Source organism: Cynocephalus volans, chromosome 15 (assembly GCF_027409185.1).
Source record: "Cynocephalus volans isolate mCynVol1 chromosome 15, mCynVol1.pri, whole genome shotgun sequence".
NCBI lineage: Eukaryota > Metazoa > Chordata > Mammalia > Dermoptera > Cynocephalidae > Cynocephalus > Cynocephalus volans.
In genome coordinates, this window is record NC_084474.1 from 14,172,135 (window position 1) to 14,316,313 (window position 144,179).

Genomic DNA, 144,179 nt, shown 5'->3' on the forward strand with positions numbered 1-144,179 from the left:
ATATAGGTTAAAAGCTTCATGATATTGGATTTGGCAATAATTTCTCGGATATGACACCAAAAGCACAGGCAAGAAAAAGAAAAAATAAATTGAACTTTATCGAAACAAAAGCTTTTGTGCATCCAAGGACACTAATAATAGAGTAAAAAGGCAACCCAACAAAGGGAGACAATATTTGCAAATCATATACTTTACAAGGGATTAACATCCAGAGTATGTAAAGAACTCCTAAAACTCAACACAATAACAAAAACAACCCAATTATAAAATGTGTGACGGACTTAGATATTTCTCCAAAGAAGATATAAAAATGGCTAACAAGCACATAAAAAGATGTTCAACATCACTAGTCATTAGGGGAATGCAAATCACAACCACAATGAGACATCACCTCACACGCATTAGCAGGGCTATTATCCAAAAAGAGAAGACAGCAAGTGTTGCAGAGAATGCGGACAAATCGATATCCTTGTTTATTACTGGTGAGGAGGTCAAACAACGTGGGCACTGTGGAAGACAGCTTGGTGGTTCCTCAAAAAAATTAAACATAGAATTATTATATGATCCAGCAATTCCACTTTTAGGTATATTATTGAAATCAGGGATTCAAACACATATTTGCAAATCCATGTTCATAGCAACATCATCAACAGTAGCCAAAAGGTGAAAACAACCTTAGTGTCCACCAACAAATAAATGGACAAATAAAATGTGGTGTCCACATATAATGGAATGTTACTAAGCCTTGAAAAGCCGTGAAATTCTGATACAAGCTACAATATGGATAAACCTTAAAAAACGTTATGCTAAGTGAAATAAATTAGACACAAAAGGACAGATCTTGCATGATTCCATTTACATGACGTACCTAGAGTAGTCAAATTCATAGAGGCAGAAAGTAGAATAATGGTTACCAGGGAGGAATGTAGAGTTATTGCTTAATGGGTACAGCATTTATTTCATTGTGGGATGACGGAAATGTTCAGGAGATGAATGGCTGCACAGCAGTGTGAATGCACTTAATGACACTTTTTGTACATTTAATGAGTTAAAATAGTAAATTTTATGTTATGTATATTTTATCATAATAAAAAAAACCCTTTTTAAAAAAATCGTAGAATACACCATTTGGCAACCACGATAATTGTTGATTCAGGCAAGAATCATCAATGGATGCCAATATTAGCGGGTAAAAGTTTGATGAAGAATGGAAAACTTACAGTATCAAAGTACTTCTCTGCAAGATGTTGAGTAAAAGGAAAAATAGTGACTTCAGAGTGGAGAAACCAAGCAGACACCCCCTTAACCAAGTGACCAGTGATGGGAGAGGTGGGCCCTCTGCTCCTCCCGGTGCACTGCGCTGAGAAGAACACAGCTGCGCTTCACTTCAGTGGCGCTCCTGCCAAAAAGACACAGCTGGAGTCTCACGATGATGAAATATCAAAATCTTTAAAATCACTATCATAAAAACCCTTATTCAACTGGCTTATAACAACGAGGAAAATTTCTTCTTTTACCATGAGGTAGGAAGGCTCCAGGCTTAGCTAGCTTAGCATTTCATTATTTGCTTTTGTTTCTGTGCATTTTTCACTCTGCCATTCTTACCCTGTCAGTTTAGCTCCTCTGTGGTTACAAGATGGTGGCTGTGGTTCATGTGTTATGACCAGACCTAACAATGGGCAGGAAAGATGAGGAGCTATTTTAACCATTTGCCACTGTTAGTCAGTGATGAAAACTTCTGCTAGAAGGCCCCAACAGTTACCCTATTGAGTCTTTGGCAAAAACCAGTCACATGGTTTTTAGTCACAACCCTAATCAAATAACTAACAAAGAGACCAGCCCTAGATACTCAACAGCTCCCTGGGGGCCGTGTGGGGAAGGGTAGACACCCAAACTAACATGTTGCTCCTCAGCAAAGAAGAAAGCTCATGGACAGGAGACCTCCATTGTCAAGGCCAGCTGAAATGCAGAGTGAGACGATTTGTTCATGTGGACTTTGTAGGGGACTGCTGTGGCTTAAATGTGTCCTCCAAAGTTCAGGTGCTGGGAAGTTAATCCTCAGTGCAACAGTGTTGAGAGGTGGGAGTTTGAAGAGGTGATTAAGTCATGAGGTCTCTGCCCTATAAGTGTAGTAATGCCATTATCACAGGAGTGGGTTAGTTATTGTCGGAGCAGGTTCATGCCTTTCTGCCTTCTGCCATGGGGTGGCACAGCATGAAGGCCCCCACCAGATGCCAGCACATCATGCTCTCAGACTTTCCAGCCTCCAGAACCATGATCTGAATAAACTTTTGATGTTTATAAATCACCCAGTCTGTGATAGTCTGTTATAGCAGCAGAAAACAGACTAAGACAGGGACCCAGGGTCACAGCTGGGTGGAGGCTGGGGGGAAGCTTGTACATTACATCTTGAGGTCTGGAGGTAGCAGCGACAAAGACACACGAAGGATGCTGTCAGCAGAGGGGTGACCTGAGAAGGTGGTTTGGTTTGGGTTTTGCTTTTTGTTTGAATGATGATAATGGCCTCAAAGTGGCAATGAGCGTGGCAATAGGAAGTACATGCAGAATCTCATCGCCCACCTTTTTCATAAAAACTAACTACACTTCAACGTTAGTGAGTAGGAAACGGAGATGAGAGAATGAATGTTCAAAAATGCTACTCGGGTGGGTGAGGGAAAATAAAGATTTTCCAGGAAAAAATGCCTTTTTATATCGTTTTTTAAACACTTCCTTGGATTCACAACCTCCCTGTCTAGGCGATCACTTTATCACCTTGAGTGTCGAGAAACTAAATCAATACCATGGTTGCCTCAATTTAAGGCCATTTATTCTTTTTCAGTCTTGAACACACATGAAATACAACTATTTAGCATCTTGTTCATTTCCAGGAGTTCACAAAATCTACTTAATTGTATCCTGCAGCATTTAAAGGATACCTCTTTTTAGCATTTCATGGTGACAGTAACAATCAATGATAATGAATAATTCCTAGATTTTCAAAAAACTCAATACATTTTACAGAGAGGGCCTCTTTGTTATATCTACATAGACCTTATCACAAATGGACACACTCTGCTTTACAAAGCACACTTGACACCTGGTCAGCGGGTAGGGGACCAGCTTCTGGTAGTGACACCTGGACCAACAGTGTGTCCACCTTTGCATCTCAGAGCTTGCATTTCCACTTTCAAGAGGCAGCTCTTTGAAGGCCCTAGCTTCTAATAGTGACCTATTGTATCAAAATTAAAAATATAACACAGACTCAGGAGCAAACTTTTGTATCAATAAAAAAAAAACACTTTAATTATTAGTATGGTGGGGGGAAATCATGTAGGAACCATGACACCTTTGATGCTGTATCAACCCTGTTTCTCTATTTGCCACTTGCATGTGAGCTTGTACACACTGAGGAAACACATGTGCTGGCAGAGCAGGCTGTGCTAATTGAAAACATATGCAGTGAATAAACAAGAGAGCAATCATTCTACAGAATTTGAAACCTCAATGTATGAATTAGGACTAGTTTGTCTCTTTGTGAAGGATGACCCCAAATAACAGGCTTAAAAAACACTAGAAGTTTCTCTTTCTTTCTCTTCAAAGAAGGCCACGTCCTGAACCCTTCAATCACAACGCCCTACTGCCCCCTGATATAAGGAGCCCGATAGCACCAAGGTCCAGCCCCATTTTGTGGTTCTGGATCCAGGAAGGAGGATGGGCAAAAGAAGGCCGTGCCCCTTCTGTAGAAGACTTTCTGGAATTTTCCACATGGTGCTTTAGCTTATGTCTCCACAGCCAACACTGACTCCCATAGCCACATCTGACTGCAAGAGAGGCTGGTGGCAATGGGCCCAACTGAAAATTGAGTTCTTATTAACTGAGAAAGAAGAACTGGAATGCAAAAACACCCCTTGCCACGGCCACCCTGACAAAGTTACAAGGTGAGCAAGCTTAGCTAGGGACTGTGGACTTGCAGCCTGAGTCTAGTTCTCACTGCAAATACTCACACTAAAGGAGGAGGGGCACAACACTCAAAAACTTTGAGGGAGAGAACCCCTAGAAATGAGAGTTTACTTGCTCCAAAGAGTGACAAACTAAGGCACATGACCTGCTGCAACGCTAACCTGAGTTAAACTAAACAAGGGGAACTCAGGTCCAGGTCTTCATTCAGGGCCCAGGGATTCATCGAGTCAAAGTCAGTTACCAAGAAGCCATTGAGAGATTTGGAGTGAATGAGGGAAATGCTATCAACAGAGCCACAGGAAGTAGAAAAAGGCAGGGGGGAACCAGGGCCTGGAACCATAGTCCTGGGAGTTGGGAAACACACAGCAGCACCTCAGGCCAAAGTGCACCATGTTCAAGAATCAAGATGTACACACACAGCACTGGGTGGTTTAGATCCCTCCCATCCCCCCCATCCCCCACTACCACACACACATGTTCTTTACTTTTATAATGGAGGTGAAAAGAAAAACAGAAGTCTCTTGGGCAAGGTTTTTTATTTGGGGTTAGAACAATTTTTCCATTTCAATCTTATTTAATAGATTTCCAAAACACAAAAGAAAAGCATGCTGTTTGTAACGAATTAGCCCAAGGATGTACAGACAGAAAAATGTGATTATTCCCCTGAGCCTGCCTTCCACAGGCCACCGAGGTGTGCACTGTCATCTGCCCAGAGTGCACCCAACACCTTCCCATCCCTCTCCTTACTCTGCACAAACACATTCAAATGTGTATACGCATAGATGGAACTGTTGTCTTCTGGTGTTTTGGGGGTATGTTTTGTTTTGCAAAAATAAGATCCCATTATAAATATTGTCTTGAAACCTGCTTTCAAAAGTGTATCTACTCTCTGACAGATATGTACAATCATCTATGTTTCAATTTAAAAAGCATATACCTTGAGCACTCTTCCATATGAATAGATACAGATCTGACACATCCTTTCTGTTTTTTTTTAAGCCCAAGTGTTTTTTTTTTTTTTTTTTATTGAAACATAGTTAATAGTACATATCTGTGGGGTAGAGCATTGAATATCAATCCCTGTGTGTAATATGTGATGCTCAAATCAGGGTAATTAGTATAGTAAACATTATACAATGTAATCAATTTCGCGGCTCTTTAACAATTCCTCCCTTACCTCTTTCCACCTCCCCCTTGGTTCTGTTCTCTCCTTTTGAAATTTCAACATATTATTGTGATTGTTGTACCTTTCTTTCTTTTTTATTTATTTGTTTATTTTTTTAGCTCCCACTTATGAGTAAGGACATGCAGTATTTCTCTTTCTGTGCCTGGCTTATTCTACTCAACATAATTTTCTCTAAGTTCATCTATGTTGATTCAAATGACAGAATTTCATTCCCTTTTATGGCAGAGTAGTATTCCATTGTGTATATATCCACATTTTCGCTATCCAATCATCCATTGATGGACATTTAAGATGGTTCCAACTCTTGGCAATTCTAAATAGAGCTGCGATGAACATGGGAGTGCAGGTGTCCCTTCGACATGGTGATTTCCATTCCTTTGGGTAGATACCCAGCAGTGGCATTGCTGGATCGTATGGCAGTTCTATCTGTAGTTGTCTGAGGAAGCTCCATACCATTTATCATAATGACTGTGCTAATTCACAGTCCCATCAACAGTATAGGACGCTTCCCCTTTCTCTGCATCCTCGCCAGCATTTGTTATTCTCTGTCTTTTTAATAATAATGAGTATAACTGGGATAAAATGATATTTTAATGTGGTTCCTGATGCTGAGTGATGTTGAGCATTTTTTCATGTGTCTATTGGCCATTTGTATATCCTCCTTTGAGAAATGCCTACTCAGTTCTTTTGCCCATTTTTTAATTGGGTTACTTGTCATTTTACTGTTAAGTTGTTTAAGTTCCTTATATATTCTGGTTGTTAATCCTTTGTCAGATGTATAGTTTGCAAATATTTTCTCTCACTCTGTTAGTTATCTTTTCACTATGTTAATTGCTTCTTTTGCTGTGTAGAAGCTTTTTAGTTTGATATAATCCCATTTGTTTATTTTTCCTTTTGTTGCTTATGCTTTTGGGGTAATATTCATAAACTCTAAGCCCAATCTTACCTCCTGAAGTGTTTCTGCTTTGTTTTCTTGTACGAGTTTTATAGTTTCAGGTCTTACATTCAAGTCTTTAATCCATCTTGAGTTGATTTTGGTATATGGCAAAAAGCACGGGTCTAGTATCCTTCTTCTACATATGGATGTCCAGTTTTCCCAGCACCATTTACTTAAGAGGCAGTCTTTTCTCTGATGTATGTTCTTTATTGACGATCAGTTGACTCTAAGTATGTGGGCTGATTTCTGGGTTCTTTACTGTGTTCCATTGGTCTGAATGTCTGTTTTTATGCCAAAACCATGCTATTTTGGTTATTATAGCTTTGTACTATAATTTGAAGTCAGGTAGTGCAATGCCTCAGCTTCATTATTTATTTATTTATTTATTTATTTATTTATTTATTTATTTATTTATTATTTATATTTTGTTCAGGATTGCTTTGGGTCTTCAGAGTCTTTTGTTGTTCCATATGAATGTTAGGATTGTTTTTCTAATTCTGTGAAGAACGTCATTGGAATTTTGATGGAGATTGCATTGAATCTGTAGATTGCTTTGGGTAGTGTGGACATTTTCACAATGTTAATTCTTCCGATCTAAGAGCATGGAATGTCTTTCCATATTTTTGTGTCCTCTTTAATTTCTGTCAACAGTGATTTGTAGTTCTCATCGTCTAGATCTTTTACCTCTTGGTTATCTTTACTCCTAGGTATTTTATTTTTTGGTGACTATTGTAAATGAGCCGGCTCTCTTGATTTCTTTTTCTGCTAGTTTGGTGTTGGAATGTAAAAACGCTACTGACCTTCGTGTGTTGATTTTGTATCTGCAACTTTACTGAAATCATTCATCAACTCTAAGAGTTTATTTGTAGTCTTTAGGCTTTTGTATATATAGGATCATGTCATCTACAAACAGGGACAATTTGACTTTCTTATCTGGCTGTCCTTTATTTATTCCTTTTGCCTGATTGCTCTGCCTAGTATTTCCAATACTATGTTAAATAGGAGTGGTGAGAGTGGGCATCTTGGTCCTGTTCCCATTCTTTTCACTATTAAAAATGATATGGGTAGTGGGTTTCTCATATATGTCTTTTATTGTGTTAGATACTTTCCTTCTATACCTAATTTTCTGAAAGTCATTATCATGAAGAGACATTGAATTTTCTGAAATGCTTTTTCTGCATCTACTGAGATAATTGTGTGGTTTTTGTCTTTGATTTTGTTTATGTGATGTATCACATTTATTGACTTGTATATGTTGAACTATCCTTGCTTCCCTAGTATGAACCCCACATGGTCATGGTGTATAATTTTTTTGATGTCTTGCTGTATTCTGATTGCTAATATTTTGTTGAGGATTTTTGCATCTATGTTCATCAGAGATATTGGCCTGTAGTTTTCTTTTTCTGTATCTCTGGTTTTGGTATGAAGGTGATGCTGGCCTCATGGAGTAAGTTGGGGAGAATGGCCTCTGTTTTAATTTTTTGGAATAATTTTAAAAGAATTGGTATTGATTCCTCTTTTAGGGTTTGGTAGAATTCAGCAGTAAAGCCATTTGCTCCTGGGCTTTTCTTTATTGGGAGACTGGTGATTGCTGTTTCAATCTCGTTGCTTTTTATTGGTCTGTTCAGGTTTTCTGTCTCCTTGGTTCAGTCTTGGTAGTTTGTATGTGTCCAGAAATTTATCCATTTCCTCCAGTTTTTCAAATTTGTTGGTGTATAGTTGTTTATAATGGTCTCTAATGATTCTTTGTGTTTCTGTGGTATCAGTTGTAATGTCTCCTTTTTATTCTAATTTTTGTTATTTGAGCCTTCTCTCTTTTTTTAGTTTGCCTATCTAATGGTTTGTCTATTTTGTTTATTTTCTAAAATAACAACTTTTTGTTTCATTGATCTTTTGTATTATTTTGGAGGTATCTGTTTCACTAAATTCTGTTCTGATCTTAATTATTTCTTTCTGTCTACTAATTTGGGGTTGGATTGTCTAGTTCTTTGGATTTTTCTAGTTCTTTGAGGGGTAGTTCTTCTTTGGATTTTTCTAGTTCTTTGAGGGGTAGCATTAGTTTGATTATTTGAAATCTTTCTATTCCTTTGATGTAAGCATTTATTGCAATTAACTTCCCTCTTGGTACTGTTTTTGCAGTATCTCACAGGTTTTGTATGGTGTATCTTTATTTTCATTAGTTCAAGAAATTTTTTGATTTCCTGTTTAATTTCTTCTTGGACCCAAAGGTCATTCAGGAGCATGTTATTTAATTTTCATGTATTTGTATAGTTTCCAGAGTTTTGTTTGTTACTGATTTCTAGTTTTAATCCATTATGGTCTGAAAACTTTTTTGAAATGATTTCAATTTTTTTTTAATTTGCTGAGACTTGATTTGTGACCTAACATGTGGTCTAACTTGGAGAATGTTCTGTGTGCTGATGAGAATAACGTATATTCTTCAGTTGTTGGAAGAAATGTTCTGTAGATATCTGCCAGGTCTTGTTTATCTAAAGCGTAGTTTAAATCCTGTGTTTCTCTGTTGATTTGTCATCTAGATGATCTGTCCAATGCTGAGAGGGGTGTTCAGGTCCCCCACTATTGTCATATTGGGCTCTATCTCTTTCTTTAGTTCTAATAGTGTTTGCTTTATGTATCTGGGTGTTCCAGTGTTGGATGCATATATATTTATGATTGTTATGTCTTCTTGCTTTATCATTACATACTGGCCTTCTTGGTCTCTTTTTATGGTTCTTGGCTCAAAGTCTATTTTATCCAATAGAAGAATAGCTACTTCTGCTGGTCTTTGGTTTCCATTATGTGATATATCTCTTTCCATCCCTTTGCTAGTAGTCAGTATGTCTGTACAGGTGAGGTGAGTCTCTTGAGGACAGCATATAGTTGGATCTAGCTTTTTAATCCAATCAGTCAGTCTGTGTCTTTTGAGTGGGGAATTTATTCCATTTAAATATAGGGTTGTTATTAAAAGGTATTGACTTACTCCTGACATTTTATAAATTTTCATTTGGATGTTTTAAGTATCTTTTGCTCCTTTCTTCCCCTTTTATTGTTAGTCTTCCATATTTGTTGGTTTTTTGAGATGGTTAGATAAGTTTCTTTCTCTTTCTCATTTGCATTTTTGTTCTACTAGTGGGTTTTGTTCTATCTTGTGTATTCATGGTAGTGATTATTGTTTTTCAGATTCCAAATGCAGTACTCCCTTGAGGATTTGTTGTAGGCCTGGTTGTGTGGTGGTGAAATTCCACAGTTTTGCTTGTCTGGGAAATAGACTATCCCTCATTTCTGAAAGATAGCCTTGCTGGGTATAATATTCTTGGCTGGCAATTTTTTTCTTTTCAGAAGGATTGGTGACACTATGTTGGTTCATCCAGGATATGGGCAAGCTCTCGAGCTCTTGGGAGAAGCACCTGGAAGCCCTTTCACTCTTTGGCTGTGGTGGTTGACATTGGGTTGGTGTGTTGGTACCCCAGCTAGCTTCCCATGACCCTTTGGGGTACACTGGTGTATACTGGTGCTTCTCAATTTGAATAGGTGACCCTGGTATGGTTTTCTCTTTCCTCTTTACTACAGGCAGAAGCTCTTCCTGGGACCTTGCTTCCCCCAGTTGGGAGGTGGGTTGGTGGTGATTGGGAATTTTCTCCCTTACTCTATTTGTGTATCCTGGGTTTCTGTACTGCCAGGGGGTTCCACATGTGTCTCTCCCTTGATCAAGGCAGTACTGTGGGCTACATACGTGCCTCCCACCCCCACACGTGCTACCACATATGGCAGTGTAATTTCCATTATGGTTTAGGCCACTGGGATCAGAGGTCTGCACATGCTCACCTCTTTCCCCAGGCTCCACTGGTGACTCTCCTTCTGTCTATGCCAACAAGTGGTCAGCAGACCACCTATAAGATGGTGGTGGCTACTGGTGTGGCAGCAAGCTGCCCTTGTGGTGGCAATTGCTGTGGTGGTGGCTGTCGTGGACCACTCACACAGCACTGGTGTCTGCAGCAGTGGTGGCAACCATTGCTGCTGGTGAGGTTCCTGGGCTCACTGGTGCCATCAGGCAGGTGGGCAGGCAGGCAGATAGAGCCACTGCCCGGGGACTGGTGAGGTCGCCACACATCTTGGTGCCATCAGTTGGATAGGCAGATCTATCCTTTCTAATAATGCCTAATAGTCCTTAACATATTACCCTTTAATTTATTAAATCAACTTTTTTCCTGGTGGACATTCAGAAACTCTTTCAACACTCACCTATTTAGAATATCTCTTTTCTACAAAGAGACTTGCAGATAAACTCCAAGTATTGAGTTAGTATGCCAAACCTGAGAAACATCAAGATTCTTTGCTTCCCTTAGTTGGGAGTCATAACAGAATCTGGTATTCCATTGAGAGTCTGAGAAGAGAAAAATAACATCAAGACATCAAAGAATGTGAAAGAACTAATTATATGACAGTGTAGAACTATTTTAAACTTTTGAACTGTGAGAACTTCACCAAAATGCTAAAGAGGACAAAACTTTGCTGAAGTCAACATCAATTTTCCTGTAGAACTGGGCATTTAGTTAATTTAAATGATGTTTCTTTGTTTTTAGTCAGCCTGGAAATCTTTGTGTTTTCAGTCAAGAAGAGAAAAATCACCTAAAAGCAATACCTCCAGGACAGAGATGAAACAGGTACATTTGACAATTACTAGTCACATAATCTATAAATAACTAACAAGCAGCTCCTCACCACTAGTGGCTCACAGCTGTGCCATGCCACAGGGGTGTCAGGTCTCCCAGTGACACTCATTCATAACTGTCTCCCTTCAGTTCAGTGAGTGCCACTTTAACCAGCAGCTAGACCTTCCTTTGCAGTGCCAGGCCCCTTTCCAGGACTTGGGGAATCTTGTCTAGCAACCTGACAGTGCTTGTAAGACTAATTTTAAACATTATGAATAAGTGAAGATCCCAATATAATAACAAGGGCCAACGCCTATCAAGCACTCATCAAAGCCTGGTGCTGTTTCAAAGCGCTTTACCTGTCTTCCCTTTTGAAATCCTCACAACAACCCTATGAAGTAGCTGTTACAACTCTATTATGTGCCCAAGAGTTGCTATATGCTCTGGAGGACACAGAGGAAACACAAAGATAGTCAAGGCCCTGAAGTTTACATTCTACTTAGGAAGCTAAGATGAAGACAAGGAAACAGAGAGCAGGACAAGCTGGCACAATATTTAATTAAATTACATGGCAGTGACTAAAAGTGCAAGAGGAGTTTAGAGAAATGGAAGCTTCAAAGGGACTCAAGTTGTCTTCGTTTTGTAAAAATAGATGAATTTTCAATGTGAAATGCCTGCAAATTCTGTTATTGTGAACAGTTAAATAATTTCTCTAAAGATCCATTTTATTCCTCAGTTAACACTTCAGGTAAGACTTTTAAAATAAAGCAAGAAATGCTAGAGTGACAAAATTATTGAGAATGCAGAAGTATTTTATAGATGCCTCTTAAGGCAACTTTTGGTCAGCCCATGTGAATCTGCGAAACTGCTCTGGTTGCCCAGTAAGAATGTGGCGAGGACTGGAAAAGCACAAGTCTCCTGGAGCTGCCTAGTGCTGGTACCCACATTGGACTGCACGTCCCTGTTCCAGACATTTAACTGTCATCTGCATTATTCTTGAACCATTTAATAGAAGTAAAATCCCAACTCTCTCCCTGACTCTGAATTTTATAACAGAAGCATAGCTTTATAAATCCTTGCTGTCCAGACTCTTCAATTTATAGCATCAAAACCATATGTTGTGAAAGACTGGATTTTTTGGAATCTCTGCTAGGAGAGACAGCTCTATTCCTCCTTTTTGGATTTCCAGAACATGTTGAAAGTGAAAGTGAACCTCACACCAGCCCATTCAGAACTTGTGAACCAGAGTAAATTCACTGTGAGTCATTGGCTTAAAATCCATCTCTTGCTTTTGGCTCATCTGTGCACTGAGTTATTTATACAAACAGATGCCAACAATGATTACATGAGTTCATTATAAAGTTATTTTCTTTATAACTTTAAAATTGGATTGTAGTCTCTTTTAACAAGGAAAGATGTCCAAAATTCTGAGATACTTGAGACAATGCATTGAGAAAATTGATGAGCATGTATTTGCCTGTTTCTCATAAAATCCACTCTACCTAAACCAATGCAGTGGAGTTTGTCTTCACCCAGATCCTCTAGAAAGCAGAGCCTGTGGCAAGGATTCAGCTGCTCATACTTTATTTGGGAAATGCAAGCCCAGGGCAGTGAGGGTGAAGTAAAAAGAGAAGTAAGGCAGGTGGAGATGAGATGCATTAGCATTACTGCTTTTCATTCAGTGACAAACAAAACCAGCAGGTTGCTCAGCAGCATGTTTGCTCATCACACATGATTTTCCAGAAGAGTTGCAAAGAAGAAGTGCATCTCAGAGTAGCCCGTGTCACAGGGAAAGGAGGGAAATGTATGTGCCTGGCTTCCCTCATCTCTCTTTTCACCGTTGCCAACATTCACGTCAAGGGGAGTTAACTCCCTCACACACCCATGAAGTGTCCTCTGGTCCAGTGGTGGCCACTCAGAAAGGCAAATACCTCATCCTTACATGGAGTTTTAACAAAGTCCAAAAGTCGTGGTGCAAAAGGGTGTGAACCAAAGAAGTGAGAAAGAGAAGCAGTTAAGGGAGTCGGAGGAGGAGCTCAAGGTTTACATCCTCTTACACAGTTACGAGCCAACTGGGAATGGTTAAAAATATCTTTACCATTGGTCTGGCTTTATTTTACATTTACTTTTTATAAAGTAGTTTTTTTTTTTTTTTTCTGGCAAGATGGCTGACTAGAGGAGGTCAGGCCTTACCTGTAATGCAAAAGAAGTCAAAAGCAGCAAACAGATAGTCACCTGAAGAGTAGAGTGTCTAGGAGAAAAGAACGGACTCCAGCTAAACAGTGACGAAACTCTGCAAGACCTGCAAACTTGAGGAAGAAACATAGAAAGACAGGAAAAACTCTCTCTGGTGTGGAGACTCAAGAAACCTTGCACTGCTGGGACACGGTAGGTAGGAAAGGGCTGAAAGCTGGCACCTGCACCTTAGATGTCTGCAAACCAGGCTGCACTGTAACTGCACAGTCCTTGCATACAGTGAGCCCAGCATGTAGAGGGACTAGGAGCCTACATGGCTGTATTTTCCCAGAGGGGAACTACACACAGAGTCACACCCCTTCCTTAGTCCCAGGCTGCTACTGGACATCACCATTTGGGGACAGGAGCCAGGGAAGCTCAGAGTCCCACTGAGACAGCAGCCCCTCACACCACAGCAGACAGCACGAGGGGTGTTGGGGGGGGACACTCCAGTTGCCTAGATAAACACTCTCCATTTTCCTAGGAGTGCAAAACCCTACTCAACATAGGGGAACTGCCCGTGCCAGTGGAGAGTGCAGGGAGCACACTCGTCAGCTGGATCTGTGCCATCCTTCCCCTGAGAGCTCAGAGACACATCCTACTCAACATCCTGCACCTGCTCCAGTGGACAGAGATGGGGCCTATTCCAGTCCCTTGTACCGGTTGCCTGGATCCATGTCCTCTTACTCCTGGAGTCCAAAGGTCCTCCTGATATAAGGAGCCTGACAGCACCAATGGAGAGTATGCCAGGGGTGTACAAGCCACCTAGATCCATACTGTCTTCCCCAGGAGCCCAGTGTCCTATCTAACACAGCAGCAGAGAAGGATGGGGAGTGAAATGGCATTTACTACCATGCCCATCCAGAAACAAATCTACATAGCCCAATTCAACTAGCAATATAGAACACATCTACAGGTACGAGTCTCTTGACTCAAAAACCACTGCAAAATTTTTAAAAAGTGACTATAACACCACATGGTGCCCAGACATCCACGCAGAGATGAAAAAACAGAGAAACATGACACCACCAAAAGAAGACTACAATTCTCCAATACCAGACTCCAAACAACAGGAAACCAGTGAGTCACTTGAATAGATATCTCAAATGTAAATATTGAAGAAACTCAACATGATGGATGAAAAAACAGAAATCACAATGAAGAAAAAAAGATCCAGGACATGTATGAGAAATTCAACAAAGAGATTAAAGAGATAGAAATGGTAAAAAAAAAAAAAAAAAAGAACCAAGCAGAAATCCTGGAACTGAAGAATTCATTCAATGAAATAAAAAAAAAAAAAAATACAACCAAGATCATAAGTAGCGGACTAGAACAAGAAGAAAAAAGAATTTCTAAATTAGAAAACAGCCTATATGAATTAACACAGTTTGGACCAAAGAAAGGAAAAAAGGAATTTTTAAAAACTAAGAAAGCCTACAAGATCTTTCTGATAATCTTAAGCATATACACATTTGTATTATAAGTGTACCACAAGGGGAAGAGGAAGGAAAAGGCATTGAAAGCCTATTTAATAAAATAATAGCTGAAAACTTTACAAGTATTGGGAGAGATATGGTGCCACAGATCCAAGAAGAGCAAAGATCCCCGAACAGATGCAACCCGAAAATCACCTCCCTGAGATACATTGTAGTCAAATTGTCAAAAGTCAAAGACAAAGAAAGAATTCTAAAAACATTAAAAGAAAAGCATCAAATCACCTATAAGGAGATTCTTATCAAGTTAACAGCAGACTTCTCAACAGAAACTCTACAGGACAGGAGATAGTGGGATGACACATTCAAATTGCTAAAAGAAAAGAACTGCCAGCCAAGAATATTATATCCAGCAAAGCTTTCCATCAGAAATGAAGGAAAAATAGTGCCTTTCCCAGACAAACAAAAGCCGTGGGAATTCATGACCACAAGACTGGCCCTTCAACAAATCCTCAGGAAAGACCTACATCAGAAATCAAAAGAGTGGTATATATCACCATAAATACATGAGAAAGAATAAAAACCACTAGTAGAGAATATATATATACAAAAGAGAGAGAGAAAGGAAATGTATCTTATCACTACAAAAAACACCAAACAGCAAAGACAAACAATAAAAAGGAAAGGCACGAAATAAATATTTTTTAAAAAACATAAAAATTAATAAAATGGCTGGAACAGGCAAAAACTTTCAGTAACAACCCTGAATGCAAATGAATTAAATTCGCCACTTAAAAGATATAGACTGGATGAATGGGTTTTAAAAACTAGATCCAACTATATGCTGCCTGCAAAAAAATTCATATTCCCAGTAAAGACACACATAGACTAAAGGGATGGAAAAAGATATTCCACGCAAGTGGAACCAAAAACTAGCAGTAGTCACCATAGAACAGGAACAAGACAAGGATGCCACTGTCACCACTCCTATCCAACATAGTATTAGAAGCACTAGCCAGACCAATTAGACAAGAGAAAGAAATAAAGGGAATCCAAATTGGAAAAGACAAAGTCAAATTGTCCCTATTCGTGGATGACATGATCCTATATAGAGAAAAACCTAAAAACTCTACCAAAAAACTCCTAGAGCTGACAAACAAATTCAGCAAAGTTGCAGATACAAAATCAATATACAAAAATCAGTGGCTTTTTTATACAACCCCAATGAACTAACAGGAAAAAAAATCAAAAAAGCAATCCCATTCACAATAGCTACCAAAAAATTAAATACTTAGGAATAAATTTAACCAAGAAGGTGAAAGATCTCTACAATGAGAACTACAAAACACTATGGAAGGAAATTAAAGAGGACACCAAAAAATGTAAATACATTCCATGTTAATGGATCGGAAGAATTAGCATGGTGAAAATGTCCATACTACCCAAAGCGATCTACAGATTCAATGCAATCCTCATCAAAATACCAATGTCATTCTTCACAGAAACAGAAAAAACAATCCTAACATTTGTATGGAACAACAAAAGATCCCAAAGAGCCACAGCAATGCTGAGCAAAAAAATAAAATAAATTAAAAAAAGGAGGCACAGCACTACCTGACTTCAAAATATATTACAAAGCTACAGTAACCAAAAACAGTATGGTACTGACATAAAAACAGACACTTAAACCAATGGAACAGAAAAGAAAACCCAGAAATCAATCCACATACTTACAGCCAATTGATCTTTCACAAAAGCAACAAGAACATACACTGAAAAAAGGACATCCTTCAGCAAATGGTGCTGGGAAAACTGGACATCCATATGTAGAAGAATGAAAGACCTGCACCTCTCACCTATATGAAAATCAACCCAAAATGGAATAAAGACTTAAATGTAAGACCTGAAACTATAAAACTCCTAGAAGAAAACACAGGGAAAACACTTCAGGATGTAAGACTGGGAAAAGACTTTATGAATAAGACCTCAAAATCACAAGCAACAAAAGGAAAAATAAGCAAATGGGATTATATCAAACTAAAAGCCTTCTGCACAGCAAAGGAAATGATCAATAGAGTGAAAAGACAACCTACAGAAGGGGTGAAAATATTTGCAAACTATACATTTGACAAGGGATTAATATCCAGAATATATAAGAAACTCAAACAACAGTGAAAAGACAAATTACCTAAATTAAAAATGGGCAAAGGAGCTGAATAGGCATTTCTCAAAGGAAGACATACAAATGGCCAACAGACAGGTGAAAAAATGCTCAGCATCACCAAGTATCAGGGAAATGCTAATTAAAACCATACTGAGATATCATCTCATCCCTGTTATACTTATTATCATCAAAAAGACAGAGACTAACACATGCTGGAAAGGGTGGGGAGAAACGGGAACCCTCCTACACTGCTGGTGGGAAGGTAAATTACTACAGCCTTCATGGACAATAGCATAGAGGTTTATCAAACAGCAACAAATAGAACTACCATATGATCCATCAATCCCACTACTGGGTATATAACCAAAGAAATGGGAATCAACATGTTGAAGGGATCCCTGTACCCTCATGTTTATCGCAGCTCTATTTACAATAGCCAAGAATTGGAACCAACCTAAATGTCCATTGACAGAGAACTGGATAAGGAAAATGTGGTATATATACACAATGGAATACTATGCCATATAAAGAATGAATTTGTGCCATTTGCAGCAGCATGGCTGAGGTTGGAAAAATTATGTTAAGTGAAACAAGCCAGACATAGACAGAGAAATACCATATGCCCTCACTCATAAATAGGAGCTAAAAGATAAACAAGTAAATAAAAAGAGAAAGAAAGGAAGAAAGAGAGAAACAAATGAACAAACAAGAAAACAATCACAATAATACACTGAAATTTCAGAAAAAGAGAACAGAACTGTGGTTACTAGAGGTGGGAAAGGAAGGGGGAATTAGAGAGAAATTGGTTAATGGACACAAGGAATGATTATGTTTTATAATGATGAACATGCTAATGATCCTGATTTCATTATCACACATTGTACACAGTTATTGATATTCAACTCTGTACCCCACAAATATGTATAACCAATTATGCTTTTTTTAAAAAAGGAAGAAATTATAAAGTAATTGGTTATGACATTTTGATATAGCAAACAAAGGCTCTCCAAATAATAGGCATTAGCTAGCAAATCTGGGCAGTGTGAAAAGTTCTGGTCAAAATAATGCTGTGAGCCATAAAAAAGAATGAAATTCTGCCATTTGCAGCAACATGGATAAGCTTGGTGAAAATGATGTTAAATGAATTAAGCTAGGCATAGAAGGAGAAATACCACATGACCTCTCTTATAAGTGGGAGCTAAAAATCAAACAAATAAATAAGACATAAAGAAACAACAATCACAGTAATACCTTGAACTTTCAGAAGTAGAAAACAGAACTGTCGTTCCTAGAGGTGGGAAAGGGGGGATGGGTGCTAGTGAGAAACTGGAAAAGGGTCACAAAGAATAATTACATTTTGTAATGATGAATATACTAATTATCCTGATATTTTGGTCACATATTGTACATAGGTATTGATATTCAACTCTGTACCCCATAAATATGTATAATCAACTGCTTCAATTAGAAAAAAAAGATAATGCTGTTAGTTCAGGCTTTATTTTTTCTTACCTCAGTTCCAAAGCATTGTAGTAACAGAGCTTAAAAATATTAAGACGGATTGGTTCTCTATGGAACTAGAAGTAGAAGAGTATCACTCAGTCGTCCCTACTGAAAAAAAATTACTAAAGGAAGTATATAGAATATGTAGAGAACACATGCTATTTTTGTTAAGTTTTGTTTTGGCTACACAGATGTTAAACACAATTCCTATTTTGCAGAAAGCCAAACCTGTGGCAGTAAAATGCTCCCAGCACAACAGCCGATATGGAGGGACAGTTAAAATTTTTTCCCAACTCCCTTGCAGCTAAGGCATGGCCACATGACCTGACTTGGCCAATTCACTACTCCCCATTGTATTAGTACATTTTTGTTGATTATAACAGAATACCTGAAATACAGTAATTTATGAAGAAATAAAATTTGTTTCCTAAGTTTGGAGGCTGTTAAGTCCGAGATCTAGGGGGCACATCTGGTGAGGGCCTTCATCTTGGTGGGGACTTGCTACAAAGTTCTGAGGAGATGCAGGCAATCACATGGCAAGAATGGCAAGAGATCTTATTAACAGGCTCACTTGCTTTCCTGATAAGGCCACCAGTCCACACTCGTGACAACCATTAAACCATTACCCCATTACCCAATGAATGGGTTAATCCATTCAGGAGAGCATAGTCACACTCCTCACAATTCAGTCACTTCCTAGAGGCCTCATCTTCCAGCACTGTAACATTGGGGATCAATCTTTCTCATGAGCTTTGAAGGGGACAAACATTCAAACCATAGCACTCACCTAGGACTTTGAATCTTAAAAGATAATGTAAGGGTCTGGCCCCATGGCTCACTCGGGGGAGTGCGGCGCTGGTAGCAACAAGGCCGCGTGTTCAGATCCTATATAGGGATGGTCCATGTGCTCACTGGCTGAGCGTGGTGCAGACAACACTGTGCCAAGGGTTGCAATCCCCTTACCAGTCAGAAAAAAAAAAAGATAATGTAAGGATGATGAGGCAGAGATTATACCTGACACCGGTGGTGGAGCCAAGAATCCTGGGGCACAGAGCAGGTGCCCAGGGGCCACAGTGTCATAGCAGATTGCCTGGCCTCCCATGTTCCTTTGGTTACTGCACATTTTCTAAATCCAGAAATCTAGGCTTTCCATGGACTGTGCAAACTACCCAAAATCCTTACAAAAGGTCTTCTTCTGCTTACATTAACCAGAATTGGTTGCTATTGTTTGTAACCAAGAACCCAGACAGGTTTAGTGCACCTGAACAACAAAAATGGTAATCCCAGATGGAAGTAACAGGATTCAAGAAAGAGTAGTAAGGAAAATAATATGTTACCTGCAGTAACATCTGGCTTTCCTACACATCCCCAACTGCATCAATAAGCATCAGAGAGGAGCTGTGTGCACTCAGAGTAAATGTGCTTTTTTGTCACCTGGAGTCAAAAGTGGAGCCTGTACACTGGAATATGATTATGCAGAGAAGACAGACACAGAGCAGAAGGTGACATGAAGATGGAGGCAGAGATTGGAGTGATGTGGCCACAAACCAACCACCAGAAGCTAGAAAAGTCAAAGAATGGATTCCTCCCTAGTGTGGCCTTGCATACACCTTGATTTTGGTTTTCTATTTTTTTTTTTTTTTTCCTGACCAGTAAGGGGATCGCAACCCTCGGCACAGTGTGGTCTGCACCACGCTCAGCCAGTGAGTGCACTGGCCATCCCTATATAGGATCTGAATCCATGGCCTCGGCGCTCCCAACACTGCACTCTCCAGAGTGAGCCATGGGGCCAGCCCTTGATTTTGGTTTTCTAACCCCAGTACTGTGAGAGAATAAATTACTTTTGTTTTAAGCCAAACAGTTTGTGGTGACTTGTTATGGCAGCCCTAGAAACTAACACACCCAGCAATTCCACTCCTAGGTCTTTACCCAAGTGAAATGGAAGCTTGTGTTTACCTAAATCTTGTACCCAAATATTTTTATCAGTTTTGTTCATAATAACACCCCAAATGGAAAACCTCCAAATGTTCCTCCACTGGGGAATAGTTAAACACTGTTGTACCACCATGCAGTGAAATACTGCTCAGCGAGAGAAAGGAGCAACCTATTGATACTTACAGCATGGATCAATCTCAGATGTATTACGGTGAGTGGAAGAAGGCAGACCCAAATACTACATATTTTGTGATTCCATTGATATGACATTCTGGAAAAGGCAAATCTTTAGAAATGGAAAACAGAATAGTAGTTACTAAGGGATGGAGTTGGAGAAGGGGCAACTACAAAAGGGCCACATGGAGGAAACATGGGGGTGGATGATGAAACAGCTCCGAGTCTTGATTGTGGCAGTGGGTACATGGTGATGTGCTCAGAACCCATAGACCTGTACATCAAAAAGAATCAATTGTATTGTATGTCAATTAAAAGGACAGTTTAAAATTAAAAACAAAGAATACTTTGATAAATCATCCTCCAGAAGCTAGGCACCAGGTAGTCAGAAATGTCACTCAAATGCTCACTCTGCAGGTCAGGTGGACTTTGTTTTGCCTCAGGAAGATCACTGAGGATGAGGATACATTATTTTTGTTGCTATTTATATGCCGTTCACCAAAAATATTTATTGATGGTAAAGTTTCTATGAGATATTCTAATATGGATAAAAGTTTCTCAAAATAAATAGCTATTGCTCTGAAGTTACTAAAGACCTAAACAAAACTAATATGAAGGAGAATACAAACAAACACTTTTGGAACTTCCAGTCAAGATGGTGGAATAGACAGTCCCCAGCGTCACTCTCTCCCACAAATCAACCAATTTACAACTCTAAAAAAGCAACAACAGCCAAGCTGGGACTGCTAGAGCTCAGGGGAAGAGGAGAGACTGATGGAATTTATGAAGGTGGGGAAGCCACAAGAGAGAAAGAAAAACTGCTGTGACCATTTCGTGCTGCGGCCGCTTTAAGGCTGGAAGTACTGAGCACATGGAGCAGGAGCTGGCAAAAGCTGCAGCTGTGCCCTTCAGATGGAGTTGCTTGGAGGTGGCAGGGGAAAAGAGGGCTTTGGTGGCCCCCAGGACAGCAAGACCACTGATAGGGTTCCCGTGGACCCACATAGGAGCGAGGAGCCACAACAACTGAAAAAAAGAAGCCGCTCAGAGGCTGGTGAGTTATCACAAGGGACGAGCACACTGCCCACCCCATGGGAAGTGTTTGGAGCACGGGTGGTTGGGGAGACAGGCCTACCAGGGGAACACTGGGGCACAGCCAGGACAGCTGATCTGCACCCTAATCAGCACAGGACCACTCAGAGGAGACTAGTAAGGAATACAGAACTGCAGGGAGTGCAGATTGATGAAAAGACTCAGACCCAGACTGGAGTTTCTACACAACCCAGGTGCACCAGATTTCTCTAGACCTGGAAGTATCTATAAAGTCAACCATTAAAACCTGAGCTGCACAAAAAGCCTTCTCCAGGGAATCAGCAGTAAAGCAGCAATTTAGCTCAACCATACAGCTCAAGTACTGGTCCCCACAGGAAGTTCTTCCATTTTAGAATTAAGCAAAGGACAACAAATTAGTCCCAGCGCAGAGTTTAAGTTGTGGGAACAGCAAATAATCCAACACAGAATTGAAAGAAAAAGCAAAGTACCCACAACCAGAGACAAAGTTTGATATTAACTAGTAAAGATCTCATTTCACCAAAGAACACCTATAACACCTAGAAGGACCGAAAGTCCCAAGGGCTACCAAGCCAGAAATGGGGGAGGGCCGGGGCCTCAGCCATCTACCCCAAAACCTGCAACCGGTCCAGGGCAGGCGATGAGGGTCTCAGGCATGCCCCTGACTTGTGCAACCAGCCTAGCAACAAACACCAAGCCACTTCAGGAAGCACCCCAGGCTCTCCTGAGCCAGGGCAGTGGGGGACCACGGGCCTCAGCCATGAGCCCCCAACACTCACAGCCAGCCCATCACAGCTGATGACCACCGAGCCACAACAAGAAGGGCCGTGGGTTCCCGAGTTGGGGTGGTGGTAGGCAAGGGCTTTTGCCACACACCCCTGACATCTGCACCCAGCCCAGCAATGATCAAACCACTGGAAGCCCCCGGGTCTGCCCTGTGGGAACGAGAGGGCTGCCACAGGCCTCAATCCTGCCCCTCCTCCTTCCTCCTTCTTCCATCCCGTTTTCTTCCCCTTTCCCCCCTCACCCCCATCCACTGCTCAACAACATCATAGAATGTAAAACAATATTAATAAAATTTACGAAGAAAAAGAGTCATGACACAAACCATTGCTGACCTTACCTTTAAGTTGAGAATTCATTGACAACAAACTAAGTTCTTTTTCTCTGTCACCACTTTAAGCTTAATGATTTTTTCAACATGACTATTTATTTTACTTGGGGACAGAAGAATAGAGAAGCAGTGGTAATTTTAGTTTATCTACTATCAAGATAAATGATAGCATGATAGGTGTAATTTCAAAGCTGGATTCCAGATTTTCACTTCAGTGCAACTTACTTTCTGGAAGTGCTAAACATTGTTTTAAAACCCTCTATTCTTTGGTAGAACAAAATCATATATTCCAAAGTAGTGAGCCATTCTGTATTAACACTTAATACACTTTATGCATTAATGTTCACTTGGTCTAACTTAGATACTCTAGAAGGAAGAAGATTAGATCTACCAACTCTGGGTTCAACATCCTAAAAAGATTTGGGAGCCACAATATAAAAACAAAAAAAATTGGAGAAAATGTTTCTATTCTAATTGAAGACAGCTATTTATAGAAGCTTGAATAAGGGCTTTGTGGGGGGTCTATATGTGTTAAAGGCAGTATTATATGTTACATTACATTTATATATTTATTTTATTAGGAACATTGTTTTTATGATAACTGATCACTAGCCATTTTGCTGTCTTGATACTGTTGGATCCTAATTCAGCAAATAGTTTAGAAACCCAGAAAAGAGTTCGTTATATCACTTCTGTTTATAAAAGAGGAAGGGGGGATATATTCATCTCTTCAATAGCAAAAAGACAACACCCTAAAATATCATTTGTATCTAGTACTAAGGACTGCATTTCAAGCTTTAAAAAAAAAAACACAGTGCAAGTGTATTTAAAATCAAAACTATATAGCTACACTAAAAAACAAAAACAAACAAACAAAAAAAACAGTCACTTTGACAAGCTAAAGTAAAGGTGATATCAAAAATTTGCTCCTGATTTATTTTTTACTTCTCCTTGGTATTTTATAACTATTCTTTCTTTCCCATTCTTTCTTTCTTTTTCTTTTTATCTCTTTCTTTTAAGAAAAAGGTACATTTCACAGTATCTTTTAAAAAAAAAAAAGAGCTTAGAAGTAACAGAAGAGAGAGTAAAAGAGAGGAGATTTTATAAAGCCAGATGATTCAAGTAAAGGAGAAGAAAGAAAAAATAAATGGATAGACATCAGTGATACATAAAAACTTCTTCTGAAGATCTTATTTGACCAAAAGGAAACAAACAAAATACAGCATTTATAAATCTAGACATTCCTTGAAGTCAATTATATCCTTCTGTCAATAGAGAGAGGAATAAAAGTAATTATAATTCTAACTCAATTGTGAACAAGAACTGGTCACAAAGGTGAAAAGGGATGAGATCTTAAATAGAAAGCCAAGCAAGGGAATCATGAGCATAGACACTCTTGACTTTAGATAAAAATAGACACTGTTCTATATCTGGAATTCTAAAAAGGAAGATGGTTTAAAATGAAGGAGAGACTCAAAATGTAAGTCCTTACAATATCAGCACAAAGTTGGAGAAATGGAAGGGCATATGTCAAAACCTACCTAGTTACACAAACTTCCTCTGGTGATCTCAAAGTTTAATAGAAAATTTACGAATGATGGAAGAAAATGGAAACATCCAAGAACAAGTTCCAAAATTGCATGACATGGAACTCTAGACCAGCATTCTGGGCTGAAGTGCCAACAAGGTGACAGTGCCAATGACAATGTGTCAGTCAGGCTTCTCCAGAGAAACAGAACCAACAGAAGATATTGTGTGTGTGTGTGTGTGTGTGTGTGTGTGTGTGTGTGTGTGTGTGTGTGTGTGTGTGTGTGTAGATAGAGATTTATTGTGAGGAATTGGCTCACATTATTATGGAGGCTAAGGAGACCCACAATCTGCCATCTGTAAGCTGGAGGACTGGGGTAACCGGTGGTGTAGTTCCATTCCAAGCCTGAAGGCCTGAGAACCAGAAGAACTAATGGTGAAAATTGTGGTCCAAGTGCAGGAGAAGACTGATGTCCCAGCTTGAAAGTGACCAGGCAGAGAAAGCAAATTCTCCCTTACCCCATCTTTTGTTCTATTGAGGCCCCCAGTAGATTACATGAGGCTCACCCACACAAGGGCAGGCCATCTGCTTTACTTAGTCCACTGATTCCAATGTTAATCTTGTCCAGAAAGTCCCTCACAGATATTCCCAGAATGATGTTTGACCAAATATCTGGGCACCCCATGGCCCAGTCAAGTTAACACATAAAATTAACCATCACAGACAATGGCAAGAAGAGGAGAGGAACAGACCTATGCTTGAGCTGGTGGCACAGTGAAGAGCAGAGTGTGGCAGCAAAGAGGCAGCAACCTCCAGGCACACAGAGAGAGCTGGGGTTGGACCTGCCCCTCTGTTCCTGACTGATGACATGACCATGAGTAAGTTCCTTAACCTCTGGGAACCTAAATTTCTGTTTCTTTATACAAATATGATTATTTTATATTTTTTGTAATTAAAATAATAATTTCAATCTCATAGGATATTAGAATTAAATCATATCTGTAAAGAACTTAGTACATGATGGGTACCCATGAGGTAAGTGGATACTAAACATTTAATGAGTATTAAATAACAAATTAAAACATTTAATAACAAAGCTAAACATTTAGTAAGAGAGCAAAACCACTCACTTTTAATTAAGATTTTATTTTCTTCATTAGAAAATGTCTTAATACTAGCTGGCCAGTTAGCTCACTTTGGAGAGCATGATGCTGATAACACCAAGGTCAAGTCTTTGGATCCCCATACTGGCCAGCTGTCAAAATATAAAATAAAATAAATAGAAAAAAAGAGAATGTCTTAATACTAAAAAAGTGTAAATCAATCTTCTTCAAAGGAATTAATGCTTAAGATAGTGCTATGGTTTGAATGTTTGTCCTCTCGAAAATACATGTTGAAACTTAATCCACAATGTGGCAGTATTGAGAGGTGGGGCCTTTAAGAGGTGACGGGGTCATGAGGACTCTGCTGTCATGAATGGATTAATCTATTTATGGATTAATAGATTAATGGGTTAATGGATTAATGGGTTATCATGGGAGTGGAACTGGTGGCTTTATAGGAGAGGAAAAGAGACCTGAGCTGTAATGCTCAACTCTCCTACCATGTGATGTCCTGTGCCACTGTGGAACTCTACAGAGTCCCCACCAGCAAGAAGGCCCTCACCAGATGTGCCTCCTTGACCCTGGAATTCTCAGCCTTCAGAACTATAAGAAATAAATTTTTTTTCTTCATAAATTACTGAGTTTCCAGTATTCTAAGTAACAGAAAACAAACTAAGATATGTTTGTCAAAACATGGTAATGTATGATTGGTTTTGATGTTTTCAAATCTCTAGGTTCAGATGAATTAGAATTTATAATTACTAATACCAAAGAAATTTTGGACAGCAGTCTAGGAACCAAATTTCCAAGATGAACTTGAATAAATGTCTTAATTTTCAAAAAGGGGCAGAGGTAGATTCTGAGAACATCAGATCAACAAAGAAAAACGCAGATATTGAGTGCTAAGTGAAGCAATTTAACATGTGAACCCTGCTTAGAATAACTCTATCCATGTTGGCCAAAGTTTATGATCATGTACAAAAGGAAAAGGTGATCAGCTGAAACCAGCATCAATGTGCTAAGAATGAGTCATACCACACTAGTCTTGGTTCTTTCTTGGAGAATGTTAATTTAATGAGGGATCTAGGATAACCGTATACCAAATCAGGGAGCCTAGGAGCAGGAAATATGCATGGCTCCCACAGGTGGGAGGGCAGCCAATCCACAGGGACCTGGGGTTGAAGATGGGGGATGATGAAGGGACTCAAGGTAGAGGGCTCCATGATCAGAATGGAGATACGAGGAGCCTGGGTCAGAGCGGGAAATGAGGTACATTCACAGAGCTAAACACGCAGTGTGGTTGGTTTCTGAGATGGATCTGTGAGTGTAACAAACTATCATTTCAATTGCAATCATCTACCTATCTGTTGGCCTCACCTGAATAATAATAAAGCTACATTTAAGACACCTCCATCAGTCCTATAATGCCTTTTTCCACAAATGGCAGTCATACAAGCCATCTAGATTCATCCTTTGTCACTCATTTTGTAATTTCTGTTATTTCTACCTCTTCAGTCTCCCCTCATCCTTTCTGTACTTACTGCAACTGTCTAAATTCAGGTTCTTAGTATCTCTCACCTGGATTGTCAAAAACCAAAAAAAATTAAAGAGAAATTAAGTTATAGTCTACTCCACGTGACTCAACACTACTATGATCTTAGTTAAGATTTCATAATTTAATGTTGAAAAATTAGAAAATACTTTGGGGAATCCTATATTCTGAAAAGCACAGGTTGAAAATGTTCTTCAAAAGGAAGAGTTTCTAGCCTCCATTGCACTTAAACCTAACAGATTAATTCATAATCCCTGCTCCCTCCTAAAACTCCAGGAAAATGACAGTAACAAAATGTTGTCGAAAGTATAGAAAGGAAGGCAAAGAGAATGGAGATATCAGTGGAAGGGCTATGTCCACAAATCTGATGGAAAGAGGATGATAGTGGCAGGGAAAATTGAGCCTTAAATATCCTAGAGAATAATGCCAACAAAAAGCAAGCTACATCTTGACCTTGGAATTCCCAGCCTCCAGAACGGTGGGGCTCCAAGTGAAGAAAACAGGGTTGAAAAGTGTGGCCAGAAGAGAGATTCATCAAAGTTCTGGGAAAGAAAAATGAGGTTCATATCCTGGGAAAATTGAATTGGGGAGGCTCTTGATTTTGTTCTCAACACAGCAGAAGGGGAGGGAGAGACATCATTCTGAAAATTGGGATTAATTGCAAATTTGCATTCCAAACAGTGAGAGTACTCCCCAGCCCCCAGTCCTCACTTGTCATAAACAACCAATCATTCCAATGTGTTCAATGTGCATCCTTTTATTTTGTATATTTTTTGCAAAATATGTACTATTTTGTAAAGTATATATTGCATAACCCATTATGTTCCTATTTTTAGCTCAGCATAATGTTTTAAGGTCCATTTATGTAGCTGTTTACATCTAGTCAATTTCCTCTTCTATAAGTTGCCTTTTCTCTTGGTATTTTCTACTGGTATTCCTGTATTTTTCTTCCTTGTTGATTTGTAGATGGTCCTTTGTCAATATCAGACATTGCAAACAACTTCTTCTAATCTGTTAACTAGATCCTTAATTTTGATGTAAACAAATCCATCCTTTTTTATTTTCTTATGGTTATACTTTGAGGTCTTGTTTAAGAAGTCTTTTTTCACCTCTAGGTCATAAAATGCTCCTACATTTTTTTTTAACTTTATAATTTTACCATTTACATTTAGCTCTTTAATCCACGTAGAGTTCACCTTTGTAAGTGGTGTGAGGTAGGGATCAGTTTTATTTTTCTTCATATTTCTACCAGTTTCACCAACATCATTTACCAAATAATGTATCTTTCCCCATCGATTCATGGTTTCTTTTATTTTACCTTGAGTAGGAACCCACACATTCTTTCTCTGATCTTCCCATTCTTTCCCATGGCTTTACCTGTTTTTATGCCAATATCTTAGCATTTGGCCAAAATCCAACATATGATTTCACCTTGAACATCGGCTTTAGAGGAGTGAAGAGCTGAACACCTATCTGGCATCTCTTGAATTTGTGTGTGATATATCAAGTGTGATACTTCAGATTGAAACCTAATCAGCAAACTAACATTACTAATAAAAATGACATTCAGATTTTTAAAAACTTTCTTTAGTTTACATACAGTAAAATACGTACATCTTAATTATACTGACTGATAATTTTTTAGACATGCATAGATCCTTTTAACCAATACCTACCTAAGTCAATATAGAAAATATTTTTAACATCCCAGAAGGCTATATCCAATCTCCTTTCTCTCAATAAACCTCAAAGATAACCCTTATTCTGATGTCTGTCACTGTAGGTTGATTTCGTCTGTTCTTTAGTTTCACGTGAATGGCTTATACAATTTTTAGTCTCTCACATCTGACTTCTACTCACCAATAAGTCTGTGATATTTGTCTATGTTGGGGCATATAGCATTAGTTCATTGTTTTCTACTGCTCTGTTGTATACTATAATTTATTTATACATTCCACTGTTGATACACAATTGTTGACAGTATGGGAATTTTATGACTACAACTGCTATGAAAACACCTTTTGGAGGACATAAACACTGCTTTAGGCAGTGTGTGAATATTTAGCTTTAGTAGATGCTACCAATGGGTTTTTGATCCAGATATTGTTATTATCCAATTACTTTCAAATGTAAGTATTTCAGATGTAAGCAGGATTGAAATTTTTAAGTGCACTATAGGTAGAAATATAAGTGGTTTTTTTCTAAGAGTAATAGCATTTGATTTTTGAATAAAAACTATTATAAAGAACATTAAAACAGTTAAATAAGGAATCTATTGACAGCAAATGAGAGCATTGAGAGCACACTCACCAAATAATTTCTGAAAACTTTATATAAATCAAAAATGTTTATGAATATGTAAAATAAAGATTAAATTACATCAAGAGTCTAATCATTGTAGATTATTTAGTGTACTAGTATAAGTAAGATGTATGGGAGTGGAGGGAAAGGCAGAAATTGGAAAGTTCTTGCTTATAGAATGCCAACTAATAAATGTAGAATAAGAATTAGGAAATCACACTCTTGTGATTCCTCAGTGTAATAATTTATTTGGGCAAGAATTAATTCAAAAGATCCTAAAACTAGTGAGTGAAAGTTTGATGAGGAACAGATACATAAATAGTCTCAAAGTATCTGCCCATAAACTTCCCTTGTTACAAAGGGAAACATAATAACTTTACAGGGAAGAAACCTGGTAGATGCTTTCTTCACCATGTGATCAAATTTACCCCCACTACTGACACAAAAAAAGTTATGTGCCTCCTGATGTGATGTGCTGCAGAGCCACAGCATCATTCATGCTGTATTTCTGAAACAATGCATAACCTGAATCAAGTCACGATGAAATACGAGGCAAACAAATTGAGAGCAAATCTGCAAAATAAATGGTCTGCTCTCTCCAAAAATGTCAGTATCATTAAAAACCAAGGCTGAGGAATCATTGAAGATTAAACAAAGAAAAAAAAAACCTAAATGCAATGTGTGATCCTGCTATGAATGACGGATCAAGAAGAAAAATTGATATAAATGATATTATTGAGACAACTGGTAAAATTTAAATATGATCTATAAATTAGATAATAGTATTATATCAATGATAAATTTCCTGAGTTTGATCATTGTTCTGTGGTTTTGCAAATGGGTGACCTCATAGTTCAGGTAATGATAAGGAGCATTGTATTTGCAACTTACTATCAGATGATTCAGGAGGAAAATATTTTATACATATATATGCAGAGAGAGAGAATAAAATGAATGAGACAACATGTTACATTGGTGAATATGGGTGAAGAGTATGTGGGGGTAACTCTTGCACAAAGTTACTAGAGGAACTTTACACTATTATTGCAAATTTTCTGTAAGTTTGAAATTGTTTCAAAGTGGAGGTTTTTTAAAAAAGAATATGAAACATTTCCCATAAAAGTGTGCCATTTGTATGCTTCTGGAAAGCCCCTTTATACTTGTATCCATCAGGTTCTGACTGTGAACACTCCCCCAAAAGGGTCAAGACCTAATACAACCCCTTTCCATTATTACTTATATTTCTATACTTATTCACATTCTCTGACTCTTATAAATGGAATTTAAACTCAAATAGCAAAGATAAAGATCTTATCAAACAAGATAAAAAGCCTTCCTGTGAGTCCATCAGGGAACAAAAAAAGGATTTAAGTAAAGCAGTAAAACTTAAATAGTGTAAAAAATAGTTTTTGTACATTAGCAATAAATGCTGTGCTTTCTTCAGTTTTAAAAAACCCAATAGTTGCCCCAAACAATTTTCTCACTCATTTTATGATCATTTACTTATTCACTTTGGAAATATTTAGCAATTTTGAACCAGACACTGTTCACTGCTGGAGGGGGAAAAACTGCAAATAATCATTAATTGACTCTTTTCATTGAAATTGAAATTAAAATGTATTTATTACGTTAAATTTATTCACTGTGGCTGAAATAAAAGAATACATGTAAGAGATGTGTAAAAAGTAAAACAAAAAAAATCAGTTGGAAATGGTAAGAAAATGTCACATGTGCTATTTCACAAGACAATACATTGCAATTCAGCTTTATTTTTACGTTGCTTAATTTTTATATACATTACACGTATCATAAATACACACTTGTAATACAAAAATCTATACAAAAAACAAAGTAATTTAACATCTAAAAAAGGGGAGGGAGATACTGCACTTGATTTCTAATACTTTTCTGTTTAAATACTTCTTAAATTCAGTTTTCAATGAGACAACAAATCAAAAGCCATTAATTTTTTAGAGAACTTTGTTTTCACATAAATTCATCATTCAAGTATATTTTTATTGAAACCATAAACCATTTCACTGGTTGCGAAGACAAGCTGAATAAGCCATGATCTTGAGCAAAAGTGGGAAGCTCTGCTTTCCTCTGCCTAGAATCAGCTTCTCACACACAAAGTGCAGAGCACAACAGTGATTTTTAGCCTTGCACTATTAAAAGCCATGGCATAAGGCTGGCAACGCACAGTACAGCCTATATTGTGTTTACAGGTTCTTGATAAAAATATAATAAATACTAAAAATAATAATTAGAAATTTTACTTTTCCTAATTTCTTTTTTATTCAATTTGAAAAACAATACATCTTTGTCACTGGGCTTGGCAACTGGACATCATATCTGAAAGAAAAATTTATACATCCAATGACAAAATATATACATAACTCCTAAAGGATTCTGTTATTGTTTAATTAATTCAGTTATAATTTCAATTCAACAGTTATCAATCACAGCAAATATAAAGAACTTAAAATAATATTCCTCACCATAGTATTATCGTCTTTTTAAAAAGTGAATTGTTGAGGCACAAAAACATTACGTGACTTGCCCAAGGTCATGAAGGGAATGAGGGGCAGATAAAAGCATTCTTTTTCTAACATAAGTGACTGTACTAAACCCTAGCTTATGCCATCTCTTGAAATGAGCTCAGTGCAATAGATAGAGAAATTAGATGCACTAAACAGGAATGTTTGTTTAACCTAAACAGCTGTGCTTAATAAACTCAACTTTAAGAATCTATATGTTTATCATACATTATTAGGAATTTACAAATGAAAAAATGATCATTTTTCTGAATTATTAGGCGTATAATGAGTTACTGTGTAAATGTGAAACAATTGTAAAAACAAAATTGACAATACAATTTTAAACAGACAAGTTCTGGGAAAGATGCTTATTAACATGATTATTTATAAATACTAATTACATGATCTACAAAATTTAGAAGACAGTACCATAAACAAAAACACATTAATATAAATATATTAAATCATCTTCTAGTCAAACTTCTGTTTTTTATGAAAACGTTCTAACAAAGCACTCATAATGTTTCCTGGTATTCTCTGGTGCTTATCAATCAAAGCTTGAACAGCATTCTTCGTCTATTAAGAAAACAAAAAAGCTATTATTCCTCTAGTTCTCAATACAGATAATTTATTTTGCAAAAATTTTTATTAAGCAGTCCTCCCTAATTTAGCCCCCCTCTCCCCTCAGAATAATGATTTTCTTCTCAGTACAGCCATAGCATATTTCTTATATTTATTTTATTAAGCTTTGAATTACAGTTGTTGTCCACTTGGCTCTTTTCTACACCAGACTATAGCCTTAAGATACATCTTAGAATTTCCCAGCACTGAGCACAGCAGTGCCTTGCACATGATAAGCACTCAAATGAGCTGAAGAAAAAAGAAATCAGAAGAAAAAGCCTGGTAGGAAATTTTCGAGTAGGCAAATAGAAGATTCAGTTCTTTCCAGCCATTAGTAAACTCTAGTGCATCTTTCTTTCATCACCATATATACCAAACAATTACATCAAGCAATACAATAGGAAAACATGAGAAAAATGAAGAACGAACTGATATACTTCAGTTCATTACCTCAATTTCTACACAGTTTCACAGGAATTTTAATTGAGTATAGCATGGATCAGTCAATTAGACTATACCAAGAAATCTTCTAAAGCTATTTGTTTCCCATTACATTTATGGCAAATTTCAACAGTTTTTACTTTTAAATCAGTTTATGGCTATTTAAAACTTTATTTACGCATGTACACACTGCATGCATGTACACACATACACGCTTTCTGTTTAGATTCTAACCTTTAAATAAAATTAATAAACCCTAATGCAAAGCTGTATTTTTAAAATATGCCTCTTTAAACATAGTTTTTCACATCTGTAAAATAAGAACTACTTCATAGAGTATTATAAGGAATAAATGAAACAAATGACATCTTCAAGTAGTTAGCACAGTGACTGACAGGTTGTATTCTGTGAAGTGTATTTCTAAAATTTTATTCATTCATTAAGAAAATATTAAATGCTTTGGAAACTATAATGTTAGTGAAAATAAGTCTCTAATCTCAAGGAACTCGTAACTTTAATCAGAAGAATCAATTACGAAGTAATTAAAATGTGAAATCATTTGAGACACGTATGTATGATCTGAAATGTGAAAAGAAAGTATTCAGAAATTCAGACTTGAGAACCCATTGGGTGGGCAGTGACCAGGAGAGGACTCATGACTGGGGTAGTGTTTGGTGTGGGTCTCCAATGACCCATCAGTTTTCAGGGACAGTGAAGGAAGGAGCACTTGAAAACAAGACCACTGTTTAAGGAATGAGGAGGAGTTAGCCAGTTGTGCTGGAGTTTCAGATACATATTCAAAAGTTGGGTGGTATAAGGTTTTAAAATTAGTTTTCAATTAAATCATGAAGGGAGTTAAACATCAAGTGTAAAATTATCTTTGCTTGGTATGAACTGAGGTGTCAAGGAAGGACTTTGGGGTTCAATAATGTCAACTTACAGAAGAACATACCATTTCTTCAAAGTGACACTACTGCCTGGTGGCAGAGCAAGGATTAGAACCCAGATATCCAGACCAGATCTTTTCCCCCTCTTCATTACCTTCTATTTTGACCATTTAAAAAAAAAGTGTTCCTAACTAGATCTGACCCACTTACCTTCTAATAGATAGGCAGGAAAAGTTTTTAAAAGGATAAAATAGAATTCAATGATTTCCTAAAGGAGAATGCATTTGTTAGGGAGCAGCAAAGAGATATATTAAACAACAAAGCATGTATGGGCAGAAGCCACATCTAAGGATGAGGTCTCAGCACTAGTGCAGGACTCCTGGAGCTCCTGAGAAGGTATCGTTTCAGGATGAGAGAAGAGTCATGCTGTGTGAAGAACACATCTTGGCCCTAAAGTCAGTGTCACAGGATTTTACTTTCTGAACATAGGCTACAACTAAATGGTGAGTATACTTACTGAACCAGTAGAATAACTGGAGGACAAGAAGGCACATTATATATTGTACTTGCTACCTTTCTGAAACTTCCTGTGTATCAGCTGCTCAATGTGAACAGTCTCACCTATGTAATGTTATAGCTGCTTCAGCTGTACAACCTTCTATCAGTGACTGACTTGTAAGCCCCAGGATGGCACAGTGTATTATAGTCATTCATTCCTTCTCCCTACTAGGTCCTCTCTCTTCTGGGCCATCCCTATGGGAAAATTTCAGGTCCAGCTTTATAGAAGTTCAGTGTGGCCATGCAATTGCTCTGGCCAATAAAATGTCAGTGGGAGTGACTGAGTCCCTTCCAAATAGAAGCCTTAAGGGCCATTTCATGGTTCTACTCTTGACCTTTTCCTTCTACCATGCAAATGACAATGTCCCACATGGGGTTCTCCTTTCAGCCTGAATCCCAAAATAAAGAAGACATAGACAAAACTGCAGTTGAGCCTCAGGGAAAGCATAACATGAATAAGTAGTAAATTGTACCGTCAAGCCTCTAAGATTCTGTGCTTGGTTGTTACACTAATGTAACCTGTAAAGCTGACTGAGAATCACCCAGTTTTCTCATGTGTAAAACAGTGATAATAAGGTCTATACTGTTGAGTTGATGTGAGGATTAAATCAGACTAGAAAGGAAGAAGTAAAATTATTTCTGTTTGCAGATGACATAATCTTATAAGTAGAAAACCCTAAAAATTCCACAAAAAACTGAACTAATAAATTCAACAAATTTGCAGGATACAAAATCAACATATGAAAATCAGTTGTGTTTTTATATACTAGCAACAAGCTATAGAACAATAGGAATGGAAAATAAGAAAACAATCCCAATGACCAACAGGAACAAAATGTAAGAAAACAATAGCATAAAAAAGAATAAAATACTTAGGAATAAACTTAACCAAGGAGGAGAAAGACTTGTACACTGAAAACTACAAAACTCACCAAAAGAAATTAAAGAAAACACAAATAAATGGAGAGACAGCCTGCGTTTATGAACTGGAAAAATTATTATTGTTAAAATGCCCATACTACCCAAAGCAATCTAGATGCAATGTCATCCCTATCAAAATCTCAAGGGCATTTTTTTGCAGAAATAGAAAAAAACACCCTAAAATTCATATGGAACCTCAAGAGACCCTGACTAGCCAAAACAATCTTGAAAAAGAAGAACAAAGCTAGAGGACTCATAATTTCTGATTTCAAAGGATATTGTAAAGCTGTAGTAATCAAAATAGTGTGGTACTAGCATAAAGACACCCAAGGGAACAGAATAAACAGCCCAGAAATAAACCCTTGTATATGGTCAAATGATCTTCAACAAGAGTGCCAAGACCACACAATGGGAAAAGGACAGTCTCTTCAATAATGCTGTTGAGAAAACTGGATATCCGCATGCAAAAGAATGTGTAAGATAAGTTGAACTCTTATCTTACATAATATACAACTAACTCAAAATTGATCAAAGACCTAAACATAAGATCTAAAACTATAAAACTAGAAGAAAACATAGGAGAAAAGCTTCATGGCATTGGATTTGGTAATAATTTCTTAAATAACACACCAAAAGCACAAGCAACAAAAGTAAAAATAGACAAATACAACTATATCAAACTCAAAAACTTCAGTGCAAAGGAAACAATCAACAAAGTAAAAAGGAATATACAGAATGGGAGAAAATATTTGCAAATTATATATCTGACACAAGATTAACATTCAGAATAAAGAAGTTCTGCAACTAAAAAAAAGGAAAATTACTAAGAATTGGGCAAATAATTTGAATAGACATTTATCCAAAGAAGATATATAAACAGCCAACAAGCACATAAAGATGCTCAACCTCACTAATCATTACAGAATGCAAATCAAAACCACAATGAGATATAACCCCATAACATTAGGATGACCACTATCAAAAAAATTAAAAAACAGAAAATAACAAGTGTTGGAGAAGATGTGGAGAAATCAGAACTCTTGTGGCACTGTGGATGGGAATGTAAAATGGTACAGCTGATATGGAAAACAGTTGCTAAAAAAAATTTAAAATAAAATTACCATACGATCTGGCAATCTCACTTCTGAGTATATACCAAAAAGAACTGAAAGCAGAATTTCAAGGAGATATTTGCACATCCGTTGTTCACTGTACCATTATTCACAATAGCTAAGAGGTAGAAACAGTCTGTCTACTGACAAATGAACAAAGAAAATGTGTTAAATATATACAATGTAGTATTACTCAGCCTTAGATAAGAAGGGTGAGTGATATTCTATCACATGATACAACATGGAAAATCCTTGAGGACATTATGCTAAGAAAAATAAGCCAATTGCAAAAGGACAAATACTTTATGATTTCACTCATATGAGATATCTAAAGTAGTCAAACTTTTAAGAGACAGAAAGTAGAACGGTGGTTGCCAGGAGCTGGAAGGGAAGGGGAAATGGGAAGCTGGTGTTTGGTCAATGGTGTTCAGTCAGTATTGCAAGATGAAAAAATTCTAGAGATCTACTGCTCAACAATGTCAATGTACTTAATAGTATGGACCATATGCTTAAAAAGCATTAACATGGTAAACTTATATGGTTTTTTACCACAACTTAAATACTTTTTAATAAATCAAACTATATGAGACTTCAAAAAGTTCATGGAAAACCTGAATTAAAAGATAATACAAATCTTTCCACTAACTTTTGAAGATTCCTCGTATATACCAAAGGCTGATGTAAAAGTCACAATCAAAATACATTCATCTCATTTGCTAAGTGATTTGATAACATGATATTTATTGCTTTTTTTGTAATTTTATACTCTCGCAAAGTATAACTGCAAACTGAGCAGTCTTCCTCATCCTCATCTTCCCTGATCTTTCTGCAAGATCTAATATTACTGATCATTCCCCTGACTTCTATCACATAAATTTACCTGTTCGCCCTCTTTGCTGGTTCCCTTTCAGTAAGCTTTGGCTGTTCTCCTTTCTTGGCCTACTCCTTAAATATTACATCTTCAGTCTATCCACGGTCCTCTTTTCTCTCTCCAACCTTCCTTGTAAATCTCATGGCTTCACTAACTGTTTCAGTGAAAATCACTTCAAAACCTTCATCACCAAATCTGACTTCCCTCCCAAACTCCAGTCCAGCATTCCCAAAAACCTACATAAAGAAATATATTTCTAGATATCCTGCAGGTAACTATAAATTTTATCCCTGGCCTCTACCCACTAAATGTCTGTGGTACCACCTTGCCTCCCCCAACTCCTGCCAATTGTAAAACTAAAAAATGTCTCCAGACATTGCCAAATATGACCTGGGGGGCAAAATCACCACTGGTTGAGAATCACTGATCTAGAACATGATTGTAGAATACATCACTAAAGAAATAATGACTTTTTAAATATAATAATTGAAAATAAAATCTATCCTAATACCAAAAAAAAAGAATAATTTACCTTTTCAGCTAATTCTTCTGCTGTTATCTCTGGATCATACGGAATAGGATCACCTAAATAGGTCCGTAACTTCACTGGAAAACCTCCATACATCGGAGCAAATGGATAGCGAAATTTTTCATAAAGCCACCTAAATAATCCTGTTTTAAAGTAAAGAAAATCATTTTAATTGTTTAAATATTCTGAGCATGTAACTGCAAATCTTCTAATTAATTATATAAGACTTAAAAGAAGGTGGCAAAAAGTATCACCTCCTGGCAATTAATACAATATTTTTTTTAAAAGATGAGCTTTTCGTTGGTTATAACAATATACCACACTAATGCAAGATGTTACTAATAGGGGAAACTGGGGGGTGGTAAGGAGATATATAAGAACTCCCTGTACTTTATGCTCAGTTTTTCTTTAAACCTAAAATGCCAAAAAAATTAAGTCTATGAGTTTAAAAAAAGATGAGTTTTTAAAAATATGAGCATATAAAAAGGCAAACTAATTACTATTATTGAAAACAAAGGTAAGACTGCAACCAAAAGCTAGAAGCTAATGGGCTAGACAGTTAGCTCAACTGGTTAGAGCATGGGATTTGGTTCCCCATACCGCCGGCTGCCAAAAAAAAAAAGCTAGAAGCTAAAGTCTACAGACTCACAAATAAGTGACTTACATAAATAAAAATGGAATGTTAATGAAATAGCAACATTATACATAAAAAGAAACAATGGCAGTTTAAAGGTCTTTAGAAGGGAACTTGTATGTGGTTAGGAATACTAACAATAGTGCTAGGGATATAAAATATAATCAATCAAATATAATGTACAAACCATAGGGTACAAAAGCAAACTTTGAAAATTTCAAATAAAAAACATATTGCAAATAAAATGCACATCTAATTGTTATCATTCCTATAACTGGATTAAAAGCTTTTTTTTTTTTACTGGTTACAAATATTCATGAGATACACAGCTGATTGTCACCCCTCGTGCCCAAGATGTGAAGGTCAGATTCATACTGGCAGCATGCCTATTACCACAAATTTCGTTTCTACCCTGTGTCCCCCTCCCAATTATCCCCAATAATCAATAAATTAAAAGTAGGTAAAAAGAACTTTTCAATGTAAATGTATTATGGTTCAAAATATTATTTAAAAAAAACAAGTAACAAAAATAAACCAAAGCAAATGATATCTCCTTAGGTTGTTAATCTTAGCTCAATATTGTATTGTCATCCATTGTTAAAGCTGTAATTTCTTCAAGGTTGAGCTAAAAAGATGGTATGGGTAGTATGTAAATTTGTTCTAAACCTCATCAACATGGTTTAACACAATAAAGAAATCAGCTAAGTCAATCTGAAATTTTTAAAAGTCCATTACAAATAAGCTTCAGTATGTATATAACACTTTTAACAAAAACATAACATCTAAGAACTGCCATTACTTGGAACCAGGTATCATTCAGACTTTAAACAGAAAAAACATCTAAATAGTAAACTCATTTTCTAAAGTTAATAATTCAAAAGGATTCCATCTAGGGCTCAAAAGCCCAAATATTTTAAATATTACACTGTATTTAAAAACTGTATAAATCAGAACTTACTTGTTCCTCCAAGTGATCTAAATCCTTCTCGAATATTTTGTGTAAACATAGGAATAATGGGCTAAGGAAAATGAGAATTTGAATTAAAAAGTAAATAAATTAATCCATTCAATGTCTCCATTGAGTCACTAACTTAAAATGTCAATTTTGAGGGCATAAGATTATGAAAATAAAATATTTTAAAAATAAAGGCATGCTTGACTAGTGCACTTTATCAGACTAAATTCAACTTGATCTGCTCCATAGCTCAGGGGTTAGAGCACTGGTCTTGTAAATTCAACTCGTTCATTTGTAAAAATATAAATTGGAAACACTACCCTCCAGTGGTAATACATAATATTTCATTTACCAATTTTCCTAACATTCAGTATAAACCCTTGAAACTCAAAATAGAAATTACAATAATCATTCATTTTATTAAATAAAATGAATTTTGGTAAATTAAATTGGTTTTGGTGGGTTATTGAATATTCACTGAAGAAAAGTTACAAGACAGAGATTCTCTCTATGGAGAATTTATATAAATTTAAATGACAAGTTTTGGCAAGATGTTGTCACAGAATTAGTGAAACACCATTTCTTGTGAGGCTACTAAATCTAAAATGCTCAACATCAATAAAAAGTAAGTATAAGACTCACCATAAAAAAAAAAAAGGAATGATACAAAGAATTCTTTATATCATTAATTTTAAAGGATTTCTGCTCACAAGTTCAAGATTTTAATTTTTCTATGAATATCAACGATTAAAGATAATTTTTAATTATGGAAACCTTAATTAAATTTCATAAAATAATGAAGTGTCATGTAAGGAGCTTCTGCCACCGTGAATACTGCAGTAGAGCTGTAAAACTGAATGAAACACTTTAAAATATACACAAAATATACTGAATTAAATGATGTTTTAGTATACGTAAAATTCTGCGTGTGTATGGCCAGTATCAAGTTCCTTACAGTTCAGTATCAGTCTATGCCTAATAGAGAATTACCTGCCTTAATGAGCTAGGTTTGAGAAATTTAAATAAGCTGATATTTTAAAAGTCATTCCTAATCAGCTTTGGAAAACAATACAATATGATAGGCTGAAGAAAAGAGACTACGGGTTTAGCTTTCTTTATATAAGCTACTGTCTCACATATAACTACTGATCATTTATTGTATCTCTGCTCTTACTGGAAGAAAGATGCCTAATATGTTTCAGGGACGTTGTTTTGTTCACTACTGTATCTCTAGCATCTAGAAAAGTGCCTGAGATAAACTAGGTGCCAAAAGAAAGTGTGATTAACGAAAGAAAGGAGGAATGAATAAACACAGCAGAGAGAGAATGGTTCTAATGAATTAATTTGTATTCTCTGCATACAAAGGTCAGAAAGTGGCAGCAGCAATCTCAAAACCAATCAGGAAAAGGAGAGAAGCCAGGTAAAGGGGAGAAGTCAGGTAAAGAAAAGCAGTCAGATGAAGAATTCAAAATCTGATGGAGAAAATTTACAAAGCTAACACATAAGAAGATAAACTATACTGATTTCTCTCACAAAAAATATACTTCTCATGTTATTATCTAGGAAGTCACCAGTAGTTTTAAAAAATAAAATAACAGCTGAAATCCTAATGTTTTAAACAGTTTTAAAATGTCTTTAAACTTGAGAACTTAGAATACCCAAGAACCCCTTCAGCTCATTATATACACCACTTTGCCTCCTCTAACCAGTACTGCTGGACTTATGTCTACCGACTGGCGTGATCCCAAAAGTCTCTATTGAAATACTCACTTTATAAAGACTACTCAAGTTAAACATCATTCCTTATATAGTTAACTGTCTGAACGCTGGTCATTTGTAGAACTTACTAAATAGGAGAATGCATACCCTATCAGGTTCAGTACTCCAGGCTATAGTCTGGGCATACGGTTTCTAAATTTGCATTCAAGCTTGCATCCTGATAGCCACAAGCATTATTATCTCATTACAACTTGATCTTGAAGCACATTTATTCATTCCTTTCCTTGTGCACACTTTGTACACAAGATAGTTTAATTCTGTTTAGATATACACATGTGTCAATGTACATATAAAGGTACTCCAAAAAGTTCATAGAAAGATTCATACTAACTTTTAATTCCATTTTTCCATGAACTTTTTGAAGCACCTTCATATGTGTGTGCACACATGTGTGCAAGACAGAGAGAAAGAGAAAATATATATTTCTTAAAACTATCCTTGGGGAATCACTTCAGCATAGTCTTAGAATCTTTACCACTAAAAATGTGGGAAACATTGAACAAGTTACCACATCTAATTCGCACTTTCTTAGAATCTTTACCACTAAAAATGTGGGAAACATTGAACAAGTTACCACATCTAATTCGCACTTTCTTCATGTATAAAATGGGGATAAATAATCCTTATCTTAAAGGTTTTATTATGGCTTAAGTGAGATAATATATATAAACATTTTTATTGAAACAAAATGTTCTTTTACAGGTTATTTATTTTTCAATTAGAGTAAATAAGCTAATTTTTTACCAACTTATTTAGCTATGAGGTTACCTAAAAATTCTTATCAAAGCCATAATTCTCAGGAACTCACAAAATAAGAGTGATTTATATTATATCAAAAAGTCTTTCACCTTCAAATGAACCTTAAATATTTTCTACCAATATTTTGTAAACTTGCATTGACAATCTGGGTTTTTCTCCCTTAATTTCTGTTGCTATGTCACAATTTAAATGTAGTTAATCATGCAACAATAGCCTTAACTTTTTTGCTCATAGTTTATGATAATTTTATCAGGCCTATTAAGGGATTTTCCAGAAGGGATACTTGTGCCCTTTACAACTATGTATATATACATATTACTGAAAGCTTTCCCTCACATATCGGGAAGGCCCCTTCGATCTGGGATGTCAGCAGACTCACTGCGGCATGTAGTCAGGGACGGCAACAGCACCAGTTGCCTCGAGTCCTGAACTGTGTGCTCTGCTCTGCTGCTGCCTTGCTGTGTGACCAGAGCCCTTCCATCCCTCCATCTCTCTGTGCCTGAGTCTCCTCATCTGTAATATTGGAATAATTACATACGTCACCTCCTTACTGTACAGGAGTACCAAGACAAAGTCTTTAAAAATGCTACAAAACGTTGGGGTGGCGCAATATTTATCAAACTTATAATGCTATTTTGTAAATCCACAGCATTAAAGATTTTTGTTTGTTTTTTTAGTTTATAAAAGGCAATTTCTTAAATTTTCTGAAGTTTTATACAAAAACCTTAATTAAATTATCTAGATTATCTTCATTAATTATCTAGAAACTCATTCAAGGATTAGAAAAAGAGTTCTTTTCTCGCTACCATTTCTTACTTTCAGGCCTTCTTCCAAGCAATATGTTGCTTAAAACTGTAAACTTAAGGATAAGAAATTAGAATCCCATGGTAAATTTATGTGATTTCAAATCTCTTTTTTGGTATCTTTATCTTAAATTTTTGAAGAAATAATTCTTTCAAAATATAAACCTGAAAAGTGAACCACCTTTGATTAGGTTTTTAGTTTTTATCACTGCTTTAATGTACAATACATTGGTTATCTTTAACTTCTGTACAACTGCATATATCCTTTTGTAGTCTATATTATTCATATACTCTGTTTTTGTTTTCTACATCAGTGCTTAAGAATTTGGGGAAAATACATAAAATGTGTTATATATTAATTTTCTATATCATTAACACAATTAATATAAAGTTAAATGCAAAAGGCTCCTTTCAACTAGTGTTTTTTAAAAAAAAGTAAATTCAACTTAAAAAATACTTGAAGTCTCCTCAATGCTAGTCATTGTACCAGAGATATAGAATATTAAAAAATAGCCTTTGGCCACACCCCCCTGACATCTGCAAACAGCCCAGGGACCATCACTGAGCTGCTGCAGGAAGTGCCCCCGGATCCCTTGCAGGAATGAGGGGTGTGCCATGGACCTTGACTATGAGCCCCTCCTTCCTCCTTCTCCTGCCCTATTTCCTTCCCCCTTCCCTCCTTCTCCCCCCTCCAACTGGTTCACAACAAAATCTTAGAATGTAAAACAAATAAATAAATAAACTTAAAAAAAAAAAGATAGCCTTGTCCTCAGCGAGCTTATAATCTACTGTAGGACAGTATTATTTAAATTTTTATGTTATTATTATTAAACAGTTAGGCAAGTACATTAATTTGTACCAGGATCACATTATTACAGCACTAGAGCAATAACTTCTAGGAGTCACATGTACATATGTACAGGAGAGAATAGATCCCAATGCATTTTATTTTATTGTAAGCTTTGCAATTAGAAAATAAGGACAAAATATCTAGTCTTCTTCAAATACTGCTCTTGGGTTAGAATGAGTCACCCATAATCTTTCCTTTTTAATCAATAGTCTGTATTTGCAAGATGGGCAGTCAAACTATCGCTGCAGATTGGTCTGTTTATGGGGCAGCAACAGGTACACAAAAAACCAGAAATGTGAAAGTTGCTGGCAGCAGTCTGTAACTAATTGGCCTGGAAAAAGATTAACAACCTATCAAAGGTAATTAGATTTCTTTTTCTGACAATCTAAAATGAAAATAAACAGAAAAAAAGGAGAAACATTCCATAATTAATAGATAAGTGATTCACAGGATAAAATACAATGTGGAGAACAAAAAGCTGAGAAATACTTTCCAAAAGCAAAAGAATAGAACAAAATGGCATTCGCGTATTCCAGTCTCTAAGCAGAATAATTACTGTGAATCCCACTGGAACACTTAATTTTGTTGACAAATTAATTTGTAAAGTCTTTCAAAAATATCTAAGTTACAACAATGTCTATTTCCTATCTTTATTCATAATATTAAATAACTGATCACATTTGCTAATGAAAAATGATAGGAGTCATATATTACGTGAGTCCTACACTGTTACAAATATTGGTCATAAATAAAAGATCTATATGCAGTATAATGAAACCAACAATCATTACTGACATGCCAACTCAATCATACCAAAAGGTTAAAATATATGGAATTGAACTAACTATACTTATTTTAAAAAGTATTACCAAAGGAACACAAAGTTATTTGTACAGTATTACAAATCTGATGAAAAGAAGCCGGTGTTTGAAATGCAAAATAAAACTTTGCTGGATATTTGCCAAATTTCCATATTGACTTTTTATAAGAAGGCTTCCCATGCGCAAGAAACATTTCTCTATTTGTACCTTATAAATATATATATATACTACTAATTTTTAAAGTATTGCAATGAGAATATCTAAGTTCTTATATTCTTTGGCTCACTATTTAAGCATTTATTTTAAATTTAACTAAGCTTTACTTTAATAATTAATTTTATACAACTCACCACTTTTGCATCAATTGCGACCTGAGCAAAACCTTTGCGATTACCCCATACGATGGTGTAGGTTTCATCACTAATTAGGGCTTCCCGAACTCCACCTGGTGAAATAGCTAACAAGTGACCACTCCTCAGAATTTCAACACATTTTTCTCTTGGTCCATGTAGAGCACAAAACACATCAAGTAATAAACTAAACCCTGTAAGAAACATGAGCACGAAGATATATCAAGTACTTCTTGGTCAGTTCTTCAAAAGCAAAACTCTTCACAATCTACATACTTTTCTATCTATATTTAAATCAGTAAACTCTTTTTTATTTTTTAAAATCAACAAAGAACTGGCCGCTTAGCTCAGTTGGTTAGGGTACGGTGCTGATAACACCAAGGTCCAGGGTTCAATCCCTGCACTGCCCAGCTGCAAAAAAAAAAAAGAAAAGAAAAGAAAAAAAAAAAAAGCAATAAAAACTCTTAAGATTAACACTGCTGGTGAAGTAATAGCTACATCTTACTGATCACCTACTATCCTGGCCCTTACATATTCAAACTGTCAATAATCTTGCAAAACAGAGATTCTTCTCCCCATTTTACAGATTTTGAGGAAAGTTGGGCTTGGAGAATAAGTAGCTTGCTCAAAGTCACACACCTAGGAAGTGGCAGGGCAGAGATTCCAGTCTGGGTGTGTCTAGTCCAAAGCTCCTTCCCCTGCATCTCATAGCCAAACACTGTCTAAAGTATTTATTAGAGTAATCAGAAATAATATTCCACCAGCAATCACAAATCTAATCTTTCTTTAACCCTATAAGAGAATCACTCAAGAGAATGTGAATATGACTGTGCTTAGCCCTACCAAAATTGGCAAGACCATAATCAAATCTATTGAAATTAAAAGTTAGATGATGCTAATTCTACAATTAAAGTTTTGAAAATTAATAATAATACCAAACATCATTAAGAGTTTTTAATAAAGTGAGGGTGTTTGACTGAGGAACAGCTAATTCTAAGTCTTAATATTATACAGCTTTTCAAATTACAACTATTTATGGATGAAAGAAATAATCCTGTCAGTAATGAAATATTTTAATCAAATCCTACACTGAAACTTCATAAGACACATTATTCCTTGAGACTGGAAAATATAGGGATGGGTGCTAAAAACTGTGCAGACTAACCAAAACTTCTCATTGATTTAAAGATATGAAGTAAGATTAAAAATATCATTAAGAGTGAAATAATTTTCACCCTACATTATATTAAAAGCTCACTGATTTAACTTGATGTATTCTCATAATAAATGAATGAAAAGGGGAGGTTGCATAAATTACAAGATAAATTATAAAATCTTTTCTCTTGCACTAAGAATTATAATGATTTTACACTTTCAGAGAGCAACAACAGGCTTAAGGTAAATAAATGTCAAAATATTAAAAGGAAAAAATACTAAAAAGGCTCATAAAAGGGGAAATTTTTTTGAAAAAGCTACATGCTAAAAATATTCACATTTTATTATTTATGAAAAGGGGGGAGTGGAGAGAAAGCAATCTAATGTTCCATAGAGAAAATTAGTTAAGTAAATATTTTAGTCATACATTAAAACTGTTCCTCATAAAACATAGTAAAGTGTTAATGCTAACATTAAATCTTAAAAAAAACCACAAAACTGTTTGCATAATATTTGAAAATATGCAAATTAAAAATGAAGTAAAATAAATCAAAATGATAACTGGTTATGTTAACATAGTAAGATCATAATAATGTTCTTCTGTTTTCTAATTTCCAAATCTATTACAAAGTGATCATGTTACTTTTTAGAGGAAAATCGTATAGCCAACTTAGTTTATACACAAAGTACAAAAAGCTGTTTAGTGACAGAGGGATACCCAAAGAATTAACCATGTTTATGAAAGTCACTGAAGTAGATCATTACTTAATTCACTGCCTGGTTTGTTTGTCTGGTTGATGGGTTGACTTTGCATTTATTATCCTAGAGAACATACAATCAACTTTCTTGGCTTGTTTCTAGCGATTTAGCGACAGAAGAAATTACAAGATTATTCAAGAATGATTTAAAAAAAAACTCTATCATGTTTGAAACCACTTGGTTAATTAGTCTTTTTAAAAAGGTAAAAAGCCTTTACAAACATGAAAAAGAATATAGTCCTCAGTCACAGAGTCTACCAGGCAAGTTGTGTATGATAAGAGACATAATGTATATTCTTTAGGGTAATATAATGTTATTATATGAAGACAAAATATATCCTGGCTAACCTTTCTTTTTTCTTTTTTTTTTCTTTTTTTTACTAATTTTGTTTTGCTATCAAACTGACAGTTACCAAACTCTAATTACAGCAAAATTAAACTCTCAAAAGTCAGTATCTCCTGGAAAACTTTATCACATGAAATATCAACTACCTTCTACATCAAAATATAAACTAATAGTTTGGCAAAAATTAAATTTATTTTTAAAAAGTTAAAATTCAGGATTTAACTTAGAAAAATAATGACTAAATACCTATTAATAAAAAAAGAAACTAGATAACATTTTTAGCCATGTTTTATTTTTAGATATACCACCTAAACAGGATAATTAGATGTTCCCAAATTAGACTTCCAAGTGTTACCTTAAAAGAGCCAAAATCTTTTCCAAATGATACTAGAGAGCTCAAAGGTAGAGACTACCACGTAATTTGATCATGTTAATTAAATACTTTCATACTACTATCTACAGTTAAAGTTTACCTGGAATTTTAAAGACAAAGTGATCAGCTACTACTCGACAAGTTCTGCCTTTGTGGATAAAAATTTTAGCCATGAAGTAGTAAAAATCTATGGGAATAGCTCCATGATAAAAAATTATAAGTGCTGGTCCTTCTGGTATTTTTTCCATCCCATGAACTTCATAACCTGTTCAAGAGACAAAATACAGAGACTTAAAATGTTTATTAATTTATTTGTACTAAAGGACAGTCAGTAACTCAGAAGCTCAGTCTTTTCCTATAAGAGTGCATGAGGCCTCCTCATTCCCTTACCCTTTCCCTTCTTCTTCCCTTTCTCTTTCTTTCCCTGCCTTTCTGGAACAAATTAGCCCTCAGCCACCAGGTGGGCCAGGGTGAAGTAGGCACCTATGTGGAGGTGGCCGGGAGTGAGTGTTGGGGCCCAGGAGGGTGAGGAGGATAGTCGCACAGGGTGGCCTGGAGTGGGGAGTCAAAGCCGGAGAAGAGTCATGAGCATACCCATGCAGGCAAGAGCCTGGTACAGGGTGGCGATGCAAGACTGGGAGTACTGTAAGATAGATGCTGGACATAGTCCTCTTCCCTCCTCCCTTGTATACCAAAGTTCCCCCTCCCCCACTCCTTGGGAGGCTGCCCCTGGCCAAGGCAGTTACCCAAGGAAACGCACATCCCTTTTAGACAACTAGAATGCTGGAAGAAGCAGAACACTAAGGAAGGGAGCAAACACTCTGATGGCAGGAGATTAGCTGGTAAATTATCTACCTGGCCTTAAGTTGGGTGCTCCCTGACTTATGTGAGCTGAGTGAGGGTCTGTATGTAAGCCTGAAAATGATTTACATCCCTCCTTTGATCTGTTAACTACATAACTGCTGTATATACTCCAGGGCAGTGCGGACTTCTTACCAACTGGACACCATCGGTGCCTCTCGTAAGTCTAATAAACCAATGTCTTTACCTGCTGAACCTCCAGGTGATTTCTTTGGAGTGGGTAAACATTATGTAAGTGCCCTCTCAGATTTGCGGCTCCTGCATTACAACTGGAGTAACTGGCAAGATATTTCAGAGAAATCCCCCACTGAAGTGGCTGCAAGAGAGAGGAAGGGGACAAGAGAAATGTCCCGGGGGAAATACCTGGGTGGGTCACTGGTTCAATGTGGTTCAATGCTGCCAGCTTGGTAAATAGCAGGGGACCACCACATGGGTATGGGGATACCCCCAAAATGCCAGCAGGACAGATGGAGGTGTTGAAGGCAGTTGAAGAAAAAGGAGGTATTCAGAAGAAAAAGGAATACAAGGCCGTCGCTGCCCTGGTGGCATGGCCACTCCTCTGGGGGCTCAAGTTAGCAACCAAGAAGGAAATTGAGTCAGGGAGCCAATGTCAAAGGTTGAAGGAAAAGTTAAGGCTAGAAAGAGGCTCATTTAACTCAGGCTGACAGCAAGGATATTACAGCACATCAGTTGTACCAAGCCACTGACCATCTACACATTTTGGCATGATGTTTTGTGAAAATGAAAGGAAAGCAGCTCTTGTGGGCTAAGATCCGCACAGTAGTGACAAATCCAGAGTGGAATCCTAGAAAATGGGAGCCCATTTCTGAGACTGATACCTCAGATGAGGAAGATGAGAATGTCCAAGTGGAGGTGATAGAGGATGAAGCAGAAAATCCTCAGGCTAGGCCAGTAATCATGCAAAAGCTTAAGACTAGCTTAAGAATGAGTACAGGGCAAAATGCCCAAGATTTGCTTCCTCCTCTAAAATATATGCATACAAGCACCCACTCTCACGCCTCGGCAGAGCTAGGAAAACTGGCTATCAAGTTTTGTCAGAAAGAGAGAGCATTCCTAGGTGGCTGTTCCGTTTGTGGGATACAGAGGTCCAAGGCATAGTGTTGTCAGGGGATGAACTGGTGAAAATGATATCAGTCACCAATCATCCCTCACTCCAGCAGTGCATTTACAGAGGAGGGCAACATGATGAAAATGCCTCCCAGTTGACTTGGATCATGGCAGGCTGCCAAGCCGCCCAGCCCGATGAAGGGAGCATTCTAGGAATGCCTCCTTGGTGGTCTATCATGGAGGATTTGCAAGAATTCCTTAGGGAACTGGGAATGAGACACGCTATTTACTGAGACCCCTTCTGTGGTCCGAACTTGGTACAGTTTACTGGAGGAATGAAAGACAGGGTTATACAGTCAGCTCCCAGTAGCTGCTATGAAACACTGGTATCAATTCTGTCACCTCTAGTAGGACAATACATTCAAAGGGTGGCACAGGCCATAGCTGACCCAGGGAAAACTAAAATCATACGACAAAAGAAATAAAGCTGCAAAGTGAAAGCAGCAGCACCAAAAGGGAAAAGAGGGGAAAAGGAAAGTCAGAAGGAGCCAGTAAAGGTTACTAGAACGCAGCTGTGGGTAGACCTAACTAAAGCAGGGGTCAATCCAAAAATTAAATAAGTAGCCAAATGTCACACTGTTTAAATTGTGGCAATAGTTGCCCAAAGAGAAATGGTTCCAGACCCTGCCAGAAAAATGGCCAGAGACTTGGCTGATAAGGGAGCAGACTCCTTCCGGGGAGGGTAGGCAGAGACACAGCTGAAGGACTTGATGAAGTTGCCCTCTATAGTTCACAAGTGGAACCAAGTGCTCCGCCAGAGGAAGAGAAGACAAATTTCATGTTCCCTTGGTCCCAAGCCTAGGGGTGGGGCCAAGGGACAGAGGAAATGCAGGAGGCCCCATGAGGAGCTTGCTATATAGTGGTCTCTGCCGAATATACAGAGAGATTGCCTTGGTAGATACAGGAACCAAATATACATATATGGGAATCCATCAAAATTCGAGGGGTCAATTACTGCTATAGATGGGTATGGTGGGCAATCCATTAAAGTAAGAAAGGTGAAGCTGATATTAAGATTGGTCAGCTCCCTCCACCCCAACCCCTCAAGGAACATACTGTATATATCTTCCTGATCAGGGAACACATACTGGGGATTGATATACTGCAAGGTTTGTGTTTGCATACTAGTGTGGAGGAGTTTCACCTACAAAGAAGGGTTGTGAAAGATACAGAGAGGTAAAGCACAGCAATCCCTGGTGCAACTGCTGCCACCCCTGCAAATAGTGGCAACTAAGCAATATCAGTTGCCAAGGGATCACAAGAAAATTAGGGAAACTATAATGGAATGGCCAAGGTGAAAATAAAACGCCCAACCCATAGTCCATATAACTCCCAGATGTGGCCCATCTATAAACCAGATGGAACCTGGAGAATGACTGTGGACTATAGAGAACTAAATAAGGTAATTCCTCTTTTACATGTGGCTGTACCTAATATTACTGATATTATGGATAAATTAGGGACTCCTTTGGGGGCATATCATGCTGTGTTAGACTTGGCTAATGCTTTCTTTAGTATTGATGACCATCCAGATAGTCAAGACCAATTCGCCTTTACTTGGGAAGGATGTCAATGGACATTCACAGTTTTGCTGATGGGCTATCTACATAGTCCTACCATCTGCCATGAAATGGTCGCTGAAGATTTGGAGAAATGGACGGCACCTCCATCAGTGAGACTATTCTATTATACTGATGACATTATGATAACTTCCAATTCTCTTACAGATTTGGAGGAGGCTACTCCATCCCTTATCACTCACCTATAGAGAAGAGGATGGGCTATAAACCAAAGCAAGGTCCAGGGACCTGGATTATCTGTCAAATTCTTTGGTGTTATCTGGTTGAGTAAGACAAAAGTAATGCCCTCTGCAGTAACAGACAAGATTTAGGCATACCCTAAGCTGACTAGTGTTAAACAATTCCAGGAATTTCTGGGATTGTTAGGATACTGGGGATGTTCATTCCCCATTTAGCTCATATGGTGAGGCCTCTATACAAGCTAGTAAAAAAGGAAGCAAAATGGGATTGGACATCTGAGTGTCAAGCTGCTTTCAGTTCTTCAAAAGCAACAGAATGGGGCATGCAAGCACTGGGAGTTCTAAATCCAGCACAACCCTGTGAATTAGACATAAATATTCCCAGGAGGGTTATGCGTGGAGGTTATAGCAATGAGAGGGGAAAGCTTGCCTCTATGGTCTTCTGGTCCCAGACACAGAAAGGAGCGGAGGCCTGATATAGCCCTATATAAAAACAAGTCAACACTGCCTATCAAGCATTGCTAGCCACAGAACTGGGCACCAGACAGGCAGCTGTGACAGTGAGGACTGCATTGCCAATTGCTGGACCGATTCATGACATCACCATGCACCCCATACTTCCAGTGCTCAGACAACCACGGTGACCAAGTAGCACACCTACTTGCAACAACACATTAAATTATCCACAAGTCCCCTAAGCCACGAACTATAAGTTATTGGGACCTGTCACGTTTATGGAGCCAGACAATGTGCCCACCAAACCCATGGTAATTCCTCACTCATTAAGGGGTGCCACCAGTGCCAGAAGAGGCTTGGTACACCAACAGCTCCCCTCGAGGGCACCCCCCCTGATGGAAAGTCATTACATATCAACCATCAACAAATACCACCTGGATGGATGATGGCACCAGGCAAAGCAGCCAGTGGGCTGAACTGCAAACAGTATGGATGGTGATAGCCAAAGAGAAAAGCCCAGTAACCATCTATACCAACAGCTGGGCAGTTTTTAAGGGTCTCATGTTGTGGCTGCCTCAGTGGAAAAAACAGGAATGGTTAATTATGAATAAGCTCCTGTGGGGTCAGGACATGGGGCAAGATATATATGCTATCAGCCAACATAAATCAGTGAATGTGTACCATGTATGTGGGCAATGACGAGGCCAATGCCCTGGCCTATGTGTGATGGCTGGAAGAAGCCCCCACTTCTTAATATACCAACAGCTCCTATTGAGGGCACCCCCTCGATAGAAAGCCATCACATTCCAACCATCAACAGATACCATCTGGATGGATGATGGCACTGGGGAAAGCAGCCAATAAGCTGAATTGCAAGCAGTATAGATGGTGATAGCTAAAGAAAAAAGCCGGTAACTATCTGTAGTTTTTAAGTGTCTCACATAATAGCTGCCCCATCAAAAAAACAGGACTAGTTAATCATGAATAAGCCCCTGTGGGGTCAGGACATGTGGCAAGATATATTTGCAGTGCAAATTCAATTCAAGGCACCAGCCACATTCTGTATAGAAAGGCTGAATGGCACAGGTAATGAGACCATGCAAGAAGTGGGATGGACCCCCAAAGAGTTATGTGTGAGTACTACCACTCTTACAGATGCTGAGCAAAGGGGATGGCAAAATTCTCCTTATAAGCAGGAGCACATGCCATGCCTTGGGGTACCCACTGGGCTTGCAGAAAGTACAGATGGCCATACCTCCTATACAACTGGACAGGAAGGTGTACATGGGGCTGGCCCTATATTCCCGGGAGAGTGCTCACGACCCTTCCCCTTCTGCCTAGCAATTGGAAGCCTTTTCTGCAAGACATCGAATTAGATGCACTCCCTGGTGGTTTTATCCCCTTGCAACTTTTTCTCCACCAATAGGTAATATTATGACTGAAAAGGCAGTGGAAGCCCTAGCCAACCACACCACCAATGTCCTGAATGCTAGTTCTCATGATATCCATTTGTTGAATAAAGAAGTCTTCCAAATTAGAAAGGTAGTCTGCAAAACAGGATGGCTCTAGACATGCTTAGCACTGTCCAAGGAGGCACCTGTGCCACTATTAAGGCAGAATGTATATGTCTCCCTGTTCCAAAAACTGTACATACTGAAATCAAGGCTATGGATGCCATTGCCCGTGACCTTTCCTCAGATTAGTTTTCATCACTCAATTCATTTTGGAAAAGGATCATAATAGGAATGGTGGTAGTGGTAGGAGTGCAGTTGTTTGGTGCTTGTGGGTTATACTACATTTATGGTATCTGGATGCAATGTGTGACTCGTTGCTCCACCCTAGGGGACACGCAGAAGATTAATATGATGCAAACACTGTGAGGGTGGAATAGTCATACATAAGAGTGGAATGTAGGGGAGATGCTGGACACAGCCCTATTACCCCCTCCCTTGCATACCAGAGTTCCCCTTCCCTCTCCTCTCTGGGAGGCTGCCCCTGGCCAAGGCAGTTACCCAAGGAAACACATATCCCCTTTAGACAAACAGAATGCTGGAAGAAGCAGGACACTCAGTAAGGGAGCAAACACTCTGTCAGCAGATTAGCCAGTAGATTAACTTCTCTGCCCTGCCATATCTCAGGTGCTCCCTGACTTACATGAGCTGGGTGAGGGTCTGCATGTAAGCCTGAAAATGATTTACATCCCTACTTTGATCTGTTACCTATAAAACTGCTGTATGTACTCCGTGGTGGGCTTCTTACTGATCGGCCACTATCGGTGCCTCTTATAAATCTAATAAGCCAGTGTCTCTATCGCTGGACCTCCAGGTGATTTCTTCAGAATAGGTAAACACTATGCGAGAACACTCTCAGATTTGGGGTTCCCGTGTTACAAGTACAAATGCAGAAAAGGAGAGAACTAGAATAAACTCTGTCACTGCAAGAGAAGGTCGCTCCCACCATAACAATGAAAAAAAGCAAACAGTTTACAAAACCCTAACTTTTCCTAAGCATGTCAGAGAGCTGAGGTCACAAGGCAACCAGGTGAAATGAGCTCCAAAGGGAGACAAGCCCCTCCAAGGAAAGACAAAAACTGAGTGTGGGAGAAAGCAGCAGATGCTATAAATGTGGGTAAGAAGAAAAGAATGAATAAATACTTAACAGCCGAGTATGGGCTAGCTTGAGTGTAGAATCCCTGGGAGCCGCAGACACACACCAACACGTCCACACTCACTCTGTAGCTCTTCTCCACAGACCTCAGTGAGTACTCACTAGAAAAATTAGGGGTGAGGCAGGAGACCAAAGAGAGCCCCACTAGTGATACAGAGAGTAAAACCCTATTCACATCCTGGAAGTTTCTCTTGTAAAAACAAAACCAGTCAGACACTAGAAGAGGTGCAGGAAACTCTCCCACCCCCTCTGAGAAAAGGGTAAAGGCAAAAGTCATCTGATGCTAGGAGGGACAGAACTCCACCACCCCCAACCTACACCCCCTGCCCCACCGCTCCAGTGTCAGGCAAAAATCCACTATTTCTAGGGAAAGGCTAGAAGCAGAAGTATCTGCTACTGGGAGGTAGGAGTGGGCAGCAGGAAACGTGCTTAGGCCCAGGGTCCTGAAATGATATAAAGCAAAGATCTACCACTAGGGAGAGGGCCAGAAACGCTCCCATCACAAGACCCCCACTCACAAAAGGCAAAGTTTGCCTGCCACAGAGAAGGAAAGGAACGCGGTATAAAGCCTCATCCCTGAAAAAAGGGCCTGATAAGATTTTAGCTAAACCAGAAAAACAAAGGAGTGCCCCCCCCACCACCACCACACTGCATCCTCGCTTGGAATAATAAGCAAAGGCAACTGGGGTCAGGGCAGGAGCATGAAGAGGGACGCCTTCTGTGGCACAGGCAATATAGGACTGAGGGAGGAGCAGGAATACTAAGAAAAACCCCCTGGTACTCCAGGCTTTATATTACGTGCAAGGCAGCAGTAGGTGTTTGAAGTCTGTGCTGAACTGAAAGTAACTATAGCAACAACAAAACCCAAACCCAGTTCAACTATTCAGTGGACTGAATCAATCCCCAACCAATCACTAATGGCCTGACAGGAGTGCCAATTTTCAGTCATAAATACTATTTATCTCAGTCTCCACTGTTCTTTTATACACAATGCCCAGAATTCAACTAAAAAAATTATGAGGCACACAAAACAGTAAGGAAAAAAATCCATTGTCAAGAGATAAAACCATCAACACAACCAGACCCAAAAGTTGAAACTATCAGACAGTAACTATAAAATAACTATGATTAATAAATTAAAGGATGTAGAGGAAGAGGCAGAAACACATGTAATCAGATTAGGAACTTCAGCAAAAAGATAGAAACTATTAAAAAAGAGTCAAACAAAGCTTATAAACTTGAATGAGATCTAAAGATTAGATATTAGTATCTATTAATGTTAACTTCCTGATTTTAATGGATTTTTTAAGATTAAGTATGAGAACATCCTTGTTTGCAGAAAACACACAAAGTGTTAATGACAGGGTAATATAGGCACTTACAACCAAATGATTTAGGAAAATAAGTTCTTTGTGCAATATTTGGAAAATTATTTAAAAGTGTACTAATAAAAGTAGTAATCATACTGCCTTCTATTGAAAAATTATGTAAGATCAAAGAATAATAGAATCTACAAGATAAAAAAATAAAAGTTTCAAACTAGCAGACAATATTAGAACTTAAGACTATTTTCAGTTGCTAAACAAAGTTATCAACACAACTCTGAACCATCAAACACACTTTCATTTCTCCACTAACTTCTTAGAAACGATCTGGACCCTTCTGTGTAAGCTAGATATAAGGTAGTTCCATGGGAGTACTAGATTCTATTGGTTACAAGCAGGTTGTGAAAGGGGTAAGGAAATGAACAAAGGGGAGTGGGTGAAAAGGGCCAGGGTATGAGCATAAATTAAGTTAAAACTTTCCTAGGAGATAGACAACACAACCTAGGGTAAAATTTAACAGAGACATAAAATATTTCACTGGTAAAAACAGGAAAAATCACTCCGGGCTTGTTGGTAAGAAAAAAGAAAAGAAAAATTCTTAGCTAGTGACCCAATGCAAAGTAACACACCATTTAAATTGTTATATACAAATGCATAACGTAAAAATGCGGCAAAATTTTATTTCATTCACAAACATAAGACTTCATTTTTACATATTTAAGTTATTCTTTAAAAATTCCCTCATTCTGTTCACTGAAAATGAACAATTACTGAGGTTGTCTGACATTACCAAAAGGATCAACTGTCCCATAAAATAAATTTTCTGAGAAATAAAGAATACTCCTTTGAGGAATTCTACAAAGAATATTCCTAAGGTTCTTTCTGGCTTTATGGAATATTAAAATTAAGAAGCAATTGCACTATTTACATAACACCAAATCACCTGCTTAAAAGAAGAAAAACTCAATTAATCAATTATTGGCAAAAATGATAATTTTTTTAGGCCCTATTGCCTTTATGTCCCAACTGCCTATCAAGTGACATTAGATTATTTTACGTATCATATAAATTGTGGCTCCCTGAGTATACTTTCTCAGCTTTGTGCTTCTGCTCATGCAGTTGCCTTTAGTTGGAGCACTTCCTGACCCATGTTTCCTGTCTAGTAGTAGAAATTTTACTGTACTTTGACTCCTCCTCTCTCGGACTCTACACTCAGTGGTCACAAAGTTTTGTGCATTTTACCACCAAAAACTCTCTCAAGTCTATCACCTCCTTCCCTTTCCTAACTTCAGTGTCCAGCTGCAGCTCCATCAACTCCTGTCTATGGCACACCAATGCCAAGGGGATCTGATGAGAAATGGAAGCTTGGAGAAAGCAGTCACAACAGCAACTACTGTCACTGTCCACCCAACCACTGTCCAGGGAGGGGGAGCCTCAATCTGCAGATTTTGAGTCGTCCAGGCCCCATTAATAAGGACAGCCTTAATCTGTGATGAATATGGCTCTCTTATTTGATGCCATTACATATGTAATTTATTTACTTCCCCTGCTATGATCCTACACTCATGAGATATCCTCCTGACCTTCTGGCTTCTCATATAGCTTCCTACAGGAAGAGGATTTGAAGGTCACATGGAGCTCAGTTAATTCTTCTCATGGCAATGATTTATTATGTTATATAAATGAGTTAACTGCCTTCTGGCTTTAGACATCTGTATCATGAATTCAGATAATGATAATCTCCTAAGAGAAGTTGATGAATTTTCCATCAAAAATCCATTCTTGAGCCTATATACCTACACATTATGGGTAAATAAACAATGCCACCCTTTTGGATCTTCCTCAGGAAAGCAAACAGAACTAAACTACCTACAAAATAAAATCCAAACTTCTGAGCATAGCATTTAAGATCCTTTGAACCCGGCTTCAGTCTATCCTTCCATGTTCATCACTTAACATACTTCCTGGCCATGAATGATTGATCTTCTAGTCCTAAATATATCATGCACTTGCTGCTGTGTTTACCATAAATGGTATCCTATGAGTATAGTTAGTTATGAATCTTTTTCTGTTCAATAACGTATCTTTGAGATCTACCCAGGAAAGACACATAAGTAATCTTATTTTTTTTAATAGTTATAAACTATTCCATAATAAATTCATGTCACTGTTCATTTAGCCATTTCCCTATACAGGAACAATTGGATTGTTTCCCATTTTTCACAAATATCACTGCATATGCATCCTTGTACACTAAACATGTGAGTTTATCACGTTTGTGATAAACTTGAACACCCCTTTATATGCATCCTTGTACACTAAACCTGTGAGTTTATCACTAGAATAGACACTAAGAAGGGCAACGGCTGGTCATATGATATGCCCATCTTAAATTATAGTAGTTATTACTAAATTGTCTTCCCAACTGGCTCTACATTACTTTTCCCACATGCATCCAACAGGAGTTCCCATTTCTCCACATTCTCATCCTTTAATGTTATCACATTTAATTTTTATCAGTCTTTTGGGTAAAAATGATATCTCAATGCCATTTTAATTTGCATTTTCATAATTACCAAAGGGGCCTGTGCATCTGTAATGATTACTGGCCATGTATGTTTCTTGATCACACCCTTAGGACATTTTTAAGTTGGATTTTTTTTCTCATTATTATTTGCTAAGACAGGTTGTAAATAAGTTGCATTGATCTGCCCCTGTCATTTAACATGTCTTTTAGCTATGTCTTTTTTCGTTTTTTTTTTTAAACAACCGATACCCAATTTATTAAAATAGTTGACTTAAGCATCGATAATGGTAACTTCAACTTTGATTCCTGGCTCAATGGAAGTAATCTGTTTAACAATCTCAGAAGGGCTGTGCAAGTCAACAAGACACTTGTGGAAGCTCATCTGAAAACGATCCCATGTCTTAGTACCTTCACCACAAGGCATTTTTCTTGTACTGATTCTCAAAGAACTGGCCCTTTCACTTTAAGATTCTTTTCCTTCGTATCTCTTATCAAGTCAGCACACACCTGCACCAGGGATTTTGCATTGCAGCTGATTAGGGTAATTCTAATTTGGTGAGTTGCCACCTCTGGTTACACATGTGTCTTTCCAGTATCTTAAAATACAGGGTTGTAGTGCAGCATCCTGACTGAGTAAAAACTGGTGAGTCAGGAGCAAGAGTGGGCAGACCTGATCTCCACAGCACCTGCCACTGCAAAGAGCTAGATATGACTTTTTAAAATAGCTTTCACTTTTCTGTCTTCTTGAAGACCTTCCCTACTTCCCTACTATCAGATATTTTCCTATATCTTTTCCTGCTGATTTAAAATACCACCTTTATCATTTATAAATTCACATGTTTCTGAGCCCTACACTGTTTGATTTGTGGCAATCCTTTCCCTGTAACAATACTACAATTTTAATCACTATATATAATGTTAATAAAATGTTTTTGATGTAAGGTGAAAACACTCATTTTTTCAAATTGGCCTTGGTTAGTCTTGTTTATTTATTCTTCCATACAAATCTTAGAAGCTGCATGAAAAAGCAGTTGGAACTGCATTGAATTAATAGATGAATTGGGAGTGTGGGCGGCAGAGTGACATCTTTACCATACTGAGACCTCCCATCCATTCATCTCTTTTAAAACTCCACCTGTATGTATAGTTTCTCCATAAAGCTCTTACATGCTCTTACACATTTTTTGTTAGTCCTAAAAGAATTTTTCCTTTCCATCTTAAAAATGATTATGGTTAGTATATGGGCAGTTAAATAATTTTATGTTGATCTCATATATCCATTTCTCTTGCTTAACCACTCTTCTTAGTACTGATAAATTTGTTGAGTCATTTGGTTCTTTCAGGTATCTCATTTTCTAATCGTTTTACTTCCTATTTCTAGGACCTCCAGGGCAATGTTTAGTAGTAGTGGTAACTGCACCCTTGTCCTTTTCCCTACTGATGAGAATTGCTTTCATACTTCTCTACTTCTCCATTATGTATGTTTGTTGAAGATTTCTGATACATTACCTTTATTAGTTAAAGCAGTACTTTCTAGTCCTCATTTGCCAAGACTTTTCATCATAGATATTGAATTTTATAAAATTATTTTCTACCAGACTGACATACAAATCTTTTTCTGTGTATTTGCCTTAGTTTTTATAGCAAAGTGATGCCAGTCTAGCAAAATAAACTGCATTGCCCCACATTTTTCTATATTCTGAATCAGTTTATGATGGACATTATTTGTTCCTCAAAAGTCTGGCAGAACTCATGGGCTCTGGGACATTGGTGGAGGGAGGAGGAGATAAACTTTGGACACTACTCCAATTTGTTTGATTATTGGTATATTCTACTTCTCTCTTTGTGAACCAATTTTAATCATGTCTATTCTCCTGTAGCACTAGCCATTTCACTTAGTCTTTAAATACAATGGTGCAAAATAGTTACTTAAAATTTGTTTCTACTCATTCTTCAAAGCCTTATTCAAAAGCTACCTCCTCTGAGTAGTGCTTTTATTTTTGTCCTATAAGAAAAGGAATTAACATTTATCGAGCATTTACATGCCAGGAACTGTGTTAAACCCTTAATAATCATCACAAAAACCCTCCACAGATGAGGAAAAAGTATAAAAAGCCCATGTAACTTACCCAAAGTCACACAGTGGGGCCAGGATGCAGACTGCATCTGCCTAACTCCAAGGTCTGTGCTCTTACTCCATACCACACTTCCTGCTACAAGAATGCACATGCTAACCTACAGTATTTTCAAATGCTGGATGTAACCTATTAGGGAGCTGCAAAATCAATTTAATCAATTGAAAAATCCCTTCAGTGAGTTATGACCAGCATTCTTCTTTTTAAATAAAAGAGAGTAGAAAGCGGAATAGATCACATGCAGAAAGTATATACACTTTTCATGAAACAGTATATAGATGTGTATGTATACTGGATGGCAAAATGCATTTTTTACTAGTAATACCAGTCAAAAATTTGATAGCCTAAAATTGTACTTTGAATATACTAGGTACCTTGAACATAGTGTGTTAAGATGAACTTGCTAATGATCAAGAGGCAAAAGACGTATCTTAGTGCCTTACAAATTATCGGAGAAAGATGCTCTATAATTATGATAGCTAACATTCACTGAAACTTAATATGTAATAGAAATTAAGCTAAACACTTCACATAAAATTTCATTGAATCCTTACAACAACTTATTTTACAGAAGAATATGATGTTCAGAAAAGTACCTTGTTTGAGAAGAAGGTTTTGATATAGTTTTAAAGTAGCTTCTTCCCCCAGATATTTATCAATTACAGAGTACAAATAATAGTAATTTTACAGTGGAGAAGCTGGCAGACACCTCCTTAACCAAGTGATCTAAGTTAATACCGTCAGGAATATGGCAGAGCAATATCACGAACTCTCTGATATAATGCACTGAGGACACATCATTGTTTTTGTGTTATTCCTGTCAAAAATTCATAACCTCAATCCAATTATTGAAAATACCAAATCTAAATTGAGAGACCATCAACAAAATCTCTACAAGTGCCAAGGTCATGAAAGACTGAAAAAAAAAAAACCACTAAGGAACTGTCATAAGCTGAAGGAGACATGACAACTAAATGCAATAGGGGATCCTGGAAAAAGGACACTGGTGGAAAAATTGTAAAATTTGAGCCGTGGTTTAATTAACAGTATTGTACATTGTTAGTTATATAACTGGACAATGATTATAAAGATGTTATCATTAGGGGAAGCTGGGTGAAGCATATACGAGAACTCTTAGTACTGTTTTTGCAACTTTTCTGTAATTCTAGATTTTTTTCAAAATGAAGTTTTAAAAAAAATCATAATTATTGCACAAAGGGAGGGAAGGGGAGAAGAGAGGAAGAAGAAAGAAAAGTTAGATAACTTGAGCAAGATCACCCAGCCACTTAGGAGAGCCATTTTGGCCTCAGGCAGTCTGACTACACACCTCCACTGCCTGAAGGACAGAAGAGGTGAGAGAAAACTCTTATTCAACTGAAGTAGAGAAATGTTTTGACATCCCAATTTAATTTTTTCATAAAAAACTTTGCTACATATGGTTTAATCTATAGAGCCCTTTCAGTGAATAAAACGTGTCGATTTCTTTAGAAAAATAATAAAATATGAAGCTAAAGAAAGTTTAGAGTTCATGCTATTGTGGTCTATTTTCTTTTTAAATTGGTACTCATATAATATAAATAATAAACTATATGATCAGACTACCTAATTAATCAAATCATTGCATTTTCTCAAAATTTTGTATTGCCAATGAACTGAACAAGCTATGTTGGTGTTAATAAGCATTAATATTATTTTCAAACAATGAAGTAAATTCTGTGTAAGACAAAAACAAAACTACAATAATATAAACACACAAAATAAAACGAGATAAAACAAGTAAAAGACACCAAGATAAAATATTCCTTATTTCCCTGAAGTGAAAGTTATGGTCCTCATTACCTATACCCTTATGCTAAAATGCATAATTTTTAATTTTCTCAAGAACATCTAGATACCTTACTGAGGACTCTTCCTCATCATATTAATTTTTAGGGGAAATCATTAAATATTAAGAGTCCAGCTTCTAAAAATGTCATTCACATTTCCTACGAATTTTTTTTGAAAAATGAATCAAAATTTTCATAGTTTAAAGTCTATAAGCAACCTGAATGTAGAGACTTCATTGATCCATCACTGGGCAAACTACCTAGAAATATAAGTACTTAAGAAACATCAAACTAATGTTTCTCAGTGTCATACAGGCAATATGTTACACAGCACATAAGAAATCAAAGAATTTTTTGAAAAATCATAGAACATTTGCATTCTACACAGTATGAAGGTAAAACAATTTCAAAATAGAAAACACTGGACAGATTCTTATACAGAGATACTTATTGAAAATAGTAAACAAATTATAAACAAACCCCTGTTCAATAACAGGTAACTAATTAAATTACTTTTGGATTTACAGAATTACAAGTAGTCATTAAAAGTCATATTTACGAAGGCAGCTTAGTGACATGAAAAATAGCAGTGTGCCACACATATAAAAAATGACAAACACACTAAAATTTTTAACAGAATTCATCTGCATAGTAAATTTTAGGTAACTTTTATTTTCTTCTTTATATTTTTCTGTATTTGCTACATTTTTACAATGATCATTTTTATTATTAAAAAAATTCCTCTGAAGATTCTTCAAAAAGCATACATTAAAACTGATTTGAAACCAATACAAAATTTAAATATGCACAAATGTCTTTTATTTATGTCAGTAAAGAATAAAAAAATTATTTGTAAAAAAAAAATCACTTATCCTAATAAAATATATTAAGTTATATAACAGAACATTAAAACAAACTAAGAACTATATATTTTACTTCCTCTGAGCCAAAAGGGCATATTTAAAAATACATCAAAATTATATATTCTGCTATAAGTTTAGCACTCAAATTTATCTAAGTTAAATCATGTCTCCTGAAATATAAATAAATTCAAATTCCTTACAATATATATTATCTTGAAATATAGAGTTTAAATATGGGAGGGGTATATACAAGGATACTTCAAAAAGTTCATAATGAAAAGATTCATATTATCTTTCAATTCTATTTTTTCATGAACTGTGAGAAGTACCCTCACATATTCCCAATGAGTATTGTAAATGACACCACTAAACTTTTGTATCACTGTTTTAAAGACAATAAACAACAGCCTACAAGATGCAGCCTCTGCAGATGTGCACATGTGGAATGCTGAAATATCATCTTGCCTCATATAAAACAATAAGAGGGTGTGAGAGTTGTACTGACTGGCAGGAATAGTAATGAGTAAATATTAAGAATTTAACACTTCATAGGCATATGGTTCCTGTTTGCAAGTCTGCTGAATACTACTTTTGGCCCCAAATCCCCCCAACCTGGGACAGACTTACTGCACAGCACAGAGCACAGGCTTTAGGGCCAGATGTCTGAGGTTGTATACTGGCTCTGCTTCCTACTGTGTCTTGGGCAAATAACAACTTCTCTGTGCCTCAGTTTCCTCATGGGTAAAATGGGGATAATACACAGAATGTATATATTATGTTACAAGGTTCAAAGGTGTTAATGTATGTTAAGCATTTGACAGTGTCTAACACAGTAAGAACTCAAAAAATATTTGTAGGTATGTAAGTATGTATGCAGCATTAAAATGATAACACATTAGCCTAATAAGCATGTCACTGGTGTTCTCTGCTAACAGCCTTATAATTTCAGAAATGTATATTTCAAAGTCTGTGCTTTCTTCCATGTCCTTCTGTGAAACCACTTTGATGTTCAACAGCATGATACAAAAAGCTACATCTTTGTCACATGCCTACTGAATCCTCAGTATTTATACAGACCAAAAACAAGAGAGACCAACAAATAAGGTATTGGTGGAATAATATAGCAAAAATTGGTAGAGAAAAACACCAAATCCTTGAAAATAGGCTACTAGAAGGCAATTATTGTGCTGGCCAAAGGAAGAACCACCAATCATTAACAACATCACAATCTCTAAAATAATAAAGAAAAAAATGAATATCCTGGAGAGAAATTTATTGCATCTCATTTATTCAGAAAGACACACTGACCTCTAGGATGAATCAAAAAGAAATGGGTAAATTGTGGGATACAGATTATATTTAATGTAATATTATTTTTAATATTTCACTAAAAAAATCTCTACACTGGTAAAGTCAAACTTATTTTGAACAGAATGGAAGTAAATGCTAAATAATTCAAGCATTTTTAAAACACTTTCTATATAGTTTTAATTAATTAGTCTCTCATTCTATTAGATGTTTTAAATATAAATTTTCACATTTTAGCTTATAGTAATAGTCTATAGTGTTGTGTGGTTCTTTGTTTAATAGAAAGTAATATGTTTGGGGAAAAACACCTTAAGAAAGACACATACATATGAATGACGCGTGCAAACAGATAATAACAGGGAACAGCAAACATCACTTCCATTATATTTTCAGAATCTTCTCAATAAATAAAATAGAATGACTTTAGTTTCAGTGCCACACACGTGGACAGCCACACATAGAGAATAAAGTATTCTTGCTTACCGTGCCATACCGCTGCGTGTCCATCCCACAGAGTTGCCACCGTTTTCCTTGCACCATCCCATAAATTATGAGAGTAGGCTTCTTTTAATACATTCTTCCTCTTATAAATGTGTAAGAAAATAATAGTAAGGTAGAGAAGAAAGATAGTAAAGTAAGGAAGTATTAAAAGTATTAGTGGCGTAAAAACCCACAAAAGATAGTTTGCAAAATTCAGATAGTCCTCCAGTTGCTCCACACCAAACCATTCTTCAAGTATGTGAACCAGGCAAGTCATATAGGGCATAGAGTCCTGTCCTACACCACAGGTTTGATTTTTGTCTATCATTTTTCCTTAGGAGAAAATGATAAATTCAGTTTCTTTCTTCATTGTCACCTGCTTCCTAGCAGGTCTTTAATTTTGCCACTAGAAGGGAAAAATAACCCAGTGTTATTCTCTTTACAGCTATAAAGTTAAATGTTTTAGTCTACATAACTACTATATCGAGTCATTTAATACCAAAATTGAGTAGATTGTTAATGGTTAACTTTGTTGCGATTTAAATGTGAAAATTATAAGGTTTCATCTATTTGCTCATGAAGCATATTGGGTTTAGCTTTTGAAATAAATCACAGGCTATAAATGACAGAGGAAAATAAAGCAGATGAGGAATGAATTTTCAGACTGATCTTAATAATTTTACTCATATCTTATGTAGATCATGTTGAACATTTGGATCTTAAACTAGGTCATATTGAGATAACTCTGTTCTTTGCAAAAGAAAATATCTTACTCAATAAAAGTAACCCAATTCTTCAGGATGACATATATTTTTAGATATTATCTTTCATAGAGAAATAGACTAACAGAAAAGCTGACCTTTTGACATTATGTAAATGTAAAAATTTATCAGTACTGTTTCTATGTTACAATCACTAAAATTTCTCTCAAATCTTAAATGACTAAAAGTCTAGCTATACAATTATTTTATAAACTCTCTCTAAAATAGTCACTTTACTTACCAGAAATTAGATAAATATCTTGTCCCAAGCTTTGATGTATGTATTCTGGAAAACATAGTAAACAAATGGGAAAAATATATGATTAAAGAAAAAATATAATCATTAACACCTAGAGTCAAAATTTCCATAAAATAAACAGCAAGAGACATTCACAAATGTTTGACAAATGTGATTACAGCCCACATTAGTGCATTACAATTAAAAATTATACTCATGCTGCCAGTGCTTTAGTGAGGACAACTGTATACACACTGTTTAGTGCCATTATATAAAACCCCACCTAAGAACTTTTTTCCAACAGAGGCATGAAAAGCTTTGCTTCTTTGGAGGAGAAAGTATGATGTTATTAAGCTGTGTAACTGACTATGTCTCTCTGCCACATTAGCTGATGGTCAAACACAATATTCCATGACTTGATTATATTAGCCCTATGATCATATTTTCCTACATAAGATTTCCTTGGTTTCCTTCTTCTATTCATATTTCCTCTGGTTCTGATTCTATTCTTAGAGATACCTTATCATTATCCCATAATACGCAAATTTTAGTGAAAATCATCTCAATTCCTTTGGAGCTGAGGTAGGGAATTGAGGAAATGAGAGAGAAATGGTGGGAGAGGCAGAGACACACAGGCAAGAGCAAGTACATGCTGCTTTTACGTCAAGACTATCTTGGTAACTGGCTTACTAGCAGGGCGTGCCCTCTGACTTGTTCTTCAAGGAATGGAGGATTTAGCCTAATTTCCTTGTAACCATTAGAATTTACTTGTGAGAAACCTGGGCCTGTTATGGTAACAGAAGGCAAGCACAGCACACAACAAGCCCTCAACTTGGGCTTTATTTATATGATATTCTAATCAATCCATCTAAACAGATGAATCACTATAATTATAATTTATCAGTGTTTGATCATTTAGAGTGCAACATAGCAAAATTTAATACCTTGAAAGATGACAGCTTTTCCCACTAGGATGATTATAATCCAAAAAAACGAAAAATAACAAGGGTCGATGGTGTGGAGAGATTAGAATCTTCAGATATTGCTGGTTGGAATGTAAAATGGTATGGCTGCTGTGGAAATCAGTTTAGTGGTTCCTCAAAAAGCTAAACATAGAGTTACCATATGATCCGGCAATTCTACTCCTAGGTATATACCAATAAGGACTGAAAACACACATTCACACAAAAATTTGTACACAAATGTTCACAGATGCATTATTCATAATAGTCAAAAAGTAAAAACAATGCAAATGTCCATCAACTGATTAATGGATAAACAAAATGTGGTACAGTCGGTCCTCACTATCTGCAGGGGTTCATGCCCCATGGATTCATCCAGCCACAGATCAAAAATATTCAAAAAAACAAAAATAAAAAATAAAAATACAACGATAAAAAATAATACAAATATTAAAATACAGTATAACAATCATTTACATTTTACCACGTATTATAGGTAATGCAGAGATGATTTAAAGTGTACAGGAGGATGTGCATAAGTTATACTACGCCATGTCACATAAGGGACTTGAGCATCTAAGTATGCAGGTAGGGGTGGGGAGGAGGATAGTCCTCGAACCTACTGCCTGCAGATACCTAGGGATGACTGTATATCCATATAATCTGGATCTGTATATGCCGTAAAAAGGAACGAAGTACTGGTTCATGTTATAATATGGATGAACTTTGAAAACATGCTAAGTGAAAAAAGCCAGACACAAAAGATCACATATTGTATGATTCCATTAATATGAAATACCCAGAACAGGCTAATCCACAGAGTCAGAAAGATTAGTGTTTGCCAGAGGTTAGAGGAGAATGAGGAGTGACTGCTAATGGAAACAGAGTTGTCTCTGAGATAATGAAAATGTTCTGGAATTAGATAGTAGTGATAGTTGTACAACCTTGTAAATATACTAAAAACCACTGAGCTATACACTTCAAAATGGTGAATGTCATGATAAATTATATCTCAATTAAAAAAAGAGCTTTTAAACATTTTTAATTAAAAAAATTTATTATAACCTCTAATATAGGTTAAAAGTAGCTTTTCAGAGGCCCAATCAACATTTTGGTGATCTGATCCTTACTGCTTAATACAATTGCCCACAATAATCTACTCTCATTTTTGATTTTTAATAGAATTATAAAATCTTGTAATTTTAAAACTTTCTTTAGTACCTCCCCAAACTGGAAATAGAATTACACATCTTATCCTCTTAATCACATTCTGATTTATTATATATACTTGATAAACACAGTAAAGGGAAGGGGACTAATATAGGTTGGATATCTCTGTCCCCCCAAAGCTCATGTTGAAACCTGATCCCCAATGTTGGGAGGTGTTTGGGTCATGGGGGCAGATCCCTCATGAATAGAGTAATGTCCTCCCTTGGGGGTGGAGAAGCAACAGGAGTCTCCCTCTCTCCCTCTCTCTCTCTCTCTCCCTCTTTCTTCCTCTCCTTACACTCTCCAGTTGCCTGCCAGTTATTAGAAGAAACAGCCTTAGGCTCACAACAGATGTAGTTGTCCCAGAATCATGAGCCAAATAAACCTCTTTTCTTATTAATTACCCAGTCTAGGTATCCTGTTATTGCAACACAAAAACAGACTTATATAGGGAGACAGCATAGGCAGAGCTCCAGTGAGAAAGGTTACATGAACAACTTCAGAGATCTAGTAGCCTCTTAACAGTGCTGTGTGCAATGACTCCCTCCACAAACGGTCATCCAGCCTTGATTTTGATTTAAACCTTTCCAGAACACTCAAAAGCTTCCCATTCCATCTTCAAAACCATCCATTGAACTACTAAAAAGGTCTTCCTATGTTCACTAACTTCTACTTACTGAACCTAGTTCTATACCACAGAACCTCTCTCATTGGACAACTTCTTAAGTTTCAGAACAGCTATCATGAGCTGAAAAATCCCCCTTTCTAATAAGAGTCCTTAATTCTTTCAACCACTCCTCAGAATTTGGTTTCTCAACCTTTCACCACTCTGCACTCCCTGTGACTGACTCGTTATTTGATATTAAGAGGACCATGTCAGCACCTTCTGGGCCTCAGTTCACTAAAATCTGCAAAAGTAGAATAACAATAATATCTACCCCATAGGATTACTCTGATTAAATGGGCTAATCTGTGTAAAGAGCCTAGAACAATGCCTGACACGTTTGCTATCACTATCATTCCTGGAATCTAAAATGACAATAACTTTTTAAGTAGCTTTATCATTCCGCTAACTCATATTCAGCTAAAAAATGTGGTACTACTTTCCACATCTCTGCAAACTGTACTTGAAAAGAAACATTTTGTACCCAGCAAAGATTATACATCTTATTAACTTTCATATTCTAAGACACAGCCCATCCTTTCAGCCTGTTCCAGCACAGTGGATGATGATATGATGACCTTTCTGTGTCTCAGTTTTGTCTTCTGAAAACAGAGAGAAAAACTCATTCAATAAAGACCTATTTAACCCTTATGTACCTAGCAGTTTCACAGCAGTAAATAAACCAAAGACCACAACCTCAAGTGACTTACATTCTAGAGAAGACAGGGAAGATAGACAATAAATAACTAGTAAGATGCTGGTTCTTTACACCAGGTCAGATGACAACAGGTGCTATGGAGAAATATTAAAAAATAAAAGATAAACATAGATATAGAATTCTATGACAGACAAGGGCACAGGTGAGGGGAGGGCACTGCTATGCTATATATGGTGGTCTGGGAAGGCCTCTCTAAAAGGCATATTTAAGCAGAGAACTGAGGAAATAAAGAAGCAAACTGTATGGACATTTGATGGAAGAGACAGCCTGGGAAGTGAACAGCAATGCAAAAGACAGGCACTTGGTGTGGTCTGAAGAACAGCAAGGAAGCCAGGCTGAGGAATAGTGACCGATAGGGAGGGCTGTTGGAAATGGGCACAGAGAGGCAGCACTGTAGAGCTTTGTAGGCCAGCTTTTATCTGAGATGAAGAGGGCATCCGAGGACTTCAAACAGAACGGTGAGACTGCATGATTTGGGTTTTAAATGACTGCTGTGTTGAGAATATATTGTCCAGGGCGCAAATAGGAAGTCAGTGCAAGAATTCCAACGAGTGATGAAAGTGGCTAAGGCAAGTGTGGTAGAGTGAAGGGGATAGGAGATGGTCAGTTTCTGGATACATTACGAAGATGAAGCCAACAGTATCTGCTGATGAATGGGTGTAAAACATGAGTGAGAGAGAGAAAAGTGTGTAATGACTACATAGTTCTTTGGCAACCTGGGTTTGTATCCTAGGAGGTTCTGCCACTTACTGTGTGAACTAAACAAGTTACTCAGTATTTCTCTGCCTCATTTTCTCCCTCTGTAAAATGGGGATCATGATAGCATCTATCTAATAAGACTGTTGTAAAGATTGTATATTTAAAAAAAAAAATCTTGGAAGAGTGCCTTCCACTATGTAAGCACTGACCAAGTACTGCTATCACCACCACCATCGTTAGCCTGCTTGTGAAAAAAATGGAGCTATAGAAAGAACAGGCTTGAGGGTGGGATGGAAATCAGGAATTCAGTTTTGAACACATTAAGTTTAAGATGTTCTTTGGACATCCAAGTGAAGATGTTAAACAGGAACTGGACATAAGCAAAGTTGAACAGGAAGGTCAGGGCTAGAGAAATAAATCTGGTAATTGGTAGCATATAGACAGTATTTAAAGCCATGAAGCTAAAGAAGATCCCACCAGGGAGTGAATATAGAGTAAAAAAGAGTTCCTAGGACTGAGACTTGCAGAACCCAACATTTTAGAAGTTGGAGAGTCAGTGAAGAGCCAGCATCTTCCTGCCAGGAGTGTCATTCCAGAAGTCAAAGTGAGAAAGTATTTCAAGAAGTTCAGCTGTTTTAAAATCTGCTAGGAGGTCTAATAAGATAAAAAATAATAATCATTGGATTTACAGCACGCAGGTCATTGGCAAGCCCTGATAAAAGCTGTTTTGGTACAGTGGGGATGAAAGAGCAATAAGTTCAAGAAAGAACAGGAGGAAATGAATTAGAAACAGCAAATGTAGACTTTTCAGAGGAACACTGCTGCACAAAGAAGCAGAGAAACAAACAGGTGGGTACCTAGAGAGAAACATAAATCAGTTCATTGCTGCAGCTGTTTTAAAATGGGAGAAAAAACAGCAGTTTTTAATGCCAGTGATAATACACCAATGTGAAACTGAGTAATGGGTGATGCAGGAGAGGATATAATTGTTGAAGTCGTGTCCTTGACTAGGCCAAAGGGGATAAGATACAGTGTACAACAAAGCAAATGGCCCTAAAAAGACTAACATCATTGGGTTATTCATTTGTTTATTCAACAGGTATTTACTGAGCAAGTAGTATGTCCAAGACACTATTCTAGACACTGTACTGAGAATAGATATATCTGTTCTAGATATATCAGTAAACAAAATAGATGGTTTCCGAGGAAACATATGTAAAGCATTTAGAATAATGCCTGGCACATAGTAGCCACATAACAAATGCTGGCTAAATATAGATCTGAACTGTGCTCATCCAAATCTTTAACAAAAATGTGAATCAAGACAGTATCCTAAAACCCGCCAGTAGAGCACTATCGCAGGCGTTTCAATGACTTGTTTTTGAGCTATAAAATGCTTTTGATAATATGAGAAAGTATCTTTAGAACTGTACTTGACAAGTGCAGATAGGTGGCTGGCTGGCCAGTTAGCTCAGTTGGTTAGAGTGCAGTCCTGTAACATCAAGGTCAAGGGTTCAGTTCCCCCTACCGGTCAGCCACCAAAAAATAAGTAAATAAAACACAGGAGGGAGAAAATTTGAAGAAGAAAAAAAAAATGCAGATAAAAATTAAACACAGAAAGTCAAGTTTACTTGCCCAAAGTTACTAAATTAATTCAGTGAAAAGCCAACAGTCTAAATTAAAATCCAGTTCTCCTACTTTCTAGTCTGATTTCCACCACACTTTCTTTAATATCTCTCTTTCAGTACAATTGTGGTTACTAGAGGCTGGGAAGGGGAGGGGGTAGGAGGGAGAGGTGGGTTCATAGACACAAAATTACAGCTAGATAGAAAAAATAAATTCTAGTGTACAGTAGTCCTAGGCATCTATAATTAATAATTATTTATTGTATATTCTCAGATGGCTAGAAGAGAGGTGCTCAAATGTACTCATCACAAAGAAATGATAAAGTTTTACGGTGATGAATATGCTAATTACTCTGACTTGATCATCACAATTGTGTACATGTATAGGAATTTAACTCTGTATCCCATAAATATGTACAATCAATACATGTCAATTAAAAAATTTAAAAATTCCTTTTAAAAAAAATCTCTATTTCTCTCTCTCCTTTGACCAAAAGGCTGAAAATATGAAGACTACAATTTCTGTCCTCCCTCTGCTTCTGCCTGGCCCTCACCCACCACCACCTCCAATTTATCATAGGATGTACTTGATTCCTTATCATTATATTTTAATGCAACAAAAACTATATGTGTTAAAAGATGTTTTGGGGGAGACATAATATTTCAATTACCAAAATTCCAGGTTATTTCCTACACAAAAAAGAAAAATCTACAATTAAACACAGTCCTACGCATCACATATAAAATATCTTAATCTTCCCATCTGGAATCCAACTTTTGTAACAAAAACTTGGCAACCTGAAATATCACCACACTGATACTGACAGTGAGGAAGGTTTACTATAATTGACCTTACAGGTGTTTAAAATAAGAGTATTTCAAAAATTAATGAATCAAAACAAGGATTTTTTTGTTTTCTGACGAGATCGGGCACGTTCAGGGTGGTATGGCCGTAGACAGGATTTTTTTGTTTTCTATAAAAACCTCAAGGAAATACATCTATTTTTAAACTCCCATTACCAGTCTTTTCCATGTGTTACTTTTAACGTATAAGCCACACTGAGAACAATCTGAAAATGCCAATTAAAAGAAATACTGAAATACAAACTCATTTTCCCTTTTCTATTTTGCATATTTAATAATAATTTAACAGGGCTTAATACTCAGTTTTAATGGGTAAGCATTCTACTTCAAACCATGAATAAAGTTGCAGTTTAATATTTCAGTCGAGATATCTGGCAAATCCAATCCTTTTATCTTAAAAATGCCTTTTAGATTTCAAGCCTCACATGAAGTTTCCGATATAAATTACCTTTAAAGTGTTTTTCTTAATCCTGAAATGCCCTTCAACTTCTAGCTAAAATCTTCCACTCTATTTGATAATTACTGTTCTACCCTTATTTTCTTAACCTAGCCACTCATCCCAATAATGTTGCACATCTATACTAGCATATCTGTAACTCCACAGCAGTCTCACCTTCTTGAATCACTAACATCAGCACACCTCTGACCTCAAAGTAGAACAGCAGTTAGGATGTGAAAATAAACATTCCATTTGAAAATTAATCTTCTATTTCCACCCACTAGTAAATGCGGCCAAAATATTAGTGACTGTTCTAAAAGTCTGGATTTTAACTCAGTTTTACTTGCTGTAATACCAATGCCATTTCAGCATTAATAGCACAAACCAAGTTCTACGGGCTCCAACTTTTCAAGTCTGAACCTGCTTCTTTGAGGAAGCTGCCAGGGCAGTCTCAACGACTACCACACACCCATACCGACTGCTTTTCTCAAATCCATCAGTGCCTTGTTCCAGTTTTCTCCATCCTATTTATGTGCATATGTATTTTCCTTATCAGATAATTAGCACCTTGAAGGCATGGACCTGTTTCACAGACTGCAAACTCCAGGGACCGAGGCAGTACCTGGCGCCTACAAGAATAGCACAAATGAAAGGTCTGATATACACTGTTTCATTTGGTCCTTTCAGCAGCCCCATGAAGTAGTTACTATTAATCACCCCCATTTTACAGATGATCGAAATGAGGCTCAGAAAGGTTGAGTCGCTTGCTCACGTCACATATAGGTAGTAAAGGGGAACAATCCAGGATTCCAAGCCTGATTTGTCTGGATGCGAACACTCTGAACCACTACCCACGCGGCCTTCTCACTACACTCTCGTATTCACCACATGCTTTCCTTTCGCGTGTGGACACAGGAGGCTCTTACAAGGTCGCAGAATGGGGAAAGCCACCGGCCAAGCGCCGAGGCCTCTAGTGAGGCTGGAGACGCCTGAACCACCAGCTGTGGTTAGATGAAACGCGCGGAATGAACGCGAGAGAGATGTGGGGCAAGGAGAATGGGCTCGTTGTGACCCAGGCAGGACCTCGCCTCCCGGACACCGAGTCCGGCGGGAAGCCGAGCCAGCCCGCCCGGGGACTCCGGGGCGGCCCCCGGGGTCTCGACGCGCGGCCTTCGCCGCTCCTAGCCCCGCGAGACGGACGCGCCGCCGGGTGCCGGGCTGGAGGAGCGCGCGGAGGCTCAGACGAAGACGGACGCACCTCGGACGGGATGGGGCAAGGGCGGTTCGTCTTCAACCGCGGCGGCAGCGAGAGCTCTCCGGCGGCTCAGCAGCCGAGTGAGGCGCGGGGACTTGCGCGGCGTTGTTTCCCCCAAGCAACGAGGAAGGAAGAAGCTAATCGGCGGCTGCAGCCCGGGCCACGTTGGGTGTAACACCGATCGTCGCCACGCCCCTTCCCGTGGCCGCCCGGAGCTACTTCCGGTGGCGGCGCCCCTACTCGCTCCCGGCTGGAGCGGCCTGCGGCCGGTTCCTAACCTCTCACCTCCCGGCCCGTCAGCGAGGGCTTCTTTCGGTCTCCAGTAACGGAGCAGTGCCTGGGACGCCCGGCTCGGTCAGTGTAGGGTAGGGCCGCCTCCGAGGTGGGAAAATGTGCTGCGAGAAGTGGAGCCGCGTGGCCGAACTGATTCTCTTCGTTGAAGACCGGGAGGAGGAGAAGATCCTCTGCCTCTGCTCCAGGGCGTTTGTGGAGTAAGTAGAAACGGGTTTCCCTTCAGTTCTAGCGCGGTGATCGCCCAGAAATGTAGGCGTTGCAAGCGTGGTTGCAACTGATCACTGAGATCAGCAGGAGTCTCTGACCTTTGGGCAAGGTGATTAAGAAAAACAAAAACCCTCAGACATTACGGAGTGGTCGCCCACTGCCATTAAGTGAAGGACTAAATCTACTTTGTAGGCTGTTATGAAAAAAATGTGGTAGCTGATATATGTTTATTTCGTGTTTGTAAATTGAGGGGTCGCTTAGAAATTGGGGGAAGGTAAAAACGTAAAATGGAATCTCTAGTAGATGTGACATCGTAAGGTGAAGGTTTAGAGTTCAGTAATTTAGTTAAGATCTTCTTTAAAACCTTAAAATCTATTCAAGCTCAAACGCACATAATTAGAACTTCTAACTATTTGAGACAAAATGCTTAACTGCATTTACATTAGTTTTAAGGTCTTTATTTGGTGGAAATTCGGGTACAAATTGCCCTGCATGGAGGTAGCTAGTGTGTAGGAAAAAAATTAACTAGAGAATTGGATTCTAGGTATTGTTTTCTTTATATTAAATGTGTTAGTTAAGCCACTTAAATCTTTTTTTTTCAATCTCTAGAAGAGGTACATTTACCCTAATCTCACATGCTTATTGTTAGTTCTAATCTTTGTGAAAGTGAATTTTATGTGACAGACTTTTAACGTAGTGTAGTAGAATTTAAGCTTGAGGAAATTTTTTTTCTTCATGCGTTTTTATGGTGCAGTCTGAAAATTAACCCCAAAAGAAATTAAACACCATGTTAAATTTAATGTAAAAAGTATTGTTGCTTTTGTAGTCTGGCACACATGTAACCATGCATTCATTCAGTGAATACTTTTCGTGCTTCTGTGTATCTAGTATGCTGCTAGGCACTGGGGTACAAGACAGAGCCTGTCTCTACATGCGTTGAGTTTACTTTCTAGCAAAGGAGAGCAATATTAAATTAAGACAGCTGGTTACACAATTACTTGGTTTATTATAGTTGTAAGTGCTATGAGAGAAGTACAGAATGCTGTGATAATAAATAATCTAACCTTTCTCCAGAGGTTTCTTTGAGGAAGTAGCATTTAGAAAGAGGTCTAAAGGAAATAAACGGATAAGTTTCAGTGGGAGGAAGCATTCCTCAGCAGACAACTCAGTGCAAAGGCCTTTAGCGAGCAAAAGAAAGGTGATGAAACCGAAGAAATGAGTGAGAAAGAAAGATAGGAGATAGGGTCAGTGAGACAGGCAGAGCCAAAACATGCAGGACTTTGTGGAAGGATTACTTCTAGGAAAACCTTAAGCTGGGGAATGACATGATCAGGTTTGCATTTTTAAAAGATTACTCTGGCAGTGATTTGGAGAAGAACCACCACTTATGACCATTGTCCAGGCAAGAGATTATGGTGGGTAGAGGGCAGTAGAAATGGAGAAAGAGGGAAAAAGATAGGAGAGAGATTGTTGGGTTTGGAGATTGGATGTGGGAGAATGAAGGAAAGTTAAGGGATGAGAAGGAGGAGACAAGGTCAAGGTTTCTGGCTTTCACTGAGATATGAATTAGTAGAGAATCATGGGTTTTATTTGGGGACGGCAGTTAGGATCAATCTTGCACATTTTGATTTTGGGGTACTGTATTAGTCTGTTTCTGTTGCTTATGACAAAATACCTGGAACAGGGTGATTTATAAAAAAACATAATTTATTGCTTACAGTTTCAGAGGCTGGAAGTCCTAAGTCCAGGGAACACATCTGGTGAAGGCTTTTGGTGGTGACTTCAGTGACAGCAGGGTATCACTTTGCTAAATGGCAGAGCAGAGAAAGACTAACCTCTCACGTGCTCTTCTTTTAAAGATCTCAGGACCACACCACCATTTTTAATCCATTCACTACAACATGGTCCTACAATCTAATCACCTCTTCAAGGCCTCAACTTTCAATTACCATGAGAGGATTTCCCACCCTCAGTGGGAATTAAGTTTCTAATATTTGAACTTCAGGGAGACAAAGTTAATTAATCCACAGCAGGTACCTATAAGATATCAAAGAACAGAAGATGTAACTAGTCAGATATATTGGTTTGGAGCTCTGGAGAAATATGGGATACTGTTGAAGACTTGAGCCATTCACCTTTACATAGTATATACCTTTAGATAGTCGTGTGCTGCATACGGACGTTTCAGTCAATGACGGACCGACCATGCAGCGGTGATCCCATATGACTATAATGGCTGTACTGTGTGTACTATGTAGCCTAGGTGTGTAGGCTATATCATCTAGGTTTGTGTAATTACACCCTGTGATTGCCCAAAGATGAAATTGCCTAATGACACATTTCTCAGAATGTATCCCTGATGTTAAGCGAGGCACGACTGGAATTGAAGCTATTACAGTAGACCCCCCCCCCCATCTGTAGTTTCGCTTTCTGCAGTTTCAGTTACCCATTGTCAACCACCAGGGTCTGAAAATATTAAATGGAAAATTTCAGAAGTAAACAACTCATAAGGTTTAAATTGCATGCTGTTCTGAGTAGCGTGATGAAATCTGCACCATCGTGCTTTGTCCCTCACCAGCTGTGAATCATCACTTTGTCCATTGGTTCTGCACTGTGTATGCTTCAGCCCCTTAGACATTTAGTAGCTGTCTTAGTTATCAGATCAACTGTCACTGTATGGTAAGGCTTGTGTTCAACTCTTACTCTACTTAATAATGGCCCCAAGGCACAAAGTACTGATGGTGGTGATTTGGCTATGCCAAAGAGAAGCTGTAAAGTGCTTTCTTTAAGTGAAAGGTGAAAGTTCTTAAGAAAAAAATCGTATGCTGAGGTTGCTAAGGTCTATGGTAAGAACTAACCTTCCATCTGTGAAATTGTGAAGAAAGAAAAAGAAATTCATGCTAGTTTTGCTGTCACACCTCAAACTGCAAAAATTATGTCCACAGCATGTAATAGGTGCTTGGTTAAACTTTATCATAGCTATGTGTGTATAGGAAAAAAACATAGTATAGGGTTTGGTACTGTCCTCGGTTTCAGGCATCCACTGGCAGTCTTGGAATGTACCCCACTCAGACAAGGGGGGAACTACTGTGATTTGGAGGGCGCGGGGGAGAATGGGATCCATCCTTGAGGAATTCCTACATTTTTTAAAGATGAGAAGAGGTAGATTAACTGGGAAACAGGTAGAAGGCAAGAGCAAGTATACGGTCTCCAACTGTTTCAATGAAGGAGTAATCAACATTGGAAAGCTGCTAGAATATCAAGCAAAATGAGGACTAAAAAGTATCTGTTTTAGAATTGGCAAAATCCACTGGATTGATTGATGATTTAAGTGCTGCCACTATTTTTTTTACATTTCATACTGACAGTGACTCTGTCCTTGACCAAACTTTATGCAGGCTCCTTTGAGCTCTCTTTTTGATTAGGCCTTATCCTTTGGGCCTTGTCTTCAGCCTGCCTAGTCCAGTTTGAGCAAGAATCTCAGTTTAGTGAGAATCCCACCCGCACCCCCACCCCCGCCCTCACCATGGTTATCTGATCACCCTAAACTGCCTTCGATAAGAAACTTAAGTCAGTTTAGCAAGATTCCCCTTAGCCTTGTTGTCTCCTTTTATTAATTTTCCATCCACTGACAGCCCCCCCAGCCCCATTCTGCTCATTGGCTATATAGCCCCAGCTGTCTAATGTTCAGGAGTTCAGCCAGATCTCTCTCCCCTATTGCCGTTGTCTGGATGCCTATCACAGTAGTCCTGAATAAAGCCTTCCTTAGTTTTAACAAGTGTCAGAATAATCTTTTCTCTAAAAAAATTTTTTTCGTTTAAACCTTCCAGCAGCTCCTGAGGTATGTTCTATTATCCTTACTTCATTCAAATAAAAAATTCAGTCTCACTAATGACGTAAAGAAAAAAAAAATCACACAGCCAGTAAATGGCACCCCTGGAATTCCACCCCACATATGTGTGACTTCAGAGTCTTTCTGCTATTCCACCAGTTGGTTTAGAACATGATTCCATTGACTCTTCCTAATTAAGGTGTTTAAAATTATTACAACACCTTGCCTTAAAGGCAGGAAAAAGGACATAATATTGTAACTAATTTTTATTTTCTAAGGATTTTATATTAACATACTATCTTATGAATGCTATAATAATAGTTCTATTCTGTTACATCTACACTTTCAGGTTTCTGTACCTTGTACAGAGAAGATGTAATTGAAAATGCTAAAGAGCTCTTAAAAATAATCATTACAGTAGCTCTGTAATATGAAAAAATACTTTGTGTTAAATTAACATCAGAATACAAAATATCTACACTGTGATTACAATTATATAAAAATTTTGTGTGCTAGAATAGAACATAGGAAAATGCTGAAACAGTGGGGCTGTTGGTTTTTGTTATAATGTTATTTATGCTATGAAAAATGCCTTATTTATTTTTTAGATAATTCATTTTGAAATAATTTCAAACTTACAAGAATAGTTCAAAGAACTCCCTTATTCTCCTAGCCCAGATTCACCAATTGTTAACAGTTAACTGCATTTACTCCATTTCTCCCTCTCTGTAGATATATACAAACATATAAATACACACCCCTTCACACACACAGAAGCATTTGAGAGTAAGCTGCAGATATGATTCTAAATACGTCATTGTGTATTTCCCCAGCTTTTCCAACAGTATGTCTCTTTCCTTTCTAATCCAAGATTCTACATAGGAACCTGCTGTATTTATTTACCATGTCTTGTCAGTCTCCTCCAATCTGGAAAAATCTCTCACTCTTTTAGAAGCTACATTCTAAATTTCATGTCCTCCCTTTCATGACCGCAACAGTTATAAAAAGTGGTGACCTTACATTCTGTAGGATGACTTTACTTAATCTGGGTCTGTCTGATGTTTCATCAGGAACACAGTTGGGGCGTGCTTTAGCAGGTATGCCACAGAAATAATGCTGTGCTTAGCTCTGTATGGTTTCAAGAGGCACTTTATGGAGACCCATACCACCAAGGAAGATGTTACTGACTGCCACGTTTCTACACTGCAAAGTCACAGTGCTTCCCTTTGTATTAATCGGTGTTTTGTGGGAGCATATTACACTGTTACATCAGTATCCCTGTATCCTCAACAAACCCACAAGCTTTAACCTTCATTGACAACTTCCACCTGAACCAGCTGCCTCTGTGAAGGTTGCCAAAGAGTGATTCTTGTGTCCTTCATTCCTTCTGCATTTATTAGTTGTCATTCTGTAAGGAGCACTTTCCCTTCTCTACCCATGCATTTGTTTATTCATTTGTTTGTGTTAACATGCACTCTGGATTTTCAGTTTACTAATGGGTTATATTCCATTACTATCATCATTTATTTTGGTGCTCATGTTGTCTCTGATTTGGCCCTTTGAGGTGGCTCCTTTGTCCTTCCGATGTGTCTCCATCATTCTTTGAGTGCTCCCTAAACTTCTGGCACAAGATGACCCAGGCTTGTCTTTTACAGCTTATGCTCCAACCTGAAATTGCCATTTCTCCAAAGCACCTTTGTTCCTTTAATGGAGAATAGTATTTAGAAATCAAAAGCTGGGTGCTCGTTGTGCTTAGTGTTCCTATGCCCTCTCAGTAAACAGAGTTAGGCAGTGTATACAGTAGTCCCTCCTTACTGGCAGGGGATACTTTCCAAGAACCCCAGTGAATGCCTGAAACCAAGGATGGTACTGAACCCTATATGTAAAATAGAACAGTTATAACAATATATTGTAATAAAAGTTATGTGATTTGGGATAACTTGTTTGGCCAAAAAAAAAAAAAGCTATGTGAATATGGGGTGTGTGTGTCACCCCACCCCACATCTCTCTCCCAGAGTATCTTATTGTGCCTTACCACAGATAACTAAAACCATGGAATATTTTTAACCTTCTTCAGCAAGGGGAATCTTGGCTGTCATTATCCTCATTACATTTGCTTATTTGCTCATTGTCACCAATCTTGCAACCATACTGGCCCTCTCCTCCACCTGACACCTCAGTGCCCCATCGCCTTAGGTGTTGGCGGTCACGACACCACTGATACCATCTGTGTAGCTCCCACTCCCCACTTCACCCCCAGTGCCCCTGTTCTTGGAGGCCGGTAGGTGTGCTGCCAATGCACACTTGCACTTCACACTACCCCACCCCCACCATTCACTCTCGTACTGTGAGTCACTGCCCACTTCACATTTTATGAAGTATCCAAAAAAAAAAGGAACAGGTGGATGTGAAATAGATCAGGTCCAAGAATTTTATTTGTTGAGTTTATTGTAGATCCATTAGAAAACCAGCATTAGCTATGACTTGCAATTGGCCTTACTGTAGCAATAACAGTGGAGTTTATTACAACTGAATTTACAGGTAGAAAAATACAAATAGCACAATCTTCCACTTTTTTTTCAGTGTTCTATTAGATTTATTTTGGTAATGTAATTCCCAATCATAGTAGATAAAGAAAATTTTTAGAAGTAGGCATGTAAAAAAAAAGTTTAACTGTTTACTGTTTTAAGAATCAGTGAGACTGAATTGTTTTCCCTCAAATTGTTTTCCAGGATAATAAAATATTTAAGAACTTCATTGTCAGTCCCCTTTATTTAGACCATGAATATTTTGTCCACTAAAGAATGGATATTTTGACCTATTTGCAAATGGACTAGGGTCTGCATATGGATTTATATGTGTATAAGGCTAAATCTTTTGACTTATTTTATACTAACTTCTTACAGCAAAATTTAGAGAATACCTCATTGTTTATGTATCATAAGAAGGATCAGATTCCTCCTCTAGTATCCAGGAGACATGCTATTTAATTTTAATATTTAGTAGTTATAATTATAAATGCTACCATGTGTCAGGACCTGTGCTGTTTTACATATACTGCCAACCCTTACAACAACTCCATGAGAAATGTATTATTACATCAATATCATAGGTAAGGAAAATGTATTTGCAGATTGCTTCTCTGTTCCTTACTTTTTATTAATTAATCTATGCTGCCTTGAGCTTTTTTTCCTCAAGTTTATGGTTGAATTTATTTCAGTATGGACTGCTTAATTTGCTTCACAGGGATCGAAAATTGTGCAACTTGGGATTAAAAGGCTACTATGTCAAAGGCAATGGCAACAGTGCAGGTAATATCGTGTAAAACTATATAGCCCCTTTTTTGCTAAAATTAACCATAATGCTATGTTTTTATGTATAATTTGTTATAATATTGTACCAATGTTATAATAATATAATTTACCAATGTTATAATAATATAATTTGTTAGCATAAAATATGGTGAATGACAAATAATCCTGTAATTATAGATAGTCCTCTTTTATACGTAATATGGTTCTAGAATCTCTATCAAAGCAGATCTTTTATTTTCCTGTAGCTCCTGTATGGACTTAATGTGGCCTTGTAGCTTTCCTTCCTGTGTTATTGCCATTAGATAAGAACAACTTGGAATCTGAAGGCTTGAGAATTAGAGAACATATAGTTTCTTCATGAAAATTTTATTCTATAGGTAAATGATGCAGGATCAATTCCAAGTGAACATTCAAAATTTTTTGCCTGAAGTAATGAAGCTACCACCTGGGTTAACTTTCCCAAATAACAAATAAAATTTGTCTATACGTTGACCCTCACTTTGGTCTTTCTCAGGCTTTCCTACCCCATTTGTCCTTCCACATAGACCTTTTATATTTCTAACCACAGAGAAAACTGCAGCATGGAGTTAGAAGCCGACATTGGGCCAAGTACAGTGTGTCATAGTTACCTTTGAAAATCCTTTAACTCTCACAATGATGGAACAAATCACTGTTTCTTCAGTCAAGCACTGGATGAAATGATTTGTGTTTCAGTGCTGTTGTACAAATAGAGTTTCTGTAAGCACTAGGATCCCACTGAACATAACATGCATAATATATGCATAAGCCACCATGAGAGGAACATAAAATTTAGCTGATTCATTTTCCCCATTTTGCTCTCTCCCGAACTTTCATAAGTTCATTGAATGGAATGGTGAGTAGAATCTTATTATTTATATTGGTATCTTTTTCCCTCATTTAGGAGCCTGTTTAGCAGGATTTGCACGTGAGGTTTCTCTTTCGTTAGTCTCAATTTTGCTATGTGAGATTCACTGTTCTGTTATCTGAGATCATCCAACTGGATTGCAGCTCAACACTAATTGAGTATGTTAATATGTAAAATGATTTTTGCTATCTAACATTTTAAACAGTTAATAAGCACTTGACGGCATTTTCCCAGTTAGTAGCATAATCTATTAGATAACCATATTAGGGTAAAGTAAAACTTCTTTTTATTATAATAAACAGTTTTTCTATAAGAGCTAGAATCAGGGAGCTTGAAAGAATCTTCCAGTTTGGTGGGTTTCAAACTTTTAATAGCAGAGCCCTTTCATTAAATCAGCTCTTCCCCAGAATCCCAGGACCTAAATCCCACTAATATTTAAGTGTCTATGAGGGGCCCAGAGATGTACCTCTCACCCCTCTTGTTTACAGCTCTTGAAATAACTCCACAAATCATAGTTTTAAATCTATTGATCTTGTACAGTAATTTTGCAGATACGGAATGTGAACATGTATTTTCCCCACGGTTACACTGCCCTATCCTCTCTCACTTCTGTCCTCAGTACTTTGCATGCCGCCAGGCACAGAGCAGATGCTCAATGAGTGTAAGTTGAATGTGCAGCTGGATGGATAGTGACAGGCAGAGCCAGACAAGAAGTTGTCTCCTGATACTTCGTTGGCTGTTTTTGTTACTAGCCTGTATTACCATCAATTCCTTTTTTTTCTTCTTTTTTCCTTAAAAATTGTAACATTTGCATACCATTCCACTGGGCAAGTCATGTAATCATTCTGGATCTCAGGTTCTTCTTTAAAATGGGGACAAGAAGACCTGGCTCTAAATCTTCTCTAAAACCAAGCTAACAAATGCTGTTCATAGGAGACCAAGCTATAGAAGAGGAGGAAGTTGGTCATTCCCAGGGTACTGCAGAATCACGTGACAGCAAAGGCATGGGCCTAGATGAAAGTGAACTTGATTCCGAGGCTGAACTCATGAGAAGTATGGGATTGCCACTTCAGTTTGGTGGGATATCTGCACATAAGAATTTTGAGGTAAGTATCAATTTACTTTTATTATTTTTATTAATTTTCTTCATAAAATATCATGAGGAATTATTTTTTTTATCCCAAATCAAATACATTCATGATTAGAGCACTCTACCTCTTTTTAAATGTACATATTTATAAATTAACCAAAACCGCAAGTTGTGGCATGTCCCATGTGTGACCTTTTTTCCTCTTGGGAACTTAGTGTTTGTATACCTTGTTTGTATACCTAAAAATCCAGGGTGGGGGTTTAAGAAAAATTTATTTAATGTCAAGATAGACTTGGATTTGACTTTCTTTTATGGCTTATAAAGTGCATTTTTACATTCAAGTTATTTATCTGATGTAGGTGTCTATGAATACCAGAAATACAGTTAAAATGAAAAAGAAAAAGAAAAAACATCAAAAGAAGTACTTAGATGAAATTATGCGAGAATCTTGGAGAAATGAATATGAAGAAGATGACATTTTAGCTTCAGATGATCCATCTTCACTTGAACAGTATGAGAACACCAGAGCATGTAAACTTCAAGGCAAAAAAGACATTGAAACAGAAGATCTTCCTGTTGAAAATACATTATCTCCAAAGCTAGAAATTACAGAAAAATGGGAGAAGTATTGGAATGAATATGGAGGAGGTCTGTTATGGCAAAGCTGGCAAGAAAAACATCCAGATGAAACACTGCCTTATGAGCCTTGGAACTTTCCTGATACAAAAGAAGAATGGGAAGAACATTATAGTCAGCTTTATTGGTATTATTTGGAACAGTTTCAGTATTGGGAAGCTCAGGGTTGGACTTTCGATGCCTCACAAAGCTGTGATACAGATACCTATGCATCTAAAACAGAAGTTGACAAGGAAGATGAAATTTGTATCAAAGTCAGCTTAGTGTCTTTTCCATCTTCACCTATTAGAGTTGATAACAAAAATTCTGGTTCAAGTGATAAGGATCTTAATGAAATACTTGATGGAATTAGTAATATAACTTTGAATTCAGAGGAAGTAGAACAGAGCCAGGTAGATTCCTCTGTAGGCTGTGATGGTCATCAGCAGCTAAGCGAAGTTAGCGGCAGGAGAGAGTGCCCTGCTTCTGGCCAAAGTGAACCATGCAATGGAGGAACCAAAGAAAGCAACTTATCTGGGAATGGAAGCACAGACCAATCAGCTCAGGGTAAGATGAGCCAAGATTTCTTCTGCTGAGTAAAGGTTAGCAAAATGAATCTATTTAGCAAAATAACTACCACTTAATCCTTTATGGTAGTGTTAAATAATACCAACTACATTTTATAGTGTAATAATGAAGTTATTTAATCCATCTTATTTTTCTATTACGAGTTTATTACCCTTTTGTATGAATAAGAATATTTGCATAGGGTTTTCAAAAGTATCTTTCCTTCCTCTCATACCTTGGTGGCCAGTGAAGGATAACTTGAAAGTCTCTTGAGAAATCCAATTTAGAGTGAGTTTGAAACTTTCACGGTTTTCCAAAGCAAATAAGTTTCAAGAGTGATGTTAGAGAGTGGTTCAGAGCAGATATTTGACATTAAACAAACCTATTGTGAGTCATATGTGGAATTCATTCAGGAAAAGTGAAGTTTTGCTCCATAGAGAATCTCAACAGGGCACGATGTTAATTTATAACTAGAAGGGTTGATTTTAGGACTTTCATCATAAAATATTCAGGAAAAGGAACTTGATTGACTCTTAAATAAGTGATTTTAAAAAAGAAAACTCATTGTGCAAACTGGTGCCACTAATCAAGACTAGAGAAAGCCAGTGATAAGTGTGTTAAAAGGTTCATCACAGTAGGATGGGATGAGAATGCTCTAGCTAGGGAGGAGGGTTCTACCAACTGGTGGCACCAGGAAAATGCGAGAGGAGGAAATTTTTATGAATTTTGAATTTCCAAGAGTCTTGTCATCCTTGATATTTGATGTTGTATAAATCTGGTATAGAGGGACTTCTCAGTTTATTCCTATGTGAAGCAGAAGGTTTTGACCTTTCACTTAACAGTTGGGCTTGCTTTGCTTTTATCTCAGACTGCTGATTTTACTTCGTCTAGTTAAAAGTTTTTAAAGAGCTCTATCAACTTTCTTATTTCTCTTTTCTCTGTGCATACTCTTAAATGGAGCTTACCTCAGTACAGTATTCTCATTTCTTCCTGTTTTCATACTATTTTCATCCGATGATTTCATATTGGTTTTCTGATAATTTTCTATACTCTCCTGATATCTTTCAGTACTTATTTTGAGAATTTTAGGTTTTGATCTGTTTTATTTTGTTTCATTTATTTATTTTTTTACTTATTTGTTTTAGATCTTTCATATCAAAATTTAAGGTGTATGTTGCATTTCTGTGTAATTATGTTTTCTACTCTCTGTGGTTTGTGTGCCCTGAAAGAGTCTGTCCCTGCGTGGTCAAAACTAAATTTTGCTATCTACCCTGCAGACACCTTTCCCCATCTAGTCTCACCTACCTGCTTTCTTTTAGTTTGACGAAATATAGAACCAACACTGACCATGTGCCTCAGTTGGAGCTAACACAATTAAAAATACTCTTTATAAAGATAGTGCTTACCTTTATATTTAATGAAGAGAAAGTCTTTTTAATCAATGCAATCATGCTGTCTTTGGAGTTATTTAGATTAAAATTCCATAAGAATGTGTCTGCTAACAGCTATCACAAGGGTAACTTTCTGGGTTAATTTATATAGATTTGCACAGCTATGAAGAAGTAGTTTTAGTTTTCTTTTTTAAGTAGTTAAACCTTACAGACATAGCTGCAATTTTTTTATGCTTAGACTACATGTAAACAGACAGGTAGATGTTGCCTGGCACTTTGCCCAACGCACATGTACATACAGTTCATTGCAGGAAAAGCACTGAAGTATTTTGATTGTCTTTGAAAATGTCAGAAAAGTTGTTAAACAAAGGGGAAAATCCACTGCCATATCTCTGCCTGTCTAGATTCACAGGAGTCTTCAGGAGCAAACACAGGCAAAGACAGATCACACACCAATGGTATTGATAGAGATGAGAGTGAAGAAGATCCTCCTGAACAAAAGCCAAGCAAACTTAAGAGGAGGTACGTTGCACATTACCTCTCTCTCCAAAATGTGTAAGCATAGGCATTTGTGTCCCTAAGAGAGTGGTTATTAAATGCTCATTACATGTACAGTACTGCTAATCCTGTAAGGAGAAGAGGCAGGTCTACTGGTAAGACCGTGAACTTTGGACTATGATCAGATCTCAACTCTGCCATTCACAGACTCTAAATACATTTCTTAACTTCTCTTCTATAAAATGAGACTGATTTTTTTAAAAACTGGGACTGATGACTTTTTTGTGAGATCATTGGGTAGACTGGAGCTAGCATGTAATATGTCTGACACTTAGTAGCTACCAATTGAATATAACTTTTAACTAACAATTAGATTCTCTCTCTCTCTCTCTCTGGGAAGTACTAATTTTTCTCAAAAGTCTAGGTATATGTTTTTCCAGATTTTTATTGCTGAAGTAGACCTCAGTCTGACACTCTCACTGATAGGAATACTGAGGGAAACAAGGAAAAGTGCCTTGCTCAGAGTTACTTCACAACAATGACAGTCCTAAAGTTAGAGTCCAAACCACTTCTACCCAAGGCAGTGCTCATTCTGTTTACCACCTATGCACATAATTAAACAAGTAGAGACTGATGTAAAACAGGATGTGGTCAAATGCTAATGCTATAGGTAACAAGGAAAGGATGGATCATTACAGAATTTGTACGTTAGCTAGAAACATTTCATTTCTCAGGATATGAGGTTCTTCACGTAAAACTTTTGTGCTTCATACAGCGTCTAGAAAAACAGTAAGCAAGCTCTGGAGGCTCAGTAACTAGTACACAAAAGCCTCTACTGTATTCCTTCTCTGTGGTAGACATTCCTTGTTAACTCCCCTGTTAGTTCCTGCTAGTTCCTGGAGGTGGAGACCAGGTGTGTACTTACATTCTTGGGACCTACTAAGTTCTCCATAAGATGTTCAGTGAGCTTAGCTTAATTGAAAGGACAAACTTTGTAAGAATTATTTCTCACCACTTTTTGCTTACTTGATGTTATGGCCTAGGTTTTCAGGATTACTAAAAGGTATCTCTGATAGGTAGATTCTCCTGGGTTACTTAATATTATTTGTATTACAACCTTATTCTTTTTAATCATATTTTTTCTCTTAGAATTTTTTTGGTTGGGTTGATACTTCTCAAATGTTCCCTTGTGTGATTTTAAGGAAATCCTCTAGAGAAGTTACTCTAGGAGATTAATTTAAGGCTGCAGCTTTTCTACAGGAAAGCAGAGAGATGTATATTTGTGCCATGTTCACAAATAGAGATAATTACCTGACATAGTTTAAGATTTGAGTGCTTATTACTGTGTTCCAAACACTGCCAGGTACTTTGTCTCATTGGAAAATCCTGATTAAGGTATCCCTCAGTATCCGTGGGGGATTGATTCCAGGACCTGCTGTGGATACCAAAATTCACAGATGCTCAAGTCCCTGATATCAAATGGCATAGTATTTGCGTATAATCTACATCCATCCTTTTGAATACTCTGTCATCACTAGATTATAATATCCAATACAATATCGCTTTGTAAATATTTATACTGTATTTAGGGAATAATGGCAAGAAAAAACATCTGTGCATGCTTAGCACAGACACAGTTTTTTCTTTTTTAAAAAAAATATTTTGATCTGTGGTTGGTTGAACCCACAGATACAGAGGGCCTACTGTACTCTTTCTTCCGGCTTTCTGAATTTATGAATTACGGTTGATTATTGTGATGGGAAAGTTTGCATAGGTGGATTATATATGCCTTTTGATACTTGCCTTAACTGGTGTGCTCTGGACATAATAGCTTATCACTGTTTACCTTTTGTTTACTTGTTTAGCCATGAACTGGACATTGATGAAGACCCAGATTCAGCCTTTGGTTCACTTCTAGGATTCAAGCATGGCTCAGGACAAAAGTAATTATTCATAAAAGCTGTTGTCTTCCAGAAGTCCTAAACACTTCAGCTATCTTAAAGCTCTCCAGCATTCAGATAGTTAGTAAATGATAATGTATTTGATAGCATTTGTCATGTTACAATTAAAACACTGACCTCTCTTGCTAGTAAGAGTCGTAGTAGAGATGTCACTGTACATTTGATGTATTCACACACATTATCTCAGTTGCACTTCATTGCAATTCAGTGTTGTTATTCCTTTTCATAGATAAAACAGCTGTAGCTCACAGGTTTGTACTTGGCCAGCATCACATAATTTACCAGACAGGATTTAAGCCCAGCTCTTGAAAAGTAAAAAGTGAAAATCTTCCCTTCATATTATTCCCAGAGGGTAGGCATGCTTAAGGAATTTGGCATATATCCTTCCAAATGTACTGGTGTGTTTTTTTATGACTATGTACACGTACATACATATTGCTTCCCATTGCTAAAAGACAAATGGGATCATACTGTTCATACTCTGCAGCTTGCTTTCCTCCCTCAACAATGTACCATGGACACCCTTCCTTGATGGTACCACAACAACTAATCCTTTCATTGGGGGCATTGTATTTAATTAACCATTCTAATTAACATCTAAGTTGTTTCCTAAGATCTAAGTATAATGCTGTTGAGGTCCCACTAGGTTATTGCATGTATCAATCATTCTTCTTATTCCTGAATAGTATTCTGTTGTATGGATGTACCAAAATTTGTTCAACTTTCACCAATCTAAATGCATATAAAGTGCATTTGGATTATTTCTAATATTTTGCTATTACATATAAAGTTGCTGTGAACATTTGTGGACAGAAAGCCTAAGTTTTCTATGGGATTACATGTCTAAGCATTAAATATAAGGAAAGTATGAATAAGTAGGTAATTGTGTAAGAACAACTATAGATGTTACTGTACATGACATGAAGACTGAACTGAATACAGAAGACACAATAAGACCTACCACTGATCTAAGCTTGTACCAGTGAGCTAAACTGAGATTGGGGTCTTTGATGTTTCTAAGAGTTAAGACTTCAGGTCCTACTCACCTATTTTATAATTTGTGAAATTTAAATCGATACCTACATATTATGAAGTCAGCAATAAAAGGATATAGGGAATGTGTCCAAGATTGTCTTATAAATTGAATCCATATTAGTTCAGAAGTACATGCTGATAATTATAATACTATAAACAGTTTCTGAAGATTATCAGTTATCTCTCCTTTAGGTACTTCAAGGCAGTTGTAGTTCAGGCAGTCATTTAGCAATGTAAAAGTTTAAATTCCTTTTAGAATTTATCACTATGCCCATGTAATTTTATTGAGAAATTGGATAGCTCACAATAATATACAGTCATAGATATCTATTGTATCACCTGTTACCTGAGATTTAACTTAACTATTGTCTTTCGATTTAGAGTACCTTATTCTAACTAAAAGAATAGGATAAGATATTTTTTATTATAAAGAAGTTTATAATATGGCTAGAAGATAAGACCTGGCGCTTAAAACCAAACTATTTGGAATTTTATAAGTGCTAAAGTGTATGTTATAGTCTTAAGTCCATAATAGTTTGTAGAAGAGGGAGTTAAATGAGGCCTGATATAGTCAAAGAAGGCTTCATAGCAGATGTATGCATTCCTTTTAGGACTGGAAAAATTCAGAGGTTAGCTCAGACATTCTCTATATGATTTTGATAATAGGGGTTTGCTTCTTATGTAAGCTCAGATTGACTTAGGTTAAAATTTAGTGGTTACTCCTAGGATAATTCAAACACATCCAGAAAATTTGTATATTCCTAACAAGATGATATGAGTTTTTTTGCTATTTCCCTATTGCAGTTCACTATATAATTTCTCCTCTCTGCTCTGAATTAAATATGTTACTATTCCCTTCTTTGGTGCTTCACATTTGCTTTAGAGTTGACATAAAAGCTAGGCCATAAACTCTTCTGCAGTTTGAACTTGATTTCATTGTTATCAGTTTTTTAAAAAAAAGAAATTAAAATGGAAGCTGCTAATAGCAAAAAAAAACTAGTGAAAATTGTTAATTTTATTCTGTTTTTCTAGAAGGAAACATACTCCTAAAACTTAAGGTGTGGCTCACTTCTTTTGGTCTGGTCACAGATATGGTGGAATTCCAAATTTCAGTCGTCGGCAGATCAGGTATCTAGAGAAGAATGTGAAGCATAAGTCTAAGTACCTGGACATGCGCAGACAAATAAAAGTGAAAAACAAACACATCTTCTTTACCGAAGACTCAGGAAAACCATTTTTCAAAAAGAACAAAGCTCTGAGTAGGGTATGTATAAATTTTGTTTTATACTTGCAGATAGAATCACATTTTGTAAGCTTGACTCTTTAAAATTATGTCAAATGAGAAGCCTTTTTCTACCACATAGAAAGGTACCTAAAATTCTTTTCCACTTGCTTCCCAGAGGCATGTATTGTGTAAACTAAATTTGAAGAAAAGCAAAATGGGGTAATACAAAAAGGGGTGTTTGAAAGGTACGAAAGTGTAGTGTCTAGGAAGATAAGTCAAATTGCCTTGCCTGTGTAGTAACAGACAAGGACAAGGGGGAATTTCTTGTCTGTTTCAGGCTAAGCAGGATCCTGATAGTCCAAATTCTGATACAGCTATTACTGTATGCCTTAATTCTGAGCTCATCCCAAGTGATTGATCACACTTTGAGATAACAGGTTCGCCCTAGTAGCATGAAACAAATGGCCAATTTATTCACACTGTTAATATTCATATCCCCTGTCTTGAATTGTGCTGTACTGTTATCCAAGTACCTGGAAAACAAAAGTAATTTGAAGATTGCTTGGTTTGATGAGTTAACTTTCTGCATTCTAGAAAAAGAAGCACCTTCTAATGAACAAAACCGTGATGTAAGTCACATCTCCAGCAGCTCTTTAGGGCAGTAGAACATAATCTCAGACTCCATGATGACTTTGTTTTAGCCTCAAATAATCCTTCCCAACTTGCAAAACATGCTGCAAATTTATAGCTGGTTTTATCTTTCTTTATATTTTAGGTTGGTTGGTTGCTGGTGATATTTTAATAAATATTTTAGTGGCCCCGGTTATATCTGAAACAGACTACCTAATGTCAGTCCAATCTATCCTGTAGGACTTTTCATAATGTGTTGGATGTAATAGTACCCATACATTCATCTGTAGATTAAAGCGGAAACATAGTTGCTAAGCATTGCTTAGGAAAAAAGTGTGGCTGTTGTGTTCATAGATATCTGATTGATGTATAGGCACATGTCCCTAAGAGGAAGATTCTGGGTTGTTGCCCATCATATGTCTACTACTCTCATTCCAATTTACTCACTCTTAGGAAGGTCATAAAAACATGATGTGAAGACTATTCTTGTTACAGAAGATGCAAGGAAGTACATCATCTGTCCTTGAGCCTTGTTAACATTTCAGAGAATAATCCTACTTTGTTAGAACTTATCTTACCAGCTCTACTGTTTCATTAAAAGGCAGCTCTCATTCTTTTCAAGATAGCACTGCATTTATTCTTGTAGACGAATTGTCACTAAGTCCTTTTAGAGTTCATCTTTGATGCTGAGTAACATATAATATAGATTTGAAAAATTAAAATTAATTATTGAACAATAAGTAGGTACATTTATAGTGGGAATATCACACAGCACAGTTAGAGTGCTAAGAGCCTTTATGGAAAACTACTGGGACATTTTGGCTTTATCGTCTTAGTGTTAATTGGTAACAAGAAGTGTTTAATCTGATATTTTTTCCTTTTAAAGAAATCTTTAATAAGGTCATGTCATGCCCGGATAACAAATTCCAATTATCTCAGAATTACTTATTAGCTTGTGTCATACTGTGTACTTTTCAGAGCTAATAATTATAGCACAGCTTGTCAGTCAAGTCATAAATGGTATAGGGCGGGATGATTCTGTGTAGTTTGCAGTTAATTCCTGCTGATGATGACATCTTAAAATTTCAGGTAGAAAAATTCCTAAAATGGGTTAATGAGCCAGTAGATGAAGAAGCATCACAGGAATCATTTTCTCAAGACAATGTGCAAGACACCTGCACAAGCAGTGATTCAGAGGAACAGGACATGTCTGTTAAAATAGATGATGACCAAGTGGAGACTAGTAATCTGGAACCTGAAAAGTGTCAGACAACATCTTCAGCTGGCGAGCTGGAAACAGAAAAAAATGAAGACAGCTTGGTAGCAACTGCTGTAGATAAGCAGAATTGTGTTACTCGAGATATAACAGGCTCTCTTCAGGTAGAAACTGAAGGTAAGACTAAGTGTCTCCTTAATCTTGCTATTAGATTTAGATAAATACATTTTTCTTTAATATGTTTTTCCTTAGTTTTCACTTGTAAATCTATACCTGAGGGGTCACTGCTACTTATTTTTAAGTGGAGAGAAGGCACATTAAGTGTCAACATGGTAATGAGCTATGATTTGACAGCCAGAGCACTCTTTACTCTTGGCTGAGCAAGTACAATAAAATCAAAGGGAAAGCACATGGGAAAACTGCGTCTGAGGACTGCCATCTCTGCCATTAATCGTGGTCTCTGCTGCTGCTCTGTACCATGGGCTAAAGGTAGCCCATCCTTCTTAGCCCTCTTGAAATTTGGTATTCTCTGCTCTTCTTGATAATTCTTTTTGTTGTTTTTTTGTGGTTGTCGATGGTGATATTTTATTGATGGTACATGGACATAAGGTATTCACAGTAGGTGACTCTAATGAATGGAGAACAGAAAAACATTTTCACTTTATGCCCTCTTGTACTGTTTGATTCTTTATAGCAAAAGTTCTTTTATTATTTAAAATAATAATAGTGTTTAATGCAACTTTGAAGCTTTTAAAAAGTAGAAATTTTCATTTGATATAGTATTCAATTTATTGAGTAATTATTTCAGACTTGTCCTTATGAAACAATTATATTTATTGTGATCCTCCATCATTTCTTTCTTAAATTAGTATCAAAGAAAATACCTTACTTGAGTCTTAATTTTTTTTTTCTTGGTGCAGGTTTGGGTGTACCTTTGATCTTTGTATCACATATTTCTTTGCCTTTCTAAACAGCATTCTTAAGGTAGTTTAAATTTTTTTGTATTGCCAATGTTATAACAACTGGTGTTCATGTGGCACTTGGAGATTTCTGAAATGCTTTCATGTGCCTTTTCCTTATGTAGTCTGTAAGGTAGTCCAATGAGGTAAGTGGAATTGTTCTCCATTCTCTAAATAAGGAAAGTGAAGCTCAGAGAAATTAAGAAATTAGCCCAAGTAAGTGGCATAGCTAGGACTCAGTACCAAATTCTCAGATTCCTGAGTTTCACTTTTCTATACTCCTCTGCTTCCGTAAGCAACCAGTTGTCATGATGTTGGTAGTTCTCACCTGGGGTGGTACTGCCTTCACAGGGGCATTTGGAAGATGGTGGCTGTTAGAATGACCTGGGGAATTCTGACATTTAGTACTTGGTTTACTTAATGTTAGGTTGTATACAGGATGGTCCTCCACAACAAAGAATTATTTCACCCAAAATGTCATTATCCCCCTTGTTGAGAAACACAGTACTTTGCTATTGATGACACCTTTTGCTATTTGCAATAGTCGGATAATCATATTAAGACACAGTCCTATCCTTGATGACCGTTTAATGTAATAGAATTGTATTCTTTGTCAATTGTCACCCCTTTATACTTAACTGTGACAACATTCATGTGTTTCCACATTGCTGTTTCTAATCTGCTCAAATCAAGTAACCAAACTAATAATAATCGTTTATCTAAGAAAAAATCAGTCTGAGTGAGTGAGGTCCTATTCTATGGAATGGAGCTAGTGACCCCTGTTTAAATTTCTCAGATGCCATATGATTTCTAGGATTGATGTGGTTGAGAGCTAGAGACTAAACAGTCCTTGGGAGAGTTTGTTTTCATTCATTCCTTTTGTAGGAATTAAAAATTGGAGTTTAGAGAGCCTGGGTTACTTTTCCAAGCTCACAAAGACAATAAGTAGCAAAATGGAGCCTGTGACCTGAAACCAGTGGTGTTGCCAGCATGCCTCCTGCTTCTCTGGGTGTCAGTACTTACGTGTTCTGGAGTTCAATCCACAGTTATAACTGTTTGATGTTGCTGCACTTTTAGATAAATTTTCCTGTGATTTTCTTTCTTCATAGTGAGCATCTGTATTGTTTGCATTTTATTTTAGCTGAAATACAAAAGAAGAAGAAGAAAAACAACAAAAAGGTAAATGGTCTGCCTCCTGAGATAGCTGCTGTTCCTGAACTGGCAAAATACTGGGCCCAGAGATACAGGCTTTTCTCACGTTTTGATGATGGTATTAAATTGGACAGAGGTAAAGTATATATATAGTTTTTAACTTTATTTTGAAACCATTTCAGACTTACAGAAAAGTTGCAAGGATAGTACAGAGAATTGTCATACCCCCTTTACCCAGATACAGCTATTTTCTATGTTTTGCCTCATTTATTTTACCATTCTCTCTCTGTGTATGTGTGTGTGTTTTTTTCTGATCCAGTTGCACATGTCACATCCCTACCTCTTAATGCTGTGGCGTATATTTCCTAAGAACAAGGATATTTTTATGTAACAGTAGCATATTATCAATTTAACATTGCTACAATATTATAGTCTACAGTTCATAGTCTAGTTTCATCAATTGTCCTAATTGTATCCTTTTTAGAATTTTTTTCTTACATTATTGAATCATGTATTGCATTTAGGTTTTCTTTGTTTGTTTTTTTTTTTTTTTTTTAGTTTTCTTTCTTTAGTCTGGACTAGTTCCTCAGCCATTTGTGTCCTTCATGACTTAGACATTTTTCAAAGGGACAGTGGCCAGTTATCTTACAGAAGTTCCCTCAATTTGGGTATATATATATTTTTAAAACTTCAGATTCAGGTTTAATCTGCATTTGTAGCATCTTAGGATAGATAGCAAAATAATTTATATATTGTAAAACAAAACATCTGATGAAGAAACACCTAGTGCAGAAAGACGTAATTTGATGAATTAACACTGGAAACTGAATTCTTTCTCAAGCTTTTCTGCCATGATCTTGAACAACTTACTTAACTCAGTCTTGTAAACTGATGCTCATTTTCATATTGGAACTACCTAAATATTGGTCACTATTAACTATCAAAATGAGAAGGTCTTGATCTGTTATAGAATTTCAGATATTCATGAACCTCTTAAATAATTTGTAAAGGACATAGGAATTTGTTACAAGAGATACAAACTAGAAAAAAAGTGCAATTCGATAAAAGGAATTTTATATTGTTATACTTTTAGTAATGAGGATCCATTTAAAGTTTTGGTAGAGACACAACAGGAAAATGGGCACATCGTTTTGTTCAGAGAAATACCTTTCTGAAAAATATCAATTTCTTTTGCTGAGAAAGGAGGGCAGTATTCTTTCCTCTGGAGTGGACACAGGACCTCATTTCTGAAACCACGAGGGCTATTCCTACTATACTTCTGCAGCTTTGCAGCCATTTACTGTCAGCTTCTTGCTTTTTCTGACCCTTTAAAAATGTGCAAATTTTTCCAGAGTGTCCAGTAGAAATCTAGATCATTGCTTCTCCATCAGGAATGAAATAATTGGGAAACTCAGTGGAGTGTGGGGAGCTAGCCAATTAAAACAGCTAACTTTCCATTTTCCATAGTAGGTAGTAAGTAGTTAATGCCTCAATCAGAAGAATTGAAGTTGTGTTCAGTTATTGGAGAGATGGGCTATATTACAAAAGAATCAGATAAGAATTGAGGTGATTTCTGTGGAAACTGGGAATGGGAATGATGCTGCTTCTTTTTATAACAAGAATAGAAGTTTTCTTTAAAACTAGATCATTTATAATTTTTTTGAAAGGGGAAACTGAACTTTTAAAAGGTATGTAATATATAGTAATGTTTGCTTTGTTTATGCTTGGCCTGGCTTCGTGAAATTGAACATCTTAACAGAAATACTTTTCCTTGGCAGAGGGCTGGTTTTCAGTTACACCTGAGAAGATCGCTGAACACATTGCTGGCCGTGTCAGTCAGTCCTTCAAGTGTGACATTATAGTAGATGCATTCTGTGGTGTTGGAGGGAACAGCATTCAGTTTGCCTTAACAGGAAAGAGAGGTAATTAGCCCTCAATTACTAGTTCATTCTGTAAATGTTTCATTTTGCTTCAGCCTGTCTTTATGGAGACTTAATATATAACTAATAATTTAATATCAAATATTAAAAATAATGGCTGGCACATATTAAGGCATTCATTTTGTATCACATACTGACATCATTACTTAATATGTATTAATTTATTTAGTCAGCAGTCTTGTGAAGTATATCTTTTACTATCTGCATTTCACAGATAAACTGAGACTTAAAGAGATGAGGTAACTTGGCCAAGATTATACAGATGCACATACCAATTGGTGGAACCAAGATCATGTCATTATATAAAACCAGAAATACTAAAATGGGAAACTGTTCTTTAGAAGAAAAGAACAGTGGGCAGGGCATCTGAGCTTTGCAACTCCCCATCTTTATCACTTTGACATCATTTCACCTTAATTTAAAGAAGATGTTGAATTGAGTTAACCTGTGTGCTACCTTTCAGCTTTAACATTGTAAGCTCTAAAAATCGTTTAAGTATTGCATCATTCTCATGGTTCTTTGACTCTGGAATCACAAGAAAGAAAACCTCCATCACTATGTATCAGCCAGTAACTGTCAAGTAGGTAGTCTGCTTTTTCCTGGGGATAAGAAGACTTCAAGAAATCCAACATTCTGCCCAAATTGACATAGCTGAGTTGTGAAGCCTAGGTTTTCACTCTCAACATGGTTATATTTTTTTATATATATTCATATTATACATTTCAATGATAGTTTCCATTTCAACAGATTTCACCTAAATCTCATTAATTTATATGAAGTTCTTAGAACATAATGTGGAAGCTAAAAAAAGATGAAGTGACACTTAACATTGATTTTAAGACCAGTGCTGATGAACTGTGGCCCTTATTCAGTTATTCCTATGCTCTAGGGCATGACGTTTGCTAATTTTACATGCTCTACTAATAGCCTACATGAAAACTGTTCTCATATTTACCAAATAGTAATTATTTTCTTGTTTTCTTTAAATTCACTATTCTCAAAGTTCTTCTCAGACTTTGCCAGATAAGCCATTCCTGTGAGCTCAAAGCAATGTTTATTGTCTGAAAATGATTTTTCCTCAAAAGTTGTACAGTTTGTCTTCTTTTTGGCATTGTATCATAACATGACAATTAAAATATCTACCCCAATAAAGCAGCAAATATATCTGGAAATTTTCTCAAAATATGATGGAAACAGTCCATATCATAGATTTGTATTTCTCTAAGTACAGGTCTGTTACCAAGGCTCTCTGTAGCTTAGCCCACATTTGGTAAAATGTCTACTGTGGGTCCCAGGCTAAAGGGAGATGAATACTTCCATGTTCATACATACCAGCTCCCATCCCACTAAATTTCCCTCAGTGTCTTAATCACTCACCGTTACAGATGGCCAGCCCTGGGAAGAAAAGGAGGCAGGCAGCAAACACCGTGCCGTCCCAGTGCTATCACACCTGACTTCAGTCTTTGCAGCGTATGGGTCTGGAAGCTCAGGAGCCCTCCAGCATGTTCAGTGTAGTGGTATTACCAAGCCAGAAGGGGTAGCTCACGTGTGCTCTGTGAATGTTAGTTATAGATAATCCCATAGTATCCCGCTGGTATGGGTGAGCTATCTACATTATGGCAAGGAATTCAAAACAAAGTATAATTGTGTGTATTTGTGTGTGCATACATACATATATACACACACACATAATTACACTTACTGCTTCGAATTCCCTATCATAATGTTTGTGTGCTTATATATACACATGCATGCCTATAGTCAATTATGCCTGAACTGTATGTGTATATTTATATACATATATATGTACACATGTGTATATACACACACATAAGAAAATGGCATTGTGTATAATTGACATTATTCCTTTGTGCCAGATTTATTTCTACTTAGTTGCTGTCTATGCATATATTCAACTAAGTGGTTAGGAAATCTACAAAGTTTTGCATTTTGGTATTTATAACAATGTTTTTCATCCCCTTTCTATGTATTCCAGTAGTTCAGCATCAGTGCTGCCTGACAGAAGTTTCCATGATGATAGAAATGTTCTATGTCTGCACTGTCCAATATGGTAGCCACTTAGCCACATGTGGCTGTTGAGCAGTTGAAATGTGCCAGTATGACTGAGGATCTAAACTTTTAATATTATTTAAATCAATAAAGGTAATAGCCACATGTGGCTAGTGGCTACCATTATTGGACAGTGCAGTTCTATACTGTGTCATCAGACATTTTCAGCATTTCACTTATGTGATAGATTGAGTACATACATTCTGTTAGGCCTAAAAAAACAAAGTCTGCCTCCAAAAGAAATATAGATGAAAACAGGAGTAACTGAGTAGGTTGATGTCAAACGTAATTTTTTCTTCTGAATTTTTGGTATTGTCAGCATATCTTTCCATCTGTCTCCAAACTATAAATGTAGCAGATTAAGCAGTTGAAAAGAATCTTTTCTCTTATAAATGTGAATGTTAGTTTATTTAGAACAGTAAAAACAGCATTGTAAATGCATGATTTTGCAACATATATTATTACTGGTGCTTATATTCATTGTTCAAGGGATTTAGTGCATTATTTCTCAGAGTGTTAACAAATTTTGAAACTAACTTTTTCTGGAAAACAGCTACATTTCCATGATAAGCGCTCTGTATCGCATCAGTGTTCCACTTCGCCTTTCCAAGTATAGAGTGCTGCAGTTGATTACAGGTACATTTGAGTCATTGACTGAGAGACATGAGTGAGCTAAAATTAGCTTATGTTTGCGTTGCTAATTATGAAATTGCAATAAATTAAATGAAAACCCATTCAGTGAAAACAACCTTGTCTTTTCCTTCTACCTAAAAATGTCTCATTAAACATCATCAGCAGATGTTTTTACATTTCTTCATTACGTGGCTATATAGGTTTATAAAAATGTGTTCATTTTGATTTTCTGTGGAAATTGTCAAATTTGTCTTCATTTGGGCCTTGCCTCATTTGGAGGAAATTCGTCTTTTCTGAAACCTAGAGTTGTAGGCTTTACATGCAGTCAGTGACCTTTCCACGTGTTTGCTACTCAGGCTGTAGGTAGCACAGCATAATGCTGACCACACGTTTGGCGCTTCATTGATACTTCGTGGCAGCTGTTGCCACTAACTTAGAAAAGCTGGCTGAGTGAGACAATTTTGAAAGTCACATTTTCTTGGTACAACACAGCAAATCTTTCTAATTTAAATAAAAAATTTTTAACTAAAATCTATATCTCTGGTATATATGGCCAAGTGTCTCTTAGTCTTTAAAATCAGTTCTTATACAGAAGATAGGCAGACAATTGGGAAGATGAACTATCCTATATAACTAATAATCAATGTCAGTTGACTTATTTTTTCTTTTCTCATTTTTAGTAATCGCCATTGATATAGATCCTGTTAAGATTGATCTTGCTCGTAATAATGCAGAAGTTTATGGGATAGCAGATAAGATAGAGTTCATCTGTGGAGATTTCCTGCTGCTGGCTTCTTGTTTGAAAGCTGATGTTGTGTTCCTCAGCCCACCTTGGGGAGGGCCAGACTATGCCACCGCAGAGACCTTTGATATTAGGACAATGATGTCTCCTGATGGATATCCTTTGGTAGTCTTAAGAGTTTACTCAGATAATAGCTATGGAGAGGAAAGAATGTGTGTGTGCCTGTGTGTGTGTATGTATGAGAGAGAGAGAAATTAATGAAGAGGGAAGCTATTAGCAAAGAGAATTTGATAGATTCTAGTTTACATAACAAGCAGGTATATAAAAATTATTTAGTGGTTATTTCCAAAGTAATGGCAAAGCAAGGTCGTATTTCCCTTGGTTGTTATACACTTTTACCATTATAAAACGAGAATGGTTTGGAATTATTCTCTGGAAATTGGGAATTTCCTCAAAATCTGTCTCTAGAGTCTGTGGGTGACCATCCCATGACTTTTCTTCATCTCACACTGACTCGTGCTAATTGGCTGTGTATCTTCAAGTTTTTCCTGTGACTCTTCCAAGGTAAGCAAACCTTTATTTCATAAAGAATAACATTCATTATTTGTCCCTTTCTTCACCTTCCACTCTGCAGGACTCATTTGTTTAACGGTAACAGGAAACAGGTTTCTGAATTGTTAATTAAAACTCAGAATGTAGAGTACAATGGACAGAGTCACTCGTCTTTATTCTTTACCGAAAAGAGTTGGTGTTGTGCTTTCCTATTTGCTCTTCTATTTTCTCAATAATTAGGGAATGGCAGAAAGAAAAAGAGTGTATTTCTGACTCTTGCTGCCGACCATTAGGCAGCAGGATAATTGGACACATAGGTTAAACTTCTGATCTCTGACCTGTCAGGGACAGTATGCTGTTAAATTAAAAAATCTTGTATTTAATTCTCTTTTAGGTTCCATTATAGGATTTGAACTTATGCCTTTTTGTTACATACCAAAATTTATTTGGGTTATAATAAGTAAAGGACATTTTCTGATCAGAAATTAGTTACTGTTTTTGTTACTTTTCCTTAACTGCTCTCCACCTTTGAAATTTTCAGACTTTCCCAGAAGATCACTAATAATATCGTTTATTTTCTCCCGAGAAACACTGATATTGACCAGGTAAGACATTGCTGAAGAACTTCTATGAGCCTCTGGCTTAACTTTTACACAGAATGGGCTGAAGAAGATATAGGATGTTCTCTTACCAGAGAACATGTTTATGAGAAGTCCTTGGCTTGTTGACTACTATTACAGAACAGGAAGCGTGTGACAGTTAGATCCACGTCTACTACATCCTCTTCATCTCCACAGATCCTGGCATACGTAGACACAAATAGAGCACTGCAGGCTATGACTAAGATGTATTGAAAGGACTAATGTGTTGAATGTGTTGAACGTATTGAATGTGTTGTGTTTCAAATGCTGCATAGCTAAACTAGCCAAGGTCTGCCTTATCGAAATATAAGAATAGAGATTTTAGGTATTCCTGAAAATAGTAGCCTAAGCAGAAGTATAGAGACAGATAAGACCTTAATATGGCCAAAAACAGTTTAAACTATAGTCTTGGAGTATACAACACTTGACTAACATTCAAATGTCCTTTTTCAGTTCTTACCGTAAATATTTAGTCACGTTATTTTTTTCCTAGTGGAATTGGACCTGGTGTTAATAACTGCCTCATAAAGACTCAGTGATGGCTTCACTTCGTGCTTTTCTAGAAACACTTACTGTATATCTGCTTTGTGCTAGTTACTCTATTGAAAAGTTTTTTCCCTGAGGGTTTGTTTTTTTTATTCAGGAAAATGTATCTCCATTCTTTCTTCAACTATATTTTTCTGACAATACTTTTTCTTTTTTCTGGGACATTGATTATTAGAATTTTAGTGTTCCTTATCTATATTTTCTGGCATTTTGTCCCTTCCTTTTTTCTTCTAGATTACCTTAGTCTAGTTTTCCAACTTGGGTATATACATTCTGTCATGAAATCCAGTTTATCTGTTTTTTTCTTTGTGATGCCTATGCTTTTGGTGTCATATCTAAGAGTATTGTAATTTTAGCTGAGTAGCTTTTTAAAACTACTGATACCTTGGTTTGCATGGAAAGATTCTCTGATTTATTTTCTGGGATGAGACCCAAGCATACATTTTTTAAAGCTGAAGTAATTGTAATGTGCCCCAGAGTTGAGATTCTCTGGGTGAAAAGAAAGTAAATGAAGTTAACAATCCTGAGCTCTTATTCTGTGAGTTAGTAGATGAAATAGATTTAGCTGCTCATCATCTATTTATGATCCATTGTATCTAAACATTAGGCATCCCCGAATAGTATATGTTGTACCGTTTATAAGAAAAGGGCACTATCCCTTTGTGAGTTTTTGATAACAAGTTTGATATTAAACCCTAATATCCTTTACTCATGTGACTCAGCTGCTCTCTAGACTGCTGGATAAGATTAAGCCTACTGGTTCCATAACTTTTTTTTCCTCCTATGTGAATATTATCCTGCACACCTAGTCTCAGAGGCTATATGATCTTTGCTGGGCTATATTGTGATCCTTATATTAAATATAGATAGGCTTATTTGGGTACTTGAATAATAAACAATAGGGAGTTCACTCTTTAGCATAAAAGTTATAGTGATTAAATTTTTTAGTTAAATTAAAACTTTCACAAAAGGAAAGTTACTTTTTCTTTAACATGCTTTTGGTTTACTTCAAAATTCTGCCAGAATTAAGGTTGGCAACTCATTCCCATTTTCTGCCTCTAGAGGGAGTAGTGACACTAGAGAATAAAAGTCAGAAAGGAAACTGGGGAGATATCAAGTAAATTATTTTGTTTGATATTGAATTTAGATCAAATTACAGTGGGAAATTGACTTTTTCTTTTTAAAATGGAGAACATTTATTCATATGAGGGATTTTTTAAATAAGGGAAGACAGCACTATGAGATTGGAAGAAATCACAGAATAACAAAGAAGTCAGCTTTTTGTTAAGGAAGATTTAGAATGTCACAACAACCTGAACTTACAAATAGGTTGGGTTCCCAAAGTTTATGATTCTGCTGTTTGAAATTCATGCTGCATTTTTCACATAGAAATATCTATAAAGGAGAGTTAATTTCCCACCCAGAAAGATTGTACTCTGGATAATATTTATATTATCCTGAACTAAGTATGGACTCAATACAAATACAACGTATCTTAAAAATCGTTCCATGTAGAAGATGATACTAATTGTTTTATGTATCCAGTGAAATATTTCTCAGGTCCCCTGTTAGCTTGATCTCCTATACCCTTTTTCTGTTTGGGGTTATTCCAGGACATATATCCCTTGCTATCCATACTGTCACTGTGAAGCCCAAGAAATGAATAACTTAGAAAATCTTTTTGTGAGAGGCTCTTTCTGAAGTCACTATTGAAACCTGTGGAGTAAGATTCTATTCAGAGAGCCCAGGCTAGATGTATTTTATCTAGAATTGCAGCCAATACTAACTTTGGATCCACCATGTATTACAAACATGAAAAGCTTCTCTTTTAAGAAATAAAACTGTACAATTAATCGAGGTTTTGGATCAAGCTAGGATTGTTAGTCTCCCAAAGGGAGCTGCATTCAGGGATTATCAAACACCACCGTTTGTGAAATCCCTGGGGGTGGAATTGCTAACCCAAGCTGCCTTGTCTCTTAGCCAGACATGGGAATGATAAGAGGAGTGGCCCCTGGTCATTTGATGTGGTAGCTCCTTATCCTAGTTTGATTTCATAACTAGACATAGAACATCTAGCCTCAGAAAAATAATAGCATTTGTACTGCTCAAATTAATTTAAATCGCTTATCTTCATAGTATGCTCATACAAGTACAAAGAGCCGGACAACACTAAGCAACATCTCTACAAATGGTTAGAAAATGAACTGGAGGCCCTGTGTCACGTGATTCCAGGCCTTGGTCAGCAGACACACTCCACCTTCTGTGGCTTTGCAGACATGCATCATGAGAATCGTTGGGCCAAACCCCACCTTATGTTATTTCCTCAAAAGGGGGAAAGCATTTACAAATTTACTTAATACTTAGGCAGGACTTATGCTGTGATTGTTTAAGTTGTATCTTTAAGTATAGAAATTGGTATTTGATTTAATCAAGGGCTCTATCTCTTCTGTCTAGTTCGTAGACTTCTTGAAGCTCCCATTGGCTTTTCATACTCCATTCTGTGATGTCTAGGAAGGGAAAAGGTCCTAACTGTAGTAGTCGGCACATTTCAAATAGTGTATTTTGGTTGGTAGATAGATGATAGATAGATAGGTAGGAATGAGGTATTTATTTATAGATAACATTTCTAAAACCTATTGTATGGAAGAATAGAGTATGCATTTGAATAACTAGAAGTATCTGTAAACATGATGAACTACTAGGTAATATTGTTATTTGGAAAGTATCCTAAATGTAACTAAATTCAATTCATTAGCATTTTTAGTATTTTTGGCTGAATACAATAAAAATTTACTGCTGATTTCTTTGCAAATATTAATTCTGCTTATTTAATAAGTGGAAATTTGGGGGCCTTAATCGTCTCTAAATGTTAGAACTGATTTTAAAAATTGTGTCAGATTGTTCTGAATTAAATTAATATAGTGGAAATCTGGTCTAATGATAGCACTCTCATGTAGCCAAAACTGTATCCTTGGGGTATTATAAAATTATTCCAGCAGGTCCATGGTTAGGTCCAGAAGCATGAGAGAGTAGGAAGAAACTAAGAACCAGAGTTGATAAGGATCTCCTGCATGTTGCATCATTGTTAACACTCTAGAGTGAGCATGGCAGGTTGTCAACCGGATTTTATCAATGAGTAAACTAGGGAAGTTTTCAGATTGGCCCACTCTTTCTGCCACACAGTGTGACAGGGTCAGTGCCTTATATCTTGCTGCCACCACTGACATGAGATTCATTACTGAGAAGAAACATTCTTCTGTTATCACAGTGTGAGCTCACCATGAGGTTGGAGCTGTAAGTAGAATTTGAGGTGACACGAGAAGCAAAGGGAATTATAGGAGAATTTCTGCTGAATCAGTTCTGTCCCATTCCTGTTTGGTGAGAAAGAAAACAGGGCTAAAAATTCACCACAAAATGGAAGGCATTTGTTGCTGAGCTTTACCTGCCACAGGTATTCTCCTGTCTCTTCTTGTAATGGCTACCCAGGTTTCTAGACCAACTCTGTTCTTAGTAAAATCACTGCTTAAACATACATTGCAATTCAGGGTAGACATGTGATCAGTTGCTAATGTTTACTATTCAGCTTTGCCCTGGGAAAGTTTGCTGTTGGACAGTTAGAGCAGTATGGTTTCTTCTTTTACTGCATGATATTCTCTAGAGGGGGTGTCAAATGGACTGGCCTCACAGGCTGTACTTGGAAGACACAAATATGCAGTGTTGCTGAAATGCTTTTGTACATAAGCTTATATTTCTTTCACTTCTGTGAGTAAATTTTCCCAGTAAATGATGTAGATAGAAAATAGAGGGATGCCCAGCCCTTTTGTGCCAAACACAATGCTTCCTACCAGTCCTACACTAATAGCCAGGGTTTCCTGATCCTCTGGTCTGTTGTGCTTTATGTAACTTGTTGAGTTGAAGAACAGTCTTCGTGTTTCGAGTATCTGGTTCTGAGAATGGGTAAAGGACAAAGCTTAGTGAATTGGTTATTGGTAGCTTCCTCTTAGGAGACCAATGCAGGTGAGCTTTCGATGCCTAGGAGGATTTTTTTTTTGACCTGTCACCAGTGTGCTCCTGTTGGCAATGGTGGTTTTTTAAAATCACATTTATTGTAATCAACAAGTAAATATTTGAATATTTGAAAACAGAAAAGAAATAACATCTTTGAGAGCCTGTTTTAGTCAGTTTTGTGTTGCTATAACAGAACTACCTGAGACTGGGTAATTTATAAGGAAAAGAGGTTTATTTGGCTTATGGTTCTGGGATGGTTGCATCTGGCATGGGCCTCAGGCTGCTACTACTCATGGTGGAAAGTGGCAGGCTGCTGGTGTGTACGAGCAGATCACATGGCAAGAGGAAGGAAGAGAGAAAGAGAGAGGAGGTGCTAGGGTCCTTTAAACCATCAGTTCTCGTGGGAACTAATAGAGCAAGAACTCAATCACTACCCCTCCTCCCCCAGGGAGAGTATTAATCCATTCGTGGGGGATCCGCCCCCATGACTCAATCAGCTTCCAACACTGCCACATTGGAGATCAAATTTCCACATGAGTTTTGGAGGGCATAACACATCCAAACTCCATCAGAGCCGGAGGAATCATTTTAAAGTTATCTGAAACACTGTTAGTAAAATAATTATGATTTATTCATTTAAGCATAGAAATCTCATTTGTTTGCCATATGCAGGAAATTAGAACTAATTTAATAAATATCTCTAAGTTAGAATGTTGCCTGTTTTCCACTGATGAAAAATGTTTTCTTCTTTTACCTTCCAGAAAACTATTCATCAGAAATATTTTTGTGTAGCTATTAGTTGGACGTAATAAAGGAAAATGGGGGCAGAAAGGACTAGTGGGTAAGGCACTTACTTGGCCTGTCTGACATTCGGTTTCTAATAGCAGCTGTTATTTCAGATGCTTGCTGCTCCTGCCGCTATATTTGACAGAGATCTGCAGGCCCTGTAAAATAGTCTTCATTTTCACCTGGCATAATTGGCTTCTAAACAAGTTTTTGCATATTATAAATATCACTTCTGCTATGTAGTGATGGGGTATTTTTTCAGTGCCCTAATTTTTCTGCATCTCTCTTATAATAAAGTGTTCCTGTCATTAGTATTTATTGTATATTTTTCCATTAGGATCCAGTTTGGAAGTTATCTTTGCTCATTTGTTTATTATACATTTTTACTTTAAATTCATTTTCTTTTGAGAAAATGAAATTTTGAGTGCTTATTTGACTCTTAAATCTTATATGCCTTAATTTTTACTAAGTTATAACCTTCATTGTGATCTGTTGATGAAAGAGTTCAGTCCTTTCTTCTAGTTCCAGTCCAAACTAATTGGGATTTCTCTTGGTAAACCTAATATACTTAGGTAATATGTCAAAAACATAGAATGTAATTCAGCACTGCTCATTTTTCTATTTAGCTTCCTTCCTTCTCTCTCGCCCTTTCTCTCTCCTTTCATCCCTCCTTCCTTCCCTCCTTCCTTCTCTCTCTCTCTCTCTCCCACTTCCTCCTTCTCTCAATTTATTAGACTTTAACTAAGAAAGGGGAACATTTTGTCAGTTAAAAATTAAGGACAGCTGGAAATTGATGGTATTAAGTTTGCTGGAAGCAAAGTATTATTTATTCACTTGAACCATATAAATTTGTTGTCTTCCCAGCTCCAAAATTCTAACCTTTAAAATACATGTACTTGTAAAAGCACAAAAAAGCTAAGGTTAGAATTTATTTTTAATCACGTTATTGAAAGTAACGTGTATCTTTTAATTATTATTTCTTTCTAAATACTAAAGAAATAAGAGTATTCTCATTATATTTTGACACATAGATTGACTTTTTCTTCCAGTATCAGGAACAGTACTTGTTTTATTTGTCTATCATCTGACTCCCAGCTAGAATGTAAAATCTATGAAGGCAGAGGGTGTTTTTTGTTTTGGTTTGGTTTGGTTTTTTTTCTATACTTCACTGCCTAGAATAGAAACCTGTGAGCTCTTAGTAAATAGTTACTGAGTAAAGTAATATTTGAACTCTTTTGCCACAGACCTCATAAAACTCTCATCTTCACTTTTTTTTCTTATCTGAAGCACCCACATCTAGGCAATCCTCTAAAAGGTACATAGAGAAGGAAAAGAAATTACTGTATGTTCTCAGAGATTACTCTTTATGTAATTCTATTTCTGGCTCATATTAGAAATGATAACCATCTATTTTAATAGCACCTTTCATTTTTTGCCAAGTAGATTTCAGAAAAAAAAATTTTTTTTCGAAATACCCTTATTTAGGGAGTTAGGTAGTAGTTCTGTTTTGCAGATCTAAAAAGCCAGAGCCTATTTTAATGGCTTTCTAAATTGATGCAGCAAATTATTGATAGATTTGGAATTAAAACTTGCCTTGACTTTTTTTTTTTTCCTAATAGACCGATCCTAGCAGGTTTTTTCCTGCTGTTTTAGCTCACCTTTGGTTCTCTTAACCCAAACTGTTCTTTCCTCCTTTCCTTTCTCCTCCGCCCTCATTCCCTACTCCCACCCCACCCCAACCCCCCAAAAATAGCTTTCCAATCTTATGTTCTTTAAATAAATTACTTGTTAGAAGAACAGGAGAAATACTACACTTGTTATATCTTAGCTCATGGAAAAATTATTATGAAACAATTATATTTTAGATATACTGGTCAGAAATGCCTTTTTTTTTTTTTTTTTTTTTCTTTTTTCGTGACTGGCACTCAGCCAGTGAGTGCACCGGCCATTCCTATATAGGATCCGAACCCGCGGCCGCTGGGAGCGTTGCCGCGCTCCCAGCGCAGCACCCTCCCGAGTGCGCCACAGGCTCGGCCCAGAAATGCCTTTTATTGGCAAACAACAAAATTCCTCATTTTGCCCTTCCTTGTAAAAATCAGACTAGCACAAAAATACCAAAATAGAAAGTAAAACAATTATTCCTAATAATTGCCACTCTGAGACTACTTGGCTATTTTTAAATGTCTAGCTTCACTTTAGGTATTACTTATGAACATGTATGTGTGGTTTTTTAATCATTATTACGGACACTGTGTTCAGCTTTTATATTCATCTGTTCCTATTGATAAAAACATAGCCATCTCTTTGATATCCCTGTGGGATGGGACCTGAAATTGATGTTGCTGCCTTGGTGGAACAACTCTTCTTTCTTTTTTTCCTTTTAAGAATATACCATAAAATGACCTGTTGTTTCTTCCCTATTTCTGTATCTGTGACTTTTTTTCTAAGAGGAAGTTGAAATACTTTAAAAGACATACTCATTGGTAATGCATTATAAATCTTACCTCCTACCGGATGCTGGTATAGTGTGTGTATTACCACTGAGATTAGATTCTCTCAGCCCTCGAAACTAAACTAGATTGAGCACCTCTTTTCACAAAATAAACTATAGTTTTGCTGCTAACAGTTACAGAAAATTTACATCTCCCATTGTTTGTACCTGTCCCTAATACTTTGGCTATCCCTTTCTCTGTCAGTCAGGATGTTCTGTTATCTGATTGCCCAGGCTCTCCACTGCATTCCCCTTTCCTTGATCTTTCTTATTGCTACCCTGATAAACTGACCTCTAAAGACAGGATCATGGGTTAGCAGGTAATATATTTGCTAGTTAATAGATCTCTGAGAGGTTAGAAGGAAAAAAATGCTGGACCAAAGCAAAATTTTATCTGTATAAGAACTTAGAGTAAAACATTGCTAGTTTGAGGTATTACAAAGGCGAGTACAGGCATTACTGTCATGGAGTATAAGAATCTTTAACAGCTAATTGCCCTGTGATCCAGTCATTTGATTGGTATCCTTTTCTTGTTAACTCTGTGGTGGTGGGGAGGGGGCAGTGTTTGCAGCTTCCTAATAAAGGGGTTGGTCACTATATTCTCGTAGACCTCAAAAAGAACGATATATTTTACAGCAATTTTTTAAAAAGATTTAAAATACACAAAAGAGCAACAGGTGGAGGAGATGGTCCAAGTTGGGAGAACAGCAGAAGAGATCAATTAGAGAAGAAAAAGTCATTAGTAGAAAGAGTGTTCATGAGACTAGGTATTATAGCCTGAATCATAGCTGTCTTGCCCTCAGATGTATGCCTGACGTCATGTAGCACGTACTCAATAAATATTGTTGAATGAATGAGAGGGTAAGATGCAGACGATAAGGTGAACGGGACAAAGGTTTTCAGGAAAGGGGGTTATTCAATGTCTGTGTTAATAAAAAATACCTGATATTCGGGGAGGATTTGTTTATTTTCTCTTCCTCTGAGTTCTTTAGCTTAAGGCATTGGAGAGATGAAGTCCTGTACGATAGCCTAGCACCATGATCTTACCCATGATATCACAAGGGTCTGAAACTAATAACCTACCTGGGAAGTAACAGTGAACACTTGAGATGCCTCATTATTTGAAGGACTTAAAAAGCCAGAGTCTTCCTGATATTTGATAAAACATTATGAATGAAAGAATTGTTTTGAAATCATGTTTATGTTTGTGTGACTTTCTTCTGTTCATTTTTTCAGGTGGCATCCTTAGCAGGGCCCGGAGGGCAAGTAGAAATAGAACAGAACTTTCTTAACAATAAATTGAAGACAATCACTGCTTATTTTGGTGACCTGATCCGAAGACCAGCCTCGGGAACCTAACTGAGGCAGTACAAGGACCAAAAAGATCAGGTAGTGGTCAGAACGTTATTCAGACGAGACACTTGGAATGTCTTCCTGTATTCAGTGGTATTTTGTACCCATAATCTTATATCACCATATGAAATGGAAACTCACAGAAGTTTAATGACTGTTAATGAAGTGCTTTGAGATCTTTGGATAATATTAACTGTGTATATTGTACATTAGGATAGTAAGTGTCTGATATGGAAAGGGTAGGCTTGCCTTGTGCTTAATTCCAATGTGTGTAGGATATGTATGTGTATTTTTTTAATTTTGTATGTTTTGGTTTAATATTTTTGTGTGTATGTATATGTGTGTATAAAAACAATTATTTTGTTTTCTTAATGTAGAGATACAAAGAACAATGAATGAGTTATATTCTATCCACCCATTTAAACCCTGCTGAAATAATGTTTTATGTTGAAAGCTAAAAACCTGAACAGTACAGAATGGTACAAAATGAAAAGTAAAAGACTCCTAGCCCCTACCCCACCTTTTTTTCTTCTATCTAAAGATAACCACAGCTGACAGTGTTTCATAAATCCTTTGAAGGACAGAAAGGAATTGCAGTATACCCTAATACACTTTTTTTCTCATTGATGCACTGTTCGGTATCCCCCCTTTTTTTTTAAACTTAATGTATCTTTTTAAAAAGTGTATACTTTTTTTACTAGTGTGTCTTGAAGATTTTCCATGTCAGTACATACATATAGATCTACCTCGTTCCTTTTAATGGCCATCTTGTATTCCATCTACTGGATATGCCGTAATTAATTTAACCAGTTCCCTCTTGATGGATACTTGGCCTGTTTTCAGTTTTTTGCAATTACCAATTCTGTGCTGTCCTTAAATATAATATGTGTTTTTGAACAAGTATACCCACAGGGTGAATTTCTAGCAGATTGCTGGGGTTTGTACATTTTAATTTTGATAGATCTGGTCAGATTCCCTCAGTAAAGTTGGGCCCACTTATACCCCCACCCGCAGTGACTCTGCTGCACAGGTCCCCACCCTCCCCCCAGCTTGGGGCATCGTCAAGCATTTTCACTGTTGCTGTCTCGTGGGTGAGGAAAATGGCATTTTATTGTTTGTATGCGTTTCCATAATTATGAACAAGATTTAAGTGTATTTTCTTACATTTTTTCCTTTTTAAAATAGTTTTTCCCCTGTTTCTTTTTCAATTTTTCCTTTGGATTGTTACCCTTTTTTATTAATATGTATGAGCTCTTTGTAAATTAAAGAGCCCTTTGTCTTTAGTAGGTTTTACACATATCTTTTTCCAGTTTGTAGTTCGCCTTTAGACTTACTCTGTTTTTGTCATACAGAAGTTTTTAATCTTTATGTAGTCAGACCTACTATTATTAGCCTTTTTTCTTTATTTTTTTCTGGGTTTTAACATCTTTTTATTTCATAAAATTGTTGTTTTTAAAATTTCCATTGCAAAGTCAATATTAAATATATTTTGTAATGTAAGAGTTTATATTCTCTTTCTATTAAAATGATAGTGAAAAGAGGAGTAATATGTGTTGCTTAATTATTCATCTAAAAAGTTTACTCGGTCATTTTTACAAGTGGGTAAAAAGGCAGTGACATACAACTCTGGCCATTGAAGGTTGGATCTGGGACCTTTTATCCTTTAATAATGTGAGCATGTTAACCATTAAATAGAACATGATTTTGGCTAGGATAAGGCTAGGGAAACTGAAGTAAATTGGAGGAATTTCCAGTAAGTACTGGAAAATTAGACAAGAAAAATAACTATTATATAAAAAACAACTTTGTTGGAGTATGCTAACTTTAGTCTCTTGAAACTTTACAATTTATACCTGATTGCCCTGCAACACAATAGCAGTTGAGCTGGTCATTAAGAATGAAATTACTTTTTTTATTAATTTACAACATCAAACGTTCTTAGTCTTTATACTTTATGTAGCATTAGTGTATACATATCATAAACTTGTCAACGTCTTTGAAATAATACCAGCACTGGTCATAACCTATTCTATACACAGCCCCTAGAACTAAAGTCTGACTTTATTTAGCCACTTGGGGTGGCAGGTGGGGTAAAAGCAGATTTACAAAATCACCAATTATATTTTAGCTTTTTGTCATTTAACCTTTCATGCATACACTTCTTTCCATAATTATCTTACTTGTATATTATTCATATTATAACCAATCTGTTGGTGGTCCAAGTGCAGTGGTGTTTACATCTAATTGATCACAACCAGTCAACCAGTTATAGATTTCTTTGTACCTTCTCTACTCTCACTACTTCACTTGACTTGCATTAAAAAAAAAAAGAGAGAGAGAGAAAAGAAACCCTAATCTGTCTTCCTGAATATACATGACCTTATTAGAGTAGAACAGGAAGCCTAACCAAGACTGAAATATTCCTGCCCACTAATCACACAGGGATATGACTAATTTATAGACTCTTTTATAGATTGTTATTGCTCAAAAGGACTTTAGAAATCTTCTAGTCTATTGTATAACTCTTGTTCAAATAAAATCTTACCAAGAAGCTAAATATGTAAAGTGGATAGAAAATTAAGCTCCTGGAGCTGCTTAGGATAAAACAGAGGTGAAGAAGCTAGCAGCCCCTGTTCTAGTCTTTTTTTTCTTGTTAAACTGTAAAACTTTAAAACAATTTTTTATACAAATAAATATGTACTTTCACAATTTAAATACAAAGTTGAAAAGCTCAAAAAGCAAGCCTGTCCCTTGGTTATTGTGGAGCAAAAAAGAAAAAATGGAACTTGACCCCTGACCCTTCTCTCCTCATCTGCCCATTTCCTTTCCCCTCCCAAAGGCAGCCTGTTAGCCCTGTGGTATGTGTCCTTTAAGACGCTTCCCTGTACAATGAAAACTTGTCACATAATGGGGTGGCATGGTATTATATTCCAAAATTTTATTTTTAATTTAATGTCTTGCAAATTTTTCTACATCAATACTATCATTTTTAATAGATAGATGGTACAAATCCATGAGAATTTCACCATCATCCAATCATGAACATTTAAATTGTTAACTGCTTTTGCAATTGCGGATAGTACTGCAGGATATATTTCTAAGTAGAATAGTATCCCAGAAGTGAAATTTTTAGGTCAAAGGCCATGCTTATGTTATTCTGTACGTCATGCCAAGTTGCCCATCAAAATGTATATTCCCACCAACTACGCATGAAAAGGACCAATTTTCCTCACACTTTCAAAAGTATTGTATATTTTCACTTCCATTGTTACCAGTCTGAGGAACAAACAAGTAATTTTAATTTGCATGTCCTTCTTACTAGTGAGGTATGAGCAATTTTTCATATATTAGCCAAATACATGTGTTAGGCATCTAGTTTATTTGCCAAATGAGTGGCTAATTGCTATGTTGTTTTCTATTAGATGAACCTTTCTCCACTAATTTGAAATCTAACCTTTATGCATGTGTCTATATATGTTTGTGTGTGCGTGTGTGTGTGTGTGTGAGATTCTGGAATTTGTTTTGTCCCATTGATCCACTTGTCCATTTCTTTGTCATATGTTTGATTAGTTTTAATTGTATGTGTTGACAGTTATGAATTACCCCAACTGTTCTCTCAAAATTTTCTGGCTCTTCCTGAGCATTTTTACTTTTTTAGATGAACCTGAATTTATCAAGTTCTATTTTTAAAATCCTTTGGGATTTTTAATTTTCACTTTAGGGAAAGTAGTATCCTTACAACTTTGAATATTCCTATCCAAGGACTTGGTATGTCCTGTTATTCTGATCTTTTATGTGTTTTAGAAAAGATATCATTTTATTTGTATAAATCTTGCATTATTTTTTGCCAAGTTTTTTTTGCTCAATTTTGAACGCGATTTTTTGTCGTTACATTTTTTAATAGGTGTATTGTCTGTGCAAGAATGCTTTTGATTTCCTTGTCATATTACTGAACTCTTTCTAATAGTTCTAGTAGTTTTTCAGTTGATTCACTTTGATTTTCTAAACAGGCATTCATGACATCCACTCATGAGTTTTTCTCTTTGCCAATATGTAAGTCTCTTAATTTTTATTCGTTTCCCATTGCATTGGTTAGGACTGCCAGGAATGTTGTAATCATGGCATTTGTTCCTTGCTTTTTATTTTGCAGTGAAGATTTAGAAGCATTTCTATTCAATGTTGTTATAGCTTGCATCAAAATTAAGATATTACCTTTCTTTCCTACAGTTTTCTGTTGTTGTTGTTATTTAATGTTGGAAAGCCTAAATTACTTTAAAATTTTCAAATGATTCAACCATGTCTGAGTTCCTATTATTAAATCCTATTGTATCATAATGTATTATTTTAGTTCACTACTGGATTTCACTTGATAAGTTTACTTTGTTTTGTTTATGTTTGGTTTGGGGGCACTTTGCCTGGTCTTGGTATCAGAGTTGGACTTATGGTACAGTGCTTTAGAAATTCTTTCATTTTTTTTCTGTGTCCTAAATAACATTGTCAATACATGTTCATTGAGCCCTTGGTAGAACTCCAGGAAAACTCGGCCTGGTACCTTTTGAGTGAGAGATTTTGATTGTAGCATTTTTTAATGATTCAGATTTTTTAATGCCTTCATGAGGTTTTTAAATAATTTATAATTCCCTGGAAAATATCCATTTACACATATTTTGGTTTATTAATACTAAGTTAGTACATCATCTCATGATGTTTGCTTTAATTCTTATTTTTACTTTTGATTTTGGAATAGTTTCTGACTCATAAGAAAGGTGGAAAATAGCATAAAGAATATCTCAAGCTACTCAGAAATGGACTCAGGAGTTAACTGCTACCATCAGAATGATGCCATGTCTATGTCAATATCTACTGTTATTTACTTAACTTTTTTAAACTTAATTTTTTAAAAAGGAATTTCAAACACTATCATAAATGAGGGATCACTATCCTTTTAATACTTGTATATTAATATGAAAAATGTTCATTTACTACCATAAAGAACACTACATACTACACTGTGGGAAACGGAATGGGCGGTGAGCGACAAAGCTGATAAAGACCCACATTGTCCCCTCGAGGAGCTAGGAAGTGTGACATGGTATGCTGTATGCCATGAAGAGGCTGTCCTTTGAACAGTCTGATAAGTTATCACATGAAAAGACAAAGCAGAGTAGGAATTTTCCAGGTTAACAGATTCCAAGAAATATAACAGTATTTGGAAGGCACAAAGGCACAAGATGGCAGAGGATATTTAGGCATCAGTAAATGTTGAACCCAGCCAGAAGTCACTGAAGTTGAGGCTACAGGGGAACCTGGTCTCCTGGGCCAAGCTGAGGAGACTGGCTGCACCCTGTGCGCAGCGGGAGCCTTTCATGCTTTGAGAGCTTGGTAAAGCCCAAGGGCCCCTTGTCAGAAGCATGCTTTTAAAGGCATGAAATAAAAGCCTAGGATTACAAAGTAATCCCACTAAATTAAAGTAGTTATTAAAATGTCAAGAAAAAAATTTGTGATGTAGTAAACATGTGCTTGTTATTAACACATTAAATAAAGTCTACTGGAGAGTCTACCAGCTTCTACAATTTCAAAGTAGTGATACATGTAAATGGGATTTCAAGAAAATTCCGACAGCTATTACATGAAAATCCCTAAATTTATCAGTGGCAAAGCACAGGTACTGCTAGAAGCTTGTTTTTTGTTTAATGTTTGCCATCCATTTTCACACGCCACCAAAACTTTATACATGATCCTCTCAATGGTCCACAGACTCCAGGGGAAGAGCCCCCCTTAGAATGAGGTCTCTAACATAAGGGAAGTAGTCCAGACCAGAAGCAGGAGGTAAGAGGGCTCCCTGCTTGTGCTACAACAAGCAGGCAGCTCCGAGAGAGCGCCCAGGAGACAGGCAAGTGAACCCCAGCCTCAGTGTGGTGCCTTCCTCACTACCCAACCTGCTATCAGTTCCTTGAGACCCTGGAAAACAAAGCTACCTTTTCAGCAAGAGAAAGTGGGTTAATTCTCAAGCCTTCAGTGGGGAAGGCATCCTGAAACCAAGCGAGGTACCTGGTGGAAATACTAAAGAATATTAATGGGATTCTTGATCAGCATTGTCCAATAGGAATGTAAAGTGAGCCACAAATGTAACTTCAAATTTTCTAGTAGCTACGTTTAAAAGTAAAAATAAACAGGTGAAATTAATTTTAATAATATATTTAACTCTATCCAAAATATCACCTCAACATGTAATCAATATAAGCAATTATTAATGAGAAATTTTATGTTTTTTCTTATGAAGTCTTCAATACCCAGTGTGGATTTTAAGCTTAGCACATTTCAATTTGTACCAGCTACATTGCAAATATTTGGTAGCCACGTGTGGCTAGTTGCTAATGGCTTCCCTTTAGACAGTAAATTTCTGGAGAACAAAAAGAACACTATTTTGCATTTTAGGCTTTTGGTACCTTATAATGAAATCTAAGATGCTTAGGAATGTAGATTTCATCCTTAGGTGATAGGGAACCACAGGACTTTAAGCTAGAAAGTGGAATTACCAGATTTGCATTTGACAGCATAGAGGCTAAACTACATAAGGCCTCCTTCCATCTAGGAATATGGAGATTGGTCTCTCACAGTATTTCAAGTAAGAGTTTAGGAAGTCCTAAATTAAGATTGTGACAGTGCCCAGTTTACTCCAGTTTAACTGTCCCAATTGAAGTAAATTCAAGATTTTTTAATCCTTCAAATATTTAATAATTATAACCGACGTTTAAGATGGTAAATGTATATGCTAATGGTTTTGTTATCACTGTTACAGCCACTTCTTTCTGGGACTAGACTGGCTGGGGATCTTGAAGGCATTTGTTTGAATTCTTTCAGTCCTCAGACTCTCCCTAGGAGCTTAAGGCACTAGAGCTAATGAAGAGCTCAGGTTCCAGGAGAAACTGACTTCCATTCTGAGGGTTCAGGGATTCCTTCTCACCTGTACCCACAGCAAGGGGCAGAAGAACTGTTTAACTCTGTTCTAAGACATATGCTCCCTTCATTCAAATTTATTTTCTTTAAATTATTCTTCTAGTAAATAAATAGGAAAAAAGTTCCTAAATGTTCATTTACATGAGGGGATGCAAATTGTATACAAACACAAGAAATACGTTTTTTCTCCCTACCAACCATTTATTAAACAAGTAAGCATGCCAGGCACTGCTATGCTTTGAAGATTCATAATACCAATAAAAGCCAGCTTTAGATAATAGTTTATATTTCATCAATTAGCAATATATGAATAGTAACATCTGTACTGGCCAGCTGGCAAAATTTTTTTTTTTAATTTAAAAAATGAAAAGAATAGTAACATCCAATGCTAGCCTGTTAGGATAAAAATAACCCGATCATTCACTGGCTATACTATCAATAGTGCCTTTTATAAAAGCTTTGCAATGGAATGTGAGATGCCTTAGAGCCCTTTAAAGTTCACCTCCAGCCCAAGCCTGTGGCCACAGCTCAAGGATCCAGGTAGATACCTTTTCTTCCAAACATGTAGTTTCTTGTCCTGGGTCCCTGGCGTCTGACTACTTCCTGGTCCCTCCTCGGCTCTCCACACTGCTGTGCTGATTGGACCGGCTGCCCAGTTGTCCAATTTCACTTTGCCTCTGGACACTGTCTTGATCCATCCTACCCTTTGGTCTTCAGCCCTCACCTCAGTCCAGATTTAATCCTTTTGTGTTACTAATCTGAATCCTGAGGATATGTCCTAAGGCAATACTTGAGGAGGAAAAGGTATATATATACATGAAGATCTTCATTACATATAAGGAAAAACTTGAAAATAACCCAAATGTTCTGTGAAGAGGAATGGCTCAATAAATTATGTTACCTCCACTCAATGTTGTGTGATACAGCCTTTATGCATTGTGATTATTGAGACTGTGAAAACAAATGCATTTTTAAAAATGTTTACAGTTCAAAAGAATCTCTGGCATATTCTGTAGCACAAAATAGGGCACTCTGAGGCCCTTCTTAGGTCTGGCTACCACCTTGTGGTTGACCAGAGTGGGTCCTGTGATTAGTGTCTGCTGAGCTGTGCAGGGGCAGGCTTATCTATATTGCCCTTCCCTCTCCTTGCTCTACCTCAAGACACCAAAGGGCCTAAGAGTGGGCTGAAAAGGGTAATTTCAAGTTCTACCCTTTGAGATCCCAGCCCACTTGGGCAGTTTGTTCTTTCTGTGCCCCACAGCATGGACTCACCATGTGTATCTTTATTTTCAAAAGTTAACACCTATGCTAGAAAAGATATTGTACCTGGGAATGGCCCTGTGCTCTTGTCTTGGAGAAAATGCAAACCAGTCCAAAGCAATTGTGGCTCAGTTCCCCAGAATGGAATTTCACACAAAGCATTTTTAATTTGTAAAAAATTTCTCACCAGATCGCTAGTTACAGTCGCACCATTTGGTATCAGGCTTCTCTCCAGAGATAAATGGTTTCTAGTTGCATTTTATTAGGCAATTATAACAGGTGGGACACCATCTGTTTTAAGATTTTATGCTATATCATATGAAAATAAAACCAGCAAACAGTATAACATGAAAAGAGACATAGAAGGAATGGATAAAATACTACAGAGGGTATAAGAGGTAGATCTCTGCACTGCCATTGGATGTTCATTAGTGCTTCTTAGTAGCACCAGTTATGAGACACTAAAAAGTTATTTGCATTTTCCTAATTATTTCCATTTGAATTTTGCATCATTTTGTAAAGTATCTTCTAAAATCTTTGCTAATGGATGACCTAAGGTAAGTGATATCTGTAGTGTAAAGCACACTTACTAACTAGTGAGCAGCCTCTGAGATGGCCCTCAATGATCTCTGCCCCCCAGTACTCACACCCTTGTACATATCCCCTCCCCTTCAGTGTGGCCTGGACTCACTGACTCTTTTCTAACAAATAGATTAGTTTGCAAAAAGCCAGTATCTTCCATTTGCACACTCTTTCCCTCTCTTGGATTGTTCCTCCTGAGAGAAGCCAGCTCTATGTACAGAGGTCCTTGTGGTCAGTGACTGAGGCCTGCCACCAACTGCGTTGAGTGAACTTGGAAGTGAATCCCTGCCCAGTCGAGCCTTCGGAGGAGACTGCAGCCCAGGCCAACAGCTTCACTGCAATCTCATGACCCTGAGTCAGAGACAGCCAGCTAAGTAAGCTGTGCCTAGTTTCTTTACCCACAGAAACTGAAGTAATACATGTATGTTATTTTAGCCTGCTAAGCTTTGGGATAATTGGTTGCATACAATAGATAATTAATACAATAACCAAGCCATAGAGGCTACCATGTCCCCCTAGTTAATCAAATCAAAATGTGGGTTTTTACTTCTCTTCATAATTCACATCCAACATTTATTATCAAGAATTTCTAATTTCTAAATAATTGGTGAATCATCTTTTCTCCACTCCATTCACACTGATGATATCTTAGTTTAGGCCACCCCCAACTCTAGCATCAATTTCTACTATGGCTTCCTAACCATTATTCTGGGGCTGTTTTGTCTTCCAATTCTGTAGCCAGAGCAAGTGCATTAAAGTTCTCTAAAGGCTGCTCCATCCATCTCTTTGCCCAAGTGAAAATCCTGAGAGTCACTCCTGAGTCCTCCCTCAAGAGCCCTCCCAATAAAGCTCAAATGCCTTCCCTCTAAAAGGCCAGCAAAGCTGACTCCTGCCATCTGCCGTCACTCCGTGCACTATCCTACCATCCAGGCTGATCCTACTGCTTGTAGTTCCTTGGGCTTTTGCACAGGTTGACCCCACAGCTGGAATATCCCCCCAATGCTGCACTGCACCACACTAAAACCAACTCAGCCTTCAGGTCTCAGCTCAGACCTCCCTTCTTCAGGAAACCATCCTTGTCACCCACCAGTCCCCTCTTTCAGCCCTTTGTGGGGTCATCCCTCCCCAGAGCCCCTGGGACTTCCCATACTACCCACCAGCAGACCCATCCACTCTTCTATGACAGTTCATGAACCACTTCTTTGCACAAGGCATTGAGCAGAAAGCCTTTGATAAAATGTAAAAACTCTATATTAATCACAGCCTATATTAGTCTGTTTCTGTTGCTTATAACAAAATACCTGGAACTGGGTAATTTATAATAAAACAAAATTTATTGCTTTCAGTTTCAGAGGCTGAGAAGTCCAAAGTCCAGGGAACACATCTGGTGAGGTGACTACAAAAATGCAGGGCGTCACATGGCAAGAATGGAGGAGCAGAAACAGAGAAATAGCTCCTCATGTGCTGTCCTCTTAAAACACTCAGGACCACACCCAAGATCAGCATTAAACCATCAACTTAATCACCTCCTCTAGGCTCCACCCCTCAATTACCATAATAGGATTTCCCACCCTCAACAGTGTCACAATGGGGGTTGAGTTTTGGGGGGGACATTCAAACCAAGGCACAGCCTTTCAGATTTTCAGCTAGAAATGTTGTCATTGTCCGTTGTACTTTCCTGGAAATATGGCAGTAATTTCTTTTTACAAATTATTCCATTTAATACATAGCAAATACTGTGGTGTCATTTAATTTTCTAGTTTATAAAATTTGAGGTTAACCTGTAAGCACACAATCAGATAGTTTCAAAATCAAGAACAGCATGCACAGTTCTCGAATCTCTGCCCCTGCCCTGAGCTCTCAGGAACAAGTGCTCTCTCTGCTCATGCTCACTTACCCACTGATTTCTCCTTTCCGCTGCTAGAACAGCAGCAGCCACCAGCACTACAAAGCACCACTTGCCCCTCGCTGCCCTCCAACCAGGAAGCCTTTTGAACATTTTTACCATATCTGAAAAATTCATATCCAATAGGACTCTTATAGGTAAATTTACTTTTCCTATTCTATCAATAGAAACAGTGATAAAAATATTGTGAGATCCATGTGATCGATGTTAAAGTGACACCTGTGAGTTCATTTCCTAGCCTTGTTCTGTCCGATTTTTCACTGTTCATAATGGAAAAGAGAATTTTAAAAATAAAATTTTACTATTTGCTGCTTTTAAAATGATTATAAAATTTACATAAACTTGTTGGGTTTTATTTATTGTTTAATTTGTTTTTAGTTTTTGAATTGGTGGAAGCCTGCCACGGGACAAGTTTTTTAAATTGCTTCTCTTGCTCTCTCAAGGAAAGTGGCCTACCCCTGTATAAGTCAGTTTTAAAACTCTGTAATCAAAACTATTTGGGCACTTGGGAAAAATAGAACCTATAATAGTAGTATATATCCTTCCAGAGGATATTTATGGGAGCAACTAAACATTGTAGCAATTAATATTTGTGTGGTGCTTTCATGGTTTGGCATGTACATAGCTATCTCACAGGGGTCCAGACAGCGTGATCATCCCTGTCTTCCACGTAAGCATAGACTGAGGGAGTGTCCACGAATCCACAGGTACACCTGCCACCTAAAGGGCCCAAGCCAAGAGCACCAGCAGAGCCCGCGTACTGAGGGCCTCAGTGTTGGTGGTACGTGGCGCCTTCCAAAGCATGGGGTCCGGTGCCCAGCTCTAGAGAAGATTTGTTATTAAAAGCTAGAGCCACAACTCCATTTGGGTCTTTAAACCCAGATCTGCAACACTTGCTTCCTGAATCAGAGTCACATCTAGGCAGAGGGCAAGACTCTCACATCAGGCCTTGCATTAAAATACCCCAAATCAATAGATAAGAAAGGCATGTTTGATTTGGGGTGTTTTAATTTATGCTCTAACTTGGCATTCATAAATTGTACAATATACATGCTTTCATGTTAATAACCCGTGCACTAACAGAGAGACATTACTAGGTTGTTGCCAACTTGCCAGTCATTCCTACAGGATCCTGAATTTCCCCTGCATGAGGTTTATGTAGATGGGCCCTGGCCTCTTTTCTAAGGGTGAGCCCTAATCAACCAAAGCCAGTCAGTATAATCCCATCTGTCCTGTCACAATGATTGGATCAGAAGTGGATGCACAATCTAAGTCACTTCAATCCGCGGGAAGGCAATGCTGTGTATGGTTGAGAAGACAAAAGGAAGTGACAGCTCTTGGGGTAGAGCAGCCATCTTGCTGCCATGAATAAAGTCACAAACCTCTGGGTCCAATCATGCCCGAAAACACCCTGCTGATGATCTCTACTATTTGTGATAAATTACCTTTATTATTGAAGCCAATTTGGTCAGATTTTTATTTCTTGCAACTGAAGGCATCCTAACCAAGTAAATAGAGTGGCCATCAAGTTCCTATTCGTAAGATTGTGCCCATCAACAGTCAAAAACTTAAAAACAGCTCTCAGGGACAGCTTCAATTACTTCCACTGTCATATGGAAAAAGAGTCCAGAAAACATGGATGAAAAACAAAACGCATGAAGAAAAGCAGGGACCCACCCAGAGGGAAGGGGTTTCTGGTTTCTTCACCTTGCTGCTGTTTACAGGGATGATTTTGATGTCGTGATGACCTCCCGTTCTTCCTTTTCTGTGAGCTCATCCTTCTCTGCCACTCTTTCCCTGCCCCAAAGTCTATGTACCTTCCCCCACGGAGTTAGTGGGCATTTTCTCCATAGAAAAAAAACAAAGATGGTCTGTTTTAAAAAAGGAAGAGGAAGAAAAAGGAAAAAGGAAAAAAATGGAGTGGAGCATATGGATAACTTGTACCTTACGTTCATAGTTCCTGGTGTTCACTCTGTATATATATATATGAGGGTACTTCAAAAACGTCATGGAAAGATTCATATTATTTTTCTATTTTATTTTTCCATAAACTTTTTTTTTTTTTTTTTTTTGCAGCTGGCCAATGTATTAGTCCATTTCTTTTGCTTACAAGAAAATCCCTGGATCTGGGTAATTTGTAAGAAAACAAAATTTATCACTTACAGTTTTGGAGGCAGGGAAGTCCAAAGTGCAGGGAACACATCTGGTGAGGGTCTTGTTCAGTGGTAGCTATACAGCAACGCAGGGGTCTCACATGGCAGAAAATGGCAGAGCAGAGAGAGAGCTAACCTTCTCAGCTGGTTCCTTTTAAAGCCTTCAGAACCATGCCCGTGACCACCATTAATCTATCAACTTACTACTCAGTGAATGGATCAATCCTTTCACTAGGCGTTATCTTCACAACCCAATCACCTCTTCAAGGACCCACCTTTCAATTACTATAGTAGGATTTCCCACCCTCCCAACAGTCACAGTGGGGATCAAACTTCTAATACAGAAAACCTGGGGACACAATTCAATCCATATCAGCTGGTAACAGGGTCCATGAACTTTTTGATGTGTCCTTATACAAAAAAATTTGAAATACTGTGTGATTCCACTTATGTGAAGTACCTGGAATAGTCAAATTCATAGAGACAGAAGATAGAGTAGTGGTAACCAGGGGCTGGGGGGAGTGGGTGAGGGAGAATTAGTGTCAATGGTTACAGCATTCGGGTTGGGAACAATAAAAAAGTTCTGGAGATGGATGGTGGTGTTGGTTGCACAATAATGTAAATGTACTTAGTGCCGCTGAATTGTACTTTTAAAAATGGCTAAAATGGTAAATTTTATGTATATTTTACCACAATAAAATATGCAAGATGTATATAAATGTGTACACATGTATACATATTGATGTATACATGTATACACATATATACATCAACATGTAGTATTTATACCTAATTACACAACTATAATTTGTAGTGTGGCCTTGCTGCCTCACTTCCTCATTAAGCCATCTTGTCAGCCCAGCCCTTGATCATTACAGGGAACAGACTAGAGAATCTCAGCTCCATGAGATAGACTCCATCTGCAGTTGGACAATAATAACACAGTACTCCGCATGGGCAGAAATTCTCCTAAATGCTCTATGTACATTAACATAGAGGTCCATGAGGTTAATAATATTTTGCTCATTTTGTTCAGATCAAGAAACCGAAGTACTGGAAGACTAAGTAATTTGTCCAAGTTCACAGAGCTAGTAAATGGAGTAACTGGGATTCAAATCCAGGTCCTCTTCCCAAATGAGTCTTAACAAACTGGTGACCCTCTAAGCCCTAGACCAATGGGACAAAGAGATGAGTCTAGAAATGGAGCCTCCCCCTCTGTGCCTCAGTTTCCCCATCTGAAAATGGAAATAATAATGACACCTGTCTCATTGGGTGGCCATGAGGATTACGTGAGTTAATGTTTGTGATGAAGGTCTCTGTGTGTCAGACACTTAGTAAACACTAGCTAAGCATTAGCCATTATTATTCTTAAGAAAAAACAAGAGATTAAAAATGGTGGTCAGAGTGCCAATGAGAAACCTTTCACTTTCGTTACATGACAACTACCTTCTTAAGAATTTTGTGACTTTTCTTCTCTTTGCAAATGAGTCAAGTTAGCAGCATGTATATTCCAGTTATTGTATCTTCTCATTTTTAATCCTAGAACCCTCACCTTCCTGATCACATTATTTTAATCATAAAGAAATGTTGATATTAGGATTGGGGACATAAAACAGTAATTTGATCCAGTTTGAGCACTTTATGGTTTTAGGCAATGTGGAATATACTATAAAGCATATTTACTTCACAGGGCCTGGTTTTCCAAAGCCTTGCAGTTTCAAACATTGACCTTGCGGAGGACTGGAAATTTCCCTCAGGGTATAAGTCTCTGTTGCAAGATAAGAATTGTGGCACAGCAGGTTGCTGGCTCAAAGACAGACTAGTTACTGATTGTTAGGTAAAGATACTGAGAAATTGCTATTAAGAAGGAATGTTTGCTAAGAGCAAACTGTTGTTGATAGGACCACTTAATTGCCTTACTGGAATGTCACCTGGCTTGTTTCACTGAAAGTTACCAGCCTGTACTGTTAAACTATAACCCCACCTTTGTTCTCTTCCTGTAACTTCCTGGTGTGGAAAATAAATGCATGAAGAGAACCCCAATTCGGGGTTAATTTCCCAAGGAAGGAATGCCTCTCTCTTGAGGGTTCCAGGAGATTAACCACTTCGGAGCCTCTCACTGCTCAGTAGAGATGGGCTTTGAGTAATCCTTTGCGTCTCCGTCACCCAGGGGAAGTGGGGTGACAAATCCGTGGCGGGTGAAGCAATGTAAAATAGAAGTAGCAACGTAAAGCAACAAGGCAAGTCATTCCATATCTCTGACATTTTGCTCATTAAAATAGAAGTAACAATTCCTGCTTCACAAATAATCAGAAGGATAAATTGGGACAGCATAGCACAGAGCTTAAAAATCAAGAGTTGAACAGAACTGAGGTTGCTCGGGATGTAAGGGGAGAGAGGGAGGGGGGAAAGAGCCATGAAAATCAGTTACATTGTATAATGATAAATAGAAAAAAAATTTTTAAATTGTAGAGGCATTGACACCTGTGTCTCTAGCCCAGTAGCTCCCTGAACCGATTTTGCTTAAACTGCAAAATGGAGGTGAGCGTATCTCATAGGTTTGTTGTGGGGCTTAAAGCACTTAGCACTGTTCCAGACACTGGATCATCTCAAAATATAAGAACTATTATGAGGAGGTTGATGATGATGATGCTGTAGTGTCGTGAAAGTGCTAAGAAAATGCAGGTTATCATTTCTGTTACTTCCTGTACAACTCTTTTAAGACATGGGACTCAATGTGGAGCCAACACGAAAGGCAGTGTAGGCCTGCTCCATAAAACATTCCTCAGGTAACTTTCCCACCTGGGAAGACTACTGGTCTCCACTGCACAGCAGCTCAGGCTGGAAGAGCTCCTAGGTGTGGTCACTGTGTCATGCCCGCAAGTAGAAATGTGGAAGCAGATTCATCAGTATGTGCTGCTGCTTTTTTAGTTTCACTACCAGAAAAGCCTGCTTGGATGAAAAGATTTCATTTGCTATGCTTTCTGCCTTTTAGTCTGGTTAGCACTGTAAGCAGGTGTTTTTTCATTCAAAATACATTGTGGGCCTCTCTCACCTTGCACCAAGTGACTGTCCAGTTTCCTGTAACTAACCGGAGGATAGTGATAAATATGCGAAACTTGTCAGCTCTAGGTCAGTCATCAGCAAACCACATGCTGTGGGCCAAGTCCCAGCCCACCACATTTTTATATGGCCTGCAAGTTAAGAATGGTCTTTAAACTTATAAAAGGTTAAGAAAAGAAGAAAAATATTTCATGATATCTGAAAGTTAAATGAAATTCAAATTTCAGTGTATAAATAAAGTTTTATGGAAACAGAGCTCATTCGTTTGTTTACATATTAACTGTATCTGCTCTTGTACCACAAGGGTGGAACTTAGTTAACAAGTTCTATTATGAGTCTAACAAACAATAGGAAATGAATAAAAAGAGCAAGGAATCCTTCCATTTTTAATATGACAAATTCTGAATCTTTTAGCAGTGCTATAAGTCAAAATTTAATTTCAGAATAAAATTTGTAAATATTTAAGGATTGACTCAAATAGAGAGGAGAACCGTGAAGAAAAGTAATCTTTATTCTGTAAGCCAAGATACATGCATTCTATCCCACGATTGTCTCTGAAATATATACTTAGTCAAAAGGAAAGAAATAATTGTTCTAGAACAAGCATTAAACTGAAATTGATGCTGTAGAAACAAAATGAGAGGCATCAGCTAAATACTCAGTATGTTAGCAAAAATTGTTTAAATGGTCCCTGGATTCTCTGTCTTACTTTGGTGGCTAGGTAGGCCTTACTGTTCACTAGATGAAATCCTGCCCACAATTTCAAAGGCTTGTTTTCAAGTCTCAGCCAATTCACTATCGTTCTCTGTGGAGTCCCTGGCTCCTCACACGCCTCCTGAGTTCCAGGCTCCAGTGCTGCGTTAACCTTGGTGCTGCTGTTCCTTCCTTCTGCTTTGTGTCCCCAAGAGAGAGTGCGAGAATGGGTGTAATGGCCAAACCAGCTCTGCAGCTGAGTATAACCCTGATAACTAAGTACCAGAAACAGTCATGAATGTTATAGGTCTGAAGAGCCTAGGCCTCAGAAAACCTTGCCTATACTCAGAAAAGTCAGGCTACAGGACAGTGAGAATTTAAACGCAAAATGAAACTCGTAGCTTAGATAGATGTTCATTGTACTGCTCTTTTGAGTAAAGAGTTGAAAACCTCCTCAATACCCCAAAAGATTAAATTTTTAAATCGATTGTGGCATATCTTAAAACTCAGTGGAGAAGTTCTGTGAAGCCATTACGATGATCTGGCAGAAACTGATCTATTGATATATTGATCTACTGGTCCCCGTTCAAGGGCCACCTCCTCTTTATAGAGGTTCCACACACCCAGTTGCCGCGCATCTCTCCTGCCCCTCGAGTTAGCATTTGTTGTCTACACCTGTTGTGACCATGGCCCACTCAGAGTCAAAAGCCTACACAGCCTGCAGACCCTCCCATTCCAAAGGAATAAAGAAGGTAAAGACGGGAAAGATAAAAATAAAGTTGCAGTAAACATATTTTTTTCAAAAGAGAAGTAGTTTACTCAAATGATTATTTGAGCTCTTTTATTTTATTTGAATTTTGATATAATATCCTGCAGACATAAAAACAAACCAGGAATTTTATTGAGCTTATTTAACTAGAAGATAGAAAATTAATTAAATAGCACTAATTTGCAGGCAGCCTATCACCAAAAGAACCAAAGTAGGATCTGAGCCTATGTTAAGCTACTTGACTACGCCAGTTGTGGAGCTCTTAATCCTGGCCGTGATGCCAGTTGTCGGGCTCAGGCTCTGGCTCTTCTACCTGCGGGTCATCCTGCCCACTGGGCCAATTGTTCAGCTAGGGCTGGGTCTGGAGCTCCCAGACCCCTCAAGCCCGTTCGCAGAGTGGGTCACAAACCCTTCACACGCCAGGCTGGGTCCCCAGACCCCTCACACGCAGGTCTCTGAGCTAGGTAACCAGCAGACAGGCCCTTGGAAGCTGTAGGTTGGAAGCAGGACCGGGCGTGCACCAGCCGCCTGAGGTTGGACACCAGCCCACGTGGCGGCGCCGCGCAGGCACACTAACTCCACCCACACAACCTATTCCCAGCAAATGCTCGGCAAGATTCTGAATGTCTGCGGGGGCCCTGACCATTTTCCTCTCTTTTCCCAACAGCCCAATATAAGTGCCTTTGCAGCCCAGCAAGAACTCCCCTGATAGTACCTAAACCCCCTGGTCCACACCATTATTTGGTAACTATTATGGGCTGAATTGTGTCCCTCCCCCACTCCCAATTCATATGTTGAAATCCTAATCCCCAGTCCCTCAGAAAGTGACTGTATTTGGAGACAGGGACTTTAAAGAGGTAATTAAGTTAAAATGAGGTCATGAAGATGGGCCTTAATCCAATATGACTGGTGTCCTCATAGGGAGAGAAGATTAGGGCACACACGCACACAGATGAAAGACCATGTGAGGACAGGAAGAAGACGGCCATCTACAAGCCAAGGAGACAGGCCTCAGAAGGAACCAGCCCTGCCAGCACCTTGATCTCAGGCTTCCTAGACTCATTCATTTCTATTGTTTAAACCACCCAGTCTGTGGTGCTTTATTGTGGCAGCCCTAGCAAACTCGTGCAGTAATTAGTCGTTCACTGGGGAGAGAGAGCTCTTCCATTATCCTTCTATAACTTGACCTGAGTACCACAGAACAACTTCTAATGTGTTTACGTGTTTTTTCCCAACTAAGTAGTAAGGTTCTTGAGGGAGTTTCAATCCAAACCGATTTAGGTGAGTGTCCTAGGTTGGACTAACTAGATGTTTATCAATTTAACTTAATCACAAAATGTGTGACTTGACTCTAGGAAAAAGAGGAAGTGAGAAAAAAGAGGGGAAAGTTAGTTTGGGGTAAAGTTTGATATTTCTGTATGAGTGATTCTTTTAGTTAACGAAAGATGGAAATGGTGCTTTAAGGGTTCACAAAGTGAGTTTCATGGACTAATCTCATCTAGTCTTCACAACAGCCTGGAGGAGAAGCGCCACCACTGGCTGCCCTTCGCAGACAAGGAAACTGAGCCCAGAGCTGTCACATAACCGGCGAAGTCCTACAGGACCACAGGAGCCCCAGAACTAGGGCTCAGGCCGACTCCACTGGGGGATCCGAGTCCTCTCCTGCTAAACCGCACTCACTGCGCTCACCCAGCCCTTGTCGAAAACCAAGCTGAGAGGACTGACGAGTCTTGCCTTCCTCAACTAAGCCCTTTGGAAGACTCAGGACCTTGGGCTAGCACAGGAGAGGTCTCTGCAAGTAAAAAATGTGCGTGTGTACGTGCGTGTGTGTGCGTGTGAGCGAATGTGCGTGTGTACGTGCGTGTGTGCGTGTGTACGTGCGTGTGTGTGTGTGCGTGTGAGCGAATGTGCGTGTGTACGTGCGTGTGTGTGTGTGCGTGTGTACGTGCGTATGTGCGTGTGTACGTGCGCGTGTGTGTGTGCGTGTGTGTGTGCGTGTGAGCGTATGTGCGTGTGCGTGTGAGCGTATGTGCGTGTGTACGTGCGTGTGTGTGTGTGTGCGCGTGTGAGCGAATGTGCGTGTGTACATGCGTGTGTGCGTGTGTACGTGCGTGTGTGCGTGCGTGTGTGTGTGTACGTGCATGTGTGTGTGTGTGAGCGTGTGTGTGCGTGTGTGTGTGTGTGCGCGTGTGTGTGTGTACTGGGGGAATTCAGGTTAGGGCATTAAGTTCTGGTACTGATTTTGTGCATTTACTGCGAGTTCTCAAAGGGTTTCTCGGGGCAGGTTTTTTTTTTTTTTTTTTCCATTCGCGGTTTTCCGGCCCCGCTGGGGGTGGCTGTGCACTGAGTTACGGGCTGAGATGTTCTCACTTCTCCATTCCCAGGGCTTCCTCCTGAGTGGTCAGCTGGCTCGCAGCTGGCCCGTCCTGGGAGCCCTGATGAGGCGCCGCAGCCCAGAGGGAGGAGGGGACGTCATCGGTTTTGGCGCAGCCCGGCTCTCTCGAGCCCCTCCCGCCTTTTTTTGAGGCTGCAAACCCGCTTTCCTCGTGTCTCGAACTCAGTAAACAGATATGGTAATAGTGCTAAGCACATGGAACAAGGAAGGATTTAGATGCTAATGAGGGGGCTTTTTCTCCAAGAGTTAGGCATTTGAGAAAACAAATTAAAATTAGATCTCTGCCTGGGATCCAGAAAGGAGACCACGGAAGCCCCCGCCCCCACCCCACCCCGCGGCGCTGACAAGACCCCGCGCCACACCCGTCCCCGCTCAGGGGTCAAGCGGAATAAAAGCCACGCCCGAGAGCGCGGGGAGCCCGAGAGGACCGAGGCCACTCTGAGCTGGGTGAGGGCAACTTGGATGCTTTTAAAGAAATAGCAAATTCATTGCCCGCCCCCGCCCCGTTTTGTTCCTAATTTGGATAGTGCCCTTTAGGTTATGGTTAAATTACCGTTTAGATTTCAAGCTTCAGTCTCTAGGATCTGATGTTAAGTACCTTACACGTTTCTTAAAAACAAAAATCCCCCAATGCTCTCCAACTTCTCGCTAAAAGCTTCCACTCTATTCTGCAATTACTATGCTACCTTTATCTCCCTAACCCAGTCATTCGCTAAACACATGCTGCACGCCCTTGCCTACCTTATCTGCACCTTATCTAATGTGCACCTTTAACCCTGTAACTCGTGGGGACCTTCTGGCCAGGTAGAGAGCTAGCAGGCTGACTTTGTGTCCTCAGTGCCTAGCACAGTAGCTCCAACAAAGTCGATCTCATGAAAGGTGCTGAGTGAATGAAGTCATCTGAGCAAGAAATGAAGGTTCCTGAGGGGCTATAGAAAGCAATCCCACCCACTTCCCCTTCAGTATCTTTCTCCATGGCTTCCATGTGCATGTGGAATATTCTACACATACAGAAGTGGATTCTATTTTGTATAGAGAATATATATATATATATATATGTTCAAATTTATGTGCATATATATGTAGCAATGCATTTTATGTAGCAACTTATTTTAATGGAGGGTAATTACAATGTGTATTCTTAATCTCACAGCCTCGGGCTGAGTCTGGAGGAATCCAGGCAGGCTTGGGGAGTGAAGAGGAAGATAGTGGCTCCAACTGTCCTTCGGACACTTTCCTCTGGAGAAGGCTCTGGTGGCCTCCAGGGAGTGGGTGGAGGCCATGGGAGATAAGTGTAGGTTTCTGAATGCCTTTTGTGCAGCACCCCCTCCTCCCAGAGAGCTCACTGATTCCTGTTTTTGGTCTCAGACCCAGAATGATTTCAAAGGGAAGCCCCAGTGGGATGTTAGGGTATCCCTGTCACCCCTACAAGCTCCCCATTGTGACTTGCTGGACAAGGCTCTGTTGTCCCTGCAAATGTGAACTCAGGGGAGTTCTGCAGGACGAAAACAGGAGAAAAACTTTGCTCATCAAGGGAAGCTTCCCCAGGGACAAGGACAGGGCGTTGTCAGAATCTGCAATCTTCCCTGTGGCTTAGCAGGAAAGCTCGAGGACACACACACCTGCAAGTCCCTGTTCATAAGTTTATAGGCAGGTCTCAATTTGCCCTAGAGTGACTGGGGGATCTTGGCTGGATTGGAACATCTGAGCAAGTTGCCACAGTTCTAAATTACTATTTTCCTAAGAAGTGCTCTAATCCCAACACCTCCTCCCCAGGAGCACTGTAAATGACTATTTACACAGTTTGTGACATTTTAAAAATGCCTGGTCTACAATGAAGTTTAGACAGAAAGAATTTTCTTTCTCAACAGGATTATATTTTGCCATTGTTTTGTTATTATACATTAAATTGCATATGATACTATTTTTGACTACCGGAGGGCATCAAAAGCTTTGCCCAAACCAATTAATTATTTCCTTTATTGCTAGTGATGATAATCCTAAGTGTTTTATAATTGCGAAGCCACCCTGGTCCATTCATGCTGAATGGCCCAGAAAAGCCCAGCAAAAGGGTTTCTTTTATCATAATCATTAATTTACTCCTCTTTTCTTTCCAATGGTTTGTAGCACACTCTAAATTATTCGTGCTACATTGAGTGGCAGCCCAGGCCTGTGGCTTCTGTAGGCTTTGTGTCTCAAACAACAACTTGATATTTCTGTATCTTTATCTTCCATTTATTTCATTTTCCTTTCCCTCCATCTTCGTCTATTTCTAGGCTCCTCTTATCTGAGCCCCTAGAAAGGCACTGGCTTGCTGCTTTCCTGGGCTTCAACAGAAAACCCTGGAAGGAAGAGCTCCAAGTGGGCAAGGGCAGCACAACCCCATGGACAAGTTTCCTTGTCCTTGTGAGTCTCTCTGTGATTCCTTCATCACCCACCCTGCACATCCCCAGCCAGAGGCACTTTTCTGGACAACACCATTCAACTCCAGTGTTTTACTTAGCATATCACAGTCTGTCCTGGCATTTATAAAACAAAGAGGAGGGCAACCAAAGAAAGAACTGCTTAAAGAATAGCTACAGTCCCTAATGACATACTCTCTGCTTCCAGAGGGGGAGCACGGGGGTCCCAGGGGTGGCCACTTCTGCTCCTTAGAGTCTGCAGCGCTGCACATGTATGGCTATGGAGCACTAGAAATGTGGCTGGTCTAAGAAGAAAATACACACCTGATTTTGAAGACTTAGTACCAAAAAGTGCAAAATATATTAATAATTCTTACTACATGTTTAATAATATTTTGGATAGTTTTGGGGTGAATATATAGTTAAATTAATTTCACCTGCTTCTTTTTACTTTTTTTTTTAACATGGCTATTAGAACATTAAAAATGACATGTGTAGCTGGCATTATATTTCTGTTGAAAGTTGCTGGTCAAACAGTGGCCTTTTCTCCTGCCTGGCAAACACCTTCTCCAGGAGACATACCTACTTGCTTGAACCTCAGGGACAAAAGTTCTCTGATCACGTCCCCCACCTCCCACGGCTCTTCCATTCAGTTCTACTCTTCAGCCTGAGGCAGTCACCCCATTCACAGCCAATCAAACGAACCACAGCCGTGTGGCTCCTTCAGACACAACAGTGCCTACATATCGGAGGAATGGTCTTGCCCCGTACAGGTCAATTTCACCATTCAATAATCCCCAAGTCCCTACCACGAGAATTAGAATATTCCCTCCCCCCACCGTAAACCCACATCCATCTCTAGTCTTTGCCAAAGAAAATATAATATCCAGGATGAATATTTATTGCTGAATAGTTAAGAACCTCCATCCTACTGACTGTCTCTGCAGGTCAGCACATCTGCCTGTGGCCTGTCCAATGCCACAGAGCTGAGGGAGACCGATGCTGACCCCAAGAACTGGGCATTTCCACTCTTGTCTAGATTTCTATCTAATTCTCATTCTTTTGGTTCCTATAAAGGAGGAAAATTAGCTTTGGATTCTTTCATTCCTATGAACAGTAATCCTTTTAACTATGACTTGGCCCAGGATAAGACTTTCCCTACCTTTTAGGGGATTAGAGTGCCTGGTAAGTGATGAGAGTCAGAAAGAGAAACTTCAGGCACGTGGGATGTGTCTCCACGATGCCGAACAGCTGGGTATCTGGGAACATCCACATGGTCTGCGTCGTCGACCCCAAAAAGCTGATGAACAGATCAAATGTTTCCACTTTTCACTCACATGTCTGGACCTGGTAAAAAGACAGCTGCAGATTTACAAAAGTGGTGTAGTCATCTGATGAGGCTGTAGGAGACTAGATTCATGGTGGCCACCGGTGGTGGGGCACAGTCGGCGCAGACTGAGGCAGCATGAGGAAACAGCAGTGACACCAAAATGGAGGTGGCTCCTGACAATTCATGCTCTCCTTTCCGAGAGGCCAGAAAGGCGATTTCTGGAATGCAGCACAGAGCAAACCATCTGCCAAGGTTCTGGGAGAGGCCTCAGTTGGTCACGTGCAGAGAACACAGAAAATGAGGCCTAGCTGGAGCTCAGCCATCGAACGTACCTGAGATCACCAACCCCCAGGCTGACTTCTTGGAGCTCCAGGGAACCTTAGGGGAACTTGGTGTCCTCCAGTGAGGAGCCTGAGGGACAGCCGCAGTGACAGGAAGAGGCCTTACCGCCAGCCCTCCATTGCCCCGTGTGTCTTGGGACTGGGGACACATGGCCTTGCTGTGTGTTCTCAGACACCAGAAGGCTGTAGCTTTCCCCCAGAGTGTTTTAGGGATGAGTCTGCCACATTCACAGTGTGAAAGCAGACGTACCTCAGGGGTGGCTGGACAAGGGTCATCACACCCAGCAGCTAACTGTTTAACTTTCCAAAGGCTTGAAGACAGTGAAGCTTTTCAGATCTTTTCAAACCTTTATCCCAGGGATAAAGTTCTACTTTAAAATCCTTGAAAGGCCAGAGTGACCTTTGCAAACATAAACCACACCTCCCCAAGTCCAGTGGGACAGCAGACCTCTCTCCCCTCGCCGACGATGTCAGTCTCTGGTCATTCCATTCCCTGGACCTCTAACGTGTCCCTAAGCACACTTCACATGTGAGGCAAAACAAAATGACAGAAAGGAAAACATAAAATACAAAAATACATGTACACTGAAACAAAACAGCTCACGGTAGGTTTTTCTGATTGTCCGATTTGTGATGTTTTCTTCCCTTCTTTCTTGCCTCCCTCCTTCCTTCCTTCCTTCCTTTTTCCTTTTTTCCTGAACCTGCCCCCATTTTGCTAGTGCCCTGTGCACCTGCATGGTTTGCCTATTAAAAAGCCCAACTTTGGTGTCACTTTCAGATAACCATGCACCTCTAAATAAACTCTTTAACTTCCTGAATACCTCATTATGGTTCTATCTTCCATGAATGGGTCTAAAGTGAGAAAATTGTCTATTCACACTCCTCACCTCACATATAGGGACCATTAATCGGCTTCTGTCATCCCTGGTATCTCTGAGGGTGACACTGTCGTCTCTTATGAGCTCTAGCGGCCTCTGGCTTATGTGTCCCAACTCATTATCATCTTTAGACAGTAACATACCAGGGAGCAGGGTCCCCACCAGATGGCTCCAGGACCACAGGGCTTCCTTTCTTTTCCCCACTCAGCACCTCAGGGTGCCCCTTCCTTTTCTCCCTCAGCCCATGACCATCCTCAGGACCAGCGGAGGGTGGGTCCATGGGAGGGGAGGTGAATGACCCTCCCAGCCGCCCTGCCTCCCTCCTCCTCTCAGTCTGGAAGCTGGCATCGTCACGGCCACCTTCATGCCGCTTCTCAGCGATTCTGCTCTAGAACTCATGCCAGAAACTCCACCCCAGCTCATGTAAGTACAATGAACAGATTTCCCAGAAAGCCCTAATTTAAAATTTTCTGTTTGCCAGATCCTAACTCCCATCTGAGATCTTATAGCCATTTGCCCTGTCCAGAAAATAACAGAAGGTTGCTATTAGCTGCAAGAATAAATCTGATTTTGCACTCTTCAGGGTCAAGTAGATGTCAAGCAGCAAAAGAACAAGGGAGAAACAGAGTTAAGGTGTTCTGATTCTACATTTGACTTCCTGTACTTGCTAGAGAATCTTGAAAAAGTAATAGACTTTAATTTAGAAGAAAAACACAAGCTGTGACACCAGACTGTCTTCCCCATGAACAGAGAGAACAGAAACTTCGGTCAGAAGCACTGGAGGTAACCACACACTAATACGTTCCATCTTATGTTCAACTCACAGGCAGCTCAGGCTACTTGCTAGAATGTTCTGGGCCCTTGGGGAATGCAAAGTGAATAAGACTTCCTTCTCGCCCTCCAGAAGTTCCACGTAGTGGGGAAGGTGGGTATAATTGTACATCATTCTCTCTTGTTTATTATTATTATTATTATTTTAAAGTAAACTTACAAAAACTGCGAGTGTGATACAAAGACTTTTTTCCTCAGTCAGTTGACAGTAAGTTGCTGATCTGTTATTCCACCTTCATTAACCATGTCTTCTGAAGCTTTGACATCTGGGGCAGTGCTAAGCCTTCAGGGACTGCCTCTCCCAGGGCCAGCAAGTTCTTACAGATCGTAAACAACTCGCCTGGGAGTACAACTTTCAGACCAACCAATCCACAGCCTGCTTTCCCAGTCTCACTCCAGGGCCACTGCCCCCTGCCCTAAGCACCAGGGCAGGTAGCAGCAGGCTAGGGACAGCCCCTAGGCCCCAAAGCCAGCTGAGAGATTCAAACCAGCCAACCCTCAGCCTGCTTACCTGCTCGTTCCTCCCCACAGAGACCACAGTAAAGGCTCTTGCCCACGTTCCCCTCTTTCTCTCTTTGCCCGTAAACCCTTCCTATGGCATCACTTGCCCCTCCTCTTCAGGTCTGTAGCAACCTCTCCTTTCAGTGGCAGTTGTCTCCTGATCTGCTGGCCCCACCATACCTAAATAAAAATAAAACCTATATTAAAATACTATCATCCCTGAACACTTTGTATACAATTCCTACATAACCACAAAATAACTATAAAAATTGGAGAATTAGCACAGATGCATGACTCCCAACTAATCTTCAGACCCACTTTGAGTTTTGCCAGTTGTCCCAACAATGTTTTTTACAGCAAAAGTACTCACATCAGAACCAGGAATCACACTGAGCTAAAAGGCCTCTTAGTGTCATTTAGACTAAAATAGTCTCTCAGTCTTTCCTTAACTTTCATAACCTTGACCTTTGGAAGATTACAGGCCAGGTATTTTGTAGAAAGACAGGGCCTGTCTGATGTTTCTTCTCATGATGAACACAAGCTCTGCTTTTTGGCAGAATATCACAGAAGTGACACTGCACCTTCTGTGTGTACTGGCAGGTCACCATGGTACCAATTTCCCTCATTACTTTGATTCCTTGATGAAACTGATGTCTGCCAGGCTTTTCCTCTGGACACTCTTTCCCTTTATAATTAGTAAGTATTTTGTGGGGAGAGACTTCGAAAGTATGTAAATATCCCATTTCTTATTAAATTTTCCATTTAAATATCAGTATAGCGTCATGGTTTCTATTTTATTCTGCAGGTTATAATCCAGCATCTCGCTGTGCTTTCGCCATTGTTCCCATCATGTTTGAGCACTCGTTTTCTGTCTCAACAAGGTGCTCTGACCGCATCATGTGCTTTCCTGGACCGAGCCCTGGAATTGACCACTTCTCCAGGGAGTTCTGTGTCCTTTTAGAGAATGGTATTTAGAGGTCGAGATCTGGGCACTGGCTGTGCTCATTTTGATTGGGATGTTGCTGTTCCAAGTTTCTCTTGGTGAGCAGATGGGGGAATATACTTACACACACACATGAGCACACGTATACACATGCATACACACATGTGCACACATACACCACATTTATGTTTATTTCTGTATATATCTCCCTCACACATGGTTCTATCTTGGGAGCAAGAGATGATAGGGGAAATGTTGCCACTAGGTTTGGGATCCTGATCATTTGGTTCTTTCCTGGTTTTTTGTTTGTTTATTGATTGGTTGATGTGTTAGTCTGCTAGGACTGCCAAAGCAAAGTGCCACAGACCAGTGGCTTCATCCACACAAAGTTCTGGAGGCTGGAAACCCAAGAGCAAGTTGTCTGCAGGGTCGATTTCTCCTGAGGCCTCTCTCCTTGGCTTGTAGGCGGCTGCCTTCTCCCTGTGTGTTCATATTGTCTTCCCTCCACGCATGTCTCTTTAAGTTTCCTCTTCTTATAAGGACACTAGTCATATTGGATTAGGGCCCACCCTCATGACTTCATTTTAACTTAATTACCTCCTTAAAGACCCTGTCTCCAAATACAATCACATTCTAAGGTACTGGGGGTTAAGATTTCAACATACAGATTTTGGGAGGACATAATTCACCCCACGACAGTTGATTCAACAGAAAAATCAGCATGCAATTTGGCAGAAGTCTATGTGTTCTAAATCAAGAGAAGTTAGACTTAAACAAAGCAAACAATAATAATGATTTGAAAAAGAAACGAACAAGATCATGATTGCCATTCACCCTGTTAATGGGGAAGCTGTGTAATGCGCCAAGGTTACTCTTAGTTCATGACTTCCTTCCCTTCCAGGACACCCTCAATCCTGTGGGGCTTTATTTTCCATAATGCATATAACATGGTTATATTCCATTTATAATCTTAAATTTACTTTCAGTGTGGGCCGGCCCGTGGCTCACTCGGGAGAGTGCGGTGCTGTTAACACCAAGGCCCCGGGTTCGGATCCCAAATACGGATGGCCGGTTCGCTCACTGGCTGAGCGTGGTGCTGACAACACCAAGTCAAGGGTTAAGATCCCCTTACCGGTCATCTTTAAAAAAAAAAAAAAAAAAAAAAAAATTTACTTTCAGTGTCCTAAAACATGTCCTTTTAGAATTTGTTAATTTATTAAAAATTTACTACTTTTGACCCCCAAGCTAAGCAAATACAATATTGAAGGATTACTACTTCTCAGAAATTTTTTTCTTTGTTTCACAGTATTGTCAGTTCTACATTTAATCAAAAGTTTCACTTTTTAAAAAAATATTAAACCAGAAGGATCAGAAACAAATTTTTCTTCCTTTATTTTCATCTTTCTTTTTTAACAAACTAGTGTTCATTAGACTGAAACTTGCCAGTAACTTCAAAGTCAACCAGAAAGCTATTTTTAGAAAAAAAAATTCATCTTACAATGAATTTAAGACTTGATTTTATGGTTAACCAGATATTTCATTTCTTTTCTTTCCTAGTCTCTCTTTTCTCCTTCTTGTGGTATTCCCTCCTACTTGGGTTTCAGTATTCTAACAAGGCAGCATTTTGGGTAGAGAATGCTGTACAAAGGTAGCTGACAAAGCATATTGTTTGGGGGTGTCACCATGCTTATTTGCACTTTATACTGGATAACATGGTGTATTTGATCTCCTTCTGGCCAAGGTTCTTTCTGTTCATCAGGAGAGATTTTCACAAAGCTTCTCTGCATCAGGTCAGCAGACCAAGCTTGGGGAGTGAGTGGGAGTGAGTGGGAGGCCAGCCCAGTGGGAGGCCACTGAGCTGGGTTCCACCACCTGCCAATTAGGTTGTTTGGGAATGTTGCTCAACCTCACTAAAATCAGTTTCCTCCTACAAAATGGGGATCATTTCCACCTGTCAGGGCACTTAGCACACAGCAAATGCCCAACAATAACTTAAAGTTGAATTAAATAGAGATAAGTATGAAAATACTTTAGCCTGTTGCCTTGAGGATGCAAAAACTTTTGCAACAATACTCATTAGCCCAGGAGAAGAATCAAGAAAAAAGGCAGTAGAAAAAGAAATAAATGGCAAGTTTTATTATTTCTAAGTATTATCTTAGTTCATTTTCTGTCACTTATAACAGAACTCCTAAAACTGGGGAACTTATAAAGAGAAGAAATTTTTTTCTTACAGTTTTGGAGGCTGGGCAGTCTACAGTCCACAGGGAGCATCTGGTGAGGGCCTGCTTCCTGGTGAAGAGTCCTGGAGGCAGCGCAGTGCAGGGCATCACATAGCCAGAAGACAAGAGCAAGTGAATGTGCTCTCTTACTCTCCTTATAAAGTCACCAGTTCCATTCCCACAATAACCCATTAATTCATTAACCTTATAATCCATTCATCCATGAATGAATTAGTTCATTCATGAGGGCAGAGCCCTCACAATCCAATCACCTCCTAAAGGCCCCATCTCTCAATACTGCCACACTGGAGACTAAGTTTCAACATGAGGTTTGGAAGGGACAAACATTCAAACTACAGCAGGTATATACGATGTCTTATTTCAGGCTGATATAACAAAGTACCATAGACTGGGTGACTTGTGCACAACAAAAATTTATTTCTTAAGTTTTGGAAGCTGGAAATCTGAGATCAGGGGCTGGTATGGTTGGGTTCTGAGGAGGGCCCTCTTCGGGGTTATAGACTGCTGACTTCTCACGGTGTCCTCGCACGGCAGAAAGAGAGAGAAAGTGCTCCTGGGGTCCATTTTATAAGGCATTAATCTCATTCATTAGAGTTCCATCCTTATGACCTAATCACCCTTCAAATTCCCCGCCTCCTAAAACCATCACATTGAGGGTTAGGATTCCTACATATGAACTTTGGGGTACACAAACATTCAGTCCATAAGGCAAAGGATTAAGTAATTGGTGTAAGAGCATAAGTTAAAAATCAGAGGAACAGCAGCCCATGTCCTGTGACAAACCTTCCCATATCCTTGCACTGACGTGACAGATCACACGAGCCATCACTTTTCCTTTTTATTTCATCTTGTGCACAAGACTGACAGTCATCAAACCAACTTTTCGTCCCGGAGATGTATCTGCAACAACTCCTTCCTCTCAGTGGATTGTCTCTTCCCAGTTACCACAGAAAGCAGCAGTCTAGGTGGATAGCCCTCCACCTGGGATGGCCAGCGTGCACCGTCCCATGTGAATGAAAGGGCACTGTATTTCCTTCCTCTCACAAGCTCCTCGCATCTGAGTTATGCTGAAGTGTTATTCCATGCAGTCTGGAGGCATTCAGACGGAGACTATGAACTAGACACAGTAGAAATGGTTTAAAAGGTCAAAAATAGAATAGTTCCTCTTCCTCTACCAGAACACAGCATTCCTTGCGGGTCCTGTGTTTTCTTTCTCTTCCACTTCTTGTCCTTCTCTGTTGAGAGTTTCTCATGAGCCATGCTATGCTCAGTCCTTATGTGTAGTATTTAGTTTAATTCCCAGGCCAGTGCTATGAAGTCCTGTTCTTTCCATTTTACAAGTCAGAGGTTTAATGGGTTCAGTCGTTTTCCCAGGCTTGTAAGTGGTGGAGTGGAAATTTGAGTACAGGCCTTCTTTAACACCAGTCCCCCGGCCAAGGGGTAACCTAGCCCGTGTCCTCCCCCAGCTAGGACCACTCTGGTTGTAAGAACCCAAACGTCCCAAGGGATCACACCCTGATCACATAAGCCCTTCTCGGCCGCACCCCATCATGGCGCTGGTTGCCCTTCTCTTCCACATTCTCCTTCCCGCTGGCACGAATCGCACGCCAATCAGCTCCCCCCCAAGCCCCATGCGGTATGCTAAATAGGGATTGTATTTTAAACCAATCAGCTTTCCCTTAAAGCCCTATATATATGTGTGTGTGCTGCCTAATAAACGAGCTCTCTCCCGTGGATCGTCAACTGGTGTCGACTCGTCCTTTTCACTGGTAATCAGAGCCCACACCCTCCCTTCACCCCACACTTCCCCATCTCCACTGTCAAGTTCAGCCCCTCGATCCACCACAGTCATTCCCTAAAGCATATCGTCCCCCCGGCCCCTGCTCCCGTGAGCAGTGGTCAGTGACTCGCCATTGTTCATTGAATGAAGTCTCAACTCCTTGCCTCAAGGTTGGAGACTGCACAATCTGGCCTCAACCACCCTGTCGTCTCTATTTTCAAATCTTCCCTCAGCCCCTCCCCGCGGCTGACCCATTTTTCAAAGCTTCTTCCCCAGACATTACACTCCGTACACACACAAAAACCACAGGCCGACACACAGACACAAGTATCTGCATGCACACAAACCTATATACATGCATATAACACCCCCCTACCGCCCACTGCCACCCCCGCACACTCACACTGCTGCATATACACACACACCCCCTTACACACAGCACACCCCTACCTGCACATCCTTACTCCAGACACCCCAGAGTGCTGAACACCAGCACCCATCCCACATACACAAATATCCTATACACATACTCACACTCTGCACACACACATCTGGGTGCATATATATCCCCATACACACGCTCCCCTATGTAATACACCTCTGCACACATACCTGTATATTCACAAAAAGCCATACTTCTACACACATACAAATACCATTCCTACATGCACACCCCTAAACACATACTTTACATACACACACATACCAGTATAGACACACACACACGCATGACTAGACCATTATCTGTTTACATTCAAATGAGAAGTGGAAGAAACTAGAGCCAAATTTTATCATTTAACAATTCCAGTGACAGGACTGAGGGAAAATTTCCTTCCTTGTTAAATCATTTGCTTGTTTTGTTTTAAAAGATAATGTGGTTTAAGGGCTGGCCAGTTAGCTCAGTTGGTTAGAGCACAGCCTTATAACACCAAGGTCACAGGTCAGATCCCTGTACCAGCCAGCTGACAAAAAAAGGAAAAAAAAAATGTGGTTTGGCAATAAATGCATACTGGACGGGAAAAGATCATATGAGGTAACATAATTGAGAAGTTTTTGTGTAGAGGAGACATTTCAGGCTCCCTAAATAAGAGTGCAAATAACTGCTATCATAAAAAGAGGAAGACTCCTCTGTGCTCTTCATTTTGTTTTGCTTTGTTTTTAAAAGGATTATGGAATTGAACGTGTGGAGTTTGTTTTGCTTCACCCCAATGAGAAAGTGTTGCATCCTTTTTATGTGAAGCTGCTCTTATTACTATTGTGGTTGTTGTTTGATTACTGACTTTTCACAATATGTCACTTTTACATGGCAGAAGGGCTAAAGAGGTTTTTTTTTTAGTTGAGTAAGTGCTACCCCAGCTTTGGAAAAGGGTGGTGAAACAGAAGGATTCAATCAATAGACATCTTCCTCATACCATTTACCATCACCCACTTAAGAAGGGGGATGCCTAGAGCTTTTAAAAGTTCTGATGCAAGACTTGACTGATGCTCCTTATACTTTCTGAGTTATCATCATCTACACGTCTAGAGTTAGGTTTCATTCACTTCAAAAATAATTACAGCAGATATCTTTATATTAGGACAAATATAACTTGTTATCCTCAAATCTGTATGTTTAATATTTATAAGGAGAAAAGTACCATGCACAATAAAACCATTTCCGATGTGTCAAGTCTTATAGTGAGTCATGGGTCTGTCTAAACAGATAAATGTAACAGGACATCCTGTAGTTGCTGTGCAGTTTTTCCAATGCTTCTAAGTTTTTCTCTTTTTTGTGGCTCTGAATGAGATGCAAAGACAACCAAATTTTAACCAAAACTAAAACATGTTATAGTTGCGATTTTGCACAAAAAGAAAGAGAATCTTAAAGACACTGTTAGAGTCAAGTTGCAGTTGAACCAGAGATTTAAAAAGAAAAGACTCTACTGGAAGATTACTATTTCTGATAACATCCCTGCAAAATAGGTTTTATTTTAGAGCATAAATACTCTTTTTATTGATTTTTATTCATTCATACCCTCTTCTCCCCTCACTCCCACTCTTCATATATGTTTGGTTTTGGCTATTACTTTTTGCTTTTAATGAGAAACTAGGAACTTCTCTAAAGGGCTAAAGGATATGTACTTGAAACGATTTTGTATTTCTTCCCAATAGAACGTTGAAAGAATCAGATAAGTAGACAGCAGCATACTAGGCTACCAGATAAAATGGTTGAGGATTTGCAAGAATAGGACAAAAGTCAGCTAATATGTATAGAAAGAATGAAAAACTAACAAATTAATAGACTATTATTTAGGTTTTACTTAAAGAATAAAATTAGGGGTTTCTTTAGCTACGAATGATGACAAAGACCATTAGTAAGCATTAACAAACTATGTTGTATTTGGTTTTCACAAATGTTCTCGAATTTCTTAAGCACTGTATTTCATACCAGTTACAATCAGTGCTCTAATCCAGAGCACAAGCATGTAAACAGCTGAATTCGATTAAACATTTAACTGTAGATATTAATGTATTTACATGAATACAACTTGTGTGAACTTGATAACTATCCTTTCCTGCCATTTACTGGTTGTGTGATATTGGGCAAGTTACTTATCCTTTCTGAGCCTTCATTTCCGCATTTGCAACCCAGGGATTAACCACATGGACTGCGAATCATTGTTGTGAGAAGTAAATACAGCAATATAGAGCAAGTGCCCTGCCTGGCATGTAATAAAAATAAAGCCTGTGTTCCATCCTGGAACCACTGAATTACTAGTTTAACAGTATGAGGCAAGGATTTTTCACTTTTCTGTGCCTTGGTTTCCTTATAGTGAGACAGAGCAAAAACGAGCCTGTGAAGTG

The 144,179-nt window shown here is 38.1% G+C and overlaps 2 protein-coding genes and 1 pseudogene across 5 annotated transcripts; 1 reads left to right on the top strand and 2 right to left on the bottom strand.

The window, feature by feature from the left end:
* Positions 1 to 31,853: 31,853 nt before the first annotated feature.
* Positions 31,854 to 73,735, bottom strand: TMEM68 (transmembrane protein 68). 3 transcript variants are annotated; one of them, XR_010021798.1, is made up of 9 exons: positions 66,184 to 66,246; positions 65,243 to 65,287; positions 64,244 to 64,646; positions 47,006 to 47,170; positions 44,274 to 44,467; positions 41,829 to 41,962; positions 38,915 to 38,975; positions 37,326 to 37,465; positions 31,873 to 31,958 (listed from the first exon to the last, which is right to left on the bottom strand). XR_010021798.1 is itself a non-coding variant. In XM_063079964.1 (8 exons), exons 3-8 carry the CDS (start codon positions 64,566 to 64,568, stop codon positions 31,854 to 31,856), a joined length of 990 nt encoding a protein of 329 aa, XP_062936034.1. In that variant the 5' UTR covers positions 64,569 to 64,646; positions 65,243 to 65,287; positions 73,678 to 73,735. The 3 variants fall into 3 exon arrangements, 2 of the variants coding, with proteins under 2 accessions (XP_062936034.1, XP_062936033.1); XM_063079964.1 differs by lacking the exons at positions 41,829 to 41,962; positions 66,184 to 66,246 and adding an exon at positions 73,678 to 73,735 and having other exon boundaries at positions 31,854 to 31,958; XM_063079963.1 differs by lacking the exon at positions 41,829 to 41,962 and having other exon boundaries at positions 31,854 to 31,958.
* On the bottom strand, positions 57,900 to 59,857 carry LOC134364125 (small ribosomal subunit protein uS10-like; annotated as a pseudogene).
* Positions 73,736 to 73,891: 156 nt separating the features above from the next.
* On the top strand, positions 73,892 to 111,696 carry TGS1 (trimethylguanosine synthase 1). Of its 2 annotated transcripts, XM_063079498.1 has the most exons (13): positions 73,892 to 74,165; positions 81,254 to 81,318; positions 83,141 to 83,313; positions 83,657 to 84,479; positions 86,275 to 86,392; positions 88,234 to 88,311; positions 90,454 to 90,628; positions 92,309 to 92,612; positions 94,536 to 94,682; positions 96,325 to 96,468; positions 99,870 to 100,086; positions 101,010 to 101,088; positions 110,192 to 111,696. In XM_063079498.1, exons 1-13 carry the CDS (start codon positions 74,065 to 74,067, stop codon positions 110,312 to 110,314), a joined length of 2,547 nt encoding a protein of 848 aa, XP_062935568.1. In that variant the 5' UTR covers positions 73,892 to 74,064; the 3' UTR covers positions 110,315 to 111,696. The 2 variants fall into 2 exon arrangements, with proteins under 2 accessions (XP_062935568.1, XP_062935569.1); XM_063079499.1 differs by lacking the exon at positions 88,234 to 88,311.
* The last annotated feature ends 32,483 nt before the right edge of the window (positions 111,697 to 144,179 follow it).

Excerpts from the sequence above, each read along its gene's own strand:
- TMEM68 (XM_063079964.1), bottom strand. The coding sequence starts at position 64,568 with ATGATAGACAAAAATCAAACCTGTGGTGTAGGACAGGACTCTATGCCC. Across the intron at positions 38,976-44,273 it reads TCGCAATTGATGCAAAAGTG|CCCATTATTCCTATGTTTAC; the intron begins GTGAGTTGTATA and ends CATTTTCCTTAG. Across the intron at positions 31,959-37,325 it reads CAGAAGAATTAGCTGAAAAG|ACGAAGAATGCTGTTCAAGC; the intron begins GTAAATTATTCT and ends TTTTCTTAATAG.
- TGS1 (XM_063079498.1), top strand. The coding sequence starts at position 74,065 with ATGTGCTGCGAGAAGTGGAGCCGCGTGGCCGAACTGATTCTCTTCGTT. Across the intron at positions 96,469-99,869 it reads TGCCTTAACAGGAAAGAGAG|TAATCGCCATTGATATAGAT; the intron begins GTAATTAGCCCT and ends TCTCATTTTTAG. Across the intron at positions 100,087-101,009 it reads ACAATGATGTCTCCTGATGG|CTTTGAAATTTTCAGACTTT; the intron begins ATATCCTTTGGT and ends ACTGCTCTCCAC.